The following is a 142,884-nucleotide window of genomic DNA, read 5'->3' as shown; positions in this document are numbered from 1 at the left end:
CATGTGCTACATATGCCTAGAGAAGCCTAGAAATTTGGGTAGGTTTAGGGCCCTTGCATATTTCTCCTAATCTGGAGGTTTGGCCAACCGAGACAGTCCAGGTTTCATTTGGAGGGCCAGCACCATGTGGCAGTGTGGCTCCTTGGCCCCATCTTGGAGGTCCTGTGGGCAGGGTTTTGGGGAGAAGACTGAAAACACAACTCCCATGAGGTTCATGGCCATACGGATGCTGGGATGTCTCTGCAGACCCTGATGGCAGCTATTCGGGATCTGAAATTATGGTGAGTGGGAAGCGGTAACTCAGTACTTTCTCTCTGGATTGTGAGTCTGTTATGGCAGCTTCATGTAGGGAAGGACTAATGGGCCTATGGAAGATTCATCCTCTGGGCATTTTGCCTGGCTCCTCATAATTTGGTGTCATTCTGCGGGAACAGAACAGTCCCATTTTCTGTCTCAGTGGTCCCCCCAAACAGGGATTCCAGAGAGAGTCTTTGGGTCAGGGCTCCTGGAAAGCCCCACTGACCATTTGATTTGGGCCTTGGAGCATGGTCGGTTCATTATGCGGGCTCCTGGTTCAGCTCCTGAGGGGGCTTGTTGGAAAAAGGGCCCAGGCTGAGGGTCATAATGTGTGTCTGTGCCCACATTAACCTCTAGAGTGGCATGCTCACTGGGTGCAGCTGGTTCTCCCTCGAGGGTTTGATATGTCCCAAAAATGTCAGCAAGGTTTCCTGCCATGGGGAAGGTGTATTACTCTTTTGGGCATTAGGTTCCCCTGAGGCAGGAACTGAGCTAAGGTCTGGGGATAGATGCCTGAATACCCAGGTTGTATAGAGATGGCAGCCTCAAGGCCCATGTGATGGATGTGTCGCTCTCTCTCTCTCTCTCTCTCTCTCTTGGTGTCTGTCAGGAGGTCCAAGCTCTTGCTGTGTCAGAGAGAGCTTTAGTGCACAGGGCGTGCTATGATATTGGGTGCCCCCAAGGACGGTGCAGGTGGATCCTCATGTGGGATTTCTGGGCACTCCCACAGGGCACTTCTTCTCTCTGGTGGGCAGGCAAAATGCTGTCTTGTGTCTCCAGAACTACAAATCTCTAAAACTTTGGTGCCAGGAGTGTGAGGACTGAATTCTAAAAAGATATTATAGCTGAGACTTACACATAGATTTCTGGAACAACCCCCTCGCATGACCGTTGCAGCCTAGGAACATGGCATTTTCTGTTTTGTGGCTTTGGGGCAAAGTATTCAGGGGGCTGCATTGACATGGAGTTCATGCAAAGCGGTCACAATGCTAGTTTGTTGTCAGTGACACCTTAGAACGTGGCTGCATCTCAGGGGCCATGCAGGATTTTTTTGTCTGGAGATTTTGACACAGCTCCCAAGAGCAAGGTTTCCTCTGGGGACAGGAAGTTTGCTGTTTTGTGGATCAGGGCCCACATATTAGACCATATGTTGGTATTCCAGAAGAGACCTCTGTGGGCAGATGTCTGAAAATCAAAGCTAAGGTTATGATTCGGCTCAAGGGATATGTCAGGTTCAAGCTTCTGACTCTAGGGCCGTTCACCTTGGTGTTTGTCTGGAGGAAGGTGCCTATCGTGTGTCAGACTGCCTGTTTTTGTCCAGTGTGACCTAGACATTGGGGTGAGATCAGGGGCCTTGCATATTTCTCCTTATCTGAAGGGTTTGGGCAACTGGGATGGGCCGAGTTTCATTCAGGAGTGCAGACAGCATGTTGTAGTGTGGCTCCACTGGCCCCATCGTGGAGGTTGCTTGGGGACAGAAGTCAGAAAACCAAACTAGGTTTAGCCACAGACGAGGGGATGACCGGCCTGATCTGCAGACCCTGATGGCAGATCCTGGAGATCTAGGGTGAGTGGGAGGCAGCAGCTCAGACTTTTCTCTCTGGATTGTGTGTCTTTGATTGCTGCTTCATGTAGGGATGGCCTAATGGGCCCACGGAAGTTTCTCCCTCTCTGGGCATTATGCCTGGCACCCCATAGTTGAGTGCCATTCTGCCAAAATGGAAGAGTCCTGTTTTTTTTTTTTTTTTCAATCTCAGTGGTCCACACAAAACAGGGATTGCAGAGACATGCTTAGGGTCCAGGCGCCTAGGAATCCCCACGAGTGTTTGGATTTGGACTATGGGCATGGTAAGTTTAGTATGCTGGCTCCTGGTCCAGCTTCTGAGAGCTCCTGTTGGAAAATGGCCCAGGCTGAGAGTCAGAAGGTGTGTTTGTGCCCAGGGTCCCCCCTTGTGTGGGCATGATCGTGCTCTCATGGACAGTAGTGATGGCTCCCCTCTGTAGGTTTGAAATTTCCAACAAATATCAGCAAGTTTTCCTGACATGGGGAAGGAGGAGTACTCTTTTGGACATCTTTTCCTACATAGGCAGGGATTTGAACTAAGGTCTGAGGTGAGACGCCCGAATACCCAGATTTGGTAGACATGGCAGCCCCAGGTTTCATGTGCTGGATATGCTTCCCGCTCACTGGGTGGCTGTCAGGAGGAACAGGCTCATGTTGTGTCAGAGGGAGCATTAGGGCACAGAGCGCGATAATATGGGTGCCTTTGAGCTTGGTGCAGGTTGATCCTAATTTGGGGTTTCTGGTCAGTTCCATGGGGCCCTTCCTCTCTAGTGGGCAGGCAGAATGCTGCCTTGTGGTTCCAGAATGCCCAGTATAGAAGTCATGGCGCCAGGACTGTGAGGATGGAAGCCTGAAAACACAAGCTAAGTAAAGGCTCAAGTCCAAGGGCAAGCATTTCCAATGTGGAGTGGCTGATTCAACATCTCCAGCACCTGACTATGCAGGAGTGTCCACGTTGGCTACGGCTGCAGTGGGTGACCATGATGTCCAACAATTGGAAGTCGCCCTTATGATGCCATGGAGGATTTCAGAGGATTTGTGAGCTGCTCAAAACAGCAGGATTTTCTTCTGCAGTACAGCAGGAGTCCGTGTGGAAGGCTCCAGACTCCCTAATATGCAAAGATTTCATAGCTGAGCTTTATGCATGGGTGTCTGGAACACCCCCCCTCACGTTACCATAGCAGCCTAGAAACATAGCATTTTCTATCTGGCGGCTCTAGGGAGAAGTATCCAATTGGCTGAGTTGAAACGGAGTCTCATGATGACAGGTCGCAATGCTGGTTTGTTGTCTGGGACTCCTTCGAATGTGGCATTGGATCAGGGTCCCTGGGAGATTCCCTAACCTAAGGGTTTGACACAGCTCCCAGGTGCAAGGTTTCATTCCGGGGACAGGAGGAACTGCTGTTTTGTGGCTCAGGGCCTACATCTTGGACCATATGTTGATATTCCAGAAGGCCTCTGTGGGAACATGCTTGAAAATTGAAGCGAGAGTTCCGATATGGCTGGAGGGACATGTCAGTTTCAAGCTTCTGACTCTAGATCCATTTACCTTGTTATCTGCCTGGAAGTAGGTGCTTATTGTTTCAGACATTGTATGTGGGATCCTGGTCCAGCTACTAAAGGGGTTTATGAAAAATGGGCACAGACTGAGGGTTACTTTGCGATTCTGTGCCCAGGGATCCCACTTGATAGCGTGTGTTCTGATGGGCTGTGCAGCTGGCGCCCCCTTTGAGGGTTTGAAATTTCCAACAAATGTCAGCAAGGTTTCCTGCCATGGGGAAGGAGGAGTACTCTATTGTGCATCAGGTTCACACTTAGGCAGTGATTTGAGCTAAGGTCTGGAGATAGATGCCTGAATACCCAGATTTGGTAGAGATGACAGCCTCAAGTTCCATGTGCTGGAGATTCCTAGCACGGCCTAGAAATTGGGGTTGGTTTAGGGGCCTTGCTGAAGTCTCATTATAGATGCCTGAATACCCTGATTGTGTAGAATTGGCAGTGTCAAGCTCCATGTGCTACATATGCCTAGAGAAGCCTAGAAATTTGGGTAGGTTTAGGGCCCTTGCATATTTCTCCTAATCTGGAGGTTTGGCCAACCGGGACAGTCCAGGTTTCATTTGGAGGGCCAGCACCATGTGGCAGTGTGGCTCCTTGGCCCCATCTTGGAGGTCCTGTGGGCAGGGTTTTGGCGAGAAGACTGAAAACACAACTCCCATGAGGTTCATGGCCATACGGATGCTGGGATGTCTCTGCAGACCCTGATGGCAGCTATTCGGGATCTGAAATTATGGTGAGTGGGAAGCGGTAACTCAGTACTTTCTCTCTGGATTGTGAGTCTGTTATGGCAGCTTCATGTAGGGAAGGACTAATGGGCCTATGGAAGATTCATCCTCTGGGCATTTTGCCTGGCTCCTCATAATTTGGTGTCATTCTGCGGGAACAGAACAGTCCCATTTTCTGTCTCAGTGGTCCCCCCAAACAGGGATTCCAGAGAGAGTCTTTGGGTCAGGGCTCCTGGAAATCCCCTCTGACCATTTGATTTGGGCCTTGGAGCATGGTCGGTTCATTATGCGGGCTCCTGGTTCAGCTCCTGAGGGGGCTTGTTGGAAAAAGGGCCCAGGCTGAGGGTCAAAATGTGTGTCTGTGCCCACATTAACCTCTAGAGTGGCATGCTCACTGGGTGCAGCTGGTTCTCCCTCGAGGGTTTGATATGTCCCAAAAATGTCAGCAAGGTTTCCTGCCATGGGGAAGGTGTATTACTCTTTGGGGCATTAGGTTCCCCTGAGGCAGGAACTGAGCTAAGGTCTGGGGATAGATGCCTGAATATCCAGGTTGTATAGAGATGGCAGCCTCAAGGCCCATGTGATGGATGTGTCGCTCTCTCTCTCTCTCTCTCTCTCTTGGTGTCTGTCAGGAGGTCCAAGCTCTTGCTGTGTCAGAGAGAGCTTTAGTGCACAGGGCGTGCTATGATATTGGGTGCCCCCAAGGACGGTGCAGGTGGATCCTCATGTGGGATTTCTGGGCACTCCCACAGGGCACTTCTTCTCTCTGGTGGGCAGGCAAAATGCTGTCTTGTGTCTCCAGAACTACAAATCTCTAAAACTTTGGTGCCAGGAGTGTGAGGACTGAATTCTAAAAAGATATTATAGCTGAGACTTACACATAGATTTCTGGAACAACCCCCTCGCATGACCGTTGCAGCCTAGGAACATGGCATTTTCTGTTTTGTGGCTTTGGGGCAAAGTATTCAGGGGGCTGCATTGACATGGAGTTCATGCAAAGGGGTCACAATGCTAGTTTGTTGTCAGTGACACCTTAGAACGTGGCTGCATCTCAGGGGCCATGCAGGATTTTTTTGTCTGGAGATTTTGACACAGCTCCCAAGAGCAAGGTTTCCTCTGGGGACAGGAAGTTTGCTGTTTTGTGGATCAGGGCCCACATATTAGACCATATGTTGGTATTCCAGAAGAGACCTCTGTGGGCAGATGTCTGAAAATCAAAGCTAAGGTTATGATTCGGCTCAAGGGATATGTCAGGTTCAAGCTTCTGACTCTAGGACCGTTCACCTTGGTGTTTGTCTGGAGGAAGGTGCCTATCGTGTGTCAGACTGCCTGTTTTTGTCCAGTGTGACCTAGACATTGGGGTGAGATCAGGGGCCTTGCATATTTCTCCTTATCTGAAGGGTTTGGGCAACTGGGATGGGCCGAGTTTCATTCAGGAGTGCAGACAGCATGTTGTAGTGTGGCTCCAGTGGCCCCATCTTGGAGGTTGCTTGGGGACAGAAGTCAGAAAACCAAATTAGGTTTAGCCACAGACGAGGGGATGACCGGCCTGATCTGCAGACCCTGATGGCAGATCCTGGAGATCTAGGGTGAGTGGGAGGCAGCAGCTCAGACTTTTCTCTCTGGATTGTGTGTCTTTGATTGCTGCTTCATGTAGGGATGGCCTAATGGGCCCACGGAAGTTTCTCCCTCTCTGGGCATTATGCCTGGCACCCCATAGTTGAGTGCCATTCTGCCAAAATGGAAGAGTCCTGTTTTTTTTTTTTTTTTTTCAATCTCAGTGGTCCACACAAAACAGGGATTGCAGAGACATGCTTAGGGTCCAGGCGCCTGGGAATCCCCACGAGTGTTTGGATTTGGCCTATGGGCATGGTAAGCTTAGTATGCTGGCTCCTGGTCCAGCTTCTGAGAGCTCCTGTTGGAAAATGGCCCAGGCTGAGAGTCAGAAGGTGTGTTTGTGCCCAAGGTCCCCCCTTGTGTGGGCATGATCGTGCTCTCATGGACAGTAGTGATGGCTCCCCTCTGTAGGTTTGAAATTTCCAACAAATATCAGCAAGTTTTCCTGACATGGGGAAGGAGGAGTACTCTTTTGGACATCAGGTTCCTACATAGGCAGGGATTTGAACTAAGGTCTGAGGTGAGACGCCTGAATACCCAGATTTGGTAGACATGGCAGCCCCAGGTTTCATGTGCTGGATATGCTTCCCGCTCACTGGGTGGCTGTCAGGAGGAACAGGCTCATGTTGTGTCAGAGGGAGCATTAGGGCACAGAGCGCGATAATATGGGTGCCTTTGAGCTTGGTGCAGGTTGATCCTAATTTGGGGTTTCTGGTCAGTTCCATGGGGCCCTTCCTCTCTAGTGGGCAGGCAGAATGCTGCCTTGTGTTTCCAGAATGCCCAGTATAGAAGTCATGGCGCCAGGACTGTGAGGATGGAAGCCTGAAAACACAAGCTAAGTTAAGGCTCAAGTCCAAGGGCAAGCATTTCCAATGTGGAGTGGCTGATTCAACATCTCCAGCACCTGACTATGCAGGAGTGTCCACGTTGGCTACGGCTGCAGTGGGTGACCATGATGTCCAACAATTGGAAGTCGCCCTTATGATGCCATGGAGGATTTCAGAGGATTTGTGAGCTGCTCAAAACAGCAGGATTTTCTTCTGCAGTACAGCAGGAGTCCGTGTGGAAGGCTCCAGACTCCCTAATATGCAAAGATTTCATAGCTGAGCCTTATGCATGGGTGTCTGGAACACCCCCCCTCACGTTACCATAGCAGCCTAGAAACATAGTATTTTCTATTTGGCGGCTCTAGGGAGAAGTATCAAATTGGCTGAGTTGAAACGGAGTCTCATGATGACAGGTCGCAATGCTGGTTTGTTGTCTGGGACTCCTTCGAATGTGGCATTGGATCAGGGTCCCTGGGAGATTCCCTAACCTAAGGGTTTGACACAGCTCCCAGGTGCAAGGTTTCATTCCGGGGACAGGAGGAACTGCTGTTTTGTGGCTCAGGGCCTACATCTTGGACCATATGTTGATATTCCAGAAGGCCTCTGTGGGAACATGCTTGAAAATTGAAGCGAGAGTTCCGATATGGCTGGAGGGACATGTGAGTTTCAAACTTCTGACTCTAGATCCATTTACCTTGTTATCTGCCTGGAAGTAGGTGCTTATTGTTTCAGACATTGTATGTAGGATCCTGGTCCAGCTACTAAAGGGGTTTATGAAAAATGGGCAGAGACTGAGGGTTACTTTGCGATTCTGTGCCCAGGGATCCCACTTGATAGCGTGTGTTCTGATGGGCTGTGCAGCTGGCGCCCCCTTTGAGGGTTTGAAATTTCCAACAAATGTCAGCAAGGTTTCCTGCCATGGGGAAGGAGGAGTACTCTATTGTGCATCAGGTTCACACTTAGGCAGTGATTTGAGCTAAGGTCTGGAGATAGATGCCTGAATACCCAGATTTGGTAGAGATGACAGCCTCAAGTTCCATGTGCTGGAGATTCCTAGCACGGCCTAGAAATTGGGGTTGGTTTAGGGGCCTTGCTGAAGTCTCATTATAGATGCCTGAATACCCTGATTGTGTAGAATTGGCAGTGTCAAGCTCCATGTGCTACATATGCCTAGAGAAGCCTAGAAATTTGGGTAGGTTTAGGGCCCTTGCATATTTCTCCTAATCTGGAGGTTTGGCCAACCGGGACAGTCCAGGTTTCATTTGGAGGGCCAGCACCATGTGGCAGTGTGGCTCCTTGGCCCCATCTTGGAGGTCCTGTGGGCAGGGTTTTGGGGAGAAGACTGAAAACACAACTCCCATGAGGTTCATGGCCATACGGATGCTGGGATGTCTCTGCAGACCCTGATGGCAGCTATTCGGGATCTGAAATTATGGTGAGTGGGAAGCGGTAACTCAGTACTTTCTCTCTGGATTGTGAGTCTGTTATGGCAGCTTCATGTAGGGAAGGACTAATGGGCCTATGGAAGATTCATCCTCTGGGCATTTTGCCTGGCTCCTCATAATTTGGTGTCATTCCGCGGGAACAGAACAGTCCCATTTTCTGTCTCAGTGGTCCCCCCAAACAGGGATTCCAGAGAGAGTCTTTGGGTCAGGGCTCCTGGAAAGCCCCACTGACCATTTGATTTGGGCCTTGGAGCATGGTCGGTTCATTATGCGGGCTCCTGGTTCAGCTCCTGAGGGGGCTTGTTGGAAAAAGGGCCCAGGCTGAGGGTCATAATGTGTGTCTGTGCCCACATTAACCTCTAGAGTGGCATGCTCACTGGGTGCAGCTGGTTCTCCCTCGAGGGTTTGATATGTCCCAAAAATGTCAGCAAGGTTTCCTGCCATGGGGAAGGTGTATTACTCTTTTGGGCATTAGGTTCCCCTGAGGCAGGAACTGAGCTAAGGTCTGGGGATAGATGCCTGAATACCCAGGTTGTATAGAGATGGCAGCCTCAAGGCCCATGTGATGGATGTGTCGCTCTCTCTCTCTCTCTCTCTCTCTCTTGGTGTCTGTCAGGAGGTCCAAGCTCTTGCTGTGTCAGAGAGAGCTTTAGTGCACAGGGCGTGCTATGATATTGGGTGCCCCCAAGGACGGTGCAGGTGGATCCTCATGTGGGATTTCTGGGCACTCCCACAGGGCACTTCTTCTCTCTGGTGGGCAGGCAAAATGCTGTCTTGTGTCTCCAGAACTACAAATCTCTAAAACTTTGGTGCCAGGAGTGTGAGGACTGAATTCTAAAAAGATATTATAGCTGAGACTTACACATAGATTTCTGGAACAACCCCCTCGCATGACCGTTGCAGCCTAGGAACATGGCATTTTCTGTTTTGTGGCTTTGGGGCAAAGTATTCAGGGGGCTGCATTGACATGGAGTTCATGCAAAGGGGTCACAATGCTAGTTTGTTGTCAGTGACACCTTAGAACGTGGCTGCATCTCAGGGGCCATGCAGGATTTTTTTGTCTGGAGATTTTGACACAGCTCCCAAGAGCAAGGTTTCCTCTGGGGACAGGAAGTTTGCTGTTTTGTGGATCAGGGCCCACATATTAGACCATATGTTGGTATTCCAGAAGAGACCTCTGTGGGCAGATGTCTGAAAATCAAAGCTAAGGTTATGATTCGGCTCAAGGGATATGTCAGGTTCAAGCTTCTGACTCTAGGACCGTTCACCTTGGTGTTTGTCTGGAGGAAGGTGCCTATCGTGTGTCAGACTGCCTGTTTTTGTCCAGTGTGACCTAGACATTGGGGTGAGATCAGGGGCCTTGCATATTTCTCCTTATCTGAAGGGTTTGGGCAACTGGGATGGGCCGAGTTTCATTCAGGAGTGCAGACAGCATGTTGTAGTGTGGCTCCAGTGGCCCCATCTTGGAGGTTGCTTGGGGACAGAAGTCAGAAAACCAAATTAGGTTTAGCCACAGACGAGGGGATGACCGGCCTGATCTGCAGACCCTGATGGCAGATCCTGGAGATCTAGGGTGAGTGGGAGGCAGCAGCTCAGACTTTTCTCTCTGGATTGTGTGTCTTTGATTGCTGCTTCATGTAGGGATGGCCTAATGGGCCCACGGAAGTTTCTCCCTCTCTGGGCATTATGCCTGGCACCCCATAGTTGAGTGCCATTCTGCCAAAATGGAAGAGTCCTGTTTTTTTTTTTTTTTTTTTTCAATCTCAGTGGTCCACACAAAACAGGGATTGCAGAGACATGCTTAGGGTCCAGGCGCCTGGGAATCCCCACGAGTGTTTGGATTTGGCCTATGGGCATGGTAAGCTTAGTATGCTGGCTCCTGGTCCAGCTTCTGAGAGCTCCTGTTGGAAAATGGCCCAGGCTGAGAGTCAGAAGGTGTGTTTGTGCCCAGGGTCCCCCCTTGTGTGGGCATGATCGTGCTCTCATGGACAGTAGTGATGGCTCCCCTCTGTAGGTTTGAAATTTCCAACAAATATCAGCAAGTTTTCCTGACATGGGGAAGGAGGAGTACTCTTTTGGACATCAGGTTCCTACATAGGCAGGGATTTGAACTAAGGTCTGAGGTGAGACGCCTGAATACCCAGATTTGGTAGACATGGCAGCCCCAGGTTTCATGTGCTGGATATGCTTCCCGCTCACTGGGTGGCTGTCAGGAGGAACAGGCTCATGTTGTGTCAGAGGGAGCATTAGGGCACAGAGCGCGATAATATGGGTGCCTTTGAGCTTGGTGCAGGTTGATCCTAATTTGGGGTTTCTGGTCAGTTCCATGGGGCACTTCCTCTCTAGTGGGCAGGCAGAATGCTGCCTTGTGGTTCCAGAATGCCCAGTATAGAAGTCATGGCGCCAGGACTGTGAGGATGGAAGCCTGAAAACACAAGCTAAGTTAAGGCTCAAGTCCAAGGGCAAGCATTTCCAATGTGGAGTGGCTGATTCAACATCTCCAGCACCTGACTATGCAGGAGTGTCCACGTTGGCTACGGCTGCAGTGGGTGACCATGATGTCCAACAATTGGAAGTCGCCCTTATGATGCCATGGAGGATTTCAGAGGATTTGTGAGCTGCTCAAAACAGCAGGATTTTCTTCTGCAGTACAGCAGGAGTCCGTGTGGAAGGCTCCAGACTCCCTAATATGCAAAGATTTCATAGCTGAGCTTTATGCATGGGTGTCTGGAACACCCCCCCTCACGTTACCATAGCAGCCTAGAAACATAGCATTTTCTATCTGGCGGCTCTAGGGAGAAGTATCCAATTGGCTGAGTTGAAACGGAGTCTCATGATGACAGGTCGCAATGCTGGTTTGTTGTCTGGGACTCCTTCGAATGTGGCATTGGATCAGGGTCCCTGGGAGATTCCCTAACCTAAGGGTTTGACACAGCTCCCAGGTGCAAGGTTTCATTCCGGGGACAGGAGGAACTGCTGTTTTGTGGCTCAGGGCCTACATCTTGGACCATATGTTGATATTCCAGAAGGCCTCTGTGGGAACATGCTTGAAAATTGAAGCGAGAGTTCCGATATGGCTGGAGGGACATGTCAGTTTCAAGCTTCTGACTCTAGATCCATTTACCTTGTTATCTGCCTGGAAGTAGGTGCTTATTGTTTCAGACATTGTATGTGGGATCCTGGTCCAGCTACTAAAGGGGTTTATGAAAAATGGGCACAGACTGAGGGTTACTTTGCGATTCTGTGCCCAGGGATCCCACTTGATAGCGTGTGTTCTGATGGGCTGTGCAGCTGGCGCCCCCTTTGAGGGTTTGAAATTTCCAACAAATGTCAGCAAGGTTTCCTGCCATGGGGAAGGAGGAGTACTCTATTGTGCATCAGGTTCACACTTAGGCAGTGATTTGAGCTAAGGTCTGGAGATAGATGCCTGAATACCCAGATTTGGTAGAGATGACAGCCTCAAGTTCCATGTGCTGGAGATTCCTAGCACGGCCTAGAAATTGGGGTTGGTTTAGGGGCCTTGCTGAAGTCTCATTATAGATGCCTGAATACCCTGATTGTGTAGAATTGGCAGTGTCAAGCTCCATGTGCTACATATGCCTAGAGAAGCCTAGAAATTTGGGTAGGTTTAGGGCCCTTGCATATTTCTCCTAATCTGGAGGTTTGGCCAACCGGGACAGTCCAGGTTTCATTTGGAGGGCCAGCACCATGTGGCAGTGTGGCTCCTTGGCCCCATCTTGGAGGTCCTGTGGGCAGGGTTTTGGCGAGAAGACTGAAAACACAACTCCCATGAGGTTCATGGCCATACGGATGCTGGGATGTCTCTGCAGACCCTGATGGCAGCTATTCGGGATCTGAAATTATGGTGAGTGGGAAGCGGTAACTCAGTACTTTCTCTCTGGATTGTGAGTCTGTTATGACAGCTTCATGTAGGGAAGGACTAATGGGCCTATGGAAGATTCATCCTCTGGGCATTTTGCCTGGCTCCTCATAATTTGGTGTCATTCTGCGGAAACAGAACAGTCCCATTTTCTGTCTCAGTGGTCCCCCCAAACAGGGATTCCAGAGAGAGTCTTTGGGTCAGGGCTCCTGGAAAGCCCCACTGACCATTTGATTTGGGCCTTGGAGCATGGTCGGTTCATTATGCGGGCTCCTGGTTCAGCTCCTGAGGGGGCTTGTTGGAAAAAGGGCCCAGGCTGAGGGTCATAATGTGTGTCTGTGCCCACATTAACCTCTAGAGTGGCATGCTCACTGGGTGCAGCTGGTTCTCCCTCGAGGGTTTGATATGTCCCAAAAATGTCAGCAAGGTTTCCTGCCATGGGGAAGGTGTATTACTCTTTTGGGCATTAGGTTCCCCTGAGGCAGGAACTGAGCTAAGGTCTGGGGATAGATGCCTGAATACCCAGGTTGTATAGAGATGGCAGCCTCAAGGCCCATGTGATGGATGTGTCGCTCTCTCTCTCTCTCTCTCTTGGTGTCTGTCAGGAGGTCCAAGCTCTTGCTGTGTCAGAGAGAGCTTTAGTGCACAGGGCGTGCTATGATATTGGGTGCCCCCAAGGACGGTGCAGGTGGATCCTCATGTGGGATTTCTGGGCACTCCCACAGGGCACTTCTTCTCTCTGGTGGGCAGGCAAAATGCTGTCTTGTGTCTCCAGAACTACAAATCTCTAAAACTTTGGTGCCAGGAGTGTGAGGACTGAATTCTAAAAAGATATTATAGCTGAGACTTACACATAGATTTCTGGAACAACCCCCTCGCATGACTGTTGCAGCCTAGGAACATGGCATTTTCTGTTTAGTGGCTTTGGGGCAAAGTATTCAGGGGGCTGCATTGACATGGAGTTCATGCAAAGGGGTCACAATGCTAGTTTGCTGTCAGTGACACCTTAGAACGTGGCTGCATCTCAGGGGCCATGCATGATTTTTTTGTCTGGAGATTTTGACACAGCTCCCAAGAGCAAGGTTTCCTCTGGGGACAGGAAGTTTGCTGTTTTCTGGATCAGGGCCCACATATTAGACCATATGTTGGTATTCCAGAAGAGACCTCTGTGGGCAGATGTCTGAAAATCAAAGCTAAGGTTATGATTCGGCTCAAGGGATATGTCAGGTTCAATCTTCTGACTCTAGGGCCGTTCACCTTGGTGTTTGTCTGGAGGAAGGTGCCTATCGTGTGTCAGACTGCCTGTCTTTGTCCAGTGTGACCTAGACATTGGGGTGAGATCAGGGGCCTTGCATATTTCTCCTTATCTGAAGGGTTTGGGCAACTGGGATGGGCCGAGTTTCATTCAGGAGTGCAGACAGCATTTTGTAGTGTGGCTCCAGTGGCCCCATCTTGGAGGTTGCTTGGGGACAGAAGTCAGAAAACCAAATTAGGTTTAGCCACAGACGAGGGGATGACCGGCCTGATCTGCAGACCCTGATGGCAGATCCTGGAGATCTAGGGTGAGTGGGAGGCAGCAGCTCAGACTTTTCTCTCTGGATTGTGTGTCTTTGATTGCTGCTTCATGTAGGGATGGCCTAATGGGCCCACGGAAGTTTCTCCCTCTCTGGGCATTATGCCTGGCACCCCATAGTTGAGTGCCATTCTGCCAAAATGGAAGAGTCCTGTTTTTTTTTTTTTTTTTTTTTCAATCTCAGTGGTCCACACAAAACAGGGATTGCAGAGACATGCTTAGGGTCCAGGTGCCTGGGAATCCCCACGAGTGTTTGGATTTGGCCTATGAGCATGGTAAGTTTAGTATGCTGGCTCCTGGTCCAGCTTCAGAGAGCACCTGTTGGAAAATGGCCCAGGCTGAGAGTCAGAAGGTGTGTTTGTGCCCAGGGTCCCCCCTTGGGTGGGCATGATCGTGCTCTCATGGACAGTAGTGATGGCTCCCCTCTGTAGGTTTGAAATTTCCAACAAATATCAGCAAGTTTTCCTGACATGGGGAAGGAGGAGTACTCTTTTGGACATCAGGTTCCTACATAGGCAGGGATTTGAACTAAGGTCTGAGGTGAGACGCCTGAATACCCAGATTTGGTAGACATGGCAGCCCCAGGATCATGTGCTGGATATGCTTCCCGCTCACTGGGTGGCTGTCAGGAGGAACAGGCTCATGTTGTGTCAGAGGGAGCATTAGGGCACAGAGCGCGATAATATGGGTGCCTTTGAGCTTGGTGCAGGTTGATCCTAATTTGGGGTTTCTGGTCAGTTCCATGGGGCCCTTCCTCTCTAGTGGGCAGGCAGAATGCTGCCTTGTGGTTCCAGAATGCCCAGTATAGAAGTCATGGCGCCAGGACTGTGAGGATGGAAGCCTGAAAACACAAGCTAAGTTAAGGCTCAAGTCCAAGGGCAAGCATTTCCAATGTGGAGTGGCTGATTCAACATCTCCAGCACCTGACTATGCAGGAGTGTCCACGTTGGCTACGGCTGCAGTGGGTGACCATGATGTCCAACAATTGGAAGTCGCCCTTATGATGCCATGGAGGATTTCAGAGGATTTGTGAGCTGCTCAAAACAGCAGGATTTTCTTCTGCAGTACAGCAGGAGTCCGTGTGGAAGGCTCCAGACTCCCTAATATGCAAAGATTTCATAGCTGAGCTTTATGCATGGGTGTCTGGAACACCCCCCCTCACGTTACCATAGCAGCCTAGAAACATAGCATTTTCTATCTGGCGGCTCTAGGGAGAAGTATCCAATTGGCTGAGTTGAAACGGAGTCTCATGATGACAGGTCGCAATGCTGGTTTGTTGTCTGGGACTCCTTCGAATGTGGCATTGGATCAGGGTCCCTGGGAGATTCCCTAACCTAAGGGTTTGACACAGCTCCCAGGTGCAAGGTTTCATTCCGGGGACAGGAGGAACTGCTGTTTTGTGGCTCAGGGCCTACATCTTGGACCATATGTTGATATTCCAGAAGGCCTCTGTGGGAACATGCTTGAAAATTGAAGCGAGAGTTCCGATATGGCTGGAGGGACATGTCAGTTTCAAGCTTCTGACTCTAGATCCATTTACCTTGTTATCTGCCTGGAAGTAGGTGCTTATTGTTTCAGACATTGTATGTGGGATCCTGGTCCAGCTACTAAAGGGGTTTATGAAAAATGGGCACAGACTGAGGGTTACTTTGCGATTCTGTGCCCAGGGATCCCACTTGATAGCGTGTGTTCTGATGGGCTGTGCAGCTGGCGCCCCCTTTGAGGGTTTGAAATTTCCAACAAATGTCAGCAAGGTTTCCTGCCATGGGGAAGGAGGAGTACTCTATTGTGCATCAGGTTCACACTTAGGCAGTGATTTGAGCTAAGGTCTGGAGATAGATGCCTGAATACCCAGATTTGGTAGAGATGACAGCCTCAAGTTCCATGTGCTGGAGATTCCTAGCACGGCCTAGAAATTGGGGTTGGTTTAGGGGCCTTGCTGAAGTCTCATTATAGATGCCTGAATACCCTGATTGTGTAGAATTGGCAGTGTCAAGCTCCATGTGCTACATATGCCTAGAGAAGCCTAGAAATTTGGGTAGGTTTAGGGCCCTTGCATATTTCTCCTAATCTGGAGGTTTGGCCAACCGGGACAGTCCAGGTTTCATTTGGAGGGCCAGCACCATGTGGCAGTGTGGCTCCTTGGCCCCATCTTGGAGGTCCTGTGGGCAGGGTTTTGGGGAGAAGACTGAAAACACAACTCCCATGAGGTTCATGGCCATACGGATGCTGGGATGTCTCTGCAGACCCTGATGGCAGCTATTCGGGATCTGAAATTATGGTGAGTGGGAAGCGGCAACTCAGTACTTTCTCTCTGGATTGTGAGTCTGTTATGGCAGCTTCATGTAGGGAAGGACTAATGGGCCTATGGAAGATTCATCCTCTGGGCATTTTGCCTGGCTCCTCATAATTTGGTGTCATTCTGCGGAAACAGAACAGTCCCATTTTCTGTCTCAGTGGTCCCCCCAAACAGGGATTCCAGAGAGAGTCTTTGGGTCAGGGCTCCTGGAAAGCCCCACTGACCATTTGATTTGGGCCTTGGAGCATGGTCGGTCCATTATGCGGGCTCCTGGTTCAGCTCCTGAGGGGGCTTGTTGGAAAAAGGGCCCAGGCTGAGGGTCATAATGTGTGTCTGTGCCCACATTAACCTCTAGAGTGGCATGCTCACTGGGTGCAGCTGGTTCTCCCTCGAGGGTTTGATATGTCCCAAAAATGTCAGCAAGGTTTCCTGCCATGGGGAAGGTGTATTACTCTTTTGGGCATTAGGTTCCCCTGAGGCAGGAACTGAGCTAAGGTCTGGGGATAGATGCCTGAATACCCAGGTTGTATAGAGATGGCAGCCTCAAGGCCCATGTGATGGATGTGTCGCTCTCTCTCTCTCTCTCTCTTGGTGTCTGTCAGGAGGTCCAAGCTCTTGCTGTGTCAGAGAGAGCTTTAGTGCACAGGGCGTGCTATGATATTGGGTGCCCCCAAGGACGGTGCAGGTGGATCCTCATGTGGGATTTCTGGGCACTCCCACAGGGCACTTCTTCTCTCTGGTGGGCAGGCAAAATGCTGTCTTGTGTCTCCAGAACTACAAATCTCTAAAACTTTGGTGCCAGGAGTGTGAGGACTGAATTCTAAAAAGATATTATAGCTGAGACTTACACATAGATTTCTGGAACAACCCCCTCGCATGACCGTTGCAGCCTAGGAACATGGCATTTTCTGTTTCGTGGCTTTGGGGCAAAGTATTCAGGGGGCTGCATTGACATGGAGTTCATGCAAAGGGGTCACAATGCTAGTTTGCTGTCAGTGACACCTTAGAATGTGGCTGCATCTCAGAGGCCATGCAGGATTTTTTTGTCTAGAGATTTTGACACAATTCCCAAGAGCAAGGTTTCCTCTGGGGACAGGATGTTTGCTGTTTTGTGGATCAGGGCCCACATATTAGACCATATGTTGGTATTCCAGAAGAGACCTCTGTGGGCAGATGTCTGAAAATCAAAGCTAAGGTTATGATTCGGCTCAAGGGATATGTCAGGTTTAAGCTTCTGACTCTAGGACCGTTCACCTTGGTGTTTGTCTGGAGGAAGGTGCCTATCGTGTGTCAGACTGCCTGTTTTTGTCCAGTGTGACCTAGACATTGGGGTGAGATCAGGGGCCTTGCATATTTCTCCTTATCTGAAGGGTTTGGGCAACTGGGATGGGCCGAGTTTCATTCAGGAGTGCAGACAGCATGTTGTAGTGTGGCTCCAGTGGCCCCATCTTGGAGGTTGCTTGGGGAAAGAAGTCAGAAAACCAAATTAGGTTTAGCCACAGACGAGGGGATGACCGGCCTGATCTGCAGACCCTGATGGCAGATCCTGGAGATAGGGTGAGTGGGACGCAGCAGCTCAGACTTTTCTCTCTGGATTGTGTGTCTTTGATTGCTGCTTCATGTAGGGATGGCCTAATGGGCCCACGGAAGTTTCTCCCTCTCTGGGCATTATGCCTGGCACCCCATAGTTGAGTGCCATCTGCCAAAATGGAAGAGTCCTGTTTTTTTTTTTTTTTTTCAATCTCAGTGGTCCACACAAAACAGGGATTGCAGAGACATGCTTAGGGTCCAGGTGCCTGGGAATCCCCACGAGTGTTTGGATTTGGCCTATGGGCATGGTAAGCTTAGTATGCTGGCTCCTGGTCCAGCTTCTGAGAGCTCCTGTTGGAAAATGGCCCAGGCTGAGAGTCAGAAGGTGTGTTTGTGCCCAGGGTCCCCCCTTGTGTGGGCATGATCGTGCTCTCATGGACAAGTGATGGCTCCCCTCTGTAGGTTTGAAATTTCCAACAAATATCAGCAAGTTTTCCTGACATGGGGAAGGAGGAGTACTCTTTTGGACATCAGGTTCCTACATAGGCAGGGATTTGAACTAAGGTCTGAGGTGAGATGCCTGAATACCCAGATTTGGTAGACATGGCAGCCCCAGGTTTCATGTGCTGGATATGCTTCCCGCTCACTGGGTGGCTGTCAGGAGGAACAGGCTCATGTTGTGTCAGAGGGAGCATTAGGGCACAGAGCGCGATAATATGGGTGCCTTTGAGCTTGGTGCAGGTTGATCCTAATTTGGGGTTTCTGGTCAGTTCCATGGGGCACTTCCTCTCTAGTGGGCAGGCAGAATGCTGCCTTGTGGTTCCAGAATGCCCAGTATAGAAGTCATGGCGCCAGGACTGTGAGGATGGAAGCCTGAAAACACAAGCTAAGTTAAGGCTCAAGTCCAAGGGCAAGCATTTCCAATGTGGAGTGGCTGATTCAACATCTCCAGCACCTGACTATGCAGGAGTGTCCACGTTGGCTACGGCTGCAGTGGGTGACCATGATGTCCAACAATTGGAAGTCGCCCTTATGATGCCATGGAGGATTTCAGAGGATTTGTGAGCTGCTCAAAACAGCAGGATTTTCTTCTGCAGTAAAGCAGGAGTCCGTGTGGAAGGCTCCAGACTCCCTAATATGCAAAGATTTCATAGCTGAGCTTTATGCATGGGTGTCTGGAACACCCCCCCTCACGTTACCATAGCAGCCTAGAAACATAGCATTTTCTATCTGGCGGCTCTAGGGAGAAGTATCCAATTGGCTGAGTTGAAACGGAGTCTCATGATGACAGGTCGCAATGCTGGTTTGTTGTCTGGGACTCCTTCGAATGTGGCATTGGATCAGGGTCCCTGGGAGATTCCCTAACCTAAGGGTTTGACACAGCTCCCAGGTGCAAGGTTTCATTCCGGGGACAGGAGGAACTGCTGTTTTGTGGCTCAGGGCCTACATCTTGGACCATATGTTGATATTCCAGAAGGCCTCTGTGGGAACATGCTTGAAAATTGAAGCGAGAGTTCCGATATGGCTGGAGGGACATGTCAGTTTCAAGCTTCTGACTCTAGATCCATTTACCTTGTTATCTGCCTGGAAGTAGGTGCTTATTGTTTCAGACATTGTATGTGGGATCCTGGTCCAGCTACTAAAGGGGTTTATGAAAAATGGGCACAGACTGAGGGTTACTTTGCGATTCTGTGCCCAGGGATCCCACTTGATAGCGTGTGTTCTGATGGGCTGTGCAGCTGGCGCCCCCTTTGAGGGTTTGAAATTTCCAACAAATGTCAGCAAGGTTTCCTGCCATGGGGAAGGAGGAGTACTCTATTGTGCATCAGGTTCACACTTAGGCAGTGATTTGAGCTAAGGTCTGGAGATAGATGCCTGAATACCCAGATTTGGTAGAGATGACAGCCTCAAGTTCCATGTGCTGGAGATTCCTAGCACGGCCTAGAAATTGGGGTTGGTTTAGGGGCCTTGCTGAAGTCTCATTATAGATGCCCGAATACCCTGATTGTGTAGAATTGGCAGTGCCAAGCTCCATGTGCTACATATGCCTAGAGAAGCCTAGAAATTTGGGTAGGTTTAGGGCCCTTGCATATTTCTCCTAATCTGGAGGTTTGGCCAACCGGGACAGTCCAGGTTTCATTTGGAGGGCCAGCACCATGTGGCAGTGTGGCTCCTTGGCCCCATCTTGGAGGTCCTGTGGGCAGGGTTTTGGGGAGAAGACTGAAAACACAACTCCCATGAGGTTCATGGCCATACGGATGCTGGGATGTCTCTGCAGACCCTGATGGCAGCTATTCGGGATCTGAAATTATGGTGAGTGGGAAGCGGTAACTCAGTACTTTCTCTCTGGATTGTGAGTCTGTTATGGCAGCTTCATGTAGGGAAGGACTAAAGGGCCTATGGAAGATTCATCCTCTGGGCATTTTGCCTTGCTCCTCATAATTTGGTGTCATTCTGCGGGAACAGAACAGTCCCATTTTCTGTCTCAGTGGTCCCCCCAAACAGGGATTCCAGAGAGATTCTTTGGGTCAGGGCTCCTGGAAATCCCCACTGACCATTTGATTTGGGCCTTGGAGCATGGTCGGTTCATTATGTGGGCTCCTGGTTCAGCTCCTGAGGGGGCTTGTTGGAAAAAGGGCCCAGGCTGAGGGTCATAATGTGTGTCTGTGCCCACATTAACCTCTAGAGTGGCATGCTCACAGGGTGCAGCTGGTTCTCCCTCGAGGGTTTGATATATCCCAAAAATGTCAGAAAGGTTTCCTGCCATGGGGAAGGTGTATTACTCTTTTGGGCATTAGGTTCCCCTGAGGAAGGAACTGAGCTAAGGTCTGGGGATCGATGCCTGAATACCCAGGTTGTATAGAGATGGCAGCCTCAAGGCCCATGTGATGGATGTGTCGCTCTCTCTCTCTCTCTCTCTTGGTGTCTGTCAGGAGGTCCAAGCTCTTGCTGTGTCAGAGAGAGCTTTAGTGCACAGGGCGTGCTATGATATTGGGTGCCCTCAAGGACGGTGCAGGTGGATCCTCATGTGGGATTTCTGGGCACTCCCACAGGGCACTTCTTCTCTCTGGTGGGCAGGCAAAATGCTGTCTTGTGTCTCCAGAACTACAAATCTCTAAAACTTTGGTGCCAGGAGTGTGAGGACTGAATTCTAAAAAGATATTATAGCTGAGACTTACACATAGATTTCTGGAACAACCCCCTCGCATGACCGTTGCAGCCTAGGAACATGGCATTTGCTGTTTCGTGGCTTTGGGGCAAAGTATTCAGGGGGCTGCATTGACATGGAGTTCATGCAAAGGGGTCACAATGCTAGTTTGTTGTCAGTGACACCTTAGAACGTGGCTGCATCTCAGGGGCCATGCAGGATTTTTTTTGTCTGGAGATTTGACAACAGCTCCCAAGTGCAAGGTTGCCTCTGGGGACAGGAAGTTTGCTCTTTTGTGGATCAGGGCCCACATATTAGACCATATGTTGGTATTCCAGAAGAGACCTCTGTGGGCAGATGTCTGAAAATCAAAGCTAAGGTTATGATTCGGCTCAAGGGATATGTCAGGTTCAAGCTTCTGACTCTAGGGCCGTTCACCTTGGTGTTTGTCTGGAGGAAGGTGCCTATCGTGTGTCAGACTGCCTGTTTTTGTCCAGTGTGACCTAGACATTGGGGTGAGATCAGGGGCCTTGCATATTTCTCCTTATCTGAAGGGTTTGGGCAACTGGGATGGGCCGAGTTTCATTCAGGAGTGCAGACAGCATGTTGTAGTGTGGCTCCAGTGGCCCCATCTTGGAGGTTGCTTGGGGAAAGAAGTCAGAAATCCAAATTAGGTTTAGCCACAGACGAGGGGATGACCGGCCTGATCTGCAGACCCTGATGGCAGATCCTGGAGATCTAGGGTGAGTGGGAGGCAGCAGCTCAGACTTTTCTCTCTGGATTGTGTGTCTTTGATTGCTGCTTCATGTAGGGATGGCCTAATGGGCCCACGGAAGTTTCTCCCTCTCTGGGCATTATGCCTGGCACCCCATAGTTGAGTGCCATTCTGCCAAAATGGAAGAGTCCTGTTTTTTTTTTTTTTTTTCAATCTCAGTGGTCCACACAAAACAGGGATTGCAGAGACATGCTTAGGGTCCAGGCGCCTGGGAATCCCCACGAGTGTTTGGATTTGGCCTATGGGCATGGTAAGTTTAGTATGCTGGCTCCTGGTCCAGCTTCTGAGAGCTCCTGTTGGAAAATGGCCCAGGCTGAGAGTCAGAAGGTGTGTTTGTGCCCAGGGTCCCCCCTTGTGTGGGCATGATCGTGCTCTCGTGGACAGTAGTGATGGCTCCCCTCTGTAGGTTTGAAATTTCCAACAAATATCAGCAAGTTTTCCTGACATGGGGAAGGAGGAGTACTCTTTTGGACATCAGGTTCCTACATAGGCAGGGATTTGAACTAAGGTCTGAGGTGAGACGCCTGAATACCCAGATTTGGTAGACATGGCAGCCCCAGGTTTCATGTGCTGGATATGCTTCCCGCTCACTGGGTGGCTGTCAGGAGGAACAGGCTCATGTTGTGTCAGAGGGAGCATTAGGGCACAGAGCGCGATAATATGGGTGCCTTTGAGCTTGGTGCAGGTTGATCCTAATTTGGGGTTTCTGGTCAGTTCCATGGGGCACTTCCTCTCTAGTGGGCAGGCAGAATGCTGCCTTGTGGTTCCAGAATGCCCAGTATAGAAGTCATGGCGCCAGGACTGTGAGGATGGAAGCCTGAAAACACAAGCTAAGTTAAGGCTCAAGTCCAAGGGCAAGCATTTCCAATGTGGAGTGGCTGATTCAACATCTCCAGCACCTGACTATGCAGGAGTGTCCACGTTGGCTACGGCTGCAGTGGGTGACCATGATGTCCAACAATTGGAAGTCGCCCTTATGATGCCATGGAGGATTTCAGAGGATTTGTGAGCTGCTCAAAACAGCAGGATTTTCTTCTGCAGTACAGCAGGAGTCCGTGTGGAAGGCTCCAGACTCCCTAATATGCAAAGATTTCATAGCTGAGCTTTATGCATGGGTGTCTGGAACACCCCCCCTCACGTTACCATAGCAGCCTAGAAACATAGCATTTTCTATCTGGCGGCTCTAGGGAGAAGTATCCAATTGGCTGAGTTGAAACGGAGTCTCATGATGACAGGTCGCAATGCTGGTTTGTTGTCTGGGACTCCTTCGAATGTGGCATTGGATCAGGGTCCCTGGGAGATTCCCTAACCTAAGGGTTTGACACAGCTCCCAGGTGCAAGGTTTCATTCCGGGGACGGGAGGAACTGCTGTTTTGTGGCTCAGGGCCTACATCTTGGACCATATGTTGATATTCCAGAAGGCCTCTGTGGGAACATGCTTGAAAATTGAAGCGAGAGTTCCGATATGGCTGGAGGGACATGTCAGTTTCAAGCTTCTGACTCTAGATCCATTTACCTTGTTATCTGCCTGGAAGTAGGTGCTTATTGTTTCAGACATTGTATGTGGGATCCTGGTCCAGCTACTAAAGGGGTTTATGAAAAATGGGCACAGACTGAGGGTTAATTTGCGATTCTGTGCCCAGGGATCCCACTTGATAACGTATTTTCGGATGGGCTGTGCAGCTGGCACCCCCTTTGAGGGTTTGAAATTTCCAACAAATGTCAGCAAGGTTTTCTGCCATGGGGAAGGAGGAGTACTCTATTGTGCATCAGGTTCACACTTAGGCAGTGATTTGAGCTAAGGTCTGGAGATAGATGCCTGAATACCCAGATTTGGTAGGGATGACAGCCTCAAGTTCCATGTGCTGGAAATTCCTAGCACGGCCTAGAAATTGGGGTTGGTTTAGGGGCCTTGCTGAAGTCTCATTATAGATGCCTGAATACCCTGATTGTGTAGAATTGGCAGTGTCAAGCTCCATGTGCTACATATGCCTAGAGAAGCCTAGAAATTTGGGTAGGTTTAGGGCCCTTGCATATTTCTCCTAATCTGGAGGTTTGGCCAACCGGGACAGTCCAGGTTTCATTTGGAGGGCCAGCACCATGTGGCAGTGTGGCTCCTTGGCCCCATCTTGGAGGTCCTGTGGGCAGGGTTTTGGGGAGAAGACTGAAAACACAACTCCCATGAGGTTCATGGCCATACGGATGCTGGGATGTCTCTGCAGACCCTGATGACAGCTATTCGGGATCTGAAATTATGGTGAGTGGGAAGCGGTAACTCAGTACTTTCTCTCTGGATTGTGAGTCTGTTATGGCAGCTTCATGTAGGGAAGGACTAATGGGCCTATGGAAGATTCATCCTCTGGGCATTTTGCCTGGCTCCTCATAATTTGGTGTCATTCTGCGGGAACAGAACAGTCCCATTTTCTGTCTCAGTGGTCCCCCCAAACAGGGATTCCAGAGAGAGTCTTTTGGTCAGGGCTCCTGGAAATCCCCACTGACCATTTGATTTGGGCCTTGGAGCATGGTCGGTTCATTATGCGGGCTCCTGGTTCAGCTCCTGAGGGGGCTTGTTGGAAAAAGGGCCCAGGCTGAGGGTCATAATGTGTGTCTGTGCCCACATTAACCTCTAGAGTGGCATGCTCACTGGGTGCAGCTGGTTCTCCCTCGAGGGTTTGATATGTCCCAAAAATGTCAGCAAGGTTTCCTGCCATGGGGAAGGTGTATTACTCTTTTGGGCATTAGGTTCCCCTGAGGCAGGAACTGAGCTAAGGTCTGGGAATAGATGCCTGAATACCCAGGTTGTATAGAGATGGCAGCCTCAAGGCCCATGTGATGGATGTGTCGCTCTCTCTCTCTCTCTCTCTTGGTGTCTGTCAGGAGGTCCAAGCTCTTGCTGTGTCAGAGAGAGCTTTAGTGCACAGGGCGTGCTATGATATTGGGTGCCCCCAAGGACGGTGCAGGTGGATCCTCATGTGGGATTTCTGGGCACTCCCACAGGGCACTTCTTCTCTCTGGTGGGCAGGCAAAATGCTGTCTTGTGTCTCCAGAACTACAAATCTCTAAAACTTTGGTGCCAGGAGTGTGAGGACTGAATTCTAAAAAGATATTGTAGCTGAGACTTACACATAGATTTCTGGAACAACCCCCTCGCATGACCGTTGCAGCCTAGGAACATGGCATTTTCTGTTTTGTGGCTTTGGGGCAAAGTATTCAGGGGGCTGCATTGACATGGAGTTCATGCAAAGGGGTCACAATGCTAGTTTGTTGTCAGTGACACCTTAGAACGTGGCTGCATCTCAGGGGCCATGCAGGATTTTTTTGTCTGGAGATTTTGACACAGCTCCCAAGAGCAAGGTTTCCTCTGGGGACAGGAAGTTTGCTGTTTTGTGGATCAGGGCCCACATATTAGACCATATGTTGGTATTCCAGAAGAGACCTCTGTGGGCAGATGTCTGAAAATCAAAGCTAAGGTTATGATTCGGCTCAAGGGATATGTCAGGTTCAAGCTTCTGACTCTAGGGCCGTTCACCTTGGTGTTTGTCTGGAGGAAGGTGCCTATCGTGTGTCAGACTGCCTGTTTTTGTCCAGTGTGACCTAGACATTGGGGTGAGATCAGGGGCCTTGCATATTTCTCCTTATCTGAAGGGTTTGGGCAACTGGGATGGGCCGAGTTTCATTCAGGAGTGCAGACAGCATGTTGTAGTGTGGCTCCAGTGGCCCCATCTTGGAGGTTGCTTGGGGAAAGAAGTCAGAAATCCAAATTAGGTTTAGCCACAGACGAGGGGATGACCGGCCTGATCTGCAGACCCTGATGGCAGATCCTGGAGATCTAGGGTGAGTGGGAGGCAGCAGCTCAGACTTTTCTCTCTGGATTGTGTGTCTTTGATTGCTGCTTCATGTAGGGATGGCCTAATGGGCCCACGGAATTTTCTCCCTCTCTGGGCATTATGCCTGGCACCCCATAGTTGAGTGCCATTCTGCCAAAATGGAAGAGTCCTGTTTTTTTTTTTTTTTTCAATCTCAGTGGTCCACACAAAACAGGGATTGCAGAGACATGCTTAGGGTCCAGGCGCCTGGGAATCCCCACGAGTGTTTGGATTTGGCCTATGGGCATGGTAAGTTTAGTATGCTGGCTCCTGGTCCAGCTTCTGAGAGCTCCTGTTGGAAAATGGCCCAGGCTGAGAGTCAGAAGGTGTGTTTGTGCCCAGGGTCCCCCCTTGTGTGGGCATGATCGTGCTCTCGTGGACAGTAGTGATGGCTCCCCTCTGTAGGTTTGAAATTTCCAACAAATATCAGCAAGTTTTCCTGACATGGGGAAGGAGGAGTACTCTTTTGGACATCAGGTTCCTACATAGGCAGGGATTTGAACTAAGGTCTGAGGTGAGACGCCTGAATACCCAGATTTGGTAGACATGGCAGCCCCAGGTTTCATGTGCTGGATATGCTTCCCGCTCACTGGGTGGCTGTCAGGAGGAACAGGCTCATGTTGTGTCAGAGGGAGCATTAGGGCACAGAGCGCGATAATATGGGTGCCTTTGAGCTTGGTGCAGGTTGATCCTAATTTGGGGTTTCTGGTCAGTTCCATGGGGCACTTCCTCTCTAGTGGGCAGGCAGAATGCTGCCTTGTGGTTCCAGAATGCCCAGTATAGAAGTCATGGCGCCAGGACTGTGAGGATGGAAGCCTGAAAACACAAGCTAAGTTAAGGCTCAAGTCCAAGGGCAAGCATTTCCAATGTGGAGTGGCTGATTCAACATCTCCAGCACCTGACTATGCAGGAGTGTCCACGTTGGCTACGGCTGCAGTGGGTGACCATGATGTCCAACAATTGGAAGTCGCCCTTATGATGCCATGGAGGATTTCAGAGGATTTGTGAGCTGCTCAAAACAGCAGGATTTTCTTCTGCAGTACAGCAGGAGTCCGTGTGGAAGGCTCCAGACTCCCTAATATGCAAAGATTTCATAGCTGAGCTTTATGCATGGGTGTCTGGAACACCCCCCCTCACGTTACCATAGCAGCCTAGAAACATAGCATTTTCTATCTGGCGGCTCTAGGGAGAAGTATCCAATTGGCTGAGTTGAAACGGAGTCTCATGATGACAGGTCGCAATGCTGGTTTGTTGTCTGGGACTCCTTCGAATGTGGCATTGGATCAGGGTCCCTGGGAGATTCCCTAACCTAAGGGTTTGACACAGCTCCCAGGTGCAAGGTTTCATTCCGGGGACAAGAGGAACTGCTGTTTTGTGGCTCAGGGCCTACATCTTGGACCATATGTTGATATTCCAGAAGGCCTCTGTGGGAACATGCTTGAAAATTGAAGCGAGAGTTCCGATATGGCTGGAGGGACATGTCAGTTTCAAGCTTCTGACTCTAGATCCATTTACCTTGTTATCTGCCTGGAAGTAGGTGCTTATTGTTTCAGACATTGTATGTGGGATCCTGGTCCAGCTACTAAAGGGGTTTATGAAAAATGGGCACAGACTGAGGGTTACTTTGCGATTATGTGCCCAGGGATCCCACTTGATAGCGTATGTTCTGATGGGCTGTGCAGCTGGCACCCCCTTTGAGGGTTTGAAATTTCCAACAAATGTCAGCAAGGTTTCCTGCCATGGGGAAGGAGGAGTACTCTATTGTGCATCAGGTTCACACTTAGGCAGTGATTTGAGCTAAGGTCTGGAGATAGATGCCTGAATACCCAGATTTGGTAGAGATGACAGCCTCAAGTTCCATGTGCTGGAGATTCCTAGCACGGCCTAGAAATTGGGGTTGGTTTAGGGGCCTTGCTGAAGTCTCATTATAGATGCCTGAATACCCTGATTGTGTAGAATTGGCAGTGTCAAGCTCCATGTGCTACATATGCCTAGAGAAGCCTAGAAATTTGGGTAGGTTTAGGGCCCTTGCATATTTCTCCTAATCTGGAGGTTTGGCCAACCGGGACAGTCCAGGTTTCATTTGGAGGGCCAGCACCATGTGGCAGTGTGGCTCCTTGGCCCCATCTTGGAGGTCCTGTGGGCAGGGTTTTGGGGAGAAGACTGAAAACACAACTCCCATGAGGTTCATGGCCATACGGATGCTGGGATGTCTCTGCAGACCCTGATGGCAGCTATTCGGGATCTGAAATTATGGTGAGTGGGAAGCGGTAACTCAGTACTTTCTCTCTGGATTGTGAGTCTGTTATGGCAGCTTCATGTAGGGAAGGACTAATGGGCCTATGGAAGATTCATCCTCTGGGCATTTTGCCTGGCTCCTCATAATTTGGTGTCATTCTGCGGGAACAGAACAGTCCCATTTTCTGTCTCAGTGGTCCCCCCAAACAGGGATTCCAGAGAGAGTCTTTGGGTCAGGGCTCCTGGAAATCCCCACTGACCATTTGATTTGGGCCTTGGAGCATGGTCGGTTCATTATGCGGGCTCCTGGTTCAGCTCCTGAGGGGGCTTGTTGGAAAAAGGGCCCAGGCTGAGGGTCATAATGTGTGTCTGTGCCCACATTAACCTCTAGAGTGGCATGCTCACTGGGTGCAGCTGGTTCTCCCTCGAGGGTTTGATATGTCCCAAAAATGTCAGCAAGGTTTCCTGCCATGGGGAAGGTGTATTACTCTTTTGGGCATTAGGTTCCCCTGAGGCAGGAACTGAGCTAAGGTCTGGGGATAGATGCCTGAATACCCAGGTTGTATAGAGATGGCAGCCTCAAGGCCCATGTGATGGATGTGTCGCTCTCTCTCTCTCTCTCTCTTGGTGTCTGTCAGGAGGTCCAAGCTCTTGCTGTGTCAGAGAGAGCTTTAGTGCACAGGGCGTGCTATGATATTGGGTGCCCCCAAGGACGGTGCAGGTGGATCCTCATGTGGGATTTCTGGGCACTCCCACAGGGCACTTCTTCTCTCTGGTGGGCAGGCAAAATGCTGTCTTGTGTCTCCAGAACTACAAATCTCTAAAACTTTGGTGCCAGGAGTGTGAGGACTGAATTCTAAAAAGATATTGTAGCTGAGACTTACACATAGATTTCTGGAACAACCCCCTCGCATGACCGTTGCAGCCTAGGAACATGGCATTTTCTGTTTTGTGGCTTTGGGGCAAAGTATTCAGGGGGCTGCATTGACATGGAGTTCATGCAAAGGGGTCACAATGCTAGTTTGTTGTCAGTGACACCTTAGAACGTGGCTGCATCTCAGGGGCCATGCAGGATTTTTTTGTCTGGAGATTTTGACACAGCTCCCAAGAGCAAGGTTTCCTCTGGGGACAGGAAGTTTGCTGTTTTGTGGATCAGGGCCCACATATTAGACCATATGTTGGTATTCCAGAAGAGACCTCTGTGGGCAGATGTCTGAAAATCAAAGCTAAGGTTATGATTCGGCTCAAGGGATATGTCAGGTTCAAGCTTCTGACTCTAGGGCCGTTCACCTTGGTGTTTGTCTGGAGGAAGGTGCCTATCGTGTGTCAGACTGCCTGTTTTTGTCCAGTGTGACCTAGACATTGGGGTGAGATCAGGGGCCTTGCATATTTCTCCTTATCTGAAGGGTTTGGGCAACTGGGATGGGCCGAGTTTCATTCAGGAGTGCAGACAGCATGTTGTAGTGTGGCTCCAGTGGCCCCATCTTGGAGGTTGCTTGGGGAAAGAAGTCAGAAATCCAAATTAGGTTTAGCCACAGACGAGGGGATGACCGGCCTGATCTGCAGACCCTGATGGCAGATCCTGGAGATCTAGGGTGAGTGGGAGGCAGCAGCTCAGACTTTTCTCTCTGGATTGTGTGTCTTTGATTGCTGCTTCATGTAGGGATGGCCTAATGGGCCCACGGAATTTTCTCCCTCTCTGGGCATTATGCCTGGCACCCCATAGTTGAGTGCCATTCTGCCAAAATGGAAGAGTCCTGTTTTTTTTTTTTTTTTTCAATCTCAGTGGTCCACACAAAACAGGGATTGCAGAGACATGCTTAGGGTCCAGGCGCCTGGGAATCCCCACGAGTGTTTGGATTTGGCCTATGGGCATGGTAAGTTTAGTATGCTGGCTCCTGGTCCAGCTTCTGAGAGCTCCTGTTGGAAAATGGCCCAGGCTGAGAGTCAGAAGGTGTGTTTGTGCCCAGGGTCCCCCCTTGTGTGGGCATGATCGTGCTCTCGTGGACAGTAGTGATGGCTCCCCTCTGTAGGTTTGAAATTTCCAACAAATATCAGCAAGTTTTCCTGACATGGGGAAGGAGGAGTACTCTTTTGGACATCAGGTTCCTACATAGGCAGGGATTTGAACTAAGGTCTGAGGTGAGACGCCTGAATACCCAGATTTGGTAGACATGGCAGCCCCAGGTTTCATGTGCTGGATATGCTTCCCGCTCACTGGGTGGCTGTCAGGAGGAACAGGCTCATGTTGTGTCAGAGGGAGCATTAGGGCACAGAGCGCGATAATATGGGTGCCTTTGAGCTTGGTGCAGGTTGATCCTAATTTGGGGTTTCTGGTCAGTTCCATGGGGCACTTCCTCTCTAGTGGGCAGGCAGAATGCTGCCTTGTGGTTCCAGAATGCCCAGTATAGAAGTCATGGCGCCAGGACTGTGAGGATGGAAGCCTGAAAACACAAGCTAAGTTAAGGCTCAAGTCCAAGGGCAAGCATTTCCAATGTGGAGTGGCTGATTCAACATCTCCAGCACCTGACTATGCAGGAGTGTCCACGTTGGCTACGGCTGCAGTGGGTGACCATGATGTCCAACAATTGGAAGTCGCCCTTATGATGCCATGGAGGATTTCAGAGGATTTGTGAGCTGCTCAAAACAGCAGGATTTTCTTCTGCAGTACAGCAGGAGTCCGTGTGGAAGGCTCCAGACTCCCTAATATGCAAAGATTTCATAGCTGAGCTTTATGCATGGGTGTCTGGAACACCCCCCCTCACGTTACCATAGCAGCCTAGAAACATAGCATTTTCTATCTGGCGGCTCTAGGGAGAAGTATCCAATTGGCTGAGTTGAAACGGAGTCTCATGATGACAGGTCGCAATGCTGGTTTGTTGTCTGGGACTCCTTCGAATGTGGCATTGGATCAGGGTCCCTGGGAGATTCCCTAACCTAAGGGTTTGACACAGCTCCCAGGTGCAAGGTTTCATTCCGGGGACAAGAGGAACTGCTGTTTTGTGGCTCAGGGCCTACATCTTGGACCATATGTTGATATTCCAGAAGGCCTCTGTGGGAACATGCTTGAAAATTGAAGCGAGAGTTCCGATATGGCTGGAGGGACATGTCAGTTTCAAGCTTCTGACTCTAGATCCATTTACCTTGTTATCTGCCTGGAAGTAGGTGCTTATTGTTTCAGACATTGTATGTGGGATCCTGGTCCAGCTACTAAAGGGGTTTATGAAAAATGGGCACAGACTGAGGGTTACTTTGCGATTATGTGCCCAGGGATCCCACTTGATAGCGAATGTTCTGATGGGCTGTGCAGCTGGCACCCCCTTTGAGGGTTTGAAATTTCCAACAAATGTCAGCAAGGTTTCCTGCCATGGGGAAGGAGGAGTACTCTATTGTGCATCAGGTTCACACTTAGGCAGTGATTTGAGCTAAGGTCTGGAGATAGATGCCTGAATACCCAGATTTGGTAGAGATGACAGCCTCAAGTTCCATGTGCTGGAAATTCCTAGCACGGCCTAGAAATTGGGGTTGGTTTAGGGGCCTTGCTGAAGTCTCATTATAGATGCCTGAATACCCTGATTGTGTAGAATTGGCAGTGTCAAGCTCCATGTGCTACATATGCCTAGAGAAGCCTAGAAATTTGGGTAGGTTTAGGGCCCTTGCATATTTCTCCTAATCTGGAGGTTTGGCCAACCGGGACAGTCCAGGTTTCATTTGGAGGGCCAGCACCATGTGGCAGTGTGGCTCCTTGGCCCCATCTTGGAGGTCCTGTGGGCAGGGTTTTGGGGAGAAGACTGAAAACACAACTCCCATGAGGTTCATGGCCATACGGATGCTGGGATGTCTCTGCAGACCCTGATGGCAGCTATTCGGGATCTGAAATTATGGTGAGTGGGAAGCGGTAACTCAGTACTTTCTCTCTGGATTGTGAGTCTGTTATGGCAGCTTCATGTAGGGAAGGACTAATGGGCCTATGGAAGATTCATCCTCTGGGCATTTTGCCTGGCTCCTCATAATTTGGTGTCATTCTGCGGGAACAGAACAGTCCCATTTTCTGTCTCAGTGGTCCCCCCAAACAGGGATTCCAGAGAGAGTCTTTGGGTCAGGGCTCCTGGAAATCCCCACTGACCATTTGATTTGGGCCTTGGAGCATGGTCGGTTCATTATGCGGGCTCCTGGTTCAGCTCCTGAGGGGGCTTGTTGGAAAAAGGGCCCAGGCTGAGGGTCATAATGTGTGTCTGTGCCCACATTAACCTCTAGAGTGGCATGCTCACTGGGTGCAGCTGGTTCTCCCTCGAGGGTTTGATATGTCCCAAAAATGTCAGCAAGGTTTCCTGCCATGGGGAAGGTGTATTACTCTTTTGGGCATTAGGTTCCCCTGAGGCAGGAACTGAGCTAAGGTCTGGGGATAGATGCCTGAATACCCAGGTTGTATAGAGATGGCAGCCTCAAGGCCCATGTGATGGATGTGTCGCTCTCTCTCTCTCTCTCTCTTGGTGTCTGTCAGGAGGTCCAAGCTCTTGCTGTGTCAGAGAGAGCTTTAGTGCACAGGGCGTGCTATGATATTGGGTGCCCCCAAGGACGGTGCAGGTGGATCCTCATGTGGGATTTCTGGGCACTCCCACAGGGCACTTCTTCTCTCTGGTGGGCAGGCAAAATGCTGTCTTGTGTCTCCAGAACTACAAATCTCTAAAACTTTGGTGCCAGGAGTGTGAGGACTGAATTCTAAAAAGATATTGTAGCTGAGACTTACACATAGATTTCTGGAACAACCCCCTCGCATGACCGTTGCAGCCTAGGAACATGGCATTTTCTGTTTTGTGGCTTTGGGGCAAAGTATTCAGGGGGCTGCATTGACATGGAGTTCATGCAAAGGGGTCACAATGCTAGTTTGTTGTCAGTGACACCTTAGAACGTGGCTGCATCTCAGGGGCCATGCAGGATTTTTTTGTCTGGAGATTTTGACACAGCTCCCAAGAGCAAGTTTTCCTCTGGGGACAGGAAGTTTGCTGTTTTGTGGATCAGGGCCCACATATTAGACCATATGTTGGTATTCCAGAAGAGACCTCTGTGGGCAGATGTCTGAAAATCAAAGCTAATGTTATGATTCGGCTCAAGGGATATGTCAGGTTCAAGCTTCTGACTCTAGGGCCGTTCACCTTGGTGTTTGTCTGGAGGAAGATGCCTATCGTGTGTCAGACTGCCTGTTTTTGTCCAGTGTGACCTAGACATTGGGGTGAGATCAGGGGCCTTGCATATTTCTCCTTATCTGAAGGGTTTGGGCAACTGGGATGGGCCGAGTTTCATTCAGGAGTGCAGACAGCATGTTGTAGTGTGGCTCCAGTGGCCCCATCTTGGAGGTTGCTTGGGGAAAGAAGTCAGAAATCCAAATTAGGTTTAGCCACAGACGAGGGGATGACCGGCCTGATCTGCAGACCCTGATGGCAGATCCTGGAGATCTAGGGTGAGTGGGAGGCAGCAGCTCAGACTTTTCTCTCTGGATTGTGTGTCTTTGATTGCTGCTTCATGTAGGGATGGCCTAATGGGCCCACGGAAGTTTCTCCCTCTCTGGGCATTATGCCTGGCACCCCATAGTTGAGTGCCATTCTGCCAAAATGGAAGAGTCCTGTTTTTTTTTTTTTTTTTCAATCTCAGTGGTCCACACAAAACAGGGATTGCAGAGACATGCTTAGGGTCCAGGCGCCTGGGAATCCCCACGAGTGTTTGGATTTGGCCTATGGGCATGGTAAGTTTAGTATGCTGGCTCCTGGTCCAGCTTCTGAGAGCTCCTGTTGGAAAATGGCCCAGGCTGAGAGTCAGAAGGTGTGTTTGTGCCCAGGGTCCCCCCTTGTGTGGGCATGATCGTGCTCTCGTGGACAGTAGTGATGGCTCCCCTCTGTAGGTTTGAAATTTCCAACAAATATCAGCAAGTTTTCCTGACATGGGGAAGGAGGAGTACTCTTTTGGACATCAGGTTCCTACATAGGCAGGGATTTGAACTAAGGTCTGAGGTGAGACGCCTGAATACCCAGATTTGGTAGACATGGCAGCCCCAGGTTTCATGTGCTGGATATGCTTCCCGCTCACTGGGTGGCTGTCAGGAGGAACAGGCTCATGTTGTGTCAGAGGGAGCATTAGGGCACAGAGCGCGATAATATGGGTGCCTTTGAGCTTGGTGCAGGTTGATCCTAATTTGGGGTTTCTGGTCAGTTCCATGGGGCACTTCCTCTCTAGTGGGCAGGCAGAATGCTGCCTTGTGGTTCCAGAATGCCCAGTATAGAAGTCATGGCGCCAGGACTGTGAGGATGGAAGCCTGAAAACACAAGCTAAGTTAAGGCTCAAGTCCAAGGGCAAGCATTTCCAATGTGGAGTGGCTGATTCAACATCTCCAGCACCTGACTATGCAGGAGTGTCCACGTTGGCTACGGCTGCAGTGGGTGACCATGATGTCCAACAATTGGAAGTCGCCCTTATGATGCCATGGAGGATTTCAGAGGATTTGTGAGCTGCTCAAAACAGCAGGATTTTCTTCTGCAGTACAGCAGGAGTCCGTGTGGAAGGCTCCAGACTCCCTAATATGCAAAGATTTCATAGCTGAGCTTTATGCATGGGTGTCTGGAACACCCCCCCTCACGTTACCATAGCAGCCTAGAAACATAGCATTTTCTATCTGGCGGCTCTAGGGAGAAGTATCCAATTGGCTGAGTTGAAACGGAGTCTCATGATGACAGGTCGCAATGCTGGTTTGTTGTCTGGGACTCCTTCGAATGTGGCATTGGATCAGGGTCCCTGGGAGATTCCCTAACCTAAGGGTTTGACACAGCTCCCAGGTGCAAGGTTTCATTCCGGGGACAGGAGGAACTGCTGTTTTGTGGCTCAGGGCCTACATCTTGGACCATATGTTGATATTCCAGAAGGCCTCTGTGGGAACATGCTTGAAAATTGAAGCGAGAGTTCCGATATGGCTGGAGGGACATGTCAGTTTCAAGCTTCTGACTCTAGATCCATTTACCTTGTTATCTGCCTGGAAGTAGGTGCTTATTGTTTCAGACATTGTATGTGGGATCCTGGTCCAGCTACTAAAGGGGTTTATGAAAAATGGGCACAGACTGAGGGTTACTTTGCGATTCTGTGCCCAGGGATCCCACTTGATAGCGTATGTTCTGATGGGCTGTGCAGCTGGCACCCCCTTTGAGGGTTTGAAATTTCCAACAAATGTCAGCAAGGTTTCCTGCCATGGGGAAGGAGGAGTACTCTATTGTGCATCAGGTTCACACTTAGGCAGTGATTTGAGCTAAGGTCTGGAGATAGATGCCTGAATACCCAGATTTGGTAGAGATGACAGCCTCAAGTTCCATGTGCTGGAAATTCCTAGCACGGCCTAGAAATTGGGGTTGGTTTAGGGGCCTTGCTGAAGTCTCATTATAGATGCCTGAATACCCTGATTGTGTAGAATTGGCAGTGTCAAGCTCCATGTGCTACATATGCCTAGAGAAGCCTAGAAATTTGGGTAGGTTTAGGGCCCTTGCATATTTCTCCTAATCTGGAGGTTTGGCCAACCGGGACAGTCCAGGTTTCATTTGGAGGGCCAGCACCATGTGGCAGTGTGGCTCCTTGGCCCCATCTTGGAGGTCCTGTGGGCAGGGTTTTGGGGAGAAGACTGAAAACACAACTCCCATGAGGTTCATGGCCATACGGATGCTGGGATGTCTCTGCAGACCCTGATGGCAGCTATTCGGGATCTGAAATTATGGTGAGTGGGAAGCGGTAACTCAGTACTTTCTCTCTGGATTGTGAGTCTGTTATGGCAGCTTCATGTAGGGAAGGACTAATGGGCCTATGGAAGATTCATCCTCTGGGCATTTTGCCTGGCTCCTCATAATTTGGTGTCATTCTGCGGGAACAGAACAGTCCCATTTTCTGTCTCAGTGGTCCCCCCAAACAGGGATTCCAGAGAGAGTCTTTGGGTCAGGGCTCCTGGAAATCCCCACTGACCATTTGATTTGGGCCTTGGAGCATGGTCGGTTCATTATGCGGGCTCCTGGTTCAGCTCCTGAGGGGGCTTGTTGGAAAAAGGGCCCAGGCTGAGGGTCATAATGTGTGTCTGTGCCCACATTAACCTCTAGAGTGGCATGCTCACTGGGTGCAGCTGGTTCTCCCTCGAGGGTTTGATATGTCCCAAAAATGTCAGCAAGGTTTCCTGCCATGGGGAAGGTGTATTACTCTTTTGGGCATTAGGTTCCCCTGAGGCAGGAACTGAGCTAAGGTCTGGGGATAGATGCCTGAATACCCAGGTTGTATAGAGATGGCAGCCTCAAGGCCCATGTGATGGATGTGTCGCTCTCTCTCTCTCTCTCTCTTGGTGTCTGTCAGGAGGTCCAAGCTCTTGCTGTGTCAGAGAGAGCTTTAGTGCACAGGGCGTGCTATGATATTGGGTGCCCCCAAGGACGGTGCAGGTGGATCCTCATGTGGGATTTCTGGGCACTCCCACAGGGCACTTCTTCTCTCTGGTGGGCAGGCAAAATGCTGTCTTGTGTCTCCAGAACTACAAATCTCTAAAACTTTGGTGCCAGGAGTGTGAGGACTGAATTCTAAAAAGATATTGTAGCTGAGACTTACACATAGATTTCTGGAACAACCCCCTCGCATGACCGTTGCAGCCTAGGAACATGGCATTTTCTGTTTTGTGGCTTTGGGGCAAAGTATTCAGGGGGCTGCATTGACATGGAGTTCATGCAAAGGGGTCACAATGCTAGTTTGTTGTCAGTGACACCTTAGAACGTGGCTGCATCTCAGGGGCCATGCAGGATTTTTTTGTCTGGAGATTTTGACACAGCTCCCAAGAGCAAGGTTTCCTCTGGGGACAGGAAGTTTGCTGTTTTGTGGATCAGGGCCCACATATTAGACCATATGTTGGTATTCCAGAAGAGACCTCTGTGGGCAGATGTCTGAAAATCAAAGCTAAGGTTATGATTCGGCTCAAGGGATATGTCAGGTTCAAGCTTCTGACTCTAGGGCCGTTCACCTTGGTGTTTGTCTGGAGGAAGGTGCCTATCGTGTGTCAGACTGCCTGTTTTTGTCCAGTGTGACCTAGACATTGGGGTGAGATCAGGGGCCTTGCATATTTCTCCTTATCTGAAGGGTTTGGGCAACTGGGATGGGCCGAGTTTCATTCAGGAGTGCAGACAGCATGTTGTAGTGTGGCTCCAGTGGCCCCATCTTGGAGGTTGCTTGGGGACAGAAGTCAGAAAACCAAATTAGGTTTAGCCACAGACGAGGGGATGACCGGCCTGATCTGCAGACCCTGATGGCAGATCCTGGAGATCTAGGGTGAGTGGGAGGCAGCAGCTCAGACTTTTCTCTCTGGATTGTGTGTCTTTGATTGCTGCTTCATGTAGGGATGGCCTAATGGGCCCACGGAAGTTTCTCCCTCTCTGGGCATTATGCCTGGCACCCCATAGTTGAGTGTCATTCTGCCAAAATGGAAGAGTCCTGTTTTTTTTTTTTTTTTTTCAATCTCAGTGGTCCACACAAAACAGGGATTGCAGAGACATGCTTAGGGTCCAGGTGCCTGGGAATCCCCACGAGTGTTTGGATTTGGCCTAAGGGCATGGTAAGCTTAGTATGCTGGCTCCTGGTCCAGCTTTCTGAGAGCTCCTGTTGGAAAATGGCCCAGGCTGAGAGTCAGAAGGTGTGTTTGTGCCCAGGGTCCCCCCTTGTGTGGGCAATCGTGCTCTCGTGGACAGTAGTGATGGCTCCCCTCTGTAGGTTTGAAATTTCCAACAAATATCAGCAAGTTTTCCTGACATGGGGAAGGAGGAGTACTCTTTTGGACATCAGGTTCCTACATAGGCAGGGATTTGAACTAAGGTCTGAGGTGAGACGCCTGAATACCCAGATTTGGTAGACATGGCAGCCCCAGGTTTCATGTGCTGGATATGCTTCCCGCTCACTGGGTGGCTGTCAGGAGGAACAGGCTCATGTTGTGTCAGAGGGAGCATTAGGGCACAGAGCACGATAATATGGGTGCCTTTGAGCTAGGTGCAGGTTGATCCTAATTTGGGGTTTCTGGTCAGTTCCATGGGGCACTTCCTCTCTAGTGGGCAGGCAGAATGCTGCCTTGTTGTTCCAGAATGCCCAGTATAGAAGTCATGGCGCCAGGACTGTGAGGATGGAAGCCTGAAAACACAAGCTAAGTTAAGGCTCAAGTCCAAGGGCAAGCATTTCCAATGTGGAGTGGCTGATTCAACATCTCCAGCACCTGACTATGCAGGAGTGTCCACGTTGGCTACGGCTGCAGTGGGTGACCATGATGTCCAACAATTGGAAGTCGCCCTTATGATGCCATGGAGGATTTCAGAGGATTTGTGAGCTGCTCAAAACAGCAGGATTTTCTTCTGCAGTACAGCAGGAGTCCGTGTGGAAGGCTCCAGACTCCCTAATATGCAAAGATTTCATAGCTGAGCTTTATGCATGGGTGTCTGGAACACCCCCCCTCACGTTACCATAGCAGCCTAGAAACATAGCATTTTCTATCTGGCGGCTCTAGGGAGAAGTATCCAATTGGCTGAGTTGAAACGGAGTCTCATGATGACAGGTCGCAATGCTGGTTTGTTGTCTGGGACTCCTTCGAATGTGGCATTGGATCAGGGTCCCTGGGAGATTCCCTAACCTAAGGGTTTGACACAGCTCCCAGGTGCAAGGTTTCATTCCGGGGACAGGAGGAACTGCTGTTTTGTGGCTCAGGGCCTACATCTTGGACCATATGTTGATATTCCAGAAGGCCTCTGTGGGAACATGCTTGAAAATTGAAGCGAGAGTTCCGATATGGCTGGAGGGACATGTCAGTTTCAAGCTTCTGACTCTAGATCCATTTACCTTGTTATCTGCCTGGAAGTAGGTGCTTATTGTTTCAGACATTGTATGTGGGATCCTGGTCCAGCTACTAAAGGGGTTTATGAAAAATGGGCACAGACTGAGGGTTACTTTGCGATTCTGTGCCCAGGGATCCCACTTGATAGCGTGTGTTCTGATGGGCTGTGCAGCTGGCGCCCCCTTTGAGGGTTTGAAATTTCCAACAAATGTCAGCAAGGTTTCCTGCCATGGGGAAGGAGGAGTACTCTATTGTGCATCAGGTTCACACTTAGGCAGTGATTTGAGCTAAGGTCTGGAGATAGATGCCTGAATACCCAGATTTGGTAGAGATGACAGCCTCAAGTTCCATGTGCTGGAAATTCCTAGCACGGCCTAGAAATTGGGGTTGGTTTACGGGCCTTGCTGAAGTCTCATTATAGATGCCTGAATACCCTGATTGTGTAGAATTGGCAGTGTCAAGCTCCATGTGCTACATATGCCTAGAGAAGCCTAGAAATTTGGGTAGGTTTAGGGCCCTTGCATATTTCTCCTAATCTGGAGGTTTGGCCAACCGGGACAGTCCAGGTTTCATTTGGAGGGCCAGCACCATGTGGCAGTGTGGCTCCTTGGCCCCATCTTGGAGGTCCTGTGGGCAGGGTTGTGGGGAGAAGACTGAAAACACAACTCCCATGAGGTTCATGGTTATACGGATGCTGGGATGTCTCTGCAGACCCTGATGGCAGCTATTCGGGATCTGAAATTATGGTGAGTGGGAAGCGGTAACTCAGTACTTTCTCTCTGGATTGTGAGTCTGTTATGGCAGCTTCATGTAGGGAAGGACTAATGGGCCTATGGAAGATTCATCCTCTGGGCATTTTGCCTGGCTCCTCATAATTTGGTGTCATTCTGCGGGAACAGAACAGTCCCATTTTCTGTCTCAGTGGTCCCCCCAAACAGGGATTCCAGAGAGAGTCTTTGGGTCAGGGCTCCTGGAAATCCCCACTGACCATTTGATTTGGGCCTTGGAGCATGGTCGGTTCATTATGCGGGCTCCTGGTTCAGCTCCTGAGGGGGCTTGTTGGAAAAAGGGCCCAGGCTGAGGGTCATAATGTGTGTCTGTGCCCACATTAACCTCTAGAGTGGCATGCTCACTGGGTGCAGCTGGTTCTCCCTCGAGGGTTTGATATGTCCCAAAAATGTCAGCAAGGTTTTCTGCCATGGGGAAGGTGTATTACTCTTTTGGGCATTAGGTTCCCCTGAGGCAGGAACTGAGCTAAGGTCTGGGGATAGATGCCTGAATACCCAGGTTGTATAGAGATGGCAGCCTCAAGGCCCATGTGATGGATGTGTCGCTCTCTCTCTCTCTCTCTCTCTCTTGGTGTCTGTCAGGAGGTCCAAGCTCTTGCTGTGTCAGAGAGAGCTTTAGTGCACAGGGCGTGCTATGATATTGGGTGCCCCCAAGGACGGTGCAGGTGGATCCTCATGTGGGATTTCTGGGCACTCCCACAGAGCACTTCTTCTCTCTGGTGGGCAGGCAAAATGCTGTCTTGTGTCTCCAGAACTACAAATCTCTAAAACTTTGGTGCCAGGAGTGTGAGGACTGAATTCTAAAAAGATATTGTAGCTGAGACTTACACATAGATTTCTGGAACAACCCCCTCGCATGACCGTTGCAGCCTAGGAACATGGCATTTTCTGTTTTGTGGCTTTGGGGCAAAGTATTCAGGGGGCTGCATTGACATGGAGTTCATGCAAAGGGGTCACAATGCTAGTTTGTTGTCAGTGACACCTTAGAACGTGGCTGCATCTCAGGGGCCATGCAGGATTTTTTTGTCTGGAGATTTTGACACAGCTCCCAAGAGCAAGGTTTCCTCTGGGGACAGGAAGTTTGCTGTTTTGTGGATCAGGGCCCACATATTAGACCATATGTTGGTATTCCAGAAGAGACCTCTGTGGGCAGATGTCTGAAAATCAAAGCTAAGGTTATGATTCGGCTCAAGGGATATGTCAGGTTCAAGCTTCTGACTCTAGGGCCGTTCACCTTGGTGTTTGTCTGGAGGAAGGTGCCTATCGTGTGTCAGACTGCCTGTTTTTGTCCAGTGTGACCTAGACATTGGGGTGAGATCAGGGGCCTTGCATATTTCTCCTTATCTGAAGGGTTTGGGCAACTGGGATGGGCCGAGTTTCATTCAGGAGTGCAGACAGCATGTTGTAGTGTGGCTCCAGTGGCCCCATCTTGGAGGTTGCTTGGGGAAAGAAGTCAGAAATCCAAATTAGGTTTAGCCACAGACGAGGGGATGACCGGCCTGATCTGCAGACCCTGATGGCAGATCCTGGAGATCTAGGGTGAGTGGGAGGCAGCAGCTCAGACTTTTCTCTCTGGATTGTGTGTCTTTGATTGCTGCTTCATGTAGGGATGGCCTAATGGGCCCACGGAATTTTCTCCCTCTCTGGGCATTATGCCTGGCACCCCATAGTTGAGTGCCATTCTGCCAAAATGGAAGAGTCCTGTTTTTTTTTTTTTTTTCAATCTCAGTGGTCCACACAAAACAGGGATTGCAGAGACATGCTTAGGGTCCAGGCGCCTGGGAATCCCCACGAGTGTTTGGATTTGGCCTATGGGCATGGTAAGTTTAGTATGCTGGCTCCTGGTCCAGCTTCTGAGAGCTCCTGTTGGAAAATGGCCCAGGCTGAGAGTCAGAAGGTGTGTTTGTGCCCAGGGTCCCCCCTTGTGTGGGCATGATCGTGCTCTCGTGGACAGTAGTGATGGCTCCCCTCTGTAGGTTTGAAATTTCCAACAAATATCAGCAAGTTTTCCTGACATGGGGAAGGAGGAGTACTCTTTTGGACATCAGGTTCCTACATAGGCAGGGATTTGAACTAAGGTCTGAGGTGAGACGCCTGAATACCCAGATTTGGTAGACATGGCAGCCCCAGGTTTCATGTGCTGGATATGCTTCCCGCTCACTGGGTGGCTGTCAGGAGGAACAGGCTCATGTTGTGTCAGAGGGAGCATTAGGGCACAGAGCGCGATAATATGGGTGCCTTTGAGCTTGGTGCAGGTTGATCCTAATTTGGGGTTTCTGGTCAGTTCCATGGGGCACTTCCTCTCTAGTGGGCAGGCAGAATGCTGCCTTGTGGTTCCAGAATGCCCAGTATAGAAGTCATGGCGCCAGGACTGTGAGGATGGAAGCCTGAAAACACAAGCTAAGTTAAGGCTCAAGTCCAAGGGCAAGCATTTCCAATGTGGAGTGGCTGATTCAACATCTCCAGCACCTGACTATGCAGGAGTGTCCACGTTGGCTACGGCTGCAGTGGGTGACCATGATGTCCAACAATTGGAAGTCGCCCTTATGATGCCATGGAGGATTTCAGAGGATTTGTGAGCTGCTCAAAACAGCAGGATTTTCTTCTGCAGTACAGCAGGAGTCCGTGTGGAAGGCTCCAGACTCCCTAATATGCAAAGATTTCATAGCTGAGCTTTATGCATGGGTGTCTGGAACACCCCCCCTCACGTTACCATAGCAGCCTAGAAACATAGCATTTTCTATCTGGCGGCTCTAGGGAGAAGTATCCAATTGGCTGAGTTGAAACGGAGTCTCATGATGACAGGTCGCAATGCTGGTTTGTTGTCTGGGACTCCTTCGAATGTGGCATTGGATCAGGGTCCCTGGGAGATTCCCTAACCTAAGGGTTTGACACAGCTCCCAGGTGCAAGGTTTCATTCCGGGGACAAGAGGAACTGCTGTTTTGTGGCTCAGGGCCTACATCTTGGACCATATGTTGATATTCCAGAAGGCCTCTGTGGGAACATGCTTGAAAATTGAAGCGAGAGTTCCGATATGGCTGGAGGGACATGTCAGTTTCAAGCTTCTGACTCTAGATCCATTTACCTTGTTATCTGCCTGGAAGTAGGTGCTTATTGTTTCAGACATTGTATGTGGGATCCTGGTCCAGCTACTAAAGGGGTTTATGAAAAATGGGCACAGACTGAGGGTTACTTTGCGATTATGTGCCCAGGGATCCCACTTGATAGCGAATGTTCTGATGGGCTGTGCAGCTGGCACCCCCTTTGAGGGTTTGAAATTTCCAACAAATGTCAGCAAGGTTTCCTGCCATGGGGAAGGAGGAGTACTCTATTGTGCATCAGGTTCACACTTAGGCAGTGATTTGAGCTAAGGTCTGGAGATAGATGCCTGAATACCCAGATTTGGTAGAGATGACAGCCTCAAGTTCCATGTGCTGGAAATTCCTAGCACGGCCTAGAAATTGGGGTTGGTTTAGGGGCCTTGCTGAAGTCTCATTATAGATGCCTGAATACCCTGATTGTGTAGAATTGGCAGTGTCAAGCTCCATGTGCTACATATGCCTAGAGAAGCCTAGAAATTTGGGTAGGTTTAGGGCCCTTGCATATTTCTCCTAATCTGGAGGTTTGGCCAACCGGGACAGTCCAGGTTTCATTTGGAGGGCCAGCACCATGTGGCAGTGTGGCTCCTTGGCCCCATCTTGGAGGTCCTGTGGGCAGGGTTGTGGGGAGAAGACTGAAAACACAACTCCCATGAGGTTCATGGCCATACGGATGCTGGGATGTCTCTGCAGACCCTGATGGCAGCTATTCGGGATCTGAAATTATGGTGAGTGGGAAGCGGTAACTCAGTACTTTCTCTCTGGATTGTGAGTCTGTTATGGCAGCTTCATGTAGGGAAGGACTAATGGGCCTATGGAAGATTCATCCTCTGGGCATTTTGCCTGGCTCCTCATAATTTGGTGTCATTCTGCGGGAACAGAACAGTCCCATTTTCTGTCTCAGTGGTCCCCCCAAACAGGGATTCCAGAGAGAGTCTTTGGGTCAGGGCTCCTGGAAATCCCCACTGACCATTTGATTTGGGCCTTGGAGCATGGTCGGTTCATTATGCGGGCTCCTGGTTCAGCTCCTGAGGGGGCTTGTTGGAAAAAGGGCCCAGGCTGAGGGTCATAATGTGTGTCTGTGCCCACATTAACCTCTAGAGTGGCATGCTCACTGGGTGCAGCTGGTTCTCCCTCGAGGGTTTGATATGTCCCAAAAATGTCAGCAAGGTTTCCTGCCATGGGGAAGGTGTATTACTCTTTTGGGCATTAGGTTCCCCTGAGGCAGGAACTGAGCTAAGGTCTGGGGATAGATGCCTGAATACCCAGGTTGTATAGAGATGGCAGCCTCAAGGCCCATGTGATGGATGTGTCGCTCTCTCTCTCTCTCTCTCTTGGTGTCTGTCAGGAGGTCCAAGCTCTTGCTGTGTCAGAGAGAGCTTTAGTGCACAGGGCGTGCTATGATATTGGGTGCCCCCAAGGACGGTGCAGGTGGATCCTCATGTGGGATTTCTGGGCACTCCCACAGGGCACTTCTTCTCTCTGGTGGGCAGGCAAAATGCTGTCTTGTGTCTCCAGAACTACAAATCTCTAAAACTTTGGTGCCAGGAGTGTGAGGACTGAATTCTAAAAAGATATTGTAGCTGAGACTTACACATAGATTTCTGGAACAACCCCCTCGCATGACCGTTGCAGCCTAGGAACATGGCATTTTCTGTTTTGTGGCTTTGGGGCAAAGTATTCAGGGGGCTGCATTGACATGGAGTTCATGCAAAGGGGTCACAATGCTAGTTTGTTGTCAGTGACACCTTAGAACGTGGCTGCATCTCAGGGGCCATGCAGGATTTTTTTGTCTGGAGATTTTGACACAGCTCCCAAGAGCAAGGTTTCCTCTGGGGACAGGAAGTTTGCTGTTTTGTGGATCAGGGCCCACATATTAGACCATATGTTGGTATTCCAGAAGAGACCTCTGTGGGCAGATGTCTGAAAATCAAAGCTAATGTTATGATTCGGCTCAAGGGATATGTCAGGTTCAAGCTTCTGACTCTAGGGCCGTTCACCTTGGTGTTTGTCTGGAGGAAGATGCCTATCGTGTGTCAGACTGCCTGTTTTTGTCCAGTGTGACCTAGACATTGGGGTGAGATCAGGGGCCTTGCATATTTCTCCTTATCTGAAGGGTTTGGGCAACTGGGATGGGCCGAGTTTCATTCAGGAGTGCAGACAGCATGTTGTAGTGTGGCTCCAGTGGCCCCATCTTGGAGGTTGCTTGGGGAAAGAAGTCAGAAATCCAAATTAGGTTTAGCCACAGACGAGGGGATGACCGGCCTGATCTGCAGACCCTGATGGCAGATCCTGGAGATCTAGGGTGAGTGGGAGGCAGCAGCTCAGACTTTTCTCTCTGGATTGTGTGTCTTTGATTGCTGCTTCATGTAGGGATGGCCTAATGGGCCCACGGAAGTTTCTCCCTCTCTGGGCATTATGCCTGGCACCCCATAGTTGAGTGCCATTCTGCCAAAATGGAAGAGTCCTGTTTTTTTTTTTTTTTTCAATCTCAGTGGTCCACACAAAACAGGGATTGCAGAGACATGCTTAGGGTCCAGGCGCCTGGGAATCCCCACGAGTGTTTGGATTTGGCCTATGGGCATGGTAAGTTTAGTATGCTGGCTCCTGGTCCAGCTTCTGAGAGCTCCTGTTGGAAAATGGCCCAGGCTGAGAGTCAGAAGGTGTGTTTGTGCCCAGGGTCCCCCCTTGTGTGGGCATGATCGTGCTCTCGTGGACAGTAGTGATGGCTCCCCTCTGTAGGTTTGAAATTTCCAACAAATATCAGCAAGTTTTCCTGACATGGGGAAGGAGGAGTACTCTTTTGGACATCAGGTTCCTACATAGGCAGGGATTTGAACTAAGGTCTGAGGTGAGACGCCTGAATACCCAGATTTGGTAGACATGGCAGCCCCAGGTTTCATGTGCTGGATATGCTTCCCGCTCACTGGGTGGCTGTCAGGAGGAACAGGCTCATGTTGTGTCAGAGGGAGCATTAGGGCACAGAGCGCGATAATATGGGTGCCTTTGAGCTTGGTGCAGGTTGATCCTAATTTGGGGTTTCTGGTCAGTTCCATGGGGCACTTCCTCTCTAGTGGGCAGGCAGAATGCTGCCTTGTGGTTCCAGAATGCCCAGTATAGAAGTCATGGCGCCAGGACTGTGAGGATGGAAGCCTGAAAACACAAGCTAAGTTAAGGCTCAAGTCCAAGGGCAAGCATTTCCAATGTGGAGTGGCTGATTCAACATCTCCAGCACCTGACTATGCAGGAGTGTCCACGTTGGCTACGGCTGCAGTGGGTGACCATGATGTCCAACAATTGGAAGTCGCCCTTATGATGCCATGGAGGATTTCAGAGGATTTGTGAGCTGCTCAAAACAGCAGGATTTTCTTCTGCAGTACAGCAGGAGTCCGTGTGGAAGGCTCCAGACTCCCTAATATGCAAAGATTTCATAGCTGAGCTTTATGCATGGGTGTCTGGAACACCCCCCCTCACGTTACCATAGCAGCCTAGAAACATAGCATTTTCTATCTGGCGGCTCTAGGGAGAAGTATCCAATTGGCTGAGTTGAAACGGAGTCTCATGATGACAGGTCGCAATGCTGGTTTGTTGTCTGGGACTCCTTCGAATGTGGCATTGGATCAGGGTCCCTGGGAGATTCCCTAACCTAAGGGTTTGACACAGCTCCCAGGTGCAAGGTTTCATTCCGGGGACAGGAGGAACTGCTGTTTTGTGGCTCAGGGCCTACATCTTGGACCATATGTTGATATTCCAGAAGGCCTCTGTGGGAACATGCTTGAAAATTGAAGCGAGAGTTCCGATATGGCTGGAGGGACATGTCAGTTTCAAGCTTCTGACTCTAGATCCATTTACCTTGTTATCTGCCTGGAAGTAGGTGCTTATTGTTTCAGACATTGTATGTGGGATCCTGGTCCAGCTACTAAAGGGGTTTATGAAAAATGGGCACAGACTGAGGGTTACTTTGCGATTCTGTGCCCAGGGATCCCACTTGATAGCGTATGTTCTGATGGGCTGTGCAGCTGGCACCCCCTTTGAGGGTTTGAAATTTCCAACAAATGTCAGCAAGGTTTCCTGCCATGGGGAAGGAGGAGTACTCTATTGTGCATCAGGTTCACACTTAGGCAGTGATTTGAGCTAAGGTCTGGAGATAGATGCCTGAATACCCAGATTTGGTAGAGATGACAGCCTCAAGTTCCATGTGCTGGAAATTCCTAGCACGGCCTAGAAATTGGGGTTGGTTTAGGGGCCTTGCTGAAGTCTCATTATAGATGCCTGAATACCCTGATTGTGTAGAATTGGCAGTGTCAAGCTCCATGTGCTACATATGCCTAGAGAAGCCTAGAAATTTGGGTAGGTTTAGGGCCCTTGCATATTTCTCCTAATCTGGAGGTTTGGCCAACCGGGACAGTCCAGGTTTCATTTGGAGGGCCAGCACCATGTGGCAGTGTGGCTCCTTGGCCCCATCTTGGAGGTCCTGTGGGCAGGGTTTTGGGGAGAAGACTGAAAACACAACTCCCATGAGGTTCATGGCCATACGGATGCTGGGATGTCTCTGCAGACCCTGATGGCAGCTATTCGGGATCTGAAATTATGGTGAGTGGGAAGCGGTAACTCAGTACTTTCTCTCTGGATTGTGAGTCTGTTATGGCAGCTTCATGTAGGGAAGGACTAATGGGCCTATGGAAGATTCATCCTCTGGGCATTTTGCCTGGCTCCTCATAATTTGGTGTCATTCTGCGGGAACAGAACAGTCCCATTTTCTGTCTCAGTGGTCCCCCCAAACAGGGATTCCAGAGAGAGTCTTTGGGTCAGGGCTCCTGGAAATCCCCACTGACCATTTGATTTGGGCCTTGGAGCATGGTCGGTTCATTATGCGGGCTCCTGGTTCAGCTCCTGAGGGGGCTTGTTGGAAAAAGGGCCCAGGCTGAGGGTCATAATGTGTGTCTGTGCCCACATTAACCTCTAGAGTGGCATGCTCACTGGGTGCAGCTGGTTCTCCCTCGAGGGTTTGATATGTCCCAAAAATGTCAGCAAGGTTTCCTGCCATGGGGAAGGTGTATTACTCTTTTGGGCATTAGGTTCCCCTGAGGCAGGAACTGAGCTAAGGTCTGGGGATAGATGCCTGAATACCCAGGTTGTATAGAGATGGCAGCCTCAAGGCCCATGTGATGGATGTGTCGCTCTCTCTCTCTCTCTCTCTTGGTGTCTGTCAGGAGGTCCAAGCTCTTGCTGTGTCAGAGAGAGCTTTAGTGCACAGGGCGTGCTATGATATTGGGTGCCCCCAAGGACGGTGCAGGTGGATCCTCATGTGGGATTTCTGGGCACTCCCACAGGGCACTTCTTCTCTCTGGTGGGCAGGCAAAATGCTGTCTTGTGTCTCCAGAACTACAAATCTCTAAAACTTTGGTGCCAGGAGTGTGAGGACTGAATTCTAAAAAGATATTGTAGCTGAGACTTACACATAGATTTCTGGAACAACCCCCTCGCATGACCGTTGCAGCCTAGGAACATGGCATTTTCTGTTTTGTGGCTTTGGGGCAAAGTATTCAGGGGGCTGCATTGACATGGAGTTCATGCAAAGGGGTCACAATGCTAGTTTGTTGTCAGTGACACCTTAGAACGTGGCTGCATCTCAGGGGCCATGCAGGATTTTTTTGTCTGGAGATTTTGACACAGCTCCCAAGAGCAAGGTTTCCTCTGGGGACAGGAAGTTTGCTGTTTTGTGGATCAGGGCCCACATATTAGACCATATGTTGGTATTCCAGAAGAGACCTCTGTGGGCAGATGTCTGAAAATCAAAGCTAAGGTTATGATTCGGCTCAAGGGATATGTCAGGTTCAAGCTTCTGACTCTAGGGCCGTTCACCTTGGTGTTTGTCTGGAGGAAGGTGCCTATCGTGTGTCAGACTGCCTGTTTTTGTCCAGTGTGACCTAGACATTGGGGTGAGATCAGGGGCCTTGCATATTTCTCCTTATCTGAAGGGTTTGGGCAACTGGGATGGGCCGAGTTTCATTCAGGAGTGCAGACAGCATGTTGTAGTGTGGCTCCAGTGGCCCCATCTTGGAGGTTGCTTGGGGACAGAAGTCAGAAAACCAAATTAGGTTTAGCCACAGACGAGGGGATGACCGGCCTGATCTGCAGACCCTGATGGCAGATCCTGGAGATCTAGGGTGAGTGGGAGGCAGCAGCTCAGACTTTTCTCTCTGGATTGTGTGTCTTTGATTGCTGCTTCATGTAGGGATGGCCTAATGGGCCCACGGAAGTTTCTCCCTCTCTGGGCATTATGCCTGGCACCCCATAGTTGAGTGTCATTCTGCCAAAATGGAAGAGTCCTGTTTTTTTTTTTTTTTTTCAATCTCAGTGGTCCACACAAAACAGGGATTGCAGAGACATGCTTAGGGTCCAGGTGCCTGGGAATCCCCACGAGTGTTTGGATTTGGCCTAAGGGCATGGTAAGCTTAGTATGCTGGCTCCTGGTCCAGCTTTCTGAGAGCTCCTGTTGGAAAATGGCCCAGGCTGAGAGTCAGAAGGTGTGTTTGTGCCCAGGGTCCCCCCTTGTGTGGGCAATCGTGCTCTCGTGGACAGTAGTGATGGCTCCCCTCTGTAGGTTTGAAATTTCCAACAAATATCAGCAAGTTTTCCTGACATGGGGAAGGAGGAGTACTCTTTTGGACATCAGGTTCCTACATAGGCAGGGATTTGAACTAAGGTCTGAGGTGAGACGCCTGAATACCCAGATTTGGTAGACATGGCAGCCCCAGGTTTCATGTGCTGGATATGCTTCCCGCTCACTGGGTGGCTGTCAGGAGGAACAGGCTCATGTTGTGTCAGAGGGAGCATTAGGGCACAGAGCACGATAATATGGGTGCCTTTGAGCTAGGTGCAGGTTGATCCTAATTTGGGGTTTCTGGTCAGTTCCATGGGGCACTTCCTCTCTAGTGGGCAGGCAGAATGCTGCCTTGTTGTTCCAGAATGCCCAGTATAGAAGTCATGGCGCCAGGACTGTGAGGATGGAAGCCTGAAAACACAAGCTAAGTTAAGGCTCAAGTCCAAGGGCAAGCATTTCCAATGTGGAGTGGCTGATTCAACATCTCCAGCACCTGACTATGCAGGAGTGTCCACGTTGGCTACGGCTGCAGTGGGTGACCATGATGTCCAACAATTGGAAGTCGCCCTTATGATGCCATGGAGGATTTCAGAGGATTTGTGAGCTGCTCAAAACAGCAGGATTTTCTTCTGCAGTACAGCAGGAGTCCGTGTGGAAGGCTCCAGACTCCCTAATATGCAAAGATTTCATAGCTGAGCTTTATGCATGGGTGTCTGGAACACCCCCCCTCACGTTACCATAGCAGCCTAGAAACATAGCATTTTCTATCTGGCGGCTCTAGGGAGAAGTATCCAATTGGCTGAGTTGAAACGGAGTCTCATGATGACAGGTCGCAATGCTGGTTTGTTGTCTGGGACTCCTTCGAATGTGGCATTGGATCAGGGTCCCTGGGAGATTCCCTAACCTAAGGGTTTGACACAGCTCCCAGGTGCAAGGTTTCATTCCGGGGACAGGAGGAACTGCTGTTTTGTGGCTCAGGGCCTACATCTTGGACCATATGTTGATATTCCAGAAGGCCTCTGTGGGAACATGCTTGAAAATTGAAGCGAGAGTTCCGATATGGCTGGAGGGACATGTCAGTTTCAAGCTTCTGACTCTAGATCCATTTACCTTGTTATCTGCCTGGAAGTAGGTGCTTATTGTTTCAGACATTGTATGTGGGATCCTGGTCCAGCTACTAAAGGGGTTTATGAAAAATGGGCACAGACTGAGGGTTACTTTGCGATTCTGTGCCCAGGGATCCCACTTGATAGCGTGTGTTCTGATGGGCTGTGCAGCTGGCGCCCCCTTTGAGGGTTTGAAATTTCCAACAAATGTCAGCAAGGTTTCCTGCCATGGGGAAGGAGGAGTACTCTATTGTGCATCAGGTTCACACTTAGGCAGTGATTTGAGCTAAGGTCTGGAGATAGATGCCTGAATACCCAGATTTGGTAGAGATGACAGCCTCAAGTTCCATGTGCTGGAAATTCCTAGCACGGCCTAGAAATTGGGGTTGGTTTACGGGCCTTGCTGAAGTCTCATTATAGATGCCTGAATACCCTGATTGTGTAGAATTGGCAGTGTCAAGCTCCATGTGCTACATATGCCTAGAGAAGCCTAGAAATTTGGGTAGGTTTAGGGCCCTTGCATATTTCTCCTAATCTGGAGGTTTGGCCAACCGGGACAGTCCAGGTTTCATTTGGAGGGCCAGCACCATGTGGCAGTGTGGCTCCTTGGCCCCATCTTGGAGGTCCTGTGGGCAGGGTTTTGGGGAGAAGACTGAAAACACAACTCCCATGAGGTTCATGGTTATACGGATGCTGGGATGTCTCTGCAGACCCTGATGGCAGCTATTCGGGATCTGAAATTATGGTGAGTGGGAAGCGGTAACTCAGTACTTTCTCTCTGGATTGTGAGTCTGTTATGGCAGCTTCATGTAGGGAAGGACTAATGGGCCTATGGAAGATTCATCCTCTGGGCATTTTGCCTGGCTCCTCATAATTTGGTGTCATTCTGCGGGAACAGAACAGTCCCATTTTCTGTCTCAGTGGTCCCCCCAAACAGGGATTCCAGAGAGAGTCTTTGGGTCAGGGCTCCTGGAAATCCCCACTGACCATTTGATTTGGGCCTTGGAGCATGGTCGGTTCATTATGCGGGCTCCTGGTTCAGCTCCTGAGGGGGCTTGTTGGAAAAAGGGCCCAGGCTGAGGGTCATAATGTGTGTCTGTGCCCACATTAACCTCTAGAGTGGCATGCTCACTGGGTGCAGCTGGTTCTCCCTCGAGGGTTTGATATGTCCCAAAAATGTCAGCAAGGTTTTCTGCCATGGGGAAGGTGTATTACTCTTTTGGGCATTAGGTTCCCCTGAGGCAGGAACTGAGCTAAGGTCTGGGGATAGATGCCTGAATACCCAGGTTGTATAGAGATGGCAGCCTCAAGGCCCATGTGATGGATGTGTCGCTCTCTCTCTCTCTCTCTCTCTCTTGGTGTCTGTCAGGAGGTCCAAGCTCTTGCTGTGTCAGAGAGAGCTTTAGTGCACAGGGCGTGCTATGATATTGGGTGCCCCCAAGGACGGTGCAGGTGGATCCTCATGTGGGATTTCTGGGCACTCCCACAGAGCACTTCTTCTCTCTGGTGGGCAGGCAAAATGCTGTCTTGTGTCTCCAGAACTACAAATCTCTAAAACTTTGGTGCCAGGAGTGTGAGGACTGAATTCTAAAAAGATATTGTAGCTGAGACTTACACATAGATTTCTGGAACAACCCCCTCGCATGACCGTTGCAGCCTAGGAACATGGCATTTTCTGTTTTGTGGCTTTGGGGCAAAGTATTCAGGGGGCTGCATTGACATGGAGTTCATGCAAAGGGGTCACAATGCTAGTTTGTTGTCAGTGACACCTTAGAACGTGGCTGCATCTCAGGGGCCATGCAGGATTTTTTTGTCTGGAGATTTTGACACAGCTCCCAAGAGCAAGGTTTCCTCTGGGGACAGGAAGTTTGCTGTTTTGTGGATCAGGGCCCACATATTAGACCATATGTTGGTATTCCAGAAGAGACCTCTGTGGGCAGATGTCTGAAAATCAAAGCTAAGGTTATGATTCGGCTCAAGGGATATGTCAGGTTCAAGCTTCTGACTCTAGGGCCGTTCACCTTGGTGTTTGTCTGGAGGAAGGTGCCTATCGTGTGTCAGACTGCCTGTTTTTGTCCAGTGTGACCTAGACATTGGGGTGAGATCAGGGGCCTTGCATATTTCTCCTTATCTGAAGGGTTTGGGCAACTGGGATGGGCCGAGTTTCATTCAGGAGTGCAGACAGCATGTTGTAGTGTGGCTCCAGTGGCCCCATCTTGGAGGTTGCTTGGGGAAAGAAGTCAGAAATCCAAATTAGGTTTAGCCACAGACGAGGGGATGACCGGCCTGATCTGCAGACCCTGATGGCAGATCCTGGAGATCTAGGGTGAGTGGGAGGCAGCAGCTCAGACTTTTCTCTCTGGATTGTGTGTCTTTGATTGCTGCTTCATGTAGGGATGGCCTAATGGGCCCACGGAATTTTCTCCCTCTCTGGGCATTATGCCTGGCACCCCATAGTTGAGTGCCATTCTGCCAAAATGGAAGAGTCCTGTTTTTTTTTTTTTTTTCAATCTCAGTGGTCCACACAAAACAGGGATTGCAGAGACATGCTTAGGGTCCAGGCGCCTGGGAATCCCCACGAGTGTTTGGATTTGGCCTATGGGCATGGTAAGTTTAGTATGCTGGCTCCTGGTCCAGCTTCTGAGAGCTCCTGTTGGAAAATGGCCCAGGCTGAGAGTCAGAAGGTGTGTTTGTGCCCAGGGTCCCCCCTTGTGTGGGCATGATCGTGCTCTCGTGGACAGTAGTGATGGCTCCCCTCTGTAGGTTTGAAATTTCCAACAAATATCAGCAAGTTTTCCTGACATGGGGAAGGAGGAGTACTCTTTTGGACATCAGGTTCCTACATAGGCAGGGATTTGAACTAAGGTCTGAGGTGAGACGCCTGAATACCCAGATTTGGTAGACATGGCAGCCCCAGGTTTCATGTGCTGGATATGCTTCCCGCTCACTGGGTGGCTGTCAGGAGGAACAGGCTCATGTTGTGTCAGAGGGAGCATTAGGGCACAGAGCGCGATAATATGGGTGCCTTTGAGCTTGGTGCAGGTTGATCCTAATTTGGGGTTTCTGGTCAGTTCCATGGGGCACTTCCTCTCTAGTGGGCAGGCAGAATGCTGCCTTGTGGTTCCAGAATGCCCAGTATAGAAGTCATGGCGCCAGGACTGTGAGGATGGAAGCCTGAAAACACAAGCTAAGTTAAGGCTCAAGTCCAAGGGCAAGCATTTCCAATGTGGAGTGGCTGATTCAACATCTCCAGCACCTGACTATGCAGGAGTGTCCACGTTGGCTACGGCTGCAGTGGGTGACCATGATGTCCAACAATTGGAAGTCGCCCTTATGATGCCATGGAGGATTTCAGAGGATTTGTGAGCTGCTCAAAACAGCAGGATTTTCTTCTGCAGTACAGCAGGAGTCCGTGTGGAAGGCTCCAGACTCCCTAATATGCAAAGATTTCATAGCTGAGCTTTATGCATGGGTGTCTGGAACACCCCCCCTCACGTTACCATAGCAGCCTAGAAACATAGCATTTTCTATCTGGCGGCTCTAGGGAGAAGTATCCAATTGGCTGAGTTGAAACGGAGTCTCATGATGACAGGTCGCAATGCTGGTTTGTTGTCTGGGACTCCTTCGAATGTGGCATTGGATCAGGGTCCCTGGGAGATTCCCTAACCTAAGGGTTTGACACAGCTCCCAGGTGCAAGGTTTCATTCCGGGGACAAGAGGAACTGCTGTTTTGTGGCTCAGGGCCTACATCTTGGACCATATGTTGATATTCCAGAAGGCCTCTGTGGGAACATGCTTGAAAATTGAAGCGAGAGTTCCGATATGGCTGGAGGGACATGTCAGTTTCAAGCTTCTGACTCTAGATCCATTTACCTTGTTATCTGCCTGGAAGTAGGTGCTTATTGTTTCAGACATTGTATGTGGGATCCTGGTCCAGCTACTAAAGGGGTTTATGAAAAATGGGCACAGACTGAGGGTTACTTTGCGATTATGTGCCCAGGGATCCCACTTGATAGCGAATGTTCTGATGGGCTGTGCAGCTGGCACCCCCTTTGAGGGTTTGAAATTTCCAACAAATGTCAGCAAGGTTTCCTGCCATGGGGAAGGAGGAGTACTCTATTGTGCATCAGGTTCACACTTAGGCAGTGATTTGAGCTAAGGTCTGGAGATAGATGCCTGAATACCCAGATTTGGTAGAGATGACAGCCTCAAGTTCCATGTGCTGGAAATTCCTAGCACGGCCTAGAAATTGGGGTTGGTTTAGGGGCCTTGCTGAAGTCTCATTATAGATGCCTGAATACCCTGATTGTGTAGAATTGGCAGTGTCAAGCTCCATGTGCTACATATGCCTAGAGAAGCCTAGAAATTTGGGTAGGTTTAGGGCCCTTGCATATTTCTCCTAATCTGGAGGTTTGGCCAACCGGGACAGTCCAGGTTTCATTTGGAGGGCCAGCACCATGTGGCAGTGTGGCTCCTTGGCCCCATCTTGGAGGTCCTGTGGGCAGGGTTTTGGGGAGAAGACTGAAAACACAACTCCCATGAGGTTCATGGCCATACGGATGCTGGGATGTCTCTGCAGACCCTGATGGCAGCTATTCGGGATCTGAAATTATGGTGAGTGGGAAGCGGTAACTCAGTACTTTCTCTCTGGATTGTGAGTCTGTTATGGCAGCTTCATGTAGGGAAGGACTAATGGGCCTATGGAAGATTCATCCTCTGGGCATTTTGCCTGGCTCCTCATAATTTGGTGTCATTCTGCGGGAACAGAACAGTCCCATTTTCTGTCTCAGTGGTCCCCCCAAACAGGGATTCCAGAGAGAGTCTTTGGGTCAGGGCTCCTGGAAATCCCCACTGACCATTTGATTTGGGCCTTGGAGCATGGTCGGTTCATTATGCGGGCTCCTGGTTCAGCTCCTGAGGGGGCTTGTTGGAAAAAGGGCCCAGGCTGAGGGTCATAATGTGTGTCTGTGCCCACATTAACCTCTAGAGTGGCATGCTCACTGGGTGCAGCTGGTTCTCCCTCGAGGGTTTGATATGTCCCAAAAATGTCAGCAAGGTTTCCTGCCATGGGGAAGGTGTATTACTCTTTTGGGCATTAGGTTCCCCTGAGGCAGGAACTGAGCTAAGGTCTGGGGATAGATGCCTGAATACCCAGGTTGTATAGAGATGGCAGCCTCAAGGCCCATGTGATGGATGTGTCGCTCTCTCTCTCTCTCTCTCTCTCTTGGTGTCTGTCAGGAGGTCCAAGCTCTTGCTGTGTCAGAGAGAGCTTTAGTGCACAGGGCGTGCTATGATATTGGGTGCCCCCAAGGACGGTGCAGGTGGATCCTCATGTGGGATTTCTGGGCACTCCCACAGGGCACTTCTTCTCTCTGGTGGGCAGGCAAAATGCTGTCTTGTGTCTCCAGAACTACAAATCTCTAAAACTTTGGTGCCAGGAGTGTGAGGACTGAATTCTAAAAAGATATTGTAGCTGAGACTTACACATAGATTTCTGGAACAACCCCCTCGCATGACCGTTGCAGCCTAGGAACATGGCATTTTCTGTTTTGTGGCTTTGGGGCAAAGTATTCAGGGGGCTGCATTGACATGGAGTTCATGCAAAGGGGTCACAATGCTAGTTTGTTGTCAGTGACACCTTAGAACGTGGCTGCATCTCAGGGGCCATGCAGGATTTTTTTGTCTGGAGATTTTGACACAGCTCCCAAGAGCAAGGTTTCCTCTGGGGACAGGAAGTTTGCTGTTTTGTGGATCAGGGCCCACATATTAGACCATATGTTGGTATTCCAGAAGAGACCTCTGTGGGCAGATGTCTGAAAATCAAAGCTAATGTTATGATTCGGCTCAAGGGATATGTCAGGTTCAAGCTTCTGACTCTAGGGCCGTTCACCTTGGTGTTTGTCTGGAGGAAGATGCCTATCGTGTGTCAGACTGCCTGTTTTTGTCCAGTGTGACCTAGACATTGGGGTGAGATCAGGGGCCTTGCATATTTCTCCTTATCTGAAGGGTTTGGGCAACTGGGATGGGCCGAGTTTCATTCAGGAGTGCAGACAGCATGTTGTAGTGTGGCTCCAGTGGCCCCATCTTGGAGGTTGCTTGGGGAAAGAAGTCAGAAATCCAAATTAGGTTTAGCCACAGACGAGGGGATGACCGGCCTGATCTGCAGACCCTGATGGCAGATCCTGGAGATCTAGGGTGAGTGGGAGGCAGCAGCTCAGACTTTTCTCTCTGGATTGTGTGTCTTTGATTGCTGCTTCATGTAGGGATGGCCTAATGGGCCCACGGAAGTTTCTCCCTCTCTGGGCATTATGCCTGGCACCCCATAGTTGAGTGCCATTCTGCCAAAATGGAAGAGTCCTGTTTTTTTTTTTTTTTTTCAATCTCAGTGGTCCACACAAAACAGGGATTGCAGAGACATGCTTAGGGTCCAGGCGCCTGGGAATCCCCACGAGTGTTTGGATTTGGCCTATGGGCATGGTAAGTTTAGTATGCTGGCTCCTGGTCCAGCTTCTGAGAGCTCCTGTTGGAAAATGGCCCAGGCTGAGAGTCAGAAGGTGTGTTTGTGCCCAGGGTCCCCCCTTGTGTGGGCATGATCGTGCTCTCGTGGACAGTAGTGATGGCTCCCCTCTGTAGGTTTGAAATTTCCAACAAATATCAGCAAGTTTTCCTGACATGGGGAAGGAGGAGTACTCTTTTGGACATCAGGTTCCTACTTAGGCAGGGATTTGAACTAAGGTCTGAGGTGAGACGCCTGAATACCCAGATTTGGTAGACATGGCAGCCCCAGGTTTCATGTGCTGGATATGCTTCCCGCTCACTGGGTGGCTGTCAGGAGGAACAGGCTCATGTTGTGTCAGAGGGAGCATTAGGGCACAGAGCGCGATAATATGGGTGCCTTTGAGCTTGGTGCAGGTTGATCCTAATTTGGGGTTTCTGGTCAGTTCCATGGGGCACTTCCTCTCTAGTGGGCAGGCAGAATGCTGCCTTGTGGTTCCAGAATGCCCAGTATAGAAGTCATGGCGCCAGGACTGTGAGGATGGAAGCCTGAAAACACAAGCTAAGTTAAGGCTCAAGTCCAAGGGCAAGCATTTCCAATGTGGAGTGGCTGATTCAACATCTCCAGCACCTGACTATGCAGGAGTGTCCACGTTGGCTACGGCTGCAGTGGGTGACCATGATGTCCAACAATTGGAAGTCGCCCTTATGATGCCATGGAGGATTTCAGAGGATTTGTGAGCTGCTCAAAACAGCAGGATTTTCTTCTGCAGTACAGCAGGAGTCCGTGTGGAAGGCTCCAGACTCCCTAATATGCAAAGATTTCATAGCTGAGCTTTATGCATGGGTGTCTGGAACACCCCCCCTCACGTTACCATAGCAGCCTAGAAACATAGCATTTTCTATCTGGCGGCTCTAGGGAGAAGTATCCAATTGGCTGAGTTGAAACGGAGTCTCATGATGACAGGTCGCAATGCTGGTTTGTTGTCTGGGACTCCTTCGAATGTGGCATTGGATCAGGGTCCCTGGGAGATTCCCTAACCTAAGGGTTTGACACAGCTCCCAGGTGCAAGGTTTCATTCCGGGGACAGGAGGAACTGCTGTTTTGTGGCTCAGGGCCTACATCTTGGACCATATGTTGATATTCCAGAAGGCCTCGGTGGGAACATGCTTGAAAATTGAAGCGAGAGTTCCGATATGGCTGGAGGGACATGTCAGTTTCAAGCTTCTGACTCTAGATCCATTTACCTTGTTATCTGCCTGGAAGTAGGTGCTTATTGTTTCAGACATTGTATGTGGGATCCTGGTCCAGCTACTAAAGGGGTTTATGAAAAATGGGCACAGACTGAGGGTTACTTTGCGATTCTGTGCCCAGGGATCCCACTTGATAGCGTATGTTCTGATGGGCTGTGCAGCTGGCACCCCCTTTGAGGGTTTGAAATTTCCAACAAATGTCAGCAAGGTTTCCTGCCATGGGGAAGGAGGAGTACTCTATTGTGCATCAGGTTCACACTTAGGCAGTGATTTGAGCTAAGGTCTGGAGATAGATGCCTGAATACCCAGATTTGGTAGAGATGACAGCCTCAAGTTCCATGTGCTGGAAATTCCTAGCACGGCCTAGAAATTGGGGTTGGTTTAGGGGCCTTGCTGAAGTCTCATTATAGATGCCTGAATACCCTGATTGTGTAGAATTTGCAGTGTCAAGCTCCATGTGTTACATATGCCTAGAGAAGCCTAGAAATTTGGGTAGGTTTAGGGCCCTTGCATATTTCTCCTAATCTGGAGGTTTGGCCAACCGGGACAGTCCAGGTTTCATTTGGAGGGCCAGCACCATGTGGCAGTGTGGCTCCTTGGCCCCATCTTGGAGGTCCTGTGGGCAGGGTTTTGGGGAGAAGACTGAAAACACAACTCCCATGAGGTTCATGGCCATACGGATGCTGGGATGTCTCTGCAGACCCTGATGGCAGCTATTCGGGATCTGAAATTATGGTGAGTGGGAAGCGGTAACTCAGTACTTTCTCTCTGGATTGTGAGTCTGTTATGGCAGTTTCATGTAGGGAAGGACTAATGGGCCTATGGAAGATTCATCCTCTGGGCATTTTGCCTGGCTCCTCATAATTTGGTGTCATTCTGCGGGAACAGAACAGTCCCATTTTCTGTCTCAGTGGTCCCCCCAAACAGGGATTCCAGAGAGAGTCTTTGGGTCAGGGCTCCTGGAAATCCCCACTGACCATTTGATTTGGGCCTTGGAGCATGGTCGGTTCATTATGCGGGCTCCTGGTTCAGCTCCTGAGGGGGCTTGTTGGAAAAAGGGCCCAGGCTGAGGGTCATAATGTGTGTCTGTGCCCACATTAACCTCTAGAGTGGCATGCTCACTGGGTGCAGCTGGTTCTCCCTCGAGGGTTTGATATGTCCCAAAAATGTCAGCAAGGTTTCCTGCCATGGGGAAGGTGTATTACTCTTTTGGGCATTAGGTTCCCCTGAGGCAGGAACTGAGCTAAGGTCTGGGGATAGATGCCTGAATACCCAGGTTGTATAGAGATGGCAGCCTCAAGGCCCATGTGATGGATGTGTCGCTCTCTCTCTCTCTCTCTCTCTCTTGGTGTCTGTCAGGAGGTCCAAGCTCTTGCTGTGTCAGAGAGAGCTTTAGTGCACAGGGCGTGCTATGATATTGGGTGCCCCCAAGGACGGTGCAGGTGGATCCTCATGTGGGATTTCTGGGCACTCCCACAGGGCACTTCTTCTCTCTGGTGGGCAGGCAAAATGCTGTCTTGTGTCTCCAGAACTACAAATCTCTAAAACTTTGGTGCCAGGAGTGTGAGGACTGAATTCTAAAAAGATATTGTAGCTGAGACTTACACATAGATTTCTGGAACAACCCCCTCGCATGACCGTTGCAGCCTAGGAACATGGCATTTTCTGTTTTGTGGCTTTGGGGCAAAGTATTCAGGGGGCTGCATTGACATGGAGTTCATGCAAAGGGGTCACAATGCTAGTTTGTTGTCAGTGACACCTTAGAACGTGGCTGCATCTCAGGGGCCATGCAGGATTTTTTTGTCTGGAGATTTGGACACAGCTCCCAAGAGCAAGGTTTCCTCTGGGGACAGGAAGTTTGCTCTTTTGTGGATCAGGGCCCACATATTAGACCATATGTTGGTATTCCAGAAGAGACCTCTGTGGGCAGATGTCTGAAAATCAAAGCTAAGGTTATGATTCGGCTCAAGGGATATGTCAGGTTCAAGCTTCTGACTCTAGGGCCGTTCACCTTGGTGTTTGTCTGGAGGAAGGTGCCTATCGTGTGTCAGACTGCCTGTTTTTGTCCAGTGTGACCTAGACATTGGGGTGAGATCAGGGGCCTTGCATATTTCTCCTTATCTGAAGGGTTTGGGCAACTGGGATGGGCCGAGTTTCATTCAGGAGTGCAGACAGCATGTTGTAGTGTGGCTCCAGTGGCCCCATCTTGGAGGTTGCTTGGGGACAGAAGTCAGAAAACCAAATTAGGTTTAGCCACAGACGAGGGGATGACCGGCCTGATCTGCAGACCCTGATGGCAGATCCTGGAGATCTAGGGTGAGTGGGAGGCAGCAGCTCAGACTTTTCTCTCTGGATTGTGTGTCTTTGATTGCTGCTTCATGTAGGGATGGCCTAATGGGCCCACGGAAGTTTCTCCCTCTCTGGGCATTATGCCTGGCACCCCATAGTTGAGTGCCATTCTGCCAAAATGGAAGAGTCCTGGTTTTTTTTTTTTTTTTTCAATCTCAGTGGTCCACACAAAACAGGGATTGCAGAGACATGCTTAGGGTCCAGGCCCTGGGAATCCCCACGAGTGTTTGGATTTGGCCTATGGGCATGGTAAGTTTAGTATGCTGGCTCCTGGTCCAGCTTCTGAGAGCTCCTGTTGGAAAATGGCCCAGGCTGAGAGTCAGAAGGTGTTTTTGTGCCCAGGGTCCCCCCTTGTGTGGGCATGATCGTGCTCTCATGGACAGTAGTGATGGCTCCCCTCTGTAGGTTTGAAATTTCCAACAAATATCAGCAAGTTTTCCTGACATGGGGAAGGAGGAGTACTCTTTTGGACATCAGGTTCCTACATAGGCAGGGATTTGAACTAAGGTCTGAGGTGAGACGCCTGAATACCCAGATTTGGTAGACATGGCAGCCCCAGGTTTCATGTGCTGGATATGCTTCCCGCTCACTGGGTGGCTGTCAGGAGGAACAGGCTCATGTTGTGTCAGAGGGAGCATTAGGGCACAGAGCGCGATAATATGGGTGCCTTTGAGCTCGGTGCAGGTTGATCCTAATTTGGGGTTTCTGGTCAGTTCCATGGGGCACTTCCTCTCTAGTGGGCAGGCAGAATGCTGCCTTGTGGTTCCAGAATGCCCAGTATAGAAGTCATGGCGCCAGGACTGTGAGGATGGAAGCCTGAAAACACAAGCTAAGTTAAGGCTCAAGTCCAAGGGCAAGCATTTCCAATGTGGAGTGGCTGATTCAACATCTCCAGCACCTGACTATGCAGGAGTGTCCACGTTGGCTACGGCTGCAGTGGGTGACCATGATGTCCAACAATTGGAAGTCGCCCTTATGATGCCATGGAGGATTTCAGAGGATTTGTGAGCTGCTCAAAACAGCAGGATTTTCTTCTGCAGTACAGCAGGAGTCCGTGTGGAAGGCTCCAGACTCCCTAATATGCAAAGATTTCATAGCTGAGCTTTATGCATGGGTGTCTGGAACACCCCCCCTCACGTTACCATAGCAGCCTAGAAACATAGCATTTTCTATCTGGCGGCTCTAGGGAGAAGTATCCAATTGGCTGAGTTGAAACGGAGTCTCATGATGACAGGTCGCAATGCTGGTTTGTTGTCTGGGACTCCTTCGAATGTGGCATTGGATCAGGGTCCCTGGGAGATTCCCTAACCTAAGGGTTTGACACAGCTCCCAGGTGCAAGGTTTCATTCCGGGGACAGGAGGAACTGCTGTTTTGTGGCTCAGGGCCTACATCTTGGACCATATGTTGATATTCCAGAAGGCCTCGGTGGGAACATGCTTGAAAATTGAAGCGAGAGTTCCGATATGGCTGGAGGGACATGTCAGTTTCAAGCTTCTGACTCTAGATCCATTTACCTTGTTATCTGCCTGGAAGTAGGTGCTTATTGTTTCAGACATTGTATGTGGGATCCTGGTCCAGCTACTAAAGGGGTTTATGAAAAATGGGCACAGACTGAGGGTTACTTTGCGATTCTGTGCCCAGGGATCCCACTTGATAGCGTGTGTTCTGATGGGCTGTGCAGCTGGCGCCCCCTTTGAGGGTTTAAAATTTCCAACATATGTCAGCAAGGTTTCCTGCCATGGGGAAGGAGGAGTACTCTATTGTGCATCAGGTTCACACTTAGGCAGTGATTTGAGCTAAGGTCTGGAGATAGATGCCTGAATACCCAGATTTGGTAGAGATGACAGCCTCAAGTTCCATGTGCTGGAAATTCCTAGCACGGCCTAGAAATTGGGGTTGGTTTAGGGGCCTTGCTGAAGTCTCATTATAGATGCCTGAATACCCTGATTGTGTAGAATTGGCAGTGTCAAGCTCCATGTGCTACATATGCCTAGAGAAGCCTAGAAATTTGGGTAGGTTTAGGGCCCTTGCATATTTCTCCTAATCTGGAGGTTTGGCCAACCGGGACAGTCCAGGTTTCATTTGGAGGGCCAGCACCATGTGGCAGTGTGGCTCCTTGGCCCCATCTTGGAGGTCCTGTGGGCAGGGTTTTGGGGAGAAGACTGAAAACACAACTCCCATGAGGTTCATGGCCATACGGATGCTGGGATGTCTCTGCAGACCCTGATGGCAGCTATTCGGGATCTGAAATTATGGTGAGTGGGAAGCGGTAACTCAGTACTTTCTCTCTGGATTGTGAGTCTGTTATGGCAGCTTCATGTAGGGAAGGACTAATGGGCCTATGGAAGATTCATCCTCTGGGCATTTTGCCTGGCTCCTCATAATTTGGTGTCATTCTGCGGGAACAGAACAGTCCCATTTTCTGTCTCAGTGGTCCCCCCAAACAGGGATTCCAGAGAGAGTCTTTGGGTCAGGGCTCCTGGAAATCCCCACTGACCATTTGATTTGGGCCTTGGAGCATGGTCGGTTCATTATGCGGGCTCCTGGTTCAGCTCCTGAGGGGGCTTGTTGGAAAAAGGGCCCAGGCTGAGGGTCATAATGTGTGTCTGTGCCCACATTAACCTCTAGAGTGGCATGCTCACTGGGTGCAGCTGGTTCTCCCTCGAGGGTTTGATATGTCCCAAAAATGTCAGCAAGGTTTCCTGCCATGGGGAAGGTGTATTACTCTTTTGGGCATTAGGTTCCCCTGAGGCAGGAACTGAGCTAAGGTCTGGGGATAGATGCCTGAATACCCAGGTTGTATAGAGATGGCAGCCTCAAGGCCCATGTGATGGATGTGTCGCTCTCTCTCTCTCTCTCTCTTGGTGTCTGTCAGGAGGTCCAAGCTCTTGCTGTGTCAGAGAGAGCTTTAGTGCACAGGGCGTGCTATGATATTGGGTGCCCCCAAGGACGGTGCAGGTGGATCCTCATGTGGGATTTCTGGGCACTCCCACAGGGCACTTCTTCTCTCTGGTGGGCAGGCAAAATGCTGTCTTGTGTCTCCAGAACTACAAATCTCTAAAACTTTGGTGCCAGGAGTGTGAGGACTGAATTCTAAAAAGATATTGTAGCTGAGACTTACACATAGATTTCTGGAACAACCCCCTCGCATGACCGTTGCAGCCTAGGAACATGGCATTTTCTGTTTTGTGGCTTTGGGGCAAAGTATTCAGGGGGCTGCATTGACATGGAGTTCATGCAAAGGGGTCACAATGCTAGTTTGTTGTCAGTGACACCTTAGAACGTGGCTGCATCTCAGGGGCCATGCAGGATTTTTTTGTCTGGAGATTTTGACACAGCTCCCAAGAGCAAGGTTTCCTCTGGGGACAGGAAGTTTGCTGTTTTGTGGATCAGGGCCCACATATTAGACCATATGTTGGTATTCCAGAAGAGACCTCTGTGGGCAGATGTCTGAAAATCAAAGCTAAGGTTATGATTCGGCTCAAGGGATATGTCAGGTTCAAGCTTCTGACTCTAGGGCCGTTCACCTTGGTGTTTGTCTGGAGGAAGGTGCCTATCGTGTGTCAGACTGCCTGTTTTTGTCCAGTGTGACCTAGACATTGGGGTGAGATCAGGGGCCTTGCATATTTCTCCTTATCTGAAGGGTTTGGGCAACTGGGATGGGCCGAGTTTCATTCAGGAGTGCAGACAGCATGTTGTAGTGTGGCTCCAGTGGCCCCATCTTGGAGGTTGCTTGGGGACAGAAGTCAGAAAACCAAATTAGGTTTAGCCACAGACGAGGGGATGACCGGCCTGATCTGCAGACCCTGATGGCAGATCCTGGAGATCTAGGGTGAGTGGGAGGCAGCAGCTCAGACTTTTCTCTCTGGATTGTGTGTCTTTGATTGCTGCTTCATGTAGGGATGGCCTAATGGGCCCACGGAAGTTTCTCCCTCTCTGGGCATTATGCCTGGCACCCCATAGTTGAGTGCCATTCTGCCAAAATGGAAGAGTCCTGGTTTTTTTTTTTTTTTTTCAATCTCAGTGGTCCACACAAAACAGGGATTGCAGAGACATGCTTAGGGTCCAGGCGCCTGGGAATCCCCACGAGTGTTTGGATTTGGCCTATGGGCATGGTAAGTTTAGTATGCTGGCTCCTGGTCCAGCTTCTGAGAGCTCCTGTTGGAAAATGGCCCAGGCTGAGAGTCAGAAGGTGTTTTTGTGCCCAGGGTCCCCCCTTGTGTGGGCATGATCGTGCTCTCATGGACAGTAGTGATGGCTCCCCTCTGTAGGTTTGAAATTTCCAACAAATATCAGCAAGTTTTCCTGACATGGGGAAGGAGGAGTACTCTTTTGGACATCAGGTTCCTACATAGGCAGGGATTTGAACTAAGGTCTGAGGTGAGACGCCTGAATACCCAGATTTGGTAGACATGGCAGCCCCAGGTTTCATGTGCTGGATATGCTTCCCGCTCACTGGGTGGCTGTCAGGAGGAACAGGCTCATGTTGTGTCAGAGGGAGCATTAGGGCACAGAGCGCGATAATATGGGTGCCTTTGAGCTCGGTGCAGGTTGATCCTAATTTGGGGTTTCTGGTCAGTTCCATGGGGCACTTCCTCTCTAGTGGGCAGGCAGAATGCTGCCTTGTGGTTCCAGAATGCCCAGTATAGAAGTCATGGCGCCAGGACTGTGAGGATGGAAGCCTGAAAACACAAGCTAAGTTAAGGCTCAAGTCCAAGGGCAAGCATTTCCAATGTGGAGTGGCTGATTCAACATCTCCAGCACCTGACTATGCAGGAGTGTCCACGTTGGCTACGGCTGCAGTGGGTGACCATGATGTCCAACAATTGGAAGTCGCCCTTATGATGCCATGGAGGATTTCAGAGGATTTGTGAGCTGCTCAAAACAGCAGGATTTTCTTCTGCAGTACAGCAGGAGTCCGTGTGGAAGGCTCCAGACTCCCTAATATGCAAAGATTTCATAGCTGAGCTTTATGCATGGGTGTCTGGAACACCCCCCCTCACGTTACCATAGCAGCCTAGAAACATAGCATTTTCTATCTGGCGGCTCTAGGGAGAAGTATCCAATTGGCTGAGTTGAAACGGAGTCTCATGATGACAGGTCGCAATGCTGGTTTGTTGTCTGGGACTCCTTCAAATGTGGCATTGGATCAGGGTCCCTGGGAGATTCCCTAACCTAAGGGTTTGACACAGCTCCCAGGTGCAAGGTTTCATTCCGGGGACGGGAGGAACTGCTGTTTTGTGGCTCAGGGCCTACATCTTGGACCATATGTTGATATTCCAGAAGGCCTCTGTGGGAACATGCTTGAAAATTGAAGCGAGAGTTCCGATATGGCTGGAGGGACATGTCAGTTTCAAGCTTCTGACTCTAGATCCATTTACCTTGTTATCTGCCTGGAAGTAGGTGCTTATTGTTTCGGACATTGTATGTGGGATCCTGGTCCAGCTACTAAAGGGGTTTATGAAAAATGGGCACAGACTGAGGGTTACTTTGCGATTCTGTGCCCAGGGATCCCACTTGATAGCGTGTGTTCTGATGGGCTGTGCAGCTGGCGCCCCCTTTGAGGGTTTGAAATTTCCAACAAATGTCAGCAAGGTTTCCTGCCATGGGGAAGGAGGAGTACTCTATTGTGCATCAGGTTCACACTTAGGCAGTGATTTGAGCTAAGGTCTGGAGATAGATGCCTGAATACCCAGATTTGGTAGAGATGACAGCCTCAAGTTCCATGTGCTGGAAATTCCTAGCACGGCCTAGAAATTGGGGTTGGTTTAGGGGCCTTGCTGAAGTCTCATTATAGATGCCTGAATACCCTGATTGTGTAGAATTGGCAGTGTCAAGCTCCATGTGCTACATATGCCTAGAGAAGTCTAGAAATTTGGGTAGGTTTAGGGCCCTTGCATATTTCTCCTAATCTGGAGGTTTGGCCAACCGGGACAGTCCAGGTTTCATTTGGAGGGCCAGCACCATGTGGCAGTGTGGCTCCTTGGCCCCATCTTGGAGGTCCTGTGGGCAGGGTTTTGGGGAGAAGACTGAAAACACAACTCCCATGAGGTTCATGGCCATACGGATGCTGGGATGTCTCTGCAGACCCTGATGGCAGCTATTCGGGATCTGAAATTATGGTGAGTGGGAAGCGGTAACTCAGTACTTTCTCTCTGGATTGTGAGTCTGTTATGGCAGCTTCATGTAGGGAAGGACTAATGGGCCTATGGAAGATTCATCCTCTGGGCATTTTGCCTGGCTCCTCATAATTTGGTGTCATTCTGCGGGAACAGAACAGTCCCATTTTCTGTCTCAGTGGTCCCCCCAAACAGGGATTCCAGAGAGAGTCTTTGGGTCAGGGCTCCTGGAAATCCCCACTGACCATTTGATTTGGGCCTTGGAGCATGGTCGGTTCATTATGCGGGCTCCTGGTTCAGCTCCTGAGGGGGCTTGTTGGAAAATGGGCCCAGGCTGAGGGTCATAATGTGTGTCTGTGCCCACATTAACCTCTAGAGTGGCATGCTCACTGGGTGCAGCTGGTTCTCCCTCGAGGGTTTGATATGTCCCAAAAATGTCAGCAAGGTTTCCTGCCATGGGGAAGGTGTATTACTCTTTGGGGCATTAGGTTCCCCTGAGGCAGGAACTGAGCTAAGGTCTGGGGATAGATGCCTGAATACCCAGGTTGTATAGAGATGGCAGCCTCAAGGCCCATGTGATGGATGTGTCGCTCTCTCTCTCTCTCTCTCTCTTGGTGTCTGTCAGGAGGTCCAAGCTCTTGCTGTGTCAGAGAGAGCTTTAGTGCACAGGGCGTGCTATGATATTGGGTGCCCCCAAGGACGGTGCAGGTGGATCCTCATGTGGGATTTCTGGGCACTCCCACAGGGCACTTCTTCTCTCTGGTGGGCAGGCAAAATGCTGTCTTGTGTCTCCAGAACTACAAATCTCTAAAACTTTGGTGCCAGGAGTGTGAGGACTGAATTCTAAAAAGATATTATAGCTGAGACTTACACATAGATTTCTGGAACAACCCCCTCGCATGACCGTTGCAGCCTAGGAACATGGCATTTTCTGTTTTGTGGCTTTGGGGCAAAGTATTCAGGGGGCTGCATTGACATGGAGTTCATGCAAAGGGGTCACAATGCTAGTTTGTTGTCAGTGACACCTTAGAACGTGGCTGCATCTCAGGGGCCATGCAGGATTTTTTTGTCTGGAGATTTTGACACAGCTCCCAAGAGCAAGGTTTCCTCTGGGGACAGGAAGTTTGCTGTTTTGTGGATCAGGGCCCACATATTAGACCATATGTTGGTATTCCAGAAGAGACCTCTGTGGGCAGATGTCTGAAAATCAAAGCTAAGGTTATGATTCGGCTCAAGGGATATGTCAGGTTCAAGCTTCTGACTCTAGGGCCGTTCACCTTGGTGTTTGTCTGGAGGAAGGTGCCTATCGTGTGTCAGACAGCCTGTTTTTGTCCAGTGTGACCTAGACATTGGGGTGAGATCAGGGGCCTTGCATATTTCTCCTTATCTGAAGGGTTTGGGCAACTGGGATGGGCCGAGTTTCATTCAGGAGTGCAGACAGCATGTTGTAGTGTGGCTCCAGTGGCCCCATCTTGGAGGTTGCTTGGGGACAGAAGTCAGAAAACCAAATTAGGTTTAGCCACAGACGAGGGGATGACCGGCCTGATCTGCAGACCCTGATGGCAGATCCTGGAGATCTAGGGTGAGTGGGAGGCAGCAGCTCAGACTTTTCTCTCTGGATTGTGTGTCTTTGATTGCTGCTTCATGTAGGGATGGCCTAATGGGCCCACGGAAGTTTCTCCCTCTCTGGGCATTATGCCTGGCACCCCATAGTTGAGTGCCATTCTGCCAAAATGGAAGAGTCCTGTTTTTTTTTTTTTTTTTCCAATCTCAGTGGTCCACACAAAACAGGGATTGCAGAGACATGCTTAGGGTCCAGGCGCCTGGGAATCCCCACGAGTGTTTGGATTTGGCCTATGGGCATGGTAAGCTTAGTATGCTGGCTCCTGGTCCAGCTTCTGAGAGCTCCTGTTGGAAAATGGCCCAGGCTGAGAGTCAGAAGGTGTGTTTGTGCCCAGGGTCCCCCCTTGTGTGGGCATGATCGTGCTCTCATGGACAGTAGTGATGGCTCCCCTCTGTAGGTTTGAAATTTCCAACAAATATCAGCAAGTTTTCCTGACATGGGGAAGGAGGAGTACTCTTTTGGACATCCGGTTCCTACATAGGCAGGGATTTGAACTAAGGTCTGAGGTGAGACGCCTGAATACCCCGATTTGGTAAACATGGCAGCCCCAGGTTTCATGTGCTGGATATGCTTCCCGCTCACTGGGTGGCTGTCAGGAGGAACAGGCTCATGTTGTGTCAGAGGGAGCATTAGGGCACAGAGCGCGATAATATGGGTGCCTTTGAGCTTGGTGCAGGTTGATCCTAATTTGGGGTTTCTGGTCAGTTCCTTGGGGCACTTCCTCTCTAGTGGGCAGGCAGAATGCTGCCTTGTGGTTCCAGAATGCCCAGTATAGAAGTCATGGCGCCAGAACTGTGAGGATGGAAGCCTGAAAACACAAGCTAAGTTAAGGCTCAAGTCCAAGGGCAAGCATTTCCAATGTGGAGTGGCTGATTCAACATCTCCAGCACCTGACTATGCAGGAGTGTCCACGTTGGCTACGGCTGCAGTGGGTGACCATGATGTCCAACAATTGGAAGTCGTCCTTATGATGCCATGGAGGATTTCAGAGGATTTGTGAGCTGCTCAAAACAGCAGGATTTTCTTCTGCAGTACAGCAGGAGTCCGTGTGGAAGGCTCCAGACTCCCTAATATGCAAAGATTTCATAGCTGAGCTTTATGCATGGGTGTCTGGAACACCCCCCCTCACGTTACCATAGCAGCCTAGAAACATAGCATTTTCTATCTGGCGGCTCTAGGGAGAAGTATCCAATTGGCTGAGTTGAAACGGAGTCTCATGATGACAGGTCGCAATGCTGGTTTGTTGTCTTGACTCCTTCGAATGTGGCATTGGATCAGGGTCCCTGGGAGATTCCCTAACCTAAGGGTTTGACACAGCTCCCAGGTGCAAGGTTTCATTCCGGGGACGGGAGGAACTGCTGTTTTGTGGCTCAGGGCCTACATCTTGGACCATATGTTGATATTCCAGAAGGCCTCTGTGGGAACATGCTTGAAAATTGAAGCGAGAGTTCCGATATGGCTGGAGGGACATGTCAGTTTCAAGCTTCTGACTCTAGATCCATTTACCTGTTATCTGCCTGGAAGTAGGTGCTTATTGTTTCAGACATTGTATGTGGGATCCTGGTCCAGCTACTAAAGGGGTTTATGAAAAATGGGCACAGACTGAGGGTTACTTTGCGATTCTGTGCCCAGGGATCCCACTTGATAGCGTGTGTTCTGATGGGCTGTGCAGCTGGCGCCCCCTTTGAGGGTTTGAAATTTCCAACAAATGTCAGCAAGGTTTCCTGCCATGGGGAAGGAGGAGTACTCTATTGTGCATCAGGTTCACACTTAGGCAGTGATTTGAGCTAAGGTCTGGAGATAGATGCCTGAATACCCAGATTTGGTAGAGATGACAGCCTCAAGTTCCATGTGCTGGAAATTCCTAGCACGGCCTAGAAATTGGGGTTGGTTTAGGGGCCTTGCTGAAGTCTCATTATAGATGCCTGAATACCCTGATTGTGTAGAATTGGCAGTGTCAAGCTCCATGTGCTACATATGCCTAGAGAAGCCTAGAAATTTGGGTAGGTTTAGGGCCCTTGCATATTTCTCCTAATCTGGAGGTTTGGCCAACCGGGACAGTCCAGGTTTCATTTGGAGGGCCAGCACCATGTGGCAGTGTGGCTCCTTGGCCCCATCTTGGAGGTCCTGTGGGCAGGGTTTTGGGGAGAAGACTGAAAACACAACTCCCATGAGGTTCATGGCCATACGGATGCTGGGATGTCTCTGGAGACCCTGATGGCAGCTATTCGGGATCTGAAATTATGGTGAGTGGGAAGCGGTAACTCAGTACTTTCTCTCTGGATTGTGAGTCTGTTATGGCAGCTTCATGTAGGGAAGGACTAATGGGCCTATGGAAGATTCATCCTCTGGGCATTTTGCCTGGCTCCTCATAATTTGATGTCATTCCGCGGGAACAGAACAGTCCCATTTTCTGTCTCAGTGGTCCCCCCAAACAGGGATTCCAGAGAGAGTCTTTGGGTCAGGGCTCCTGGAAATCCCCACTGACCATTTGATTTGGGCCTTGGAGCATGGTCGGTTCATTATGCGGGCTCCTGGTTCAGCTCCTGAGGGGGCTTGTTGGAAAAAGGGCCCAGGCTGAGGGTCATAATGTGTGTCTGTGCCCACATTAACCTCTAGAGTGGCATGCTCACTGGGTGCAGCTGGTTCTCCCTCGAGGGTTTGATATGTCCCAAAAATGTCAGCAAGGTTTCCTGCCATGGGGAAGGTGTATTACTCTTTGGGGCATTAGGTTCCCCTGAGGCAGGAACTGAGCTAAGGTCTGGGGATAGATGCCTGAATACCCAGGTTGTATAGAGATGGCAGCCTCAAGGCCCATGTGATGGATGTGTCGCTCTCTCTCTCTCTCTCTCTCTCGGTGTCTGTCAGGAGGTCCAAGTTCTTGCTGTGTCAGAGAGAGCTTTAGTGCACAGGGCGTGCTATGATATTGGGTGCCCCCAAGGACGGTGCAGGTGGATCCTCATGTGGGATTTCTGGGCACTCCCACAGGGCACTTCTTCTCTCTGGTGGGCAGGCAAAATGCTGTCTTGTGTCTCCAGAACTACAAATCTCTAAAACTTTGGTGCCAGGAGTGTGAGGACTGAATTCTAAAAAGATATTATAGCTGAGACTTACACATAGATTTCTGGAACAACCCCCTCGCATGACCGTTGCAGCCTAGGAACATGGCATTTTCTGTTTTGTGGCTTTGGGGCAAAGTATTCAGGGGGCTGCATTGACATGGAGTTCATGCAAAGGGGTCACAATGCTAGTTTGTTGTCAGTGACACCTTAGAACGTGGCTGCATCTCAGGGGCCATGCAGGATTTTTTTGTCTGGAGATTTTGACACAGCTCCCAAGAGCAAGGTTTCCTCTGGGGACAGGAAGTTTGCTGTTTTGTGGATCAGGGCCCACATATTAGACCATATGTTGGTATTCCAGAAGAGACCTCTGTGGGCAGATGTCTGAAAATCAAAGCTAAGGTTATGATTCGGCTCAAGGGATATGTCAGGTTCAAGCTTCTGACTCTAGGGCCGTTCACCTTGGTGTTTGTCTGGAGGAAGGTGCCTATCGTGTGTCAGACAGCCTGTTTTTGTCCAGTGTGACCTAGACATTGGGGTGAGATCAGGGGCCTTGCATATTTCTCCTTATCTGAAGGGTTTGGGCAACTGGGATGGGCCGAGTTTCATTCAGGAGTGCAGACAGCATGTTGTAGTGTGGCTCCAGTGGCCCCATCTTGGAGGTTGCTTGGGGACAGAAGTCAGAAAACCAAATTAGGTTTAGCCACAGACGAGGGGATGACCGGCCTGATCTGCAGACCCTGATGGCAGATCCTGGAGATCTAGGGTGAGTGGGAGGCAGCAGCTCAGACTTTTCTCTCTGGATTGTGTGTCTTTGATTGCTGCTTCATGTAGATATGGCCTAATGGGCCCACGGAAGTTTCTCCCTCTCTGGGCATTATGCCTGGCACCCCATAGTTGAATGCCATTCTGCCAAAATGGAAGAGTCCTGTTTTTTTTTTTTTTTTCAATCTCAGTGGTCCACACAAAACAGGGATTGCAGAGACATGCTTAGGGTCCAGGCGCCTGGGAATCCCCACGAGTGTTTGGATTTGGCCTATGGGCATGTTAAGTTTAGTATGCTGGCTCCTGGTCCACCTTCTGAGAGCTCCTGTTGGAAAATGGCCCAGGCTGAGAGTCAGAAGGTGTGTTTGTGCCCAGGGTCCCCCCTTGTGTGGGCATGATCGTGCTCTCATGGACAGTAGTGATGGCTCCCCTCTGTAGGTTTGAAATTTCCAACAAATATCAGCAAGTTTTCCTGACATGGGGAAGGAGGAGTACTCTTTTGGACATCAGGTTCCTACATAGGCAGGGATTTGAACTAAGGTCTGAGGTGAGACGCCTGAATACCCAGATTTGGTAGACATGGCAGCCCCAGGTTTCATGTGCTGGATATGCTTCCCGCTCACTGGGTGGCTGTCAGGAGGAACAGGCTCATGTTGTGTCAGAGGGAGCATTAGGGCACAGAGCGCGATAATATGGGTGCCTTTGAGCTTGGTGCAGGTTGATCCTAATTTGGGGTTTCTGGTCAGTTCCTTGGGGCACTTCCTCTCAAGTGGGCAGACAGAATGCTGCCTTGTGGTTCCAGAATGCCCAGTATAGAAGTCATGGCGCCAGGACTGTGAGGATGGAAGCCTGAAAACACGAGCTAAGTTAAGGCTCAAGTCCAAGGGCAAGCTTTTCCAATGTGGAGTGGCTGATTCAACATCTCCAGCACCTGACTATGCAGGAGTGTCCACGTTGGCTACGGCTGCAGTGGGTGACCATGATGTCCAACAATTGGAAGTCGCCCTTATGATGCCATGGAGGATTTCAGAGGATTTGTGAGCTGCTCAAAACAGCAGGATTTTCTTCTGCAGTACAGCAGGAGTCCGTGTGGAAGGCTCCAGACTCCCTAATATGCAAAGATTTCATAGCTGAGCTTTATGCATGGGTGTCTGGAACACCCCCCCTCACATTACCATAGCAGCCTAGAAACATAGCATTTTCTATCTGGCGGCTCTAGGGAGAAATATCCAATTGGCTGAGTTGAAACGGAGTCTCATGATGACAGGTCGCAATGCTGGTTTGTTGTCTGGGACTCCTTCGAATGTGGCATTGGATCAGGGTCCCTGGGAGATTCCCTAACCTAAGGGTTTGACACAGCTCCCAGGTGCAAGGTTTCATTCCGGGGACGGGAGGAACTGCTGTTTTGTGGCTCAGGGCCTACATCTTGGACCATATGTTGATATTCCAGAAGGCCTCTGTGGGAACATGCTTGAAAATTGAAGCGAGAGTTCCGATATGGCTGGAGGGACATGTCAGTTTCAAGCTTCTGACTCTAGATCCATTTACCTTGTTATCTGCCTGGAAGTAGGTGCTTATTGTTTCAGACATTGTATGTGGGATCCTGGTCCAGCTACTAAAGGGGTTTATGAAAAATGGGCACAGACTGAGGGTTACTTTGCGATTCTGTGCCCAGGGATCCCACTTGATAGCGTGTGTTCTGATGGGCTGTGCAGCTGGCGCCCCCTTTGAGGGTTTGAAATTTCCAACAAATGTCAGCAAGGTTTCCTGCCATGGGGAAGGAGGAGTACTCTATTGTGCATCAGGTTCACACTTAGGCAGTGATTTGAGCTAAGGTCTGGAGATAGATGCCTGAATACCCAGATTTGGTAGAGATGACAGCCTCAAGTTCCATGTGCTGGAAATTCCTAGCACGGCCTAGAAATTGGGGTTGGTTTAGGGGCCTTGCTAAAGTCTCATTATAGATGCCTGAATACCCTGATTGTGTAGAATTGGCAGTGTCAAGCTCCATGTGCTACATATGCCTAGAGAAGCCTAGAAATTTGGGTAGGTTTAGGGCCCTTGCATATTTCTCCTAATCTGGAGGTTTGGCCAACCGGGACAGTCCAGGTTTCATTTGGAGGGCCAGCACCATGTGGCAGTGTGGCTCCTTGGCCCCATCTTGGAGGTCCTGTGGGCAGGGTTTTGGGGAGAAGACTGAAAACACAACTCCCATGAGGTTCATGGCCATACGGATGCTGGGATGTCTCTGCAGACCCTGATGGCAGCTATTCGGGATCTGAAATTATGGTGAGTGGGAAGCGGTAACTCAGTACTTTCTCTCTGGATTGTGAGTCTGTTATGGCAGCTTCATGTAGGGAAGGACTAATGGGCCTATGGAAGATTCATCCTCTGGGCATTTTGCCTGGCTCCTCATAATTTGGTGTCATTCTGCGGGAACAGAACAGTCCCATTTTCTGTCTCAGTGGTCCCCCCAAACAGGGATTCCAGAGAGAGTCTTTGGGTCAGGGCTCCTGGAAATCCCCACTGACCATTTGATTTGGGCCTTGGAGCATGGTCGGTTCATTATGCGGGCTCCTGGTTCAGCTCCTGAGGGGGCTTGTTGGAAAAAGGGCCCAGGCTGAGGGTCATAATGTGTGTCTGTGCCCACATTAACCTCTAGAGTGGCATGCTCACTGGGTGCAGCTGGTTCTCCCTCGAGGGTTTGATATGTCCCAAAAATGTCAGCAAGGTTTCCTGCCATGGGGAAGGTGTATTACTCTTTTGGGCATTAGGTTCCCCTGAGGCAGGAACTGAGCTAAGGTCTGGGGATAGATGCCTGAATACCCAGGTTGTATAGAGATGGCAGCCTCAAGGCCCATGTGATGGATGTGTCGCTCTCTCTCTCTCTCTCTCTCTCGGTGTCTGTCAGGAGGTCCAAGCTCTTGCTGTGTCAGAGAGAGCTTTAGTGCACAGGGCGTGCTATGATATTGGGTGCCCCCAAGGACGGTGCAGGTGGATCCTCATGTGGGATTTCTGGGCACTCCCACAGGGCACTTCTTCTCTCTGGTGGGCAGGCAAAATGCTGTCTTGTGTCCCCAGAACTACAAATCTCTAAAACTTTGGTGCCAGGGTGTGAGGACTGAATTCTAAAAAGATATTATAGCTGAGACTTACTCATAGATTTCTGGAACAACCCCCTCGCATGACCGTTGCAGCCTAGGAACATGGCATTTTCTGTTTTGTGGCTTTGGGGCAAAGTATTCAGGGGGCTGCATTGACATGGAGTTCATGCAAAGGGGTCACAATGCTTGTTTGTTGTCAGTGACACCTTAGAACGTGGCTGCATCTCAGGGGCCATGCAGGATTTTTTTGTCTGGAGATTTTGACACAGCTCCCAAGAGCAAGGTTTCCTCTGGGGACAGGAAGTTTGCTGTTTTGTGGATCAGGGCCCACATATTAGACCATATGTTGGTATTCCAGAAGAGACATCTGTGGGCAGATGTCTGAAAATCAAAGCTAAGGTTATGATTCGGCTCAAGGGATATGTCAGGTTCAAGCTTCTGACTCTAGGGCCGTTCACCTTGGTGTTTGTCTGGAGGAAGGTGCCTATCGTGTGTCAGACAGCCTGTTTTTGTCCAGTGTGACCTAGACATTGGGGTGAGATCAGGGGCCTTGCATATTTCTCCTTATCTGAAGGGTTTGGGCAACTGGGATGGGCCGAGTTTCATTCAGGAGTGCAGACAGCATGTTGTAGTGTGGCTCCAGTGGCCCCATCTTGGAGGTTGCTTGGGGACAGAAGTCAGAAAACCAAATTAGGTTTAGCCACAGACGAGGGGATGACCGGCCTGATCTGCAGACCCTGATGGCAGATCCTGGAGATCTAGGGTGAGTGGGAGGCAGCAGCTCAGACTTTTCTCTCTGGATTGTGTGTCTTTGATTGCTGCTTCATGTAGGGATGGCCTAATGGGCCCACGGAAGTTTCTCCCTCTCTGGGCATTATGCCTGGCACCCCATAGTTGAGTGCCATTCTGCCAAAATGGAAGAGTCCTGTTTTTTTTTTTTTCCAATCTCAGTGGTCCACACAAAACAGGGATTGCAGAGACATGCTTAGGGTCCAGGCGCCTGGGAATCCCCACGAGTGTTTGGATTTGGCCTATGGGCATGGTAAGCTTAGTATGCTGGCTCCTGGTCCAGCTTCTGAGAGCTCCTGTTGGAAAATGGCCCAGGCTGAGAGTCAGAAGGTGTGTTTGTGCCCAGGGTCCCCCCTTGTGTGGGCATGATCGTGCTCTCATGGACAGTAGTGATGGCTCCCCTCTGTAGGTTTGAAATTTCCAACAAATATCAGCAAGTTTTCCTGACATGGGGAAGGAGGAGTACTCTTTTGGACATCAGGTTCCTACATAGGCAGGGATTTGAACTAAGGTCTGAGGTGAGACGCCTGAATACCCAGATTTGGTAGACATGGCAGCCCCAGGTTTCATGTGCTGGATATGCTTCCCGCTCACTGGGTGGCTGTCAGGAGGAACAGGCTCATGTTGTGTCAGAGGGAGCATTAGGGCACAGAGCGCGATAATATGGGTGCCTTTGAGCTTGGTGCAGGTTGATCCTAATTTGGGGTTTCTGGTCAGTTCCATGGGGCACTTCCTCTCTAGTGGGCAGGCAGAATGCTGCCTTGTGGTTCCAGAATGCCCAGTATAGAAGTCATGGCGCCAGGACTGTGAGGATGGAAGCCTGAAAACACAAGCTAAGTTAAGGCTCAAGTCCAAGGGCAAGCATTTCCAATGTGGAGTGGCTGATTCAACATCTCCAGCACCTGACTATGCAGGAGTGTCCACGTTGGCTACGGCTGCAGTGGGTGACCATGATGTCCAACAATTGGAAGTCGCCCTTATGATGCCATGGAGGATTTCAGAGGATTTGTGAGCTGCTCAAAACAGCAGGATTTTCTTCTGCAGTACAGCAGGAGTCCGTGTGGAAGGCTCCAGACTCCCTAATATGCAAAGATTTCATAGCTGAGCTTTATGCATGGGTGTCTGGAACACCCCCCCTCACGTTACCATAGCAGCCTAGAAACATAGCATTTTCTATCTGGCGGCTCTAGGGAGAAGTATCCAATTGGCTGAGTTGAAACGGAGTCTCATGATGACAGGTCGCAATGCTGGTTTGTTGTCTGGGACTCCTTCGAATGTGGCATTGGATCAGGGTCCCTGGGAGATTCCCTAACCTAAGGGTTTGACACAGCTCCCAGGTGCAAGGTTTCATTCCGGGGACGGGAGGAACTGCTGTTTTGTGGCTCAGGGCCTACATCTTGGACCATATGTTGATATTCCAGAAGGCCTCTGTGGGAACATGCTTGAAAATTGAAGCGAGAGTTCCGATATGGCTGGAGGGACATGTCAGTTTCAAGCTTCTGACTCTAGATCCATTTACCTTGTTATCTGCCTGGAAGTAGGTGCTTATTGTTTCAGACATTGTATGTGGGATCCTGGTCCAGCTACTAAAGGGGTTTATGAAAAATGGGCACAGACTGAGGGTTACTTTGCGATTCTGTGCCCAGGGATCCCACTTGATAGCGTGTGTTCTGATGGGCTGTGCAGCTGGCGCCCCCTTTGAGGGTTTGAAATTTCCAACAAATGTCAGCAAGGTTTCCTGCCATGGGGAAGGAGGAGTACTCTATTGTGCATCAGGTTCACACTTAGGCAGTGATTTGAGCTAAGGTCTGGAGATAGATGCCTGAATACCCAGATTTGGTAGAGATGACAGCCTCAAGTTCCATGTGCTGGAAATTCCTAGCACGGCCTAGAAATTGGGGTTGGTTTAGGGGCCTTGCTGAAGTCTCTTTATAGATGCCTGAATACCCTGATTGTGTAGAATTGGCAGTGTCAAGCTCCATGTGCTACATATGCCTAGAGAAGCCTAGAAATTTGGGTAGGTTTAGGGCCCTTGCATATTTCTCCTAATCTGGAGGTTTGGCCAACCGGGACAGTCCAGGTTTCATTTGGAGGGCCAGCACCATGTGGCAGTGTGGCTCCTTGGCCCCATCTTGGAGGTCCTGTGGGCAGGGTTTTGGGGAGAAGACTGAAAACACAACTCCCATGAGGTTCATGGCCATACGGATGCTGGGATGTCTCTGCAGACCCTGATGGCAGCTATTCGGGATCTGAAATTATGGTGAGTGGGAAGCAGTAACTCAGTACTTTCTCTCTGGATTGTGAGTCTGTTATGGCAGCTTCATGTAGGGAAGGACTAATGGGCCTATGGAAGATTCATCCTCTGGGCATTTTGCCTGGCTCCTCATAATTTGGTGTCATTCTGCGGGAACAGAACAGTCCCATTTTCTGTCTCAGTGGTCCCCCCAAACAGGGATTCCAGAGAGAGTCTTTGGGTCAGGGCTCCTGGAAATCCCCACTGACCATTTGATTTGGGCCTTGGAGCATGGTCGGTTCATTATGCGGGCTCCTGGTTCAGCTCCTGAGGGGGCTTGTTGGAAAAAGGGCCCAGGCTGAGGGTCATAATGTGTGTCTGTGCCCACATTAACCTCTAGAGTGGCATGCTCACTGGGTGCAGCTGGTTCTCCCTCGAGGGTTTGATATGTCCCAAAAATGTCAGCAAGGTTTCCTGCCATGGGGAAGGTGTATTACTCTTTTGGGCATTAGGTTCCCCTGAGGCAGGAACTGAGCTATGGTCTGGGGATAGATGCCTGAATACCCAGGTTGTATAGAGATGGCAGCCTCAAGGCCCATGTGATGGATGTGTCGCTCTCTCTCTCTCTCTCTCTCTCTTGGTGTCTGTCAGGAGGTCCAAGCTCTTGCTGTGTCAAAGAGAGCTTTAGTGCACAGGGCGTGCTATGATATTGGGTGCCCCCAAGGACGGTGCAGGTGGATCCTCATGTGGGATTTCTGGGCACTCCCACAGGGCACTTCTTCTCTCTGGTGGGCAGGCAAAATGCTGTCTTGTGTCCCCAGAACTACAAATCTCTAAAACTTTGGTGCCAGGAGTGTGAGGACTGAATTCTAAAAAGATATTATAGCTGAGACTTACACATAGATTTCTGGAACAACCCCCTCGCATGACCGTTGCAGCCTAGGAACATGGCATTTTCTGTTTTGTGGCTTTGGGGCAAAGTATTCAGGGGGCTGCATTGACATGGAGTTCATGCAAAGGGGTCACAATGCTAGTTTGTTGTCAGTGACACCTTAGAACGTGGCTGCATCTCAGGGGCCATGCAGGATTTTTTTGTCTGGAGATTTTGACACAGCTCCCAAGAGCACGGTTTCCTCTGGGGACAGGAAGTTTGCTGTTTTGTGGATCAGGGCCCACATATTAGACCATATGTTGGTATTCCAGAAGAGACCTCTGTGGGCAGATGTCTGAAAATCAAAGCTAAGGTTATGATTCGGCTCAAGGGATATGTCAGGTTCAAGCTTCTGACTCTAGGGCCGTTCACCTTGGTGTTTGTCTGGAGGAAGGTGCCTATCGTGTGTCAGACAGCCTGTTTTTGTCCAGTGTGACCTAGACATTGGGGTGAGATCAGGGGCCTTGCATATTTCTCCTTATCTGAAGGGTTTGGGCAACTGGGATGGGCCGAGTTTCATTCAGGAGTGCAGACAGCATGTTGTAGTGTGGCTCCAGTGGCCCCATCTTGGAGGTTGCTTGGGGACAGAAGTCAGAAAACCAAATTAGGTTTAGCCACAGACGAGGGGATGACCGGCCTGATCTGCAGACCCTGATGGCAGATCCTGGAGATCTAGGGTGAGTGGGAGGCAGCAGCTCAGACTTTTCTCTCTGGATTGTGTGTCTTTGATTGCTGCTTCATGTAGGGATGGCCTAATGGGCCCACGGAAGTTTCTCCCTCTCTGAGCATTATGCCTGGCACCCCATAGTTGAGTGCCATTCTGCCAAAATGGAAGAGTCCTGTTTTTTTTTTTTTTTTCCAATCTCAGTGGTCCACACAAAACAGGGATTGCAGAGACATGCTTAGGGTCCAGGCGCCTGGGAATCCCCACGAGTGTTTGGATTTGGCCTATGGGCATGGTAAGCTTAGTATGCTGGCTCCTGGTCCAGCTTCTGAGAGCTCCTGTTGGAAAATGGCCCAGGCTGAGAGTCAGAAGGTGTGTTTGTGCCCAGGGTCCCCCCTTGTGTGGGCATGATCGTGCTCTCATGGACAGTAGTGATGGCTCCCCTCTGTAGGTTTGAAATTTCCAACAAATATCAGCAAGTTTTCCTGACATGGGGAAGGAGGAGTACTCTTTTGGACATCAGGTTCCTACATAGGCAGGGATTTGAACTAAGGTCTGAGGTGAGACGCCTGAATACCCAGATTTGGTAGACATGGCAGCCCCAGGTTTCATGTGCTGGATATGCTTCCCGCTCACTGGGTGGCTGTCAGGAGGAACAGGCTCATGTTGTGTCAGAGGGAGCATTAGGGCACAGAGCGCGATAATATGGGTGCCTTTGAGCTTGGTGCAGGTTGATCCTAATTTGGGGTTTCTGGTCAGTTCCATGGGGCACTTCCTCTCTAGTGGGCAGGCAGAATGCTGCCTTGTGGTTCCAGAATGCCCAGTATAGAAGTCATGGCGCCAGGACTGTGAGGATGGAAGCCTGAAAACCCAAGCTAAGTTAAGGCTCAAGTCCAAGGGCAAGCATTTCCAATGTGGAGTGGCTGATTCAACATCTCCAGCACCTGACTATGCAGGAGTGTCCACGTTGGCTACGGCTGCAGTGGGTGACCATGATGTCCAACAATTGGAAGTCGCCCTTATGATGCCATGGAGGATTTCAGAGGATTTGTGAGCTGCTCAAAACAGCAGGATTTTCTTCTGCAGTACAGCAGGAGTCCGTGTGGAAGGCTCCAGACTCCCTAATATGCAAAGATTTCATAGCTGAGCTTTATGCATGGGTGTCTGGAACACCCCCCCTCACGTTACCATAGCAGCCTAGAAACATAGCATTTTCTATCTGGCGGCTCTAGGGAGAAGTATCCAATTGGCTGAGTTGAAACGGAGTCTCATGATGACAGGTCGCAATGCTGGTTTGTTGTCTGGGACTCCTTCGAATGTGGCATTGGATCAGGGTCCCTGGGAGATTCCCTAACCTAAGGGTTTGACACAGCTCCCAGGTGCAAGGTTTCATTCCGGGGACGGGAGGAACTGCTGTTTTGTGGCTCAGGGCCTACATCTTGGACCATATGTTGATATTCCAGAAGGCCTCTGTGGGAACATGCTTGAAAATTGAAGCGAGAGTTCCGATATGGCTGGAGGGACATGTCAGTTTCAAGCTTCTGACTCTAGATCCATTTACCTTGTTATCTGCCTGGAAGTAGGTGCTTATTGTTTCAGACATTGTATGTGGGATCCTGGTCCAGCTACTAAAGGGGTTTATGAAAAATGGGCACAGACTGAGGGTTACTTTGCGATTCTGTGCCCAGGGATACCACTTGATAGCGTGTGTTCTGATGGGCTGTGCAGCTGGCGCCCCCTTTGAGGGTTTGAAATTTCCAACAAATGTCAGCAAGGTTTCCTGCCATGGGGAAGGAGGAGTACTCTATTGTGCATCAGGTTCACACTTAGGCAGTGATTTGAGCTAAGGTCTGGAGATAGATGCCTGAATACCCAGATTTGGTAGAGATGACAGCCTCAAGTTCCATGTGCTGGAAATTCCTAGCACGGCCTAGAAATTGGGGTTGGTTTAGGGGCCTTGCTGAAGTCTCATTATAGATGCCTGAATACCCTGATTGTGTAGAATTGGCAGTGTCAAGCTCCATGTGCTACATATGCCTAGAGAAGCCTAGAAATTTGGGTAGGTTTAGGGCCCTTGCATATTTCTCCTAATCTGGAGGTTTGGCCAACCGGGACAGTCCAGGTTTCATTTGGAGGGCCAGCACCATGTGGCAGTGTGGCTCCTTGGCCCCATCTTGGAGGTCCTGTGGGCAGGGTTTTGGGGAGAAGACTGAAAACACAACTCCCATGAGGTTCATGGCCATACGGATGCTGGGATGTCTCTGCAGACCCTGATGGCAGCTATTCGGGATCTGAAATTATGGTGAGTGGGAAGCGGTAACTCAGTACTTTCTCTCTGGATTGTGAGTCTGTTATGGCAGCTTCATGTAGGGAAGGACTAATGGGCCTATGGAAGATTCATCCTCTGGGCATTTTGCCTGGCTCCTCATAATTTGGTGTCATTCTGCGGGAACAGAACAGTCCCATTTTCTGTCTCAGTGGTCCCCCCAAACAGGGATTCCAGAGAGAGTCTTTGGGTCAGGGCTCCTGGAAATCCCCACTGACCATTTGATTTGGGCCTTGGAGCATGGTCGGTTCATTATGCGGGCTCCTGGTTCAGCTCCTGAGGGGGCTTGTTGGAAAAAGGGCCCAGGCTGAGGGTCATAATGTGTGTCTGTGCCCACATTAACCTCTAGAGTGGCATGCTCACTGGGTGCAGCTGGTTCTCCCTCGAGGGTTTGATATGTCCCAAAAATGTCAGCAAGGTTTCCTGCCATGGGGAAGGTGTATTACTCTTTTGGGCATTAGGTTCCCCTGAGGCAGGAACTGAGCTAAGGTCTGGGGATAGATGCCTGAATACCCAGGTTGTATAGAGATGGCAGCCTCAAGGCCCATGTGATGGATGTGTCGCTCTCTCTCTCTCTCTCTCTCTTGGTGTCTGTCAGGAGGTCCAAGCTCTTGCTGTGTCAGAGAGAGCTTTAGTGCACAGGGCGTGCTATGATATTGGGTGCCCCCAAGGACGGTGCAGGTGGATCCTCATGTGGGATTTCTGGGCACTCCCACAGGGCACTTCTTCTCTCTGGTGGGCAGGCAAAATGCTGTCTTGTGTCTCCAGAACTACAAATCTCTAAAACTTTGGTGCCAGGAGTGTGAGGACTGAATTCTAAAAAGATATTATAGCTGAGACTTACACATAGATTTCTGGAACAACCCCCTCGCATGACCGTTGCAGCCTAGGAACATGGCATTTTCTGTTTTGTGGCTTTGGGGCAAAGTATTCAGGGGGCTGCATTGACATGGAGTTCATGCAAAGGGGTCACAATGCTAGTTTGTTGTCAGTGACACCTTAGAACGTGGCTGCATCTCAGGGGCCATGCAGGATTTTTTTGTCTGGAGATTTTGACACAGCTCCCAAGAGCAAGGTTTCCTCTGGGGACAGGAAGTTTGCTGTTTTGTGGATCAGGGCCCACATATTAGACCATATGTTGGTATTCCAGAAGAGACCTCTGTGGGCAGATGTCTGAAAATCAAAGCTAAGGTTATGATTCGGCTCAAGGGATATGTCAGGTTCAAGCTTCTGACTCTAGGGCCGTTCACCTTGGTGTTTGTCTGGAGGAAGGTGCCTATCGTGTGTCAGACAGCCTGTTTTTGTCCAGTGTGACCTAGACATTGGGGTGAGATCAGGGGCCTTGCATATTTCTCCTTATCTGAAGGGTTTGGGCAACTGGGATGGGCCGAGTTTCATTCAGGAGTGCAGACAGCATGTTGTAGTGTGGCTCCAGTGGCCCCATCTTGGAGGTTGCTTGGGGACAGAAGTCAGAAAACCAAATTAGGTTTAGCCACAGACGAGGGGATGACCGGCCTGATCTGCAGACCCTGATGGCAGATCCTGGAGATCTAGGGTGAGTGGGAGGCAGCAGCTCAGACTTTTCTCTCTGGATTGTGTGTCTTTGATTGCTGCTTCATGTAGGGATGGCCTAATGGGCCCACGGAAGTTTCTCCCTCTCTGGGCATTATGCCTGGCACCCCATAGTTGAGTGCCATTCTGCCAAAATGGAAGAGTCCTGTTTTTTGTTTTTTTTTTTCAATCTCAGTGGTCCACACAAAACAGGGATTGCAGAGACATGCTTAGGGTCCAGGCGCCTGGGAATCCCCACGAGTGTTTGGATTTGGCCTATGGGCATGGTAAGCTTAGTATGCTGGCTCCTGGTCCAGCTTCTGAGAGCTCCTGTTGGAAAATGGCCCAGGCTGAGAGTCAGAAGGTGTGTTTGTGCCCAGGGTCCCCCCTTGTGTGGGCATGATCGTGCTCTCATGGACAGTAGTGATGGCTCCCCTCTGTAGGTTTGAAATTTCCAACAAATATCAGCAAGTTTTCCTGACATGGGGAAGGAGGAGTACTCTTTTGGACATCAGGTTCCTACATAGGCAGGGATTTGAACTAAGGTCTGAGGTGAGACGCCTGAATACCCAGATTTGGTAGACATGGCAGCCCCAGGTTTCATGTGCTGGATATGCTTCCCGCTCACTGGGTGGCTGTCAGGAGGAACAGGCTCATGTTGTGTCAGAGGGAGCATTAGGGCACAGAGCGCGATAATATGGGTGCCTTTGAGCTTGGTGCAGGTTGATCCTAATTTGGGGTTTCTGGTCAGTTCCATGGGGCACTTCCTCTCTAGTGGGCAGGCAGAATGCTGCCTTGTGGTTCCAGAATGCCCAGTATAGAAGTCATGGCGCCAGGACTGTGAGGATGGAAGCCTGAAAACCCAAGCTAAGTTAAGGCTCAAGTCCAAGGGCAAGCATTTCCAATGTGGAGTGGCTGATTCAACATCTCCAGCACCTGACTATGCAGGAGTGTCCACGTTGGCTACGGCTGCAGTGGGTGACCATGATGTCCAACAATTGGAAGTCGCCCTTATGATGCCATGGAGGATTTCAGAGGATTTGTGAGCTGCTCAAAACAGCAGGATTTTCTTCTGCAGTACAGCAGGAGTCCGTGTGGAAGGCTCCAGACTCCCTAATATGCAAAGATTTCATAGCTGAGCTTTATGCATGGGTGTCTGGAACACCCCCCCTCACGTTACCATAGCAGCCTAGAAACATAGCATTTTCTATCTGGCGGCTCTAGGGAGAAGTATCCAATTGGCTGAGTTGAAACGGAGTCTCATGATGACAGGTCGCAATGCTGGTTTGTTGTCTGGGACTCCTTCGAATGTGGCATTGGATCAGGGTCCCTGGGAGATTCCCTAACCTAAGGGTTTGACACAGCTCCCAGGTGCAAGGTTTCATTCCGGGGACGGGAGGAACTGCTGTTTTGTGGCTCAGGGCCTACATCTTGGACCATATGTTGATATTCCAGAAGGCCTCTGTGGGAACATGCTTGAAAATTGAAGCGAGAGTTCCGATATGGCTGGAGGGACATGTCAGTTTCAAGCTTCTGACTCTAGATCCATTTACCTTGTTATCTGCCTGGAAGTAGGTGCTTATTGTTTCGGACATTGTATATGGGATCCTGGTCCAGCTACTAAAGGGGTTTATGAAAAATGGGCACAGACTGAGGGTTACTTTGCGATTCTGTGCCCAGGGATCCCACTTGATAGCGTGTGTTCTGATGGGCTGTGCAGCTGGCGCCCCCTTTGAGGGTTTGAAATTTCCAACAAATGTCAGCAAGGTTTCCTGCCATGGGGAAGGAGGAGTACTCTATTGTGCATCAGGTTCACACTTAGGCAGTGATTTGAGCTAAGGTCTGGAGATAGATGCCTGAATACCCAGATTTGGTAGGGATGACAGCCTCAAGTTCCATGTGCTGGAAATTCCTAGCACGGCCTAGAAATTGGGGTTGGTTTAGGGGCCTTGCTGAAGTCTCATTATAGATGCCTGAATACCCTGATTGTGTAGAATTGGCAGTGTCAAGCTCCATGTGCTACATATGCCTAGAGAAGCCTAGAAATTTGGGTAGGTTTAGGGCCCTTGCATATTTCTCCTAATCTGGAGGTTTGGCCAACCGGGACAGTCCAGGTTTCATTTGGAGGGCCAGCACCATGTGGCAGTGTGGCTCCTTGGCCCCATCTTGGAGGTCCTGTGGGCAGGGTTTTGGGGAGAAGACTGAAAACACAACTCCCATGAGGTTCATGGCCATACGGATGCTGGGATGTCTCTGCAGACCCTGATGGCAGCTATTCGGGATCTGAAATTATGGTGAGTGGGAAGCGGTAACTCAGTACTTTCTCTCTGGATTGTGAGTCTGTTATGGCAGCTTCATGTAGGGAAGGACTAATGGGCCTATGGAAGATTCATCCTCTGGGCATTTTGCCTGGCTCCTCATAATTTGGTGTCATTCTGCGGGAACAGAACAGTCCCATTTTCTGTCTCAGTGGTCCCCCCAAACAGGGATTCCAGAGAGAGTCTTTGGGTCAGGGCTCCTGGAAATCCCCACTGACCATTTGATTTGGGCCTTGGAGCATGGTCGGTTCATTATGCGGGCTCCTGGTTCAGCTCCTGAGGGGGCTTGTTGGAAAAAGGGCCCAGGCTGAGGGTCATAATGTGTGTCTGTGCCCACATTAACCTCTAGAGTGGCATGCTCACTGGGTGCAGCTGGTTCTCCCTCGAGGGTTTGATATGTCCCAAAAATGTCAGCAAGGTTTCCTGCCATGGGGAAGGTGTATTACTCTTTTGGGCATTAGGTTCCCCTGAGGCAGGAACTGAGCTAAGGTCTGGGGATAGATGCCTGAATACCCAGGTTGTATAGAGATGGCAGCCTCAAGGCCCATGTGATGGATGTGTCGCTCTCTCTCTCTCTCTCTCTCTCTTGGTGTCTGTCAGGAGGTCCAAGCTCTTGCTGTGTCAGAGAGAGCTTTAGTGCACAGGGCGTGCTATGATATTGGGTGCCCCCAAGGACGGTGCAGGTGGATCCTCATGTGGGATTTCTGGGCACTCCCACAGGGCACTTCTTCTCTCTGGTGGGCAGGCAAAATGCTGTCTTGTGTCCCCAGAACTACAAATCTCTAAAACTTTGGTGCCAGGAGTGTGAGGACTGAATTCTAAAAAGATATTATAGCTGAGACTTACACATAGATTTCTGGAACAACCCCCTCGCATGACCGTTGCAGCCTAGGAACATGGCATTTTCTGTTTTGTGGCTTCGGGGCAAAGTATTCAGGGGGCTGCATTGACATGGAGTTCATGCAAAGGGGTCACAATGCTAGTTTGTTGTCAGTGACACCTTAGAACGTGGCTGCATCTCAGGGGCCATGCAGGATTTTTTTGTCTGGAGATTTTGACACAGCTCCCAAGAGCAAGGTTTCCTCTGGGGACAGGAAGTTTGCTGTTTTGTGGATCAGGGCCCACATATTAGACCATATGTTGGTATTCCAGAAGAGACCTCTGTGGGCAGATGTCTGAAAATCAAAGCTAAGGTTATGATTCGGCTCAAGGGATATGTCAGGTTCAAGCTTCTGACTCTAGGGCCGTTCACCTTGGTGTTTGTCTGGAGGAAGGTGCCTATCGTGTGTCAGACAGCCTGTTTTTGTCCAGTGTGACCTAGACATTGGGGTGAGATCAGGGGCCTTGCATATTTCTCCTTATCTGAAGGGTTTGGGCAACTGGGATGGGCCGAGTTTCATTCAGGAGTGCAGACAGCATGTTGTAGTGTGGCTCCAGTGGCCCCATCTTGGAGGTTGCTTGGGGACAGAAGTCAGAAAACCAAATTAGGTTTAGCCACAGACGAGGGGATGACCGGCCTGATCTGCAGACCCTGATGGCAGATCCTGGAGATCTAGGGTGAGTGGGAGGCAGCAGCTCAGACTTTTCTCTCTGGATTGTGTGTCTTTGATTGCTGCTTCATGTAGGGATGGCCTAATGGGCCCACGGAAGTTTCTCCCTCTCTGGGCATTATGCCTGGCACCCCATAGTTGAGTGCCATTCTGCCAAAATGGAAGAGTCCTGTTTTTTTTTTTTTTCCAATCTCAGTGGTCCACACAAAACAGGGATTGCAGAGACATGCTTAGGGTCCAGGCGCCTGGGAATCCCCACGAGTGTTTGGATTTGGCCTATGGGCATGGTAAGCTTAGTATGCTGGCTCCTGGTCCAGCTTCTGAGAGCTCCTGTTGGAAAATGGCCCAGGCTGAGAATCAGAAGGTGTGTTTGTGCCCAGGGTCCCCCCTTGTGTGGGCATGATCGTGCTCTCTTGGACAGTAGTGATGGCTCCCCTCTGTAGGTTTGAAATTTCCAACAAATATCAGCAAGTTTTCCTGACATGGGGAAGGAGGAGTACTCTTTTGGACATCAGGTTCCTACAAAGGCAGGGATTTGAACTAAGGTCTGAGGTGAGACGCCTGAATACCCAGATTTGGTAGACATGGCAGCCCCAGGTTTCATGTGCTGGATATGCTTCCCGCTCACTGGGTGGCTGTCAGGAGGAACAGGCTCATGTTGTGTCAGAGGGAGCATTAGGGCACAGAGCGCGATAATATGGGTGCCTTTGAGCTTGGTGCAGGTTGATCCTAATTGGGGGTTTCTGGTCAGTTCCATGGGGCACTTCCTCTCTAGTGGGCAGGCAGAATGCTGCCTTGTGGTTCCAGAATGCCCAGTATAGAAGTCATGGCGCCAGGACTGTGAGGATGGAAGCCTGAAAACCCAAGCTAAGTTAAGGCTCAAGTCCAAGGGCAAGCATTTCCAATGTGGAGTGGCTGATTCAACATCTCCAGCACCTGACTATGCAGGAGTGTCCACGTTGGCTACGGCTGCAGTGGGTGACCATGATGTCCAACAATTGGAAGTCGCCCTTATGATGCCATGGAGGATTTCAGAGGATTTGTGAGCTGCTCAAAACAGCAGGATTTTCTTCTGCAGTACAGCAGGAGTCCGTGTGGAAGGCTCCAGACTCCCTAATATGCAAAGATTTCATAGCTGAGCTTTATGCATGGGTGTCTGGAACACCCCCCCTCACGTTACCATAGCAGCCTAGAAACATAGCATTTTCTATCTGGCGGCTCTAGGGAGAAGTATCCAATTGGCTGAGTTGAAACGGAGTCTCATGATGACAGGTCGCAATGCTGGTTTGTTGTCTGGGACTCCTTCGAATGTGGCATTGGATCAGGGTCCCTGGGAGATTCCCTAACCTAAGGGTTTGACACAGCTCCCAGGTGCAAGGTTTCATTCCGGGGACAGGAGGAACTGCTGTTTTGTGGCTCAGGGCCTACATCTTGGACCATATGTTGATATTCCAGAAGGCCTCTGTGGGAACATGCTTGAAAATTGAAGCGAGAGTTCCGATATGGCTGGAGGGACATGTCAGTTTCAAGCTTCTGACTCTAGATCCATTTACCTTGTTATCTGCCTGGAAGTAGGTGCTTATTGTTTCGGACATTGTATGTGGGATCCTGGTCCAGCTACTAAAGGGGTTTATGAAAAATGGGCACAGACTGAGGGTTACTTTGCAATTCTGTGCCCAGGGATCCCACTTGATAGCGTGTGTTCTGATGGGCTGTGCAGCTGGCGCCCCCTTTGAGGGTTTGAAATTTCCAACAAATGTCAGCAAGGTTTCCTGCCATGGGGAAGGAGGAGTACTCTATTGTGCATCAGGTTCACACTTAGGCAGTGATTTGAGCTAAGGTCTGGAGATAGATGCCTGAATACCCAGATTTGGTAGAGATGACAGCCTCAAGTTCCATGTGCTGGAAATTCCTAGCACGGCCTAGAAATTGGGGTTGGTTTAGGGGCCTTGCTGAAGTCTCATTATAGATGCCTGAATACCCTGATTGTTAGAATTGGCAGTGTCAAGCTCCATGTGCTACATATGCCTATAGAAGCCTAGAAATTTGGGTAGGTTTAGGGCCCTTGCATATTTCTCCTAATCTGGAGGTTTGGCCAACCGGGACAGTCCAGGTTTCATTTGGAGGGCCAGCACCATGTGGCAGTGTGGCTCCTTGGCCCCATCTTGGAGGTCCTGTGGGCAGGGTTTTGGGGAGAAGACTGAAAACACAACTCCCATGAGGTTCATGGCCATACGGATGCTGGGATGTCTCTGGAGACCCTGATGGCAGCTATTCGGGATCTGAAATTATGGTGAGTGGGAAGCGGTAACTCAGTACTTTCTCTCTGGATTGTGAGTCTGTTATGGCAGCTTCATGTAGGGAAGGACTAATGGGCCTATGGAAGATTCATCCTCTGGGCATTTTGCCTGGCTCCTCATAATTTGGTGTCAGTCTGCGGGAACAGAACAGTCCCATTTTCTGTCTCAGTGGTCCCCCCAAACAGGGATTCCAGAGAGAGTCTTTGGGTCAGGGCTCCTGGAAATCCCCACTGACCATTTGATTTGGGCCTTGGAGCATGGTCGGTTCATTATGCGGGCTCCTGGTTCAGGTCCTGAGGGGGCTTGTTGGAAAAAGGGCCCAGGCTGAGGGTCATAATGTGTGTCTGTGCCCACATTAACCTCTAGAGTGGCATGCTCACTGGGTGCAGCTGGTTCTCCCTCGAGGGTTTGATATGTCCCAAAAATGTCAGCAAGGTTTCCTGCCATGGGGAAGGTGTATTACTCTTTTGGGCATTAGGTTCCCCTGAGGCAGGAACTGAGCTAAGGTCTGGGGATAGATGCCTGAATACCCAGGTTGTATAGAGATGGCAGCCTCAAGGCCCATGTGATGGATGTGTCGCTCTCTCTCTCTCTCTCTCTCTCTCCTGGTGTCTGTCAGGAGGTCCAAGCTCTTGCTGTGTCAGAGAGAGCTTTAGTGCACAGGGCGTGCTATGATATTGGGTGCCCCCAAGGACGGTGCAGGTGGATCCTCATGTGGGATTTCTGGGCACTCCCACAGGGCACTTCTTCTCTCTGGTGGGCAGGCAAAATGCTGTCTTGTGTCCCCAGAACTACAAATCTCTAAAACTTTGGTGCCAGGAGTGTGAGGACTGAATTCTAAAAAGATATTATAGCTGAGACTTACACATAGATTTCTGGAACAACCCCCTCGCATGACCGTTGCAGCCTAGGAACATGGCATTTTCTGTTTTGTGGCTTTGGGGCAAAGTATTCAGGGGGCTGCATTGACATGGAGTTCATGCAAAGGGGTCACAATGCTAGTTTGTTGTCAGTGACACCTTAGAACGTGGCTGCATCTCAGGGGCCATGCAGGATTTTTTTGTCTGGAGATTTTGACACAGCTCCCAAGAGCAAGGTTTCCTCTGGGGACAGGAAGTTTGCTGTTTTGTGGATCAGGGCCCACATATTAGACCATATGTTGGTATTCCAGAAGAGACCTCTGTGGGCAGATGTCTGAAAATCAAAGCTAAGGTTATGATTCGGCTCAAGGGATATGTCAGGTTCAAGCTTCTGACTCTAGGGCCGTTCACCTTGGTGTTTGTCTGGAGGAAGGTGCCTATCGTGTGTCAGACAGCCTGTTTTTGTCCAGTGTGACCTAGACATTGGGGTGAGATCAGGGGCCTTGCATATTTCTCCTTATCTGAAGGGTTTGGGCAACTGGGATGGGCCGAGTTTCATTCAGGAGTGCAGACAGCATGTTGTAGTGTGGCTCCAGTGGCCCCATCTTGGAGGTTGCTTGGGGACAGAAGTCAGAAAACCAAATTAGGTTTAGCCACAGACGAGGGGATGACCGGCCTGATCTGCAGACCCTGATGGCAGATCCTGGAGATCTAGGGTGAGTGGGAGGCAGCAGCTCAGACTTTTCTCTCTGGATTGTGTGTCTTTGATTGCTGCTTCATGTAGGGATGGCCTAATGGGCCCACGGAAGTTTCTCCCTCTCTGGGCATTATGCCTGGCACCCCATAGTTGAGTGCCATTCTGCCAAAATGGAAGAGTCCTTTTTTTTTTTTTTTTTCAATCTCAGTGGTCCACACAAAACAGGGATTGCAGAGACATGCTTAGGGTCCAGGCGCCTGGGAATCCCCACGAGTGTTTGGATTTGGCCTATGGGCATGGTAAGTTTAGTATGCTGGCTCCTGGTCCAGCTTCTGAGAGCTCCTGTTGGAAAATGGCCCAGGCTGAGAGTCAGAAGGTGTGTTTGTGCCCAGGGTCCCCCCTTGTGTCGGCATGATCGTGCTCTCATGGACAGTAGTGATGGCTCCCCTCTGTAGCTTTGAAATTTCCAACAAATATCAGCAAGTTTTCCTGACATGGGGAAGGAGGAGTACTCTTTTGGACATCAGGTTCCTACATAGGCAGGGATTTGAACTAAGGTCTGAGGTGAGACGCCTAAATACCCAGATTTGGTAGACATGGCAGCCCCAGGTTTCATGAGCTGGATATGCTTCCCGCTCACTGGGTGGCTGTCAGGAGGAACAGGCTCATGTTGTGTCAGAGGGAGCATTAGGGCACAGAGCGCGATAATATGGGTGCCTTTGAGCTTGGTGCAGGTTGATCCTAATTTGGGGTTTCTGGTCAGTTCCATGGGGCACTTCCTCTCTAGTGGGCAGGCAGAATGCTGCCTTGTGGTTCCAGAATGCCCAGTATAGAAGTCATGGCGCCAGGACTGTGAGGATGGAAGCCTGAAAACACAAGCTAAGTTAAGGCTCAAGTCCAAGGGCAAGCATTTCCAATGTGGAGTGGCTGATTCAACATCTCCAGCACCTGACTATGCAGGAGTGTCCACGTTGGCTACGGCTGCAGTGGGTGACCATGATGTCCAACAATTGGCAGTCGCCCTTATGATGCCATGGAGGATTTCAGAGGATTTGTGAGCTGCTCAAAACAGCAGGATTTTCTTCTGCAGTACAGCAGGAGTCCGTGTGGAAGGCTCCAGACTCCCTAATATGCAAAGATTTCATAGCTGAGCTTTATGCATGGGTGTCTGGAACACCCCCCCTCACGTTACCATAGCAGCCTAGAAACATAGCATTTTCTATCTGGCGGCTCTAGGGAGAAGTATCCAATTGGCTGAGTTGAAACGGAGTCTCATGATGACAGGTCGCAATGCTGGTTTGTTGTCTGGGACTCCTTCGAATGTGGCATTGGATCAGGGTCCCTGGGAGATTCCCTAACCTAAGGGTTTGACACAGCTCCCAGGTGCAAGGTTTCATTCCGGGGACGGGAGGAACTGCTGTTTTGTGGCTCAGGGCCTACATCTTGGACCATATGTTGATATTCCAGAAGGCCTCTGTGGGAACATGCTTGAAAATTGAAGCGAGAGTTCCGATATGGCTGGAGGGACATGTCAGTTTCAAGCTTCTGACTCTAGATCCATTTACCTTGTTATCTGCCTGGAAGTAGGTGCTTATTGTTTCAGACATTGTATGTGGGATCCTGGTCCAGCTACTAAAGGGGTTTATGAAAAATGGGCACAGACTGAGGGTTACTTTGCGATTCTGTGCCCAGGGATCCCACTTGATAGCGTGTGTTCTGATGGGCTGTGCAGCTGGCGCCCCCTTTGAGGGTTTGAAATTTCCAACAAATGTCAGCAAGGTTTCCTGCCATGGGGAAGGAGGAGTACTCTATTGTGCATCAGGTTCACACTTAGGCAGTGATTTGAGCTAAGGTCTGGAGATAGATGCCTGAATACCCAGATTTGGTAGAGATGACAGCCTCAAGTTCCATGTGCTGGAAATTCCTAGCACGGCCTAGAAATTGGGGTTGGTTTAGGGGCCTTGCTGAAGTCTCATTATAGATGCCTGAATACCCTGATTGTGTAGAATTGGCAGTGTCAAGCTCCATGTGCTACATATGCCTAGAGAAGCCTAGAAATTTGGGTAGGTTTAGGGCCCTTGCATATTTCTCCTAATCTGGAGGTTTGGCCAACCGGGACAGTCCAGGTTTCATTTGGAGGGCCAGCACCATGTGGCAGTGTGGCTCCTTGGCCCCATCTTGGAGGTCCTGTGGGCAGGGTTTTGGGGAGAAGACTGAAAACACAACTCCCATGAGGTTCATGGCCATACGGATTCTGGGATGTCTCTGCAGACCGTGATGGCAGCTATTCGGGATCTGAAATTATGGTGAGTGGGAAGCGGTAACTCAGTACTTTCTCTCTGGATTGTGAGTCTGTTATGGCAGCTTCATGTAGGGAAGGACTAATGGGCCTATGGAAGATTCATCCTCTGGGCATTTTGCCTGGCTCCTCATAATTTGGTGTCATTCTGCGGGAACAGAACAGTCCCATTTTCTGTCTCAGTGGTCCCCCCAAACAGGGATTCCAGAGAGAGTCTTTGGGTCAGGGCTCCTGGAAATCCCCACTGACCATTTGATTTGGGCCTTGGAGCATGGTCGGTTCATTATGCGGGCTCCTGGTTCAGCTCCTGAGGGGGCTTGTTGGAAAAAGGGCCCAGGCTGAGGGTCATAATGTGTGTCTGTGCCCACATTAACCTCTAGAGTGGCATGCTCACTGGGTGCAGCTGGTTCTCCCTCGAGGGTTTGATATGTCCCAAAAATGTCAGCAAGGTTTCCTGCCATGGGGAAGGTGTATTACTCTTTTGGGCATTAGGTTCCCCTGAGGCAGGAACTGAGCTAAGGTCTGGGGATAGATGCCTGAATACCCAGGTTGTATAGAGATGGCAGCCTCAAGGCCCATGTGATGGATGTGTCGCTCTCTCTCTCTCTCTCTCTCTCTTGGTGTCTGTCAGGAGGTCCAAGCTCTTGCTGTGTCAGAGAGAGCTTTAGTGCACAGGGCGTGCTATGATATTGGGTGCCCCCAAGGACGGTGCAGGTGGATCCTCATGTGGGATTTCTGGGCACTCCCACAGGGCACTTCTTCTCTCTGGTGGGCAGGCAAAATGCTGTCTTGTGTCCCCAGAACTACAAATCTCTAAAACTTTGGTGCCAGGAGTGTGAGGACTGAATTCTAAAAAGATATTATAGCTGAGACTTACACATAGATTTCTGGAACAACCCCCTCGCATGACCGTTGCAGCCTAGGAACATGGCATTTTCTGTTTTGTGGCTTCGGGGCAAAGTATTCAGGGGGCTGCATTGACATGGAGTTCATGCAAAGGGGTCACAATGCTAGTTTGTTGTCAGTGACACCTTAGAACGTGGCTGCATCTCAGGGGCCATGCAGGATTTTTTTGTCTGGAGATTTTGACACAGCTCCCAAGAGCAAGGTTTCCTCTGGGGACAGGAAGTTTGCTGTTTTGTGGATCAGGGCCCACATATTAGACCATATGTTGGTATTCCAGAAGAGACCTCTGTGGGCAGATGTCTGAAAATCAAAGCTAAGGTTATGATTCGGCTCAAGGGATATGTCAGGTTCAAGCTTCTGACTCTAGGGCCGTTCACCTTGGTGTTTGTCTGGAGGAAGGTGCCTATCGTGTGTCAGACAGCCTGTTTTTGTCCAGTGTGACCTAGACATTGGGGTGAGATCAGGGGCCTTGCATATTTCTCCTTATCTGAAGGGTTTGGGCAACTGAGATGGGCCGAGTTTCATTCAGGAGTGCAGACAGCATGTTGTAGTGTGGCTCCAGTGGCCCCATCTTGGAGGTTGCTTGGGGACAGAAGTCAGAAAACCAAATTAGGTTTAGCCACAGACGAGGGGATGACCGGCCTGATCTGCAGACCCTGATGGCAGATCCTGGAGATCTAGGGTGAGTGGGAGGCAGCAGCTCAGACTTTTCTCTCTGGATTGTGTGTCTTTGATTGCTGCTTCATGTAGGGATGGCCTAATGGGCCCACGGAAGTTTCTCCCTCTCTGGGCATTATGCCTGGCACCCCATAGTTGAGTGCCATTCTGCCAAAATGGAAGAGTCCTGTTTTTTTTTTTTTCCAATCTCAGTGGTCCACACAAAACAGGGATTGCAGAGACATGCTTAGGGTCCAGGCGCCTGGGAATCCCCACGAGTGTTTGGATTTGGCCTATGGGCATGGTAAGCTTAGTATGCTGGCTCCTGGTCCAGCTTCTGAGAGCTCCTGCTGGAAAATGGCCCAGGCTGAGAGTCAGAAGGTGTGTTTGTGCCCAGGGTCCCCCCTTGTGTGGGCATGATCGTGCTCTCATGGACAGTAGTGATGGCTCCCCTCTGTAGGTTTAAAATTTCCAACAAATATCAGCAAGTTTTCCTGACATGGGGAAGGAGGAGTACTCTTTTGGACATCAGGTTCCTACAAAGGCAGGGATTTGAACTAAGGTCTGAGGTGAGACGCCTGAATACCCAGATTTGGTAGACATGGCAGCCCCAGGTTTCATGTGCTGGATATGCTTCCTGCTCACTGGGTGGCTGTCAGGAGGAACAGGCTCATGTTGTGTCAGAGGGAGCATTAGGGCACAGAGCGCGATAATATGGGTGCCTTTGAGCTTGGTGCAGGTTGATCCTAATTTGGGGTTTCTGGTCAGTTCCATGGGGCACTTCCTCTCTAGTGGGCAGGCAGAATGCTGCCTTGTGGTTCCAGAATGCCCAGTATAGAAGTCATGGCGCCAGGACTGTGAGGATGGAAGCCTGAAAACACAAGCTAAGTTAAGGCTCAAGTCCAAGGGCAAGCATTTCCAATGTGGAGTGGCTGATTCAACATCTCCAGCACCTGACTATGCAGGAGTGTCCACGTTGGCTACGGCTGCAGTGGGTGACCATGATGTCCAACAATTGGAAGTCGCCCTTATGATGCCATGGAGGATTTCAGAGGATTTGTGAGCTGCTCAAAACAGCAGGATTTTCTTCTGCAGTACAGCAGGAGTCCGTGTGGAAGGCTCCAGACTCCCTAATATGCAAAGATTTCATAGCTGAGCTTTATGCATGGGTGTCTGGAACACCCCCCCTCACGTTACCATAGCAGCCTAGAAACATAGCATTTTCTATCTGGCGGCTCTAGGGGGAAATATCCAATTGGCTGAGTTGAAACGGAGTCTCATGATGACAGGTCGCAATGCTGGTTTGTTGTCTGGGACTCCTTCGAATGTGGCATTGGATCAGGGTCCCTGGGAGATTCCCTAACCTAAGGGTTTGACACAGCTCCCAGGTGCAAGGTTTCATTCCGGGGACGGGAGGAACTGCTGTTTTGTGGCTCAGGGCCTACATCTTGGACCATATGTTGATATTCCAGAAGGCCTCTGTGGGAACATGCTTGAAAATTGAAGCGAGAGTTCCGATATGGCTGGAGGGACATGTCAGTTTCAAGCTTCTGACTCTAGATCCATTTACCTTGTTATCTGCCTGGAAGTAGGTGCTTATTGTTTCAGACATTGTATGTGGGATCCTGGTCCAGCTACTAAAGGGGTTTATGAAAAATGGGCACAGACTGAGGGTTACTTTGCGATTCTGTGCCCAGGGATCCCACTTGATAGTGTGTGTTCTGATGGGCTGTGCAGCTGGCGCCCCCTTTGAGGGTTTGAAATTTCCAACAAATGTCAGCAAGGTTTCCTGCCATGGGGAAGGAGGAGTACTCTATTGTGCATCAGGTTCACACTTAGGCAGTGATTTGAGCTAAGGTCTGGAGATAGATGCCTGAATACCCAGATTTGGTAGAGATGACAGCCTCAAGTTCCATGTGCTGGAAATTCCTAGCACGGCCTAGAAATTGGGGTTGGTTTAGGGGCCTTGCTGAAGTCTCATTATAGATGCCTGAATACCCTGATTGTGTAGAATTGGCAGTGTCAAGCTCCATGTGCTACATATGCCTAGAGAAGCCTAGAAATTTGGGTAGGTTTAGGGCCCTTGCATATTTCTCCTAATCTGGAGGTTTGGCCAACCGGGACAGTCCAGGTTTCATTTGGAGGGCCAGCACCATGTGGCAGTGTGGCTCCTTGGCCCCATCTTGGAGGTCCTGTGGGCAGGGTTTTGGGGAGAAGACTGAAAACACAACTCCCATGAGGTTCATGGCCATACGGATTCTGGGATGTCTCTGCAGACCGTGATGGCAGCTATTCGGGATCTGAAATTATGGTGAGTGGGAAGCGGTAACTCAGTACTTTCTCTCTGGATTGTGAGTCTGTTATGGCAGCTTCATGTAGGGAAGGACTAATGGGCCTATGGAAGATTCATCCTCTGGGCATTTTGCCTGGCTCCTCATAATTTGGTGTCATTCTGCGGGAACAGAACAGTCCCATTTTCTGTCTCAGTGGTCCCCCCAAACAGGGATTCCAGAGAGAGTCTTTGGGTCAGGGCTCCTGGAAATCCCCACTGACCATTTGATTTGGGCCTTGGAGCATGGTCGGTTCATTATGCGGGCTCCTGGTTCAGCTCCTGAGGGGGCTTGTTGGAAAAAGGGCCCAGGCTGAGGGTCATAATGTGTGTCTGTGCCCACATTAACCTCTAGAGTGGCATGCTCACTGGGTGCAGCTGGTTCTCCCTCGAGGGTTTGATATGTCCCAAAAATGTCAGCAAGGTTTCCTGCCATGGGGAAGGTGTATTACTCTTTTGGGCATTAGGTTCCCCTGAGGCAGGAACTGAGCTAAGGTCTGGGGATAGATGCCTGAATACCCAGGTTGTATACAGATGGCAGCCTCAAGGCCCATGTGATGGATGTGTCGCTCTCTCTCTCTCTCTCTCTCTTGGTGTCTGTCAGGAGGTCCAAGCTCTTGCTGTGTCAGAGAGAGCTTTAGTGCACAGGGCGTGCTATGATATTGGGTGCCCCCAAGGACGGTGCAGGTGGATCCTCATGTGGGATTTCTGGGCACTCCCACAGGGCACTTCTTCTCTCTGGTGGGCAGGCAAAATGCTGTCTTGTGTCTCCAGAACTACAAATCTCTAAAACTTTGGTGCCAGGAGTGTGAGGACTGAATTCTAAAAAGATATTATAGCTGAGACTTACACATAGATTTCTGGAACAACCCCCTCGCATGACCGTTGCAGCCTAGGAACATGGCATTTTCTGTTTTGTGGCTTTGGGGCAAAGTATTCAGGGGGCTGCATTGACATGGAGTTCATGCAAAGGGGTCACAATGCTAGTTTGTTGTCAGTGACACCTTAGAACGTGGCTGCATCTCAGGGGCCATGCAGGATTTTTTTGTCTGGAGATTTTGACACAGTTCCCAAGAGCAAGGTTTCCTCTGGGGACAGGAAGTTTGCTGTTTTGTGGATCAGGGCCCACATATTAGACCATATGTTGGTATTCCAGAAGAGACCTCTGTGGGCAGATGTCTGAAAATCAAAGCTAAGGTTATGATTCGGCTCAAGGGATATGTCAGGTTCAAGCTTCTGACTCTAGGGCCGTTCACCTTGGTGTTTGTCTGGAGGAAGGTGCCTATCGTGTGTCAGACAGCCTGTTTTTGTCCAGTGTGACCTAGACATTGGGGTGAGATCAGGGGCCTTGCATATTTCTCCTTATCTGAAGGGTTTGGGCAACTGGGATGGGCCGAGTTTCATTCAGGAGTGCAGACAGCATGTTGTAGTGTGGCTCCAGTGGCCCCATCTTGGAGGTTGCTTGGGGACAGAAGTCAGAAAACCAAATTAGGTTTAGCCACAGACGAGGGGATGACCGGCCTGATCTGCAGACCCTGATGGCAGATCCTGGAGATCTAGGGTGAGTGGGAGGCAGCAGCTCAGACTTTTCTCTCTGGATTGTGTGTCTTTGATTGCTGCTTCATGTAGGGATGGCCTAATGGGCCCACGGAAGTTTCTCCCTCTCTGGGCATTATGCCTGGCACCCCATAGTTGAGTGCCATTCTGCCAAAATGGATGAGTCCTGTTTTTTTTTTTTTTTCCAATCTCAGTGGTCCACACAAAACAGGGATTGCAGAGACATGCTTAGGGTCCAGGAGCCTGGGAATCCCCACGAGTGTTTGGATTTGGCCTATGGGCATGGTAAGTTTAGTATGCTGGCTCCTGGTCCAGCTTCTGAGAGCTCCTGTTGGAAAATGGCCCAGGCTGAGAGTCAGAAGGTGTGTTTGTGCCCAGGGTCCCCCCTTGTGTGGGCATGATCGTGCTCTCATGGACAGTAGTGATGGCTCCCCTCTGTAGGTTTGAAATTTCCAACAAATATCAGCAAGTTTTCCTGACATGGGGAAGGAGGAGTACTCTTTTGGACATCAGGTTCCTACATAGGCAGGGATTTGAACTTAGGTCTGAGGTGAGACGCCTGAATACCCAGATTTGGTAGACATGGCAGCCCCAGGTTTCATGTGCTGGATATGCTTCCCGCTCACTGGGTGGCTGTCAGGAGGAACAGGCTCATGTTGTGTCAGAGGGAGCATTAGGGCACAGAGCGCGATAATATGGGTGCCTTTGAGCTTGGTGCAGGTTGATCCTAATTTGGGGTTTCTGGTCAGTTCCTTGGGGCACTTTCTCTCTAGTGGGCAGGCAGAATGCTGCCTTGTGGTTCCAGAATGCCCAGTATAGAAGTCATGGCGCCAGGACTGTGAGGACGGAAGCCTGAAAACACAAGCTAAGTTAAGGCTCAAGTCCAAGGGCAAGCATTTCCAATGTGGAGTGGCTGATTCAACATCTCCAGCACCTGACTATGCAGGAGTGTCCACGTTGGCTACGGCTGCAGTGGGTGACCATGATGTCCAACAATTGGAAGTCGCCCTTATGATGCCATGGAGGATTTCAGAGGATTTGTGAGCTGCTCAAAACAGCAGGATTTTCTTCTGCAGTACAGCAGGAGTCCGTGTGGAAGGCTCCAGACTCCCTAATATGCAAAGATTTCATAGCTGAGCTTTATGCATGGGTGTCTGGAACACCCCCCCTCACGTTACCATAGCAGCCTAGAAACATAGCATTTTCTATCTGGCGGCTCTAGGGAGAAGTATCCAATTGGCTGAGTTGAAACGGAGTCTCATGATGACAGGTCGCAATGCTGGTTTGTTGTCTGGGACTCCTTCGAATGTGGCATTGGATCAGGGTCCCTGGGAGATTCCCTAACCTAAGGGTTTGACACAGCTCCCAGGTGCAAGGTTTCATTCCGGGGACGGGAGGAACTGCTGTTTTGTGGCTCAGGGCCTACATCTTGGACCATATGTTGATATTCCAGAAGGCCTCTGTGGGAACATGCTTGAAAATTGAAGCGAGAGTTCCGATATGGCTGGAGGGACATGTCAGTTTCAAGCTTCTGACTCTAGATCCATTTACCTTGTTATCTGCCTGGAAGTAGGTGCTTATTGTTTCAGACATTGTATGTGGGATCCTGGTCCAGCTACTAAAGGGGTTTATGAAAAATGGGCACAGACTGAGGGTTACTTTGCGATTCTGTGCCCAGGGATCCCACTTGATAGCGTGTGTTCTGATGGGCTGTGCAGCTGGCGCCCCCTTTGAGGGTTTGAAATTTCCAACAAATGTCAGCAAGGTTTCCTGCCATGGGGAAGGAGGAGTACTCTATTGTGCATCAGGTTCACACTTAGGCAGTGATTTGAGCTAAGGTCTGGAGATAGATGCCTGAATACCCAGATTTGGTAGAGATGACAGCCTCAAGTTCCATGTGCTGGAAATTCCTAGCACGGCCTAGAAATTGGGGTTGGTTTAGGGGCCTTGCTGAAGTCTCATTATAGATGCCTGAATACCCTGATTGTGTAGAATTGGCAGTGTCAAGCTCCATGTGCTACATATGCCTAGAGAAGCCTAGAAATTTGGGTAGGTTTAGGGCCCTTGCATATTTCTCCTAATCTGGAGGTTTGGCCAACCGGGACAGTCCAGGTTTCATTTGGAGGGCCAGCACCATGTGGCAGTGTGGCTCCTTGGCCCCATCTTGGAGGTCCTGTGGGCAGGGTTTTGGGGAGAAGACTGAAAACACAACTCCCATGAGGTTCATGGCCATACGGATGCTGGGATGTCTCTGCAGACCCTGATGGCAGCTATTCGGGATCTGAAATTATGGTGAGTGGGAAGCGGTAACTCAGTACTTTCTCTCTGGATTGTGAGTCTGTTATGGCAGCTTCATGTAGGGAAGGACTAATGGGCCTATGGAAGATTCATCCTCTGGGCATTTTGCCTGGCTCCTCATAATTTGGTGTCATTCTGCGGGAACAGAACAGTCCCATTTTCTGTCTCAGTGGTCCCCCCAAACAGGGATTCCAGAGAGAGTCTTTGGGTCAGGGCTCCTGGAAATCCCCACTGACCATTTGATTTGGGCCTTGGAGCATGGTCGGTTCATTATGCGGGCTCCTGGTTCAGCTCCTGAGGGGGCTTGTTGGAAAAAGGGCCCAGGCTGAGGGTCATAATGTGTGTCTGTGCCCACATTAACCTCTAGAGTGGCATGCTCACTGGGTGCAGCTGGTTCTCCCTCGAGGGTTTGATATGTCCCAAAAATGTCAGCAAGGTTTCCTGCCATGGGGAAGGTGTATTACTCTTTTGGGCATTAGGTTCCCCTGAGGCAGGAACTGAGCTAAGGTCTGGGGATAGATGCCTGAATACCCAGGTTGTATAGAGATGGCAGCCTCAAGGCCCATGTGATGGATGTGTCGCTCTCTCTCTCTCTCTCTCTCTCTTGGTGTCTGTCAGGAGGTCCAAGCTCTTGCTGTGTCAGAGAGAGCTTTAGTGCACAGGGCGTGCTATGATATTGGGTGCCCCCAAGGACGGTGCAGGTGGATCCTCATGTGGGATTTCTGGGCACTCCCACAGGGCACTTCTTCTCTCTGGTGGGCAGGCAAAATGCTGTCTTGTGTCTCCAGAACTACAAATCTCTAAAACTTTGGTGCCAGGAGTGTGAGGACTGAATTCTAAAAAGATATTATAGCTGAGACTTACACATAGATTTCTGGAACAACCCCCTCGCATGACCGTTGCAGCCTAGGAACATGGCATTTTCTGTTTTGTGGCTTTGGGGCAAAGTATTCAGGGGGCTGCATTGACATGGAGTTCATGCAAAGGGGTCACAATGCTAGTTTGTTGTCAGTGACACCTTAGAACGTGGCTGCATCTCAGGGGCCATGCAGGATTTTTTTGTCTGGAGATTTTGACACAGCTCCCAAGAGCAAGGTTTCCTCTGGGGACAGGAAGTTTGCTGTTTTGTGGATCAGGGCCCACATATTAGACCATATGTTGGTATTCCAGAAGAGACCTCTGTGGGCAGATGTCTGAAAATCAAAGCTAAGGTTATGATTCGGCTCAAGGGATATGTCAGGTTCAAGCTTCTGACTCTAGGGCCGTTCACCTTGGTGTTTGTCTGGAGGAAGGTGCCTATCGTGTGTCAGACAGCCTGTTTTTGTCCAGTGTGACCTAGACATTGGGGTGAGATCAGGGGCCTTGCATATTTCTCCTTATCTGAAGGGTTTGGGCAACTGGGATGGGCCGAGTTTCATTCAGGAGTGCAGACAGCATGTTGTAGTGTGGCTCCAGTGGCCCCATCTTGGAGGTTGCTTGGGGACAGAAGTCAGAAAACCAAATTAGGTTTAGCCACAGACGAGGGGATGACCGGCCTGATCTGCAGACCCTGATGGCAGATCCTGGAGATCTAGGATGAGTGGGAGGCAGCAGCTCAGACTTTTCTCTCTGGATTGTGTGTCTTTGATTGCTGCTTCATGTAGGGATGGCCTAATGGGCCCACGGAAGTTTCTCCCTCTCTGAGCATTATGCCTGGCACCCCATAGTTGAGTGCCATTCTGCCAAAATGGAAGAGTCCTGTTTTTTTTTTTTTTCCAATCTCAGTGGTCCACACAAAACAGGGATTGCAGAGACATGCTTAGGGTCCAGGCGCCTGGGAATCCCCACGAGTGTTTGGATTTGGCCTATGGGCATGGTAAGCTTAGTATGCTGGCTCCTGGTCCAGCTTCTGAGAGCTCCTGTTGGAAAATGGCCCAGGCTGAGAGTCAGAAGGTGTGTTTGTGCCCAGGGTCCCCCCTTGTGTGGGCATGATCGTGCTCTCATGGACAGTAGTGATGGCTCCCCTCTGTAGGTTTGAAATTTCCAACAAATATCAGCAAGTTTTCCTGACATGGGGAAGGAGGAGTACTCTTTTGGACATCAGGTTCCTACATAGGCAGGGATTTGAACTAAGGTCTGAAGTGAGACGCCTGAATACCCAGATTTGGTAGACATGGCAGCCCCAGGTTTCATGTGCTGGATATGCTTCCCGCTCACTGGGTGGCTGTCAGGAGGAACAGGCTCATGTTGTGTCAGAGGGAGCATTAGGGCACAGAGCGCGATAATATGGGTGCCTTTGAGCTTGGTGCAGGTTGATCCTAATTTGGGGTTTCTGGTCAGTTCCATGGGGCACTTCCTCTCTAGTGGGCAGGCAGAATGCTGCCTTGTGGTTCCAGAATGCCCAGTATAGAAGTCATGGCGCCAGGACTGTGAGGATGGAAGCCTGAAAACACAAGCTAAGTTAAGGCTCAAGTCCAAGGGCAAGCATTTCCAATGTGGAGTGGCTGATTCAACATCTCCAGCACCTGACTATGCAGGAGTGTCCACGTTGGCTACGGCTGCAGTGGGTGACCATGATGTCCAACAATTGGAAGTCGCCCTTATGATGCCATGGAGGATTTCAGAGGATTTGTGAGCTGCTCAAAACAGCAGGATTTTCTTCTGCAGTACAGCAGGAGTCCGTGTGGAAGGCTCCAGACTCCCTAATATGCAAAGATTTCATAGCTGAGCTTTATGCATGGGTGTCTGGAACACCCCCCCTCACGTTACCATAGCAGCCTAGAAACATAGCATTTTCTATCTGGCGGCTCTAGGGAGAAGTATCCAATTGGCTGAGTTGAAACGGAGTCTCATGATGACAGGTCGCAATGCTGGTTTGTTGTCTGGGACTCCTTCGAATGTGGCATTGGATCAGGGTCCCTGGGAGATTCCCTAACCTAAGGGTTTGACACAGCTCCCAGGTGCAAGGTTTCATTCCGGGGACGGGAGGAACTGCTGTTTTGTGGCTCAGGGCCTACATCTTGGACCATATGTTGATATTCCAGAAGGCCTCTGTGGGAACATGCTTGAAAATTGAAGCGAGAGTTCCGATATGGCTGGAGGGACATGTCAGTTTCAAGCTTCTGACTCTAGATCCATTTACCTTGTTATCTGCCTGGAAGTAGGTGCTTATTGTTTCAGACATTGTATGTGGGATCCTGGTCCAGCTACTAAAGGGGTTTATGAAAAATGGGCACAGACTGAGGGTTACTTTGCGATTCTGTGCCCAGGGATCCCACTTGATAGCGTGTGTTCTGATGGGCTGTGCAGCTGGCGCCCCCTTTGAGGGTTTGAAATTTCCAACAAATGTCAGCAAGGTTTCCTGCCATGGGGAAGGAGGAGTACTCTATTGTGCATCAGGTTCACACTTAGGCAGTGATTTGAGCTAAGGTCTGGAGATAGATGCCTGAATACCCAGATTTGGTAGAGATGACAGCCTCAAGTTCCATGTGCTGGAAATTCCTAGCACGGCCTAGAAATTGGGGTTGGTTTAGGGGCCTTGCTGAAGTCTCATTATAGATGCCTGAATACCCTGATTGTGTAGAATTGGCAGTGTCAAGCTCCATGTGCTACATATGCCTAGAGAAGCCTAGAAATTTGGGTAGGTTTAGGGCCCTTGCATATTTCTCCTAATCTGGAGGTTTGGCCAACCGGGACAGTCCAGGTTTCATTTGGAGGGCCAGCACCATGTGGCAGTGTGGCTCCTTGGCCCCATCTTGGAGGTCCTGTGGGCAGGGTTTTGGGGAGAAGACTGAAAACACAACTCCCATGAGGTTCATGGCCATACGGATGCTGGGATGTCTCTGCAGACCCTGATGGCAGCTATTCGGGATCTGAAATTATGGTGAGTGGGAAGCGGTAACTCAGTACTTTCTCTCTGGATTGTGAGTCTGTTATGGCAGCTTCATGTAGGGAAGGACTAATGGGCCTATGGAAGATTCATCCTCTGGGCATTTTGCCTGGCTCCTCATAATTTGGTGTCATTCTGCGGGAACAGAACAGTCCCATTTTCTGTCTCAGTGGTCCCCCCAAACAGGGATTCCAGAGAGAGTCTTTGGGTCAGGGCTCCTGGAAATCCCCACTGACCATTTGATTTGGGCCTTGGAGCATGGTCGGTTCATTATGCGGGCTCCTGGTTCAGCTCCTGAGGGGGCTTGTTGGAAAAAGGGCCCAGGCTGAGGGTCATAATGTGTGTCTGTGCCCACATTAACCTCTAGAGTGGCATGCTCACTGGGTGCAGCTGGTTCTCCCTCGAGGGTTTGATATGTCCCAAAAATGTCAGCAAGGTTTCCTGCCATGGGGAAGGTGTATTACTCTTTTGGGCATTAGGTTCCCCTGAGGCAGGAACTGAGCTAAGGTCTGGGGATAGATGCCTGAATACCCAGGTTGTATAGAGATGGCAGCCTCAAGGCCCATGTGATGGATGTGTCGCTCTCTCTCTCTCTCTCTCTCTCTTGGTGTCTGTCAGGAGGTCCAAGCTCTTGCTGTGTCAGAGAGAGCTTTAGTGCACAGGGCGTGCTATGATATTGGGTGCCCCCAAGGACGGTGCAGGTGGATCCTCATGTGGGATTTCTGGGCACTCCCACAGGGCACTTCTTCTCTCTGGTGGGCAGGCAAAATGCTGTCTTGTGTCTCCAGAACTACAAATCTCTAAAACTTTGGTGCCAGGAGTGTGAGGACTGAATTCTAAAAAGATATTATAGCTGAGACTTACACATAGATTTCTGGAACAACCCCCTCGCATGACCGTTGCAGCCTAGGAACATGGCATTTTCTGTTTTGTGGCTTTGGGGCAAAGTATTCAGGGGGCTGCATTGACATGGAGTTCATGCAAAGGGGTCACAATGCTAGTTTGTTGTCAGTGACACCTTAGAACGTGGCTGCATCTCAGGGGCCATGCAGGATTTTTTTTGTCTGGAGATTTTGACACAGCTCCCAAGAGCAAGGTTTCCTCTGGGGACAGGAAGTTTGCTGTTTTGTGGATCAGGGCCCACATATTAGACCATATGTTGGTATTCCAGAAGAGACCTCTGTGGGCAGATGTCTGAAAATCAAAGCTAAGGTTATGATTCGGCTCAAGGGATATGTCAGGTTCAAGCTTCTGACTCTAGGGCCGTTCACCTTGGTGTTTGTCTGGAGGAAGGTGCCTATCGTGTGTCAGACAGCCTGTTTTTGTCCAGTGTGACCTAGACATTGGGGTGAGATCAGGGGCCTTGCATATTTCTCCTTATCTGAAGGGTTTGGGCAACTGGGATGGGCCGAGTTTCATTCAGGAGTGCAGACAGCATGTTGTAGTGTGGCTCCAGTGGCCCCATCTTGGAGGTTGCTTGGGGACAGAAGTCAGAAAACCAAATTAGGTTTAGCCACAGACGAGGGGATGACCGGCCTGATCTGCAGACCCTGATGGCAGATCCTGGAGATCTAGGGTGAGTGGGAGGCAGCAGCTCAGACTTTTCTCTCTGGATTGTGTGTCTTTGATTGCTGCTTCATGTAGGGATGGCCTAATGGGCCCACGGAAGTTTCTCCCTCTCTGGGCATTATGCCTGGCACCCCATAGTTGAGTGCCATTCTGCCAAAATGGAAGAGTCCTGTTTTTTTTTTTTTCAATCTCAGTGGTCCACACAAAACAGGGATTGCAGAGACATGCTTAGGGTCCAGGCGCCTGGGAATCCCCACGAGTGTTTGGATTTGGCCTATGGGCATGGTAAGCTTAGTATGCTGGCTCCTGGTCCAGCTTCTGAGAGCTCCTGTTGGAAAATGGCCCAGGCTGAGAGTCAGAAGGTGTGTTTGTGCCCAGGGTCCCCCCTTGTGTGGGCATGATCGTGCTCTCATGGACAGTAGTGATGGCTCCCCTCTGTAGGTTTGAAATTTCCAACAAATATCAGCAAGTTTTCCTGACATGGGGAAGGAGGAGTACTCTTTTGGACATCAGGTTCCTACATAGGCAGGGATTTGAACTAAGGTCTGAGGTGAGACGCCTGAATACCCAGATTTGGTAGACATGGCAGCCCCAGGTTTCATGTGCTGGATATGCTTCCCGCTCACTGGGTGGCTGTCAGGAGGAACAGGCTCATGTTGTGTCAGAGGGAGCATTAGGGCACAGAGCGCGATAATATGGGTGCCTTTGAGCTTGGTGCAGGTTGATCCTAATTTGGGGTTTCTGGTCAGTTCCTTGGGGCACTTCCTCTCTAGTGGGCAGGCAGAATGCTGCCTTGTGGTTCCAGAATGCCCAGTATAGAAGTCATGGCGCCAGGACTGTGAGGATGGAAGCCTGAAAACACAAGCTAAGTTAAGGCTCAAGTCCAAGGGCAAGCATTTCCAATGTGGAGTGGCTGATTCAACATCTCCAGCACCTGACTATGCAGGAGTGTCCACGTTGGCTACGGCTGCAGTGGGTGACCATGATGTCCAACAATTGGAAGTCGCCCTTATGATGCCATGGAGGATTTCAGAGGATTTGTGAGCTGCTCAAAACAGCAGGATTTTCTTCTGCAGTACAGCAGGAGTCCGTGTGGAAGGCTCCAGACTCCCTAATATGCAAAGATTTCATAGCTGAGCTTTATGCATGGGTGTCTGGAACACCCTCCCTCACGTTACCATAGCAGCCTAGAAACATAGCATTTTCTATCTGGCGGCTCTAGGGAGAAGTATCCAATTGGCTGAGTTGAAACGGAGTCTCATGATGACAGGTCGCAATGCTGGTTTGTTGTCTGGGACTCCTTCGAATGTGGCATTGGATCAGGGTCCCTGGGAGATTCCCTAACCTAAGGGTTTGACACAGCTCCCAGGTGCAAGGTTTCATTCCGGGGACGGGAGGAACTGCTGTTTTGTGGCTCAGGGCCTACATCTTGGACCATATGTTGATATTCCAGAAGGCCTCTGTGGGAACATGCTTGAAAATTGAAGCGAGAGTTCCGATATGGCTGGAGGGACATGTCAGTTTCAAGCTTCTGACTCTAGATCCATTTACCTTGTTATCTGCCTGGAAGTAGGTGCTTATTGTTTCAGACATTGTATGTGGGATCCTGGTCCAGCTACTAAAGGGGTTTATGAAAAATGGGCACAGACTGAGGGTTACTTTGCGATTCTGTGCCCAGGGATCCCACTTGATAGCGTGTGTTCTGATGGGCTGTGCAGCTGGCGCCCCCTTTGAGGGTTTGAAATTTCCAACAAATGTCAGCAAGGTTTCCTGCCATGGGGAAGGAGGAGTACTCTATTGTGCATCAGGTTCACACTTAGGCAGTGATTTGAGCTAAGGTCTGGAGATAGATGCCTGAATACCCAGATTTGGTAGAGATGACAGCCTCAAGTTCCATGTGCTGGAAATTCCTAGCACGGCCTAGAAATTGGGGTTGGTTTACGGGCCTTGCTGAAGTCTCATTATAGATGCCTGAATACCCTGATTGTGTAGAATTGGCAGTGTCAAGCTCCATGTGCTACATATGCCTAGAGAAGCCTAGAAATTTGGGTAGGTTTAGGGCCCTTGCATATTTCTCCTAATCTGGAGGTTTGGCCAACCGGGACAGTCCAGGTTTCATTTGGAGGGCCAGCACCATGTGGCAGTGTGGCTCCTTGGCCCCATCTTGGAGGTCCTGTGGGCAGGGTTGTGGGGAGAAGACTGAAAACACAACTCCCATGAGGTTCATGGTTATACGGATGCTGGGATGTCTCTGCAGACCCTGATGGCAGCTATTCGGGATCTGAAATTATGGTGAGTGGGAAGCGGTAACTCAGTACTTTCTCTCTGGATTGTGAGTCTGTTATGGCAGCTTCATGTAGGGAAGGACTAATGGGCCTATGGAAGATTCATCCTCTGGGCATTTTGCCTGGCTCCTCATAATTTGGTGTCATTCTGCGGGAACAGAACAGTCCCATTTTCTGTCTCAGTGGTCCCCCCAAACAGGGATTCCAGAGAGAGTCTTTGGGTCAGGGCTCCTGGAAATCCCCACTGACCATTTGATTTGGGCCTTGGAGCATGGTCGGTTCATTATGCGGGCTCCTGGTTCAGCTCCTGAGGGGGCTTGTTGGAAAAAGGGCCCAGGCTGAGGGTCATAATGTGTGTCTGTGCCCACATTAACCTCTAGAGTGGCATGCTCACTGGGTGCAGCTGGTTCTCCCTCGAGGGTTTGATATGTCCCAAAAATGTCAGCAAGGTTTCCTGCCATGGGGAAGGTGTATTACTCTTTTGGGCATTAGGTTCCCCTGAGGCAGGAACTGAGCTAAGGTCTGGGGATAGATGCCTGAATACCCAGGTTGTATAGAGATGGCAGCCTCAAGGCCCATGTGATGGATGTGTCGCTCTCTCTCTCTCTCTCTCTCTCTCGGTGTCTGTCAGGAGGTCCAAGCTCTTGCTGTGTCAGAGAGAGCTTTAGTGCACAGGGCGTGCTATGATATTGGGTGCCCCCAAGGACGGTGCAGGTGGATCCTCATGTGGGATTTCTGGGCACTCCCACAGGGCACTTCTTCTCTCTGGTGGGCAGGCAAAATGCTGTCTTGTGTCTCCAGAACTACAAATCTCTAAAACTTTGGTGCCAGGAGTGTGAGGACTGAATTCTAAAAAGATATTATAGCTGAGACTTACACATAGATTTCTGGAACAACCCCCTCGCATGACCGTTGCAGCCTAGGAACATGGCATTTTCTGTTTTGTGGCTTTGGGGCAAAGTATTCAGGGGGCTGCATTGACATGGAGTTCATGCAAAGGGGTCACAATGCTAGTTTGTTGTCAGTGACACCTTAGAACGTGGCTGCATCTCAGGGGCCATGCAGGATTTTTTTTTTCTGGAGATTTTGACACAGCTCCCAAGAGCAAGGTTTCCTCTGGGGACAGGAAGTTTGCTGTTTTGTGGATCAGGGCCCACATATTAGACCATATGTTGGTATTCCAGAAGAGACCTCTGTGGGCAGATGTCTGAAAATCAAAGCTAAGTTTATGATTCGGCTCAAGGGATATGTCAGGTTCAAGCTTCTGACTCTAGGGCCGTTCACCTTGGTGTTTGTCTGGAGGAAGGTGCCTATCGTGTGTCAGACTGCCTGTTTTTGTCCAGTGTGACCTAGACATTGGGGTGAGATCAGGGGCCTTGCATATTTCTCCTTATCTGAAGGGTTTGGGCAACTGGGATGGGCCGAGTTTCATTCAGGAGTGCAGACAGCATGTTGTAGTGTGGCTCCAGTGGCCCCATCTTGGAGGTTGCTTGGGGACAGAAGTCAGAAAACCAAATTAGGTTTAGCCACAGACGAGGGGATGACCGGCCTGATCTGCAGACCCTGATGGCAGATCCTGGAGATCTAGGGTGAGTGGGAGGCAGCAGCTCAGACTTTTCTCTCTGGATTGTGTGTCTTTGATTGCTGCTTCATGTAGGGATGGCCTAATGGGCCCACGGAAGTTTCTCCCTCTCTGGGCATTATGCCTGGCACCCCATAGTTGAGTGCCATTCTGCCAAAATGGAAGAGTCCTGTTTTGTTTTTTTTTTTCAATCTCAGTGGTCCACACAAAACAGGGATTGCAGAGACATGCTTATGGTCCAGGCGCCTGGGAATCCCCACGAGTGTTTGGATTTGGACTATGGGCATGGTAAGTTTAGTATGCTGGCTCCTGGTCCAGCTTCTGAGAGCTCCTGTTGGAAAATGGCCCAGGCTGAGAGTCAGAAGGTGTGTTTGTGCCCAGGGTCCCCCCTTGTGTGGGCATGATCGTGCTCTCATGGACAGTAGTGATGGCTCCCCTCTGTAGGTTTGAAATTTCCAACAAATATCAGCAAGTTTTCCTGACATGGGGAAGGAGGAGTACTCTTTTGGACATCAGGTTCCTACATAGGCAGGGATTTGAACTAAGGTCTGAGGTGAGACGCCTGAATACCCAGATTTGGTAGACATGGCAGCCCCAGGTTTCATGTGCTGGATATGCTTCCCGCTCACTGGGTGGCTGTCAGGAGGAACAGGCTCATGTTGTGTCAGAGGGAGCATTAGGGCACAGAGCGCGATAATATGGGTGCCTTTGAGCTTGGTGCAGGTTGATCCTAATTTGGGGTTTCTGGTCAGTTCCTTGGGGCACTTCCTCTCTAGTGGGCAGGCAGAATGCTGCCTTGTGGTTCCAGAATGCCCAGTATAGAAGTCATGGCGCCAGGACTGTGAGGATGGAAGCCTGAAAACACAAGCTAAGTTAAGGCTCAAGTCCAAGGGCAAGCATTTCCAATGTGGAGTGGCTGATTCAACATCTCCAGCACCTGACTATGCAGGAGTGTCCACGTTGGCTACGGCTGCAGTGGGTGACCATGATGTCCAACAATTGGAAGTCGCCCTTATGATGCCATGGAGGATTTCAGAGGATTTGTGAGCTGCTCAAAACAGCAGGATTTTCTTCTGCAGTACAGCAGGAGTCCGTGTGGAAGGCTCCAGACTCCCTAATATGCAAAGATTTCATAGCTGAGCTTTATGCATGGGTGTCTGGAACACCCCCCCTCACGTTACCATAGCAGCCTAGAAACATAGCATTTTCTATCTGGCGGCTCTAGGGAGAAGTATCCAATTGGCTGAGTTGAAACGGAGTCTCATGATGACAGGTCGCAATGCTGGTTTGTTGTCTGGGACTCCTTCGATTGTGGCATTGGATCAGGGTCCCTGGGAGATTCCCTAACCTAAGGGTTTGACACAGCTCCCAGGTGCAAGGTTTCATTCCGGGGACGGGAGGAACTGCTGTTTTGTGGCTCAGGGCCTACATCTTGGACCATATGTTGATATTCCAGAAGGCCTCTGTGGGAACATGCTTGAAAATTGAAGCGAGAGTTCCGATATGGCTGGAGGGACATGTCAGTTTCAAGCTTCTGACTCTAGATCCATTTACCTTGTTATCTGCCTGGAAGTAGGTGCTTATTGTTTCAGACATTGTATGTGGGATCCTGGTCCAGCTACTAAAGGGGTTTATGAAAAATGGGCACAGACTGAGGGTTACTGTGCAATTCTGTGCCCAGGGATCCCACTTGATAGCGTGTGTTCTGATGGGCTGTGCAGCTGGCGCCCCCTTTGAGGGTTTGATATTTCCAACAAATGTCAGCAAGATTTCCTGCCATGGGGAAGGAGGAGTACTCTATTGTGCATCAGGTTCACACTTAGGCAGTGATTTGAGCTAAGGTCTGGAGATAGATGCCTGAATACCCAGATTTGGTAGAGATGACAGCCTCAAGTTCCATGTGCTGGAAATTCCTAGCACGGCCTAGAAATTGGGGTTGGTTTAGGGGCCTTGCTGAAGTCTCATTATAGATGCCTGAATACCCTGATTGTGTAGAATTGGCAGTGTCAAGCTCCATGTGCTACATATGCCTAGAGAAGCCTAGAAATTTGGGTAGGTTTAGGGCCCTTGCATATTTCTCCTAATCTGGAGGTTTGGCCAACCGGGACAGTCCAGGTTTCATTTGGAGGGCCAGCACCATGTGGCAGTGTGGCTCCTTGGCCCCATCTTGGAGGTCCTGTGGGCAGGGTTTTGGGGAGAAGACTGAAAACACAACTCCCATGAGGTTCATGGCCATACGGATGCTGGGATGTCTCTGCAGACCCTGATGGCAGCTATTCGGGATCTGAAATTATGGTGAGTGGGAAGCGGTAACTCAGTACTTTCTCTCTGGATTGTGAGTCTGTTATGGCAGCTTCATGTAGGGAAGGACTAATGGGCCTATGGAAGATTCATCCTCTGGGCATTTTGCCTGGCTCCTCATAATTTGGTGTCATTCTGCGGGAACAGAACAGTCCCATTTTCTGTCTCAGTGGTCCCCCCAAACAGGGATTCCAGAGAGAGTCTTTGGGTCAGGGCTCCTGGAAATCCCCACTGACCATTTGATTTGGGCCTTGGAGCATGGTCGGTTCATTATGCGGGCTCCTGGTTCAGCTCCTGAGGGGGCTTGTTGGAAAAAGGGCCCAGGCTGAGGGTCATAATGTGTGTCTGTGCCCACATTAACCTCTAGAGTGGCATGCTCACTGGGTGCAGCTGGTTCTCCCTCGAGGGTTTGATATGTCCCAAAAATGTCAGCAAGGTTTCCTGCCATGGGGAAGGTGTATTACTCTTTTGGGCATTAGGTTCCCCTGAGGCAGGAACTGAGCTAAGGTCTGGGGATAGATGCCTGAATACCCAGGTTGTATAGAGATGGCAGCCTCAAGGCCCATGTGATGGATGTGTCGCTCTCTCTCTCTCTCTCTCTCTTGGTGTCTGTCAGGAGGTCCAAGCTCTTGCTGTGTCAGAGAGAGCTTTAGTGCACAGGGCGTGCTATGATATTGGGTGCCCCCAAGGACGGTGCAGGTGGATCCTCATGTGGGATTTCTGGGCACTCCCACAGGGCACTTCTTCTCTCTGGTGGGCAGGCAAAATGCTGTCTTGTGTCTCCAGAACTACAAATCTCTAAAACTTTGGTGCCAGGAGTGTGAGGACTGAATTCTAAAAAGATATTATAGCTGAGACTTACACATAGATTTCTGGAACAACCCCCTCGCATGACCGTTGCAGCCTAGGAACATGGCATTTTCTGTTTTGTGGCTTTGGGGCAAAGTATTCAGGGGGCTGCATTGACATGGAGTTCATGCAAAGGGGTCACAATGCTAGTTTGTTGTCAGTGACACCTTAGAACGTGGCTGCATCTCAGGGGCCATGCAGGATTTTTTTTTTCTGGAGATTTTGACACAGCTCCCAAGAGCAAGGTTTCCTCTGGGGACAGGAAGTTTGCTGTTTTGTGGATCAGGGCCCACATATTAGACCATATGTTGGTATTCCAGAAGAGACCTCTGTGGGCAGATGTCTGAAAATCAAAGCTAAGTTTATGATTCGGCTCAAGGGATATGTCAGGTTCAAGCTTCTGACTCTAGGGCCGTTCACCTTGGTGTTTGTCTGGAGGAAGGTGCCTATCGTGTGTCAGACTGCCTGTTTTTGTCCAGTGTGACCTAGACATTGGGGTGAGATCAGGGGCCTTGCATATTTCTCCTTATCTGAAGGGTTTGGGCAACTGGGATGGGCCGAGTTTCATTCAGGAGTGCAGACAGCATGTTGTAGTGTGGCTCCAGTGGCCCCATCTTGGAGGTTGCTTGGGGACAGAAGTCAGAAAACCAAATTAGGTTTAGCCACAGACGAGGGGATGACCGGCCTGATCTGCAGACCCTGATGGCAGATCCTGGAGATCTAGGGTGAGTGGGAGGCAGCAGCTCAGACTTTTCTCTCTGGATTGTGTGTCTTTGATTGCTGCTTCATGTAGGGATGGCCTAATGGGCCCACGGAAGTTTCTCCCTCTCTGGGCATTATGCCTGGCACCCCATAGTTGAGTGCCATTCTGCCAAAATGGAAGAGTCCTGTTTTGTTTTTTTTTTTCAATCTCAGTGGTCCACACAAAACAGGGATTGCAGAGACATGCTTATGGTCCAGGCGCCTGGGAATCCCCACGAGTGTTTGGATTTGGACTATGGGCATGGTAAGTTTAGTATGCTGGCTCCTGGTCCAGCTTCTGAGAGCTCCTGTTGGAAAATGGCCCAGGCTGAGAGTCAGAAGGTGTGTTTGTGCCCAGGGTCCCCCCTTGTGTGGGCATGATCGTGCTCTCATGGACAGTAGTGATGGCTCCCCTCTGTAGGTTTGAAATTTCCAACAAATATCAGCAAGTTTTCCTGACATGGGGAAGGAGGAGTACTCTTTTGGACATCAGGTTCCTACATAGGCAGGGATTTGAACTAAGGTCTGAGGTGAGACGCCTGAATACCCAGATTTGGTAGACATGGCAGCCCCAGGTTTCATGTGCTGGATATGCTTCCCGCTCACTGGGTGGCTGTCAGGAGGAACAGGCTCATGTTGTGTCAGAGGGAGCATTAGGGCACAGAGCGCGATAATATGGGTGCCTTTGAGCTTGGTGCAGGTTGATCCTAATTTGGGGTTTCTGGTCAGTTCCTTGGGGCACTTCCTCTCTAGTGGGCAGGCAGAATGCTGCCTTGTGGTTCCAGAATGCCCAGTATAGAAGTCATGGCGCCAGGACTGTGAGGATGGAAGCCTGAAAACACAAGCTAAGTTAAGGCTCAAGTCCAAGGGCAAGCATTTCCAATGTGGAGTGGCTGATTCAACATCTCCAGCACCTGACTATGCAGGAGTGTCCACGTTGGCTACGGCTGCAGTGGGTGACCATGATGTCCAACAATTGGAAGTCGCCCTTATGATGCCATGGAGGATTTCAGAGGATTTGTGAGCTGCTCAAAACAGCAGGATTTTCTTCTGCAGTACAGCAGGAGTCCGTGTGGAAGGCTCCAGACTCCCTAATATGCAAAGATTTCATAGCTGAGCTTTATGCATGGGTGTCTGGAACACCCCCCCTCACGTTACCATAGCAGCCTAGAAACATAGCATTTTCTATCTGGCGGCTCTAGGGAGAAGTATCCAATTGGCTGAGTTGAAACGGAGTCTCATGATGACAGGTCGCAATGCTGGTTTGTTGTCTGGGACTCCTTCGATTGTGGCATTGGATCAGGGTCCCTGGGAGATTCCCTAACCTAAGGGTTTGACACAGCTCCCAGGTGCAAGGTTTCATTCCGGGGACGGGAGGAACTGCTGTTTTGTGGCTCAGGGCCTACATCTTGGACCATATGTTGATATTCCAGAAGGCCTCTGTGGGAACATGCTTGAAAATTGAAGCGAGAGTTCCGATATGGCTGGAGGGACATGTCAGTTTCAAGCTTCTGACTCTAGATCCATTTACCTTGTTATCTGCCTGGAAGTAGGTGCTTATTGTTTCAGACATTGTATGTGGGATCCTGGTCCAGCTACTAAAGGGGTTTATGAAAAATGGGCACAGACTGAGGGTTACTGTGCAATTCTGTGCCCAGGGATCCCACTTGATAGCGTGTGTTCTGATGGGCTGTGCAGCTGGCGCCCCCTTTGAGGGTTTGATATTTCCAACAAATGTCAGCAAGATTTCCTGCCATGGGGAAGGAGGAGTACTCTATTGTGCATCAGGTTCACACTTAGGCAGTGATTTGAGCTAAGGTCTGGAGATAGATGCCTGAATACCCAGATTTGGTAGAGATGACAGCCTCAAGTTCCATGTGCTGGAAATTCCTAGCACGGCCTAGAAATTGGGGTTGGTTTAGGGGCCTTGCTGAAGTCTCATTATAGATGCCTGAATACCCTGATTGTGTAGAATTGGCAGTGTCAAGCTCCATGTGCTACATATGCCTAGAGAAGCCTAGAAATTTGGGTAGGTTTAGGGCCCTTGCATATTTCTCCTAATCTGGAGGTTTGGCCAACCGGGACAGTCCAGGTTTCATTTGGAGGGCCAGCACCATGTGGCAGTGTGGCTCCTTGGCCCCATCTTGGAGGTCCTGTGGGCAGGGTTTTGGGGAGAAGACTGAAAACACAACTCCCATGAGGTTCATGGCCATACGGATGCTGGGATGTCTCTGCAGACCCTGATGGCAGCTATTCGGGATCTGAAATTATGGTGAGTGGGAAGCGGTAACTCAGTACTTTCTCTCTGGATTGTGAGTCTGTTATGGCAGCTTCATGTAGGGAAGGACTAATGGGCCTATGGAAGATTCATCCTCTGGGCATTTTGCCTGGCTCCTCATAATTTGGTGTCATTCTGCGGGAACAGAACAGTCCCATTTTCTGTCTCAGTGGTCCCCCCAAACAGGGATTCCAGAGAGAGTCTTTGGGTCAGGGCTCCTGGAAATCCCCACTGACCATTTGATTTGGGCCTTGGAGCATGGTCGGTTCATTATGCGGGCTCCTGGTTCAGCTCCTGAGGGGGCTTGTTGGAAAAAGGGCCCAGGCTGAGGGTCATAATGTGTGTCTGTGCCCACATTAACCTCTAGAGTGGCATGCTCACTGGGTGCAGCTGGTTCTCCCTCGAGGGTTTGATATGTCCCAAAAATGTCAGCAAGGTTTCCTGCCATGGGGAAGGTGTATTACTCTTTTGGGCATTAGGTTCCCCTGAGGCAGGAACTGAGCTAAGGTCTGGGGATAGATGCCTGAATACCCAGGTTGTATAGAGATGGCAGCCTCAAGGCCCATGTGATGGATGTGTCGCTCTCTCTCTCTCTCTCTCTCTTGGTGTCTGTCAGGAGGTCCAAGCTCTTGCTGTGTCAGAGAGAGCTTTAGTGCACAGGGCGTGCTATGATATTGGGTGCCCCCAAGGACGGTGCAGGTGGATCCTCATGTGGGATTTCTGGGCACTCCCACAGGGCACTTCTTCTCTCTGGTGGGCAGGCAAAATGCTGTCTTGTGTCCCCAGAACTACAAATCTCTAAAACTTTGGTGCCAGGAGTGTGAGGACTGAATTCTAAAAAGATATTATAGCTGAGACTTACACATAGATTTCTGGAACAACCCCCTCGCATGACCGTTGCAGCCTAGGAACATGGCATTTTCTGTTTTGTGGCTTTGGGGCAAAGTATTCAGGGGGCTGCATTGACATGGAGTTCATGCAAAGGGGTCACAATGCTAGTTTGTTGTCAGTGACACCTTAGAACGTGGCTGCATCTCAGGGGCCATGCAGGATTTTTTTTGTCTGGAGATTTTGACACAGCTCCCAAGAGCAAGGTTTCCTCTGGGGACAGGAAGTTTGCTGTTTTGTGGATCAGGGCCCACATATTAGACCATATGTTGGTATTCCAGAAGAGACCTCTGTGGGCAGATGTCTGAAAATCAAAGCTAAGGTTATGATTCGGCTCAAGGGATATGTCAGGTTCAAGCTTCTGACTCTAGGGCCGTTCACCTTGGTGTTTGTCTGGAGGAAGGTGCCTATCGTGTGTCAGACAGCCTGTTTTTGTCCAGTGTGACCTAGACATTGGGGTGAGATCAGGGGCCTTGCATATTTCTCCTTATCTGAAGGGTTTGGGCAACTGGGATGGGCCGAGTTTCATTCAGGAGTGCAGACAGCATGTTGTAGTGTGGCTCCAGTGGCCCCATCTTGGAGGTTGCTTGGGGGAAAGAAGTCAGAAAACCAAATTAGGTTTAGCCACAGACGAGGGGATGACCGGCCTGATCTGCAGACCCTGATGGCAGATCCTGGAGATCTAGGGTGAGTGGGAGGCAGCAGCTCAGACTTTTCGCTCTGGATTGTGTGTCTTTGATTGCTGCTTCATGTAGGGATGGCCTAATGGGCCCACGGAAGTTTCTCCCTCTCTGGGCATTATGCCTGGCACCCCATAGTTGAGTGCCATTCTGCCAAAATGGAAGAGTCCTGTTTTTTTTTTTTTCAATCTCAGTGGTCCACACAAAACAGGGATTGCAGAGACATGCTTAGGGTCCAGGCGCCTGGGAATCCCCACGAGTGTTTGGATTTGGCCTATGGGCATGGTAAGCTTAGTATGCTGGCTCCTGGTCCAGCTTCTGAGAGCTCCTGTTGGAAAATGGCCCAGGCTGAGAGTCAGAAGGTGTGTTTGTGCCCAGGGTCCCCCCTTGTGTGGGCATGATCGTGCTCTCATGGACAGTAGTGATGGCTCCCCTCTGTAGGTTTGAAATTTCCAACAAATATCAGCAAGTTTTCCTGACATGGGGAAGGAGGAGTACTCTTTTGGACATCAGGTTCCTACATAGGCAGGGATTTGAACTAAGGTCTGAGGTGAGACGCCTGAATACCCAGATTTGGTAGACATGGCAGCCCCAGGTTTCATGTGCTGGATATGCTTCCCGCTCACTGGGTGGCTGTCAGGAGGAACAGGCTCATGTTGTGTCAGAGGGAGCATTAGGGCACAGAGCGCGATAATATGGGTGCCTTTGAGCTTGGTGCATGTTGATCCTAATTTGGGGTTTCTGGTCAGTTCCATGGGGCACTTCCTCTCTAGTGGGCAGGCAGAATGCTGCCTTGTGGTTCCAGAATGCCCAGTATAGAAGTCATGGCGCCAGGACTGTGAGGATGGAAGCCTGAAAACACAAGCTAAGTTAAGGCTCAAGTCCAAGGGCAAGCATTTCCAATGTGGAGTGGCTGATTCAACATCTCCAGCACCTGACTATGCAGGAGTGTCCACGTTGGCTACGGCTGCAGTGGGTGACCATGATGTCCAACAATTGGAAGTCGCCCTTATGATGCCATGGAGGATTTCAGAGGATTTGTGAGCTGCTCAAAACAGCAGGATTTTCTTCTGCAGTACAGCAGGAGTCCGTGTGGAAGGCTCCAGACTCCCTAATATGCAAAGATTTCATAGCTGAGCTTTATGCATGGGTGTCTGGAACACCCCCCCTCACGTTACCATAGCAGCCTAGAAACATAGCATTTTCTATCTGGCGGCTCTAGGGAGAAGTATCCAATTGGCTGAGTTGAAACGGAGTCTCATGATGACAGGTCGCAATGCTGGTTTGTTGTCTGGGACTCCTTCGAATGTGGCATTGGATCAGGGTCCCTGGGAGATTCCCTAACCTAAGGGTTTGACACAGCTCCCAGGTGCAAGGTTTCATTTCGGGGACAGGAGGAACTGCTGTTTTGTGGCTCAGGGCCTACATCTTGGACCATATGTTGATATTCCAGAAGGCCTCTGTGGGAACATGCTTGAAAATTGAAGCGAGAGTTCCGATATGGCTGGAGGGACATGTCAGTTTCAAGCTTCTGACTCTAGATCCATTTACCTTGTTATCTGCCTGGAAGTAGGTGCTTATTGTTTCAGACATTGTATGTGGGATCCTGGTCCAGCTACTAAAGGGGTTTATGAAAAATGGGCACAGACTGAGGGTTACTGTGCGATTCTGTGCCCAGGGATCCCACTTGATAGCGTGTGTTCTGATGGGCTGTGCAGCTGGCGCCCCCTTTGAGGGTTTGAAATTTCCAACAAATGTCAGCAAGGTTTCCTGCCATGGGGAAGGAGGAGTACTCTATTGTGCATCAGGTTCACACTTAGGCAGTGATTTGAGCTAAGGTCTGGAGATAGATGCCTGAATACCCAGATTTGGTAGAGATGACAGCCTCAAGTTCCATGTGCTGGAAATTCCTAGCACGGCCTAGAAATTGGGGTTGGTTTAGGGGCCTTGCTGAAGTCTCATTATAGATGCCTGAATACCCTGATTGTGTAGAATTGGCAGTGTCAAGCTCCATGTGCTACATATGCCTAGAGAAGCCTAGAAATTTGGGTAGGTTTAGGGCCCTTGCATATTTCTCCTAATCTGGAGGTTTGGCCAACCGGGACAGTCCAGGTTTCATTTGGAGGGCCAGCACCATGTGGCAGTGTGGCTCCTTGGCCCCATCTTGGAGGTCCTGTGGGCAGGGTTTTGGGGAGAAGACTGAAAACACAACTCCCATGAGGTTCATGGCCATACGGATGCTGGGATGTCTCTGCAGACCCTGATGGCAGCTATTCGGGATCTGAAATTATGGTGAGTGGGAAGCGGTAACTCAGTACTTTCTCTCTGGATTGTGAGTCTGTTATGGCAGCTTCATGTAGGGAAGGACTAATGGGCCTATGGAAGATTCATCCTCTGGGCATTTTGCCTGGCTCCTCATAATTTGGTGTCATTCTGCGGGAACAGAACAGTCCCATTTTCTGTCTCAGTGGTCCCCCCAAACAGGGATTCCAGAGAGAGTCTTTGGGTCAGGGCTCCTGGAAATCCCCACTGACCATTTGATTTGGGCCTTGGAGCATGGTCGGTTCATTATGCGGGCTCCTGGTTCAGCTCCTGAGGGGGCTTGTTGGAAAAAGGGCCCAGGCTGAGGGTCATAATGTGTGTCTGTGCCCACATTAACCTCTAGAGTGGCATGCTCACTGGGTGCAGCTGGTTCTCCCTCGAGGGTTTGATATGTCCCAAAAATGTCAGCAAAGTTTCCTGCCATGGGGAAGGTGTATTACTCTTTTGGGCATTAGGTTCCCCTGAGGCAGGAACTGAGCTAAGGTCTGGGGATAGATGCCTGAATACCCAGGTTGTATAGAGATGGCAGCCTCAAGGCCCATGTGATGGATGTGTCGCTCTCTCTCTCTCTCTCTCTCTCTTGGTGTCTGTCAGGAGGTCCAAGCTCTTGCTGTGTCAGAGAGAGCTTTAGTGCACAGGGCGTGCTATGATATTGGGTGCCCCCAAGGACGGTGCAGGTGGATCCTCATGTGGGATTTCTGGGCACTCCCACAGGGCACTTCTTCTCTCTGGTGGGCAGGCAAAATGCTGTCTTGTGTCCCCAGAACTACAAATCTCTAAAACTTTGGTGCCAGGAGTGTGAGGACTGAATTCTAAAAAGATATTATAGCTGAGACTTACACATAGATTTCTGGAACAACCCCCTCGCATGACCGTTGCAGCCTAGGAACATGGCATTTTCTGTTTTGTGGCTTTGGGGCAAAGTATTCAGGGGGCTGCATTGACATGGAGTTCATGCAAAGGGGTCACAATGCTAGTTTGTTGTCAGTGACACCTTAGAACGTGGCTGCATCTCAGGGGCCATGCAGGATTTTTTTTGTCTGGAGATTTTGACACAGCTCCCAAGAGCAAGGTTTCCTCTGGGGACAGGAAGTTTGCTGTTTTGTGGATCAGGGCCCACATATTAGACCATATGTTGGTATTCCAGAAGAGACCTCTGTGGACAGATGTCTGAAAATCAAAGCTAAGGTTATGATTCGGCTCAAGGGATATGTCAGGTTCAAGCTTCTGACTCTAGGGCCGTTCACCTTGGTGTTTGTCTGGAGGAAGGTGCCTATCGTGTGTCAGACAGCCTGTTTTTGTCCAGTGTGACCTAGACATTGGGGTGAGATCAGGGGCCTTGCATATTTCTCCTTATCTGAAGGGTTTGGGCAACTGGGATGGGCCGAGTTTCATTCAGGAGTGCAGACAGCATGTTGTAGTGTGGCTCCAGTGGCCCCATCTTGGAGGTTGCTTGGGGACAGAAGTCAGAAAACCAAATTAGGTTTAGCCACAGACGAGGGGATGACCGGCCTGATCTGCAGACCCTGATGGCAGATCCTGGAGATCTAGGGTGAGTGGGAGGCAGCAGCTCAGACTTTTCTCTCTGGATTGTGTGTCTTTGATTGCTGCTTCATGTAGGGATGGCCTAATGGGCCCAAGGAAGTTTCTCCCTCTCTGGGCATTATGCCTGGCACCCCATAGTTGAGTGCCATTCTGCCAAAATGGAAGAGTCCTGTTTTTTTTTTTTTTCAATCTCAGTGGTCCACACAAAACAGGGATTGCAGAGACATGCTTAGGGTCCAGGCGCCTGGGAATCCCCACGAGTGTTTGGATTTGGCCTATGGGCATGGTAAGCTTAGTATGCTGGCTCCTGGTCCAGCTTCTGAGAGCTCCTGGTGGAAAATGGCCCAGGCTGAGAGTCAGAAGGTGTGTTTGTGCCCAGGGTCCCCCCTTGTGTGGGCATGATCGTGCTCTCATGGACAGTAGTGATGGCTCCCCTCTGTAGGTTTGAAATTTCCAACAAATATCAGCAAGTTTTCCTGACATGGGGAAGGAGGAGTACTCTTTTGGACATCAGGTTCCTACATAGGCAGGGATTTGAACTAAGGTCTGAGGTGAGACGCCTGAATACCCAGATTTGGTAGACATGGCAGCCCCAGGTTTCATGTGCTGGATATGCTTCCCGCTCACTGGGTGGCTGTCAGGAGGAACAGGCTCATGTTGTGTCAGAGGGAGCATTAGGGCACAGAGCGCGATAATATGGGTGCCTTTGAGCTTGGTGCAGGTTGATCCTAATTTGGGGTTTCTGGTCAGTTCCATGGGGCACTTCCTCTCTAGTGGGCAGGCAGAATGCTGCCTTGTGGTTCCAGAATGCCCAGTATAGAAGTCATGGCGCCAGGACTGTGAGGATGGAAGCCTGAAAACACAAGCTAAGTTAAGGCTCAAGTCCAAGGGCAAGCATTTCCAATGTGGAGTGGCTGATTCAACATCTCCAGCACCTGACTATGCAGGAGTGTCCACGTTGGCTACGGCTGCAGTGGGTGACCATGATGTCCAACAATTGGAAGTCGCCCTTATGATGCCATGGAGGATTTCAGAGGATTTGTGAGCTGCTCAAAACAGCAGGATTTTCTTCTGCAGTACAGCAGGAGTCCGTGTGGAAGGCTCCAGACTCCCTAATATGCAAAGATTTCATAGCTGAGCTTTATGCATGGGTGTCTGGAACACCCCCCCTCACGTTACCATAGCAGCCTAGAAACATAGCATTTTCTATCTGGCGGCTCTAGGGAGAAGTATCCAATTGGCTGAGTTGAAACGGAGTCTCATGATGACAGGTCGCAATGCTGGTTTGTTGTCTGGGACTCCTTCGAATGTGGCATTGGATCAGGGTCCCTGGGAGATTCCCTAACCTAAGGGTTTGACACAGCTCCCAGGTGCAAGGTTTCATTCCGGGGACAGGAGGAACTGCTGTTTTGTGGCTCAGGGCCTACATCTTGGACCATATGTTGATATTCCAGAAGGCCTCTGTGGGAACATGCTTGAAAATTGAAGCGAGAGTTCCGATATGGCTGGAGGGACATGTCAGTTTCAAGCTTCTGACTCTAGATCCATTTACCTTGTTATCTGCCTGGAAGTAGGTGCTTATTGTTTCAGACATTGTATGTGGGATCCTGGTCCAGCTACTAAAGGGGTTTATGAAAAATGGGCACAGACTGAGGGTTACTGTGCGATTCTGTGCCCAGGGATCCCACTTGATAGCGTGTGTTCTGATGGGCTGTGCAGCTGGCGCCCCCTTTGAGGGTTTGAAATTTCCAACAAATGTCAGCAAGGTTTCCTGCCATGGGGAAGGAGGAGTACTCTATTGTGCATCAGGTTCACACTTAGGCAGTGATTTGAGCTAAGGTCTGGAGATAGATGCCTGAATACCCAGATTTGGTAGAGATGACAGCCTCAAGTTCCATGTGCTGGAAATTCCTAGCACGGCCTAGAAATTGGGGTTGGTTTAGGGGCCTTGCTGAAGTCTCATTATAGATGCCTGAATACCCTGATTGTGTAGAATTGGCAGTGTCAAGCTCCATGTGCTACATATGCCTAGAGAAGCCTAGAAATTTGGGTAGGTTTAGGGCCCTTGCATATTTCTCCTAATCTGGAGGTTTGGCCAACCGGGACAGTCCAGGTTTCATTTGGAGGGCCAGCACCATGTGGCAGTGTGGCTCCTTGGCCCCATCTTGGAGGTCCTGTGGGCAGGGTTGTGGGGAGAAGACTGAAAACACAACTCCCATGAGGTTCATGGCCATACGGATGCTGGGATGTCTCTGCAGACCCTGATGGCAGCTATTCGGGATCTGAAATTATGGTGAGTGGGAAGCGGTAACTCAGTACTTTCTCTCTGGATTGTGAGTCTGTTATGGCAGCTTCATGTAGGGAAGGACTAATGGGCCTATGGAATATTCATCCTCTGGGCATTTTGCCTGGCTCCTCATAATTTGGTGTCATTCTGCGGGAACAGAACAGTCCCATTTTCTGTCTCAGTGGTCCCCCCAAACAGGGATTCCAGAGAGAGTCTTTGGGTCAGGGCTCCTGGAAATCCCCACTGACCATTTGATTTGGGCCTTGGAGCATGGTCGGTTCATTATGCGGGCTCCTGGTTCAGCTCCTGAGGGGGCTTGTTGGAAAAAGGGCCCAGGCTGAGGGTCATAATGTGTGTCTGTGCCCACATTAACCTCTAGAGTGGCATGCTCACTGGGTGCAGCTGGTTCTCCCTCGAGGGTTTGATATGTCCCAAAAATGTCAGCAAGGTTTCCTGCCATGGGGAAGGTGTATTACTCTTTTGGGCATTAGGTTCCCCTGAGGCAGGAACTGAGCTAAGGTCTGGGGATAGATGCCTGAATACCCAGGTTGTATAGAGATGGCAGCCTCAAGGCCCATGTGATGGATGTGTCGCTCTCTCTCTCTCTCTCTCTCATGGTGTCTGTCAGGAGGTCCAAGCTCTTGCTGTGTCAGAGAGAGCTTTAGTGCACAGGGCGTGCTATGATATTGGGTGCCCCCAAGGACGGTGCAGGTGGATCCTCATGTGGGATTTCTGGGCACTCCCACAGGGCACTTCTTCTCTCTGGTGGGCAGGCAAAATGCTGTCTTGTGTCCCCAGAACTACAAATCTCTAAAACTTTGGTGCCAGGAGTGTGAGGACTGAATTCTAAAAAGATATTATAGCTGAGACTTACACATAGATTTCTGGAACAACCCCCTCGCATGACCGTTGCAGCCTAGGAACATGGCATTTTCTGTTTTGTGGCTTTGGGGCAAAGTATTCAGGGGGCTGCATTGACATGGAGTTCATGCAAAGGGGTCACAATGCTAGTTTGTTGTCAGTGACACCTTAGAACGTGGCTGCATCTCAGGGGCCATGCAGGATTTTTTTTGTCTGGAGATTTTGACACAGCTCCCAAGAGCAAGGTTTCCTCTGGGGACAGGAAGTTTGCTGTTTTGTGGATCAGGGCCCACATATTAGACCATATGTTGGTATTCCAGAAGAGACCTCTGTGGGCAGATGTCTGAAAATCAAAGCTAAGGTTATGATTCGGCTCAAGGGATATGTCAGGTTCAAGCTTCTGACTCTAGGGGCGTTCACCTTGGTGTTTGTCTGGAGGAAGGTGCCTATCGTGTGTCAGACAGCCTGTTTTTGTCCAGTGTGACCTAGACATTGGGGTGAGATCAGGGGCCTTGCATATTTCTCCTTATCTGAAGGGTTTGGGCAACTGGGATGGGCCGAGTTTCATTCAGGAGTGCAGACAGCATGTTGTAGTGTGGCTCCAGTGGCCCCATCTTGGAGGTTGCTTGGGGACAGAAGTCAGAAAACCAAATTAGGTTTAGCCACAGACGAGGGGATGACCGGCCTGATCTGCAGACCCTGATGGCAGATCCTGGAGATCTAGGGTGAGTGGGAGGCAGCAGCTCAGACTTTTCTCTCTGGATTGTGTGTCTTTGATTGCTGCTTCATGTAGGGATGGCCTAATGGGCCCAAGGAAGTTTCTCCCTCTCTGGGCATTATGCCTGGCACCCCATAGTTGAGTGCCATTCTGCCAAAATGGAAGAGTCCTGTTTTTTTTTTTTTCAATCTCAGTGGTCCACACAAAACAGGGATTGCAGAGACATGCTTAGGGTCCAGGCGCCTGGGAATCCCCACGACTGTTTGGATTTGGCCTATGGGCATGGTAAGCTTAGTATGCTGGCTCCTGGTCCAGCTTCTGAGAGCTCCTGTTGGAAAATGGCCCAGGCTGAGAGTCAGAAGGTGTGTTTGTGCCCAGGGTCCCCCCTTGTGTGGGCATGATCGTGCTCTCATGGACAGTAGTGATGGCTCCCCTCTGTAGGTTTGAAATTTCCAACAAATATCAGCAAGTTTTCCTGACATGGGGAAGGAGGAGTACTCTTTTGGACATCAGGTTCCTACATAGGCAGGGATTTGAACTAAGGTCTGAGGTGAGACGCCTGAATACCCAGATTTGGTAGACATGGCAGCCCCAGGTTTCATGTGCTGGATATGCTTCCCGCTCACTGGGTGGCTGTCAGGAGGAACAGGCTCATGTTGTGTCAGAGGGAGCATTAGGGCACAGAGCGCGATAATATGGGTGCCTTTGAGCTTGGTGCAGGTTGATCCTAATTTGGGGTTTCTGGTCAGTTCCTTGGGGCACTTCCTCTCTAGTGGGCAGGCAGAATGCTGCCTTGTGGTTCCAGAATGCCCAGTATAGAAGTCATGGCGCCAGGACTGTGAGGATGGAAGCCTGAAAACACAAGCTAAGTTAAGGCTCAAGTCCAAGGGCAAGCATTTCCAATGTGGAGTGGCTGATTCAACATCTCCAGCACCTGACTATGCAGGAGTGTCCACGTTGGCTACGGCTGCAGTGGGTGACCATGATGTCCAACAATTGGAAGTCGCCCTTATGATGCCATGGAGGATTTCAGAGGATTTGTGAGCTGCTCAAAACAGCAGGATTTTCTTCTGCAGTACAGCAGGAGTCCGTGTGGAAGGCTCCAGACTCCCTAATATGCAAAGATTTCATAGCTGAGCTTTATGCATGGGTGTCTGGAACACCCCCCCTCACGTTACCATAGCAGCCTAGAAACATAGCATTTTCTATCTGGCGGCTCTAGGGAGAAGTATCCAATTGGCTGAGTTGAAACGGAGTCTCATGATGACAGGTCGCAATGCTGGTTTGTTGTCTGGGACTCCTTCGAATGTGGCATTGGATCAGGGTCCCTGGGAGATTCCCTAACCTAAGGGTTTGACACAGCTCCCAGGTGCAAGGTTTCATTCCGGGGACAGGAGGAACTGCTGTTTTGTGGCTCAGGGCCTACATCTTGGACCATATGTTGATATTCCAGAAGGCCTCTGTGGGAACATGCTTGAAAATTGAAGCGAGAGTTCCGATATGGCTGGAGGGACATGTCAGTTTCAAGCTTCTGACTCTAGATCCATTTACCTTGTTATCTGCCTGGAAGTAGGTGCTTATTGTTTCAGACATTGTATGTGGGATCCTGGTCCAGCTACTAAAGGGGTTTATGAAAAATGGGCACAGACTGAGGGTTACTTTGCGATTCTGTGCCCAGGGATCCCACTTGATAGCGTGTGTTCTGATGGGCTGTGCAGCTGGCGCCCCCTTTGAGGGTTTGAAATTTCCAACAAATGTCAGCAAGGTTTCCTGCCATGGGGAAGGAGGAGTACTCTATTGTGCATCAGGTTCACACTTAGGCAGTGATTTGAGCTAAGGTCTGGAGATAGATGCCTGAATACCCAGATTTGGTAGAGATGACAGCCTCAAGTTCCATGTGCTGGAAATTCCTAGCACGGCCTAGAAATTGGGGTTGGTTTAGGGGCCTTGCTGAAGTCTCATTATAGATGCCTGAATACCCTGATTGTGTAGAATTGGCAGTGTCAAGCTCCATGTGCTACATATGCCTAGAGAAGCCTAGAAATTTGGGTAGGTTTAGGGCCCTTGCATATTTCTCCTAATCTGGAGGTTTGGCCAACCGGGACAGTCCAGGTTTCATTTGGAGGGCCAGCACCATGTGGCAGTGTGGCTCCTTGGCCCCATCTTGGAGGTCCTGTGGGCAGGGTTGTGGGGAGAAGACTGAAAACACAACTCCCATGAGGTTCATGGCCATACGGATGCTGGGATGTCTCTGCAGACCCTGATGGCAGCTATTCAGGATCTGAAATTATGGTGAGTGGGAAGCGGTAACTCAGTACTTTCTCTCTGGATTGTGAGTCTGTTATGGCAGCTTCATGTAGGGAAGGACTAATGGGCCTATGGAATATTCATCCTCTGGGCATTTTGCCTGGCTCCTCATAATTTGGTGTCATTCTGCGGGAACAGAACAGTCCCATTTTCTGTCTCAGTGGTCCCCCCAAACAGGGATTCCAGAGAGAGTCTTTGGGTCAGGGCTCCTGGAAATCCCCACTGACCATTTGATTTGGGCCTTGGAGCATGGTCGGTTCATTATGCGGGCTCCTGGTTCAGCTCCTGAGGGGGCTTGTTGGAAAAAGGGCCCAGGCTGAGGGTCATAATGTGTGTCTGTGCCCACATTAACCTCTAGAGTGGCATGCTCACTGGGTGCAGCTGGTTCTCCCTCGAGGGTTTGATATGTCCCAAAAATGTCAGCAAGGTTTCCTGCCATGGGGAAGGTGTATTACTCTTTTGGGCATTAGGTTCCCCTGAGGCAGGAACTGAGCTAAGGTCTGGGGATAGATGCCTGAATACCCAGGTTGTATAGAGATGGCAGCCTCAAGGCCCATGTGATGGATGTGTCGCTCTCTCTCTCTCTCTCTCTCTTGGTGTCTGTCAGGAGGTCCAAGCTCTTGCTGTGTCAGAGAGAGCTTTAGTGCACAGGCCGTGCTATGATATTGGGTGCCCCCAAGGACGGTGCAGGTGGATCCTCATGTGGGATTTCTGGGCACTCCCACAGGGCACTTCTTCTCTCTGGTGGGCAGGCAAAATGCTGTCTTGTGTCCCCAGAACTACAAATCTCTAAAACTTTGGTTCCCAGGAGTGTGAGGACTGAATTCTAAAAAGATATTATAGCTGAGACTTACACATAGATATCTGGAACAACCCCCTCGCATGACCGTTGCAGCCTAGGAACATGGCATTTTCTGTTTTGTGGCTTTGGGGCAAAGTATTCAGGGGGCTGCATTGACATGGAGTTCATGCAAAGGGGTCACAATGCTAGTTTGTTGTCAGTGACACCTTAGAACGTGGCTGCATCTCAGGGGCCATGCAGGATTTTTTTTGTCTGGAGATTTTGACACAGCTCCCAAGAGCAAGGTTTCCTCTGGGGACAGGAAGTTTGCTGTTTTGTGGATCAGGGCCCACATATTAGACCATATGTTGGTATTCCAGAAGAGACCTCTGTGGGCAGATGTCTGAAAATCAAAGCTAAGGTTATGATTCGGCTCAAGGGATATGTCAGGTTCAAGCTTCTGACTCTAGGGCCGTTCACCTTGGTGTTTGTCTGGAGGAAGGTGCCTATCGTGTGTCAGACAGCCTGTTTTTGTCCAGTGTGACCTAGACATTGGGGTGAGATCAGGGGCCTTGCATATTTCTCCTTATCTGAAGGGTTTGGGCAACTGGGATGGGCCGAGTTTCATTCAGGAGTGCAGACAGCATGTTGTAGTGTGGCTCCAGTGGCCCCATCTTGGAGGTTGCTTGGGGACAGAAGTCAGAAAACCAAATTAGGTTTAGCCACAGACGAGGGGATGACCGGCCTGATCTGCAGACCCTGATGGCAGATCCTGGAGATCTAGGGTGAGTGGGAGGCAGCAGCTCAGACTTTTCTCTCTGGATTGTGTGTCTTTGATTGCTGCTTCATGTAGGGATGGCCTAATGGGCCCAAGGAAGTTTCTCCCTCTCTGGGCATTATGCCTGGCACCCCATAGTTGAGTGCCATTCTGCCAAAATGGAAGAGTCCTGTTTTTTTTTTTTCAATCTCAGTGGTCCACACAAAACAGGGATTGCAGAGACATGCTTAGGGTCCAGGCGCCTGGGAATCCCCACGAGTGTTTGGATTTGGCCTATGGGCATGGTAAGCTTAGTATGCTGGCTCCTGGTCCAGCTTCTGAGAGCTCCTGTTGGAAAATGGCCCAGGCTGAGAGTCAGAAGGTGTGTTTGTGCCCAGGGTCCCCCCTTGTGTGGGCATGATCGTGCTCTCATGGACAGTAGTGATGGCTCCCCTCTGTAGGTTTGAAATTTCCAACAAATATCAGCAAGTTTTCCTGACATGGGGAAGGAGGAGTACTCTTTTGGACATCAGGTTCCTACATAGGCAGGGATTTGAACTAAGGTCTGAGGTGAGACGCCTGAATACCCAGATTTGGTAGACATGGCAGCCCCAGGTTTCATGTGCTGGATATGCTTCCCGCTCACTGGGTGGCTGTCAGGAGGAACAGGCTCATGTTGTGTCAGAGGGAGCATTAGGGCACAGAGCGCGATAATATGGGTGCCTTTGAGCTTGGTGCAGGTTGATCCTAATTTGGGGTTTCTGGTCAGTTCCATGGGGCACTTCCTCTCTAGTGGGCAGGCAGAATGCTGCCTTGTGGTTCCAGAATGCCCAGTATAGAAGTCATGGCGCCAGGACTGTGAGGATGGAAGCCTGAAAACACAAGCTAAGTTAAGGCTCAAGTCCAAGGGCAAGCATTTCCAATGTGGAGTGGCTGATTCAACATCTCCAGCACCTGACTATGCAGGAGTGTCCACGTTGGCTACGGCTGCAGTGGGTGACCATGATGTCCAACAATTGGAAGTCGCCCTTATGATGCCATGGAGGATTTCAGAGGATTTGTGAGCTGCTCAAAACAGCAGGATTTTCTTCTGCAGTACAGCAGGAGTCCGTGTGGAAGGCTCCAGACTCCCTAATATGCAAAGATTTCATAGCTGAGCTTTATGCATGGGTGTCTGGAACACCCCCCCTCACGTTACCATAGCAGCCTAGAAACATAGCATTTTCTATCTGGCGGCTCTAGGGAGAAGTATCCAATTGGCTGAGTTGAAACGGAGTCTCATGATGACAGGTCGCAATGCTGGTTTGTTGTCTGGGACTCCTTCGAATGTGGCATTGGATCAGGGTCCCTGGGAGATTCCCTAACCTAAGGGTTTGACACAGCTCCCAGGTGCAAGGCTTCATTCCGGGGACAGGAGGAACTGCTGTTTTGTGGCTCAGGGCCTACATCTTGGACCATATGTTGATATTCCAGAAGGCCTCTGTGGGAACATGCTTGAAAATTGAAGCGAGAGTTCCGATATGGCTGGAGGGACATGTCAGTTTCAAGCTTCTGACTCTAGATCCATTTACCTTGTTATCTGCCTGGAAGTAGGTGCTTATTGTTTCAGACATTGTATGTGGGATCCTGGTCCAGCTACTAAAGGGGTTTATGAAAAATGGGCACAGACTGAGGGTTACTGTGCGATTCTGTGCCCAGGGATCCCACTTGATAGCGTGTGTTCTGATGGGCTGTGCAGCTGGCGCCCCCTTTGAGGGTTTGAAATTTCCAACAAATGTCAGCAAGGTTTCCTGCCATGGGGAAGGAGGAGTACTCTATTGTGCATCAGGTTCACACTTAGGCAGTGATTTGAGCTAAGGTCTGGAGATAGATGCCTGAATACCCAGATTTGGTAGAGATGACAGCCTCAAGTTCCATGTGCTGGAAATTCCTAGCACGGCCTAGAAATTGGGGTTGGTTTAGGGGCCTTGCTGAAGTCTCATTATAGATGCCTGAATACCCTGATTGTGTAGAATTGGCAGTGTCAAGCTCCATGTGCTACATATGCCTAGAGAAGCCTAGAAATTTGGGTAGGTTTAGGGCCCTTGCATATTTCTCCTAATCTGGAGGTTTGGCCAACTGGGACAGTCCAGGTTTCATTTGGAGGGCCAGCACCATGTGGCAGTGTGGCTCCTTGGCCCCATCTTGGAGGTCCTGTGGGCAGGGTTGTGGGGAGAAGACTGAAAACACAACTCCCATGAGGTTCATGGCCATACGGATGCTGGGATGTCTCTGCAGACCCTGATGGCAGCTATTCGGGATCTGAAATTATGGTGAGTGGGAAGCGGTAACTCAGTACTTTCTCTCTGGATTGTGAGTCTGTTATGGCAGCTTCATGTAGGGAAGGACTAATGGGCCTATGGAAGATTCATCCTCTGGGCATTTTGCCTGGCTCCTCATAATTTGGTGTATTCTGCGGGAACAGAACAGTCCCATTTTCTGTCTCAGTGGTCCCCCCAAACAGGGATTCCAGAGAGAGTCTTTGGGTCAGGGCTCCTGGAAATCCCCACTGACCATTTGATTTGGGCCTTGGAGCATGGTCGGTTCATTATGCGGGCTCCTGGTTCAGCTCCTGAGGGGGCTTGTTGGAAAAAGGGCCCAGGCTGAGGGTCATAATGTGTGTCTGTGCCCACATTAACCTCTAGAGTGGCATGCTCACTGGGTGCAGCTGGTTCTCCCTCGAGGGTTTGATATGTCCCAAAAATGTCAGCAAGGTTTCCTGCCATGGGGAAGGTGTATTACTCTTTTGGGCATTAGGTTCCCCTGAGGCAGGAACTGAGCTAAGGTCTGGGGATAGATGCCTGAATACCCAGGTTGTATAGAGATGGCAGCCTCAAGGCCCATGTGATGGATGTGTCGCTCTCTCTCTCTCTCTCTCTCTTGGTGTCTGTCAGGAGGTCCAAGCTCTTGCTGTGTCAGAGAGAGCTTTAGTGCACAGGCCGTGCTATGATATTGGGTGCCCCCAAGGACGGTGCAGGTGGATCCTCATGTGGGATTTCTGGGCACTCCCACAGGGCACTTCTTCTCTCTGGTGGGCAGGCAAAATGCTGTCTTGTGTCCCCAGAACTACAAATCTCTAAAACTTTGGTGCCAGGAGTGTGAGGACTGAATTCTAAAAAGATATTATAGCTGAGACTTACACATAGATATCTGGAACAACCCCCTCGCATGACCGTTGCAGCCTAGGAACATGGCATTTTCTGTTTTGTGGCTTTGGGGCAAAGTATTCAGGGGGCTGCATTGACATGGAGTTCATGCAAAGGGGTCACAATGCTAGTTTGTTGTCAGTGACACCTTAGAACGTGGCTGCATCTCAGGGGCCATGCAGGATTTTTTTTGTCTGGAGATTTTGACACAGCTCCCAAGAGCAAGGTTTCCTCTGGGGACAGGAAGTTTGCTGTTTTGTGGATCAGGGCCCACATATTAGACCATATGTTGGTATTCCAGAAGAGACCTCTGTGGGCAGATGTCTGAAAATCAAAGCTAAGGTTATGATTCGGCTCAAGGGATATGTCAGGTTCAAGCTTCTGACTCTAGGGCCGTTCACCTTGGTGTTTGTCTGGAGGAAGGTGCCTATCGTGTGTCAGACAGCCTGTTTTTGTCCAGTGTGACCTAGACATTGGGGTGAGATCAGGGGCCTTGCATATTTCTCCTTATCTGAAGGGTTTGGGCAACTGGGATGGGCCGAGTTTCATTCAGGAGTGCAGACAGCATGTTGTAGTGTGGCTCCAGTGGCCCCATCTTGGAGGTTGCTTGGGGACAGAAGTCAGAAAACCAAATTAGGTTTAGCCACAGACGAGGGGATGACCGGCCTGATCTGCAGACCCTGATGGCAGATCCTGGAGATCTAGGGTGAGTGGGAGGCAGCAGCTCAGACTTTTCTCTCTGGATTGTGTGTCTTTGATTGCTGCTTCATGTAGGGATGGCCTAATGGGCCCAAGGAAGTTTCTCCCTCTCTGGGCATTATGCCTGGCACCCCATAGTTGAGTGCCATTCTGCCAAAATGGAAGAGTCCTGTTTTTTTTTTTTTCAATCTCAGTGGTCCACACAAAACAGGGATTGCAGAGACATGCTTAGGGTCCAGGCGCCTGGGAATCCCCACGAGTGTTTGGATTTGGCCTATGGTCATGGTAAGCTTAGTATGCTGGCTCCTGGTCCAGCTTCTGAGAGCTCCTGTTGGAAAATGGCCCAGGCTGAGAGTCAGAAGGTGTGTTTGTGCCCAGGGTCCCCCCTTGTGTGGGCATGATCGTGCTCTCATGGACAGTAGTGATGGCTCCCCTCTGTAGGTTTGAAATTTCCAACAAATATCAGCAAGTTTTCCTGACATGGGGAAGGAGGAGTACTCTTTTGGACATCAGGTTCCTACATAGGCAGGGATTTGAACTAAGGTCTGAGGTGAGACGCCTGAATACCCAGATTTGGTAGACATGGCAGCCCCAGGTTTCATGTGCTGGATATGCTTCCCGCTCACTGGGTGGCTGTCAGGAGGAACAGGCTCATGTTGTGTCAGAGGGAGCATTAGGGCACAGAGCGCGATAATATGGGTGCCTTTGAGCTTGGTGCAGGTTGATCCTAATTTGGGGTTTCTGGTCAGTTCCATGGGGCACTTCCTCTCTAGTGGGCAGGCAGAATGCTGCCTTGTGGTTCCAGAATGCCCAGTATAGAAGTCATGGCGCCAGGACTGTGAGGATGGAAGCCTGAAAACACAAGCTAAGTTAAGGCTCAAGTCCAAGGGCAAGCATTTCCAATGTGGAGTGGCTGATTCAACATCTCCAGCACCTGACTATGCAGGAGTGTCCACGTTGGCTACGGCTGCAGTGGGTGACCATGATGTCCAACAATTGGAAGTCGCCCTTATGATGCCATGGAGGATTTCAGAGGATTTGTGAGCTGCTCAAAACAGCAGGATTTTCTTCTGCAGTACAGCAGGAGTCCGTGTGGAAGGCTCCAGACTCCCTAATATGCAAAGATTTCATAGCTGAGCTTTATGCATGGGTGTCTGGAACACCCCCCCTCACGTTACCATAGCAGCCTAGAAACATAGCATTTTCTATCTGGCGGCTCTAGGGAGAAGTATCCAATTGGCTGAGTTGAAACGGAGTCTCATGATGACAGGTCGCAATGCTGGTTTGTTGTCTGGGACTCCTTCGAATGTGGCATTGGATCAGGGTCCCTGGGAGATTCCCTAACCTAAGGGTTTGACACAGCTCCCAGGTGCAAGGTTTCATTCCGGGGACAGGAGGAACTGCTGTTTTGTGGCTAAGGGCCTACATCTTGGACCATATGTTGATATTCCAGAAGGCCTCTGTGGGAACATGCTTGAAAATTGAAGCGAGAGTTCCGATATGGCTGGAGGGACATGTCAGTTTCAAGCTTCTGACTCTAGATCCATTTACCTTGTTATCTGCCTGGAAGTAGGTGCTTATTGTTTCAGACATTGTATGTGGGATCCTGGTCCAGCTACTAAAGGGGTTTATGAAAAATGGGCACAGACTGAGGGTTACTGTGCGATTCTGTGCCCAGGGATCCCACTTGATAGCGTGTGTTCTGATGGGCTGTGCAGCTGGCGCCCCCTTTGAGGGTTTGAAATTTCCAACAAATGTCAGCAAGGTTTCCTGCCATGGGGAAGGAGGAGTACTCTATTGTGCATCAGGTTCACACTTAGGCAGTGATTTGAGCTAAGGTCTGGAGATAGATGCCTGAATACCCAGATTTGGTAGAGATGACAGCCTCAAGTTCCATGTGCTGGAAATTCCTAGCACGGCCTAGAAATTGGGGTTGGTTTAGGGGCCTTGCTGAAGTCTCATTATAGATGCCTGAATACCCTGATTGTGTAGAATTGGCAGTGTCAAGCTCCATGTGCTACATATGCCTAGAGAAGCCTAGAAATTTGGGTAGGTTTAGGGCCCTTGCATATTTCTCCTAATCTGGAGGTTTGGCCAACCGGGACAGTCCAGGTTTCATTTGGAGGGCCAGCACCATGTGGCAGTGTGGCTCCTTGGCCCCATCTTGGAGGTCCTGTGGGCAGGGTTGTGGGGAGAAGACTGAAAACACAACTCCCATGAGGTTCATGGCCATACGGATGCTGGGATGTCTCTGCAGACCCTGATGGCAGCTATTCGGGATCTGAAATTATGGTGAGTGGGAAGCGGTAACTCAGTACTTTCTCTCTGGATTGTGAGTCTGTTATGGCAGCTTCATGTAGGGAAGGACTAATGGGCCTATGGAAGATTCATCCTCTGGGCATTTTGCCTGGCTCCTCATAATTTGGTGTATTCTGCGGGAACAGAACAGTCCCATTTTCTGTCTCAGTGGTCCCCCCAAACAGGGATTCCAGAGAGAGTCTTTGGGTCAGGGCTCCTGGAAATCCCCACTGACCATTTGATTTGGGCCTTGGAGCATGGTCGGTTCATTATGCGGGCTCCTGGTTCAGCTCCTGAGGGGGCTTGTTGGAAAAAGGGCCCAGGCTGAGGGTCATAATGTGTGTCTGTGCCCACATTAACCTCTAGAGTGGCATGCTCACTGGGTGCAGCTGGTTCTCCCTCGAGGGTTTGATATGTCCCAAAAATGTCAGCAAGGTTTCCTGCCATGGGGAAGGTGTATTACTCTTTTGGGCATTAGGTTCCCCTGAGGCAGGAACTGAGCTAAGGTCTGGGGATAGATGCCTGAATACCCAGGTTGTATAGAGATGGCAGCCTCAAGGCCCATGTGATGGATGTGTCGCTCTCTCTCTCTCTCTCTCTCGGTGTCTGTCAGGAGGTCCAAGCTCTTGCTGTGTCAGAGAGAGCTTTAGTGCACAGGGCGTGCTATGATATTGGGTGCCCCCAAGGACGGTGCAGGTGGATCCTCATGTGGGATTTCTGGGCACTCCCACAGGGCACTTCTTCTCTCTGGTGGGCAGGCAAAATGCTGTCTTGTGTCCCCAGAACTACAAATCTCTAAAACTTTGGTGCCAGGAGTGTGAGGACTGAATTCTAAAAAGATATTATAGCTGAGACTTACACATAGATTTCTGGAACAACCCCCTCGCATGACCGTTGCAGCCTAGGAACATGGCATTTTCTGTTTTGTGGCTTTGGGGCAAAGTATTCAGGGGGCTGCATTGACATGGAGTTCATGCAAAGGGGTCACAATGCTAGTTTGTTGTCAGTGACACCTTAGAACGTGGCTGCATCTCAGGGGCCATGCAGGATTTTTTTTGTCTGGAGATTTTGACACAGCTCCCAAGAGCAAGGTTTCCTCTGGGGACAGGAAGTTTGCTGTTTTGTGGATCAGGGCCCACATATTAGACCATATGTTGGTATTCCAGAAGAGACCTCTGTGGGCAGATGTCTGAAAATCAAAGCTAAGGTTATGATTCGGCTCAAGGGATATGTCAGGTTCAAGCTTCTGACTCTAGGGCCGTTCACCTTGGTGTTTGTCTGGAGGAAGGTGCCTATCGTGTGTCAGACTGCCTGTTTTTGTCCAGTGTGACCTAGACATTGGGGTGAGATCAGGGGCCTTGCATATTTCTCCTTATCTGAAGGGTTTGGGCAACTGGGATGGGCCGAGTTTCATTCAGGAGTGCAGACAGCATGTTGTAGTGTGGCTCCAGTGGCCCCATCTTGGAGGTTGCTTGGGGACAGAAGTCAGAAAACCAAATTAGGTTTAGCCACAGACGAGGGGATGACCGGCCTGATCTGCAGACCCTGATGGCAGATCCTGGAGATCTAGGGTGAGTGGGAGGCAGCAGCTCAGACTTTTCTCTCTGGATTGTGTGTCTTTGATTGCTGCTTCATGTAGGGATGGCCTAATGGGCCCACGGAAGTTTCTCCCTCTCTGGGCATTATGCCTGGCACCCCATAGTTGAGTGCCATTCTGCCAAAATGGAAGAGTCCTGTTTTTTTTTTTTTTTTCAATCTCAGTGGTCCACACAAAACAGGGATTGCAGAGACATGCTTAGGGTCCAGGCGCCTGGGAATCCCCACGAGTGTTTGGATTTGGCCTATGGGCATGGTAAGCTTAGTATGCTGGCTCCTGGTCCAGCTTCTGAGAGCTCCTGTTGGAAAATGGCCCAGGCTGAGAGTCAGAAGGTGTGTTTGTGCCCAGGGTCCCCCCTTGTGTGGGCATGATCGTGCTCTCATGGACAGTAGTGATGGCTCCCCTCTGTAGGTTTGAAATTTCCAACAAATATCAGCAAGTTTTCCTGACATGGGGAAGGAGGAGTACTCTTTTGGACATCAGGTTCCTACATAGGCAGGGATTTGAACTAAGGTCTGAGGTGAGACGCCTGAATACCCAGATTTGGTAGACATGGCAGCCCCAGGTTTCATGTGCTGGATATGCTTCCCGCTCACTGGGTGGCTGTCAGGAGGAACAGGCTCATGTTGTGTCAGAGGGAGCATTAGGGCACAGAGCGCGATAATATGGGTGCCTTTGAGCTTGGTGCATGTTGATCCTAATTTGGGGTTTCTGGTCAGTTCCATGGGGCACTTCCTCTCTAGTGGGCAGGCAGAATGCTGCCTTGTGGTTCCAGAATGCCCAGTATAGAAGTCATGGCGCCAGGACTGTGAGGATGGAAGCCTGAAAACACAAGCTAAGTTAAGGCTCAAGTCCAAGGGCAAGCATTTCCAATGTGGAGTGGCTGATTCAACATCTCCAGCACCTGACTATGCAGGAGTGTCCACGTTGGCTACGGCTGCAGTGGGTGACCATGATGTCCAACAATTGGAAGTCGCCCTTATGATGCCATGGAGGATTTCAGAGGATTTGTGAGCTGCTCAAAACAGCAGGATTTTCTTCTGCAGTACAGCAGGAGTCCGTGTGGAAGGCTCCAGACTCCCTAATATGCAAAGATTTCATAGCTGAGCTTTATGCATGGGTGTCTGGAACACCCCCCCTCACGTTACCATAGCAGCCTAGAAACATAGCATTTTCTATCTGGCGGCTCTAGGGAGAAGTATCCAATTGGCTGAGTTGAAACGGAGTCTCATGATGACAGGTCGCAATGCTGGTTTGTTGTCTGGGACTCCTTCGAATGTGGCATTGGATCAGGGTCCCTGGGAGATTCCCTAACCTAAGGGTTTGACACAGCTCCCAGGTGCAAGGTTTCATTCCGGGGACAGGAGGAACTGCTGTTTTGTGGCTCAGGGCCTACATCTTGGACCATATGTTGATATTCCAGAAGGCCTCTGTGGGAACATGCTTGAAAATTGAAGCGAGAGTTCCGATATGGCTGGAGGGACATGTCAGTTTCAAGCTTCTGACTCTAGATCCATTTACCTTGTTATCTGCCTGGAAGTAGGTGCTTATTGTTTCAGACATTGTATGTGGGATCCTGGTCCAGCTACTAAAGGGGTTTATGAAAAATGGGCACAGACTGAGGGTTACTGTGCAATTCTGTGCCCAGGGATCCCACTTGATAGCGTGTGTTCTGATGGGCTGTGCAGCTGGCGCCCCCTTTGAGGGTTTGAAATTTCCAACAAATGTCAGCAAGGTTTCCTGCCATGGGGAAGGAGGAGTACTCTATTGTGCATCAGGTTCACACTTAGGCAGTGATTTGAGCTAAGGTCTGGAGATAGATGCCTGAATACCCAGATTTGGTAGAGATGACAGCCTCAAGTTCCATGTGCTGGAAATTCCTAGCACGGCCTAGAAATTGGGGTTGGTTTAGGGGCCTTGCTGAAGTCTCATTATAGATGCCTGAATACCCTGATTGTGTAGAATTGGCAGTGTCAAGCTCCATGTGCTACATATGCCTAGAGAAGCCTAGAAATTTGGGTAGGTTTAGGGCCCTTGCATATTTCTCCTAATCTGGAGGTTTGGCCAACCGGGACAGTCCAGGTTTCATTTGGAGGGCCAGCACCATGTGGCAGTGTGGCTCCTTGGCCCCATCTTGGAGGTCCTGTGGGCAGGGTTTTGGGGAGAAGACTGAAAACACAACTCCCATGAGGTTCATGGCCATACGGATGCTGGGATGTCTCTGCAGACCCTGATGGCAGCTATTCGGGATCTGAAATTATGGTGAGTGGGAAGCGGTAACTCAGTACTTTCTCTCTGGATTGTGAGTCTGTTATGGCAGCTTCATGTAGGGAAGGACTAATGGGCCTATGGAAGATTCATCCTCTGGGCATTTTGCCTGGCTCCTCATAATTTGGTGTATTCTGCGGGAACAGAACAGTCCCATTTTCTGTCTCAGTGGTCCCCCCAAACAGGGATTCCAGAGAGAGTCTTTGGGTCAGGGCTCCTGGAAATCCCCACTGACCATTTGATTTGGGCCTTGGAGCATGGTCGGTTCATTATGCGGGCTCCTGGTTCAGCTCCTGAGGGGGCTTGTTGGAAAAAGGGCCCAGGCTGAGGGTCATAATGTGTGTCTGTGCCCACATTAACCTCTAGAGTGGCATGCTCACTGGGTGCAGCTGGTTCTCCCTCGAGGGTTTGATATGTCCCAAAAATGTCAGCAAGGTTTCCTGCCATGGGGAAGGTGTATTACTCTTTTGGGCATTAGGTTCCCCTGAGGCAGGAACTGAGCTAAGGTCTGGGGATAGATGCCTGAATACCCAGGTTGTATAGAGATGGCAGCCTCAAGGCCCATGTGATGGATGTGTCGCTCTCTCTCTCTCTCTCTCTCGGTGTCTGTCAGGAGGTCCAAGCTCTTGCTGTGTCAGAGAGAGCTTTAGTGCACAGGCCGTGCTATGATATTGGGTGCCCCCAAGGACGGTGCAGGTGGATCCTCATGTGGGATTTCTGGGCACTCCCACAGGGCACTTCTTCTCTCTGGTGGGCAGGCAAAATGCTGTCTTGTGTCCCCAGAACTACAAATCTCTAAAACTTTGGTGCCAGGAGTGTGAGGACTGAATTCTAAAAAGATATTATAGCTGAGACTTACACATAGATTTCTGGAACAACCCCCTCGCATGACCGTTGCAGCCTAGGAACATGGCATTTTCTGTTTTGTGGCTTTTGGGCAAAGTATTCAGGGGGCTGCATTGACATGGAGTTCATGCAAAGGGGTCACAATGCTAGTTTGTTGTCAGTGACACCTTAGAACGTGGCTGCATCTCAGGGGCCATGCAGGATTTTTTTTGTCTGGAGATTTTGACACAGCTCCCAAGAGCAAGGTTTCCTCTGGGGACAGGAAGTTTGCTGTTTTGTGGATCAGGGCCCACATATTAGACCATATGTTGGTATTCCAGAAGAGACCTCTGTGGGCAGATGTCTGAAAATCAAAGCTAAGGTTATGATTCGGCTCAAGGGATATGTCAGGTTCAAGCTTCTGACTCTAGGGCCGTTCACCTTGGTGTTTGTCTGGAGGAAGGTGCCTATCGTGTGTCAGACTGCCTGTTTTTGTCCAGTGTGACCTAGACATTGGGGTGAGATCAGGGGCCTTGCATATTTCTCCTTATCTGAAGGGTTTGGGCAACTGGGATGGGCCGAGTTTCATTCAGGAGTGCAGACAGCATGTTGTAGTGTGGCTCCAGTGGCCCCATCTTGGAGGTTGCTTGGGGACAGAAGTCAGAAAACCAAATTAGGTTTAGCCACAGACGAGGGGATGACCGGCCTGATCTGCAGACCCTGATGGCAGATCCTGGAGATCTAGGGTGAGTGGGAGGCAGCAGCTCAGACTTTTCTCTCTGGATTGTGTGTCTTTGATTGCTGCTTCATGTAGGGATGGCCTAATGGGCCCACGGAAGTTTCTCCCTCTCTGGGCATTATGCCTGGCACCCCATAGTTGAGTGCCATTCTGCCAAAATGGAAGAGTCCTGTTTTTTTTTTTTTTTCAATCTCAGTGGTCCACACAAAACAGGGATTGCAGAGACATGCTTAGGGTCCAGGCGCCTGGGAATCCCCACGAGTGTTTGGATTTGGCCTATGGGCATGGTAAGCTTAGTATGCTGGCTCCTGGTCCAGCTTCTGAGAGCTCCTGTTGGAAAATGGCCCAGGCTGAGAGTCAGAAGGTGTGTTTGTGCCCAGGGTCCCCCCTTGTGTGGGCATGATCGTGCTCTCATGGACAGTAGTGATGGCTCCCCTCTGTAGGTTTGAAATTTCCAACAAATATCAGCAAGTTTTCCTGACATGGGGAAGGAGGAGTACTCTTTTGGACATCAGGTTCCTACATAGGCAGGGATTTGAACTAAGGTCTGAGGTGAGACGCCTGAATACCCAGATTTGGTAGACATGGCAGCCCCAGGTTTCATGTGCTGGATATGCTTCCCACTCACTGGGTGGCTGTCAGAAGGAACAGGCTCATGTTGTGTCAGTGGGAGCATTAGGGCACAGAGCGCAATAATATGGGTGCCTTTGAGCTTGGCGCAGGTTGATCCTAATTTGGGGTTTCTGGTCAGTTCCATGGGGCACTTCCTCTCTAGTGGGCAGGCAGAATGCTGCCTTGTGGTTCCAGAATGCCCAGTATAGAAGTCATGGCGCCAGGACTGTGAGGATGGAAGCCTGAAAACACAAGCTAAGTTAAGGCTCAAGTCCAAGGGCAAGCATTTCCAATGTGGAGTGGCTGATTCAACATCTCCAGCACCTGACTATGCAGGAGTGTCCACGTTGGCTACGGCTGCAGTGGGTGACCATGATGTCCAACAATTGGAAGTCGCCCTTATGATGCCATGGAGGATTTCAGAGGATTTGTGAGCTGCTCAAAACAGCAGGATTTTCTTCTGCAGTACAGCAGGAGTCCGTGTGGAAGGCTCCAGACTCCCTAATATGCAAAGATTTCATAGCTGAGCTTTATGCATGGGTGTCTGGAACACCCCCCCTCACGTTACCATAGCAGCCTAGAAACATAGCATTTTCTATCTGGCGGCTCTAGGGAGAAGTATCCAATTGGCTGAGTTGAAACGGAGTCTCATGATGACAGGTCGCAATGCTGGTTTGTTGTCTGGGACTCCTTCGAATGTGGCATTGGATCAGGGTCCCTGGGAGATTCCCTAACCTAAGGGTTTGACACAGCTCCCAGGTGCAAGGTTTCATTCCGGGGACAGGAGGAACTGCTGTTTTGTGGCTCAGGGCCTACATCTTGGACCATATGTTGATATTCCAGAAGGCCTCTGTGGGAACATGCTTGAAAATTGAAGCGAGAGTTCCGATATGGCTGGAGGGACATGTCAGTTTCAAGCTTCTGACTCTAGATCCATTTACCTTGTTATCTGCCTGGAAGTAGGTGCTTATTGTTTCAGACATTGTATGTGGGATCCTGGTCCAGCTACTAAAGGGGTTTATGAAAAATGGGCACAGACTGAGGGTTACTGTGCGATTCTGTGCCCAGGGATCCCACGTGATAGCGTGTGTTCTGATGGGCTGTGCAGCTGGCGCCCCCTTTGAGGGTTTGAAATTTCCAACAAATGTCAGCAAGGTTTCCTGCCATGGGGAAGGAGGAGTACTCTATTGTGCATC

Source organism: Mustela nivalis (assembly GCF_964662115.1).
Source record: "Mustela nivalis genome assembly, chromosome: Y".
Lineage (NCBI taxonomy): Eukaryota > Metazoa > Chordata > Mammalia > Carnivora > Mustelidae > Mustela > Mustela nivalis.
Note: the sequence above shows the minus strand (reverse complement) of the source record.